General features: G+C 51.3%; 6 protein-coding genes and 1 long non-coding RNA gene across 24 annotated transcripts in view; 3 read left to right on the forward strand and 4 right to left on the reverse strand.

The window, feature by feature from the left end:
• Positions 1-2,678: 2,678 nt before the first annotated feature.
• TFEB (transcription factor EB) lies at positions 2,679-56,960 on the reverse strand. 5 transcript variants are annotated; one of them, XM_086706818.1, is made up of 9 exons: positions 56,720-56,958; positions 9,661-9,907; positions 9,321-9,575; positions 8,580-8,657; positions 6,592-6,712; positions 6,441-6,497; positions 5,741-5,816; positions 5,012-5,159; positions 2,679-3,834 (listed from the first exon to the last, which is right to left on the reverse strand). In XM_086706818.1, exons 2-9 carry the CDS (start codon positions 9,883-9,885, stop codon positions 3,346-3,348), a joined length of 1,449 nt encoding a protein of 482 aa, XP_086562944.1. In that variant the 5' UTR covers positions 9,886-9,907; positions 56,720-56,958; the 3' UTR covers positions 2,679-3,345. The 5 variants fall into 5 exon arrangements, with proteins under 5 accessions (XP_086562944.1, XP_086562946.1, XP_086562948.1 ...); XM_086706820.1 differs by lacking the exon at positions 56,720-56,958 and adding an exon at positions 53,961-54,859; XM_086706822.1 differs by lacking the exon at positions 56,720-56,958 and adding an exon at positions 29,986-33,702.
• A 122-nt stretch (positions 56,961-57,082) lies between these two features.
• LOC147580947 (uncharacterized) lies at positions 57,083-59,882 on the forward strand. The gene is made up of 3 exons (XR_015251233.1): positions 57,083-58,075; positions 58,274-58,787; positions 59,369-59,882. It is a non-coding gene; the product is annotated as an uncharacterized LOC147580947 (long non-coding RNA).
• Positions 58,533-67,102, reverse strand: PGC (progastricsin). Its single transcript, XM_086706824.1, has 9 exons — positions 67,029-67,102; positions 64,839-64,989; positions 64,444-64,561; positions 63,202-63,320; positions 62,529-62,728; positions 60,805-60,927; positions 60,024-60,171; positions 59,516-59,614; positions 58,533-58,826 (listed from the first exon to the last, which is right to left on the reverse strand). The coding sequence occupies exons 1-9, from the start codon at positions 67,100-67,102 to the stop codon at positions 58,674-58,676; spliced, it is 1,185 nt and encodes a 394-aa protein (XP_086562950.1). The 3' UTR covers positions 58,533-58,673.
• Positions 67,103-88,116: 21,014 nt separating this feature from the next.
• FRS3 (fibroblast growth factor receptor substrate 3) lies at positions 88,117-103,767 on the reverse strand. Of its 3 annotated transcripts, XM_086706836.1 has the most exons (8): positions 97,724-97,817; positions 96,194-96,214; positions 95,957-96,100; positions 94,582-94,670; positions 93,315-93,501; positions 90,731-90,892; positions 89,713-89,870; positions 88,117-89,436 (listed from the first exon to the last, which is right to left on the reverse strand). In XM_086706836.1, exons 4-8 carry the CDS (start codon positions 94,645-94,647, stop codon positions 88,522-88,524), a joined length of 1,488 nt encoding a protein of 495 aa, XP_086562962.1. In that variant the 5' UTR covers positions 94,648-94,670; positions 95,957-96,100; positions 96,194-96,214; positions 97,724-97,817; the 3' UTR covers positions 88,117-88,521. The 3 variants fall into 3 exon arrangements, with proteins under 3 accessions (XP_086562962.1, XP_086562963.1, XP_086562961.1); XM_086706837.1 differs by lacking the exons at positions 96,194-96,214; positions 97,724-97,817 and adding an exon at positions 103,662-103,767; XM_086706835.1 differs by lacking the exon at positions 96,194-96,214 and having other exon boundaries at positions 97,724-97,863.
• On the forward strand, positions 98,045-104,335 carry PRICKLE4 (prickle planar cell polarity protein 4). 3 transcript variants are annotated; one of them, XM_086706839.1, is made up of 7 exons: positions 98,045-98,103; positions 100,564-100,707; positions 101,241-101,348; positions 102,053-102,190; positions 102,468-102,671; positions 103,271-103,460; positions 103,974-104,335. In XM_086706839.1, the coding sequence occupies exons 2-7, from the start codon at positions 100,576-100,578 to the stop codon at positions 104,327-104,329; spliced, it is 1,128 nt and encodes a 375-aa protein (XP_086562965.1). In that variant the 5' UTR covers positions 98,045-98,103; positions 100,564-100,575; the 3' UTR covers positions 104,330-104,335. The 3 variants fall into 3 exon arrangements, with proteins under 3 accessions (XP_086562965.1, XP_086562964.1, XP_086562966.1); XM_086706838.1 differs by lacking the exon at positions 98,045-98,103 and adding an exon at positions 98,591-98,685; XM_086706840.1 differs by lacking the exon at positions 98,045-98,103 and having other exon boundaries at positions 98,598-100,707; positions 102,561-102,671.
• A 436-nt stretch (positions 104,336-104,771) lies between these two features.
• Positions 104,772-106,219, forward strand: TOMM6 (translocase of outer mitochondrial membrane 6). Its single transcript, XM_025926141.2, has 3 exons — positions 104,772-105,043; positions 105,562-105,666; positions 105,896-106,219. The coding sequence occupies exons 1-2, from the start codon at positions 104,916-104,918 to the stop codon at positions 105,656-105,658; spliced, it is 225 nt and encodes a 74-aa protein (XP_025781926.2). The 5' UTR covers positions 104,772-104,915; the 3' UTR covers positions 105,659-105,666; positions 105,896-106,219.
• The window catches only part of USP49 (ubiquitin specific peptidase 49), a 96,948-nt gene continuing 63,532 nt past the window's right edge, over positions 106,220-139,635 (reverse strand). For 8 of the 10 annotated variants that reach the window (XM_086706831.1, XM_086706832.1, XM_086706825.1 and 5 more), the window contains 5 exons: positions 120,739-122,104; positions 119,211-119,415; positions 114,652-114,760; positions 113,953-114,158; positions 106,220-112,793 (listed from right to left, as the gene is read on the reverse strand). In XM_086706831.1, coding sequence (XP_086562957.1) covers positions 112,603-112,793; positions 113,953-114,158; positions 114,652-114,760; positions 119,211-119,415; positions 120,739-122,076 — 2,049 coding nt within the window. In that variant the 5' untranslated portion in view covers positions 122,077-122,104 and the 3' untranslated portion in view covers positions 106,220-112,602. The remainder of the gene's footprint in view (positions 112,794-113,952; positions 114,159-114,651; positions 114,761-119,210; positions 119,416-120,738; positions 122,105-139,635) is intronic. The other 2 variants (XM_086706833.1, XM_086706834.1) reach the window with 2 other exon arrangements.

Genomic DNA, 139,635 nt, shown 5'->3' on the forward strand with positions numbered 1-139,635 from the left:
GGTGGGGCAGAGAGAGAGGGAGACAGAGGATCTGAAGCAGGCTCCGCGCTGACAGCCGCAAGCCCGATGCGGGGCTCGAACTCACCAACTGAGAGATCATGACCTGAGCCGAAGTGGGATGCTCAACCAACTGAGCCACCCGGGCGCCCCAAGAATCTCGATTTAAAGGAGCGGTGGGTGACGGAAATCCCAAGGAGGACACTGAGGAGGTAGGCACTAAGGAACACAGAGCCGGTGCCGCCCCGGCCGGACTTCAGCAGTGCCCACATCCGCTCCCGGCCGTCTGTCCAAACGCCCAGGAGGGGAAATCTCCGTGGAAGGCAGGGGTGAAAGGCCACCATCCTGTGTACACACACCAGTGCAGGTGTCTATCTTGGTCTGTGGGGCTCAGATCTCCACTCCTTCATGGTACAAGGAGGTGAGAATCTAGCGGCTGGCCGGGGGGAAAGAGACAGACACAAGAAAGGGGGCTGAGGATGACAGGATCCTCACGTCCAGCGCCCTGCCTCCAGCTTTGGGGCCCCTCGTGCGACCTAAGGGTGCAACGGTTTCTTGTCCTCCCCCTACTTAGCTTGGACTCCTTTCCCAGACCCCAATCCCACTTCACACTTTTGCTTTGTTCTCAAGGCCTCGGGGGCTTCCTCAAGTGAAATGAGGGGGTCGGATGGATCCATCTGTGCTCTCACACCGGCCTGTTTACCCACTCCCCCTTGAAAAAACTAATTTCCCCCTCGTGAGGCCTTGAAGTCTGGAAGGGTGTTGTCTACAATAAAGAGCGCGAGTGAAGAAAGCATTCATGCCTCTTACTGTATTTAACCAGAGATGTCCATAACCACCAGTTGGCAGCTGCCGGCCTGACTCTACTGCAGCCACAAGCTAAGGGTCATGCAGACCAGTCTCAGATACACGAACACTTTCTGGTGGCTTGTTGAGATCCTGGAGGTAGCACCTGGGCCTGCCTTAACCAAACCCACTGGGCTGGCAGGGCCCCCAGGCAGACAGCTTGGAATGTACAATGAAGCTGAGATTCCACGATTTCCCACCAGTGGGCGCCCGCAGCGGCCAGGTCCTGGCTCTGCGGCGCCCTCTTGTGGCCAGAACTCCACTCACACCCTCAGTCCTGCCCAAAGGCCCTGCTTCCCAGCGGCAGGTGGGAAGGACCTAGGGGACCGGAAGCCAGCAGGCAGGTGGAGGGGGGAATACAGGCCGTCTTGAGGGGCCGCATGAGGAAGCAGGAGGGCAGCTACCCAGTTCACTGACTGAATCCCTAGGATGAAGGAAAACAGGGTAGGAGAGAGTTCTCAGTTTTGCCTTAAGGACTAGGCTTGGAAGTTCCCAGACCCCTACCCGCTCCAGTGTCAGCGTGACCCAAGCCTACGCCCATCAGCTATCCCCCAGAGTCCAGGGCTTGCCCCAGGAGGGCCTGGGCTCCCAAGGCTGCGGGGTGAGGCCTGGAAGTGGAAGGAGATGCCAGCGCTCCAGGGCTGGTTCAACCTCTCCAAGGTCATCCACAGCTCCATCTGACCTTCAGATTAATCCTACAGCCTCCGCCAGCCCTGCCACCCTCAGCACCCACACACCCGGCTCCCTTTCCTCCTCCCCCCTCACGCGTTAATTGCTCCAACGTTGATTTGATCTCCAGTTCTGCACAGAGGAAATTGCCCTCTTAGCCACTTTCATCCTGGGATTTAAATTTTTTTTTTAATTAGGCCCCTTTGGCCTCCCAGGGCCCCGGGAGGAGAAAGCCATTTTGGTCTCTGCCTGAAGACTGTGGGAAGTCGAGAGAGAAGTAGGCAAAGCCCAAAAAGACCCTCTCCTCCCTCCCCGACACCTTGCCCCTCACTGCCCCAAGTCTGTCTTCCCATCCCACATGAGGTCGTAAAATCCCAGGATCTGAGAGCAGAGGTGCATGGGAACTATTCTGGGGCCGGGGAACAGAAGCCCAGGGACAGGAAAGGATTTGCCGAGGCCGCCCTGGCAGACAGACACTGCCAGAGTGGAGAATAGGGCCACTCCCCGTCCCTGACTCCACCCAGCGTCTGGTACCCAAATTAGTTCAGTTGGGTCCCTCTTTCCGCAAACCCAAGGACTCAGCCCCTCAGTGACTAGGGAGCCTCTCCTGCTAGAGACTCTGTCAAAGAGCAGAGGGGCTGGCCTTGCCTCCACGGAGCAGGCAGCTTGACCTTCTCAAGCAGGTGTCAGCCCACTCAGGGAGGGAGAAAAATCTGGAGAGGTCACCACTAGCACAGGCATTCAGGAACAAGAGAAACATGTCCCCCACCCTGGGCCAGGGGCAGCCTAAGCAGCAGCTAAGAAGAAAAGACTTGCTTTATAGCAACTGGCCCCCACATCATCTGGCTCAGCCGTGTCAGGCCACAGCTGGGGCGTGGAACCAGCGTGGCTGCAGTGCCATCTTGTGGCCACAAGGAGGGACACTGTCCCCCCCCTTCCGTCCCTAAGCTCCCTAAGTAAGGCTACATCTCCAGCTCCCCTGGAGGCAAGTCTGGGAAGTGGGGGGAACCAGGTGATGGGGCTTGTTCCCTCCTTTCTGTAACCCTTACCCCGATCCCCATAAAGGGCATTGGAATTCGAAATCCATAATGGTGCGCATTGGGTTGAATCCTCCCCGGTTGCGTCAGCCCCAGACACACACTCCAAAGAGACAGAGGACAAGCAGGTACAAAGCACAGTGTTTACTAAAGGCACAAAGTGGGGAGCCTGGGGGGAGCTGCTCTTCCAGCAGTGACCCCACGCTCTAACTTGAACCCAGCGCCCCCTCTTCCAGCCACCCCCGCCCTCACACCACCCGGTAGAGAGCTGCTAGCACCAAAGGGGGGTGGGGGTGCCAGGCTGGAGGACAGACTTGTTGCCATCTGAGTCCCAGAAAGGCAGGCCTGGGCACCCCCTGGACCAGTCGCTGCCTCAGAAAAGGAACTTCCTGAGCCCCCTGCTCCAACATGTCCTCCTTCACCGGCAGGGGTGGGGATCAGACTCAGAAGATGAGACACCCCCCCACCCCACCCAGGACCTCCTCTTACCTCTAGCACACCCGTCCCCTCCCTTCCCCTCATGATTTCACCTCCAGGAGCCAGGCTGAAGGCCTGTTCCTGTCCAACCCCATCAAGAGGGCTGTCCCTGGGGAGTACTGAGCCAGGCGGGGGGGGCTTCTCCTGACCCCACAGGCTGCCAAGCAGGCACTAAGTCCAAACGGGCCGACAGGAAGGAGTGAGGCAGGCCAGTTTGCTACCTCACACACAAGTGCAGCCCAAAGGGTGGGAGAGAGGCGGCCCCGGGCCTCCCAGCCCCCAGGCCTGCCCCCGTTCCCCAGCATGGCGGCAGCCAGGGTCACAGCACGTCGCCCTCCTCCATGCTGAAGCTGCTCCGGCGGCTACTGGCCTTGGAGGCCTCGGGGGACATGGTGGAGAAGAGAGGGTCGGAGGCCAGCGGTAGCAGTGAGTCGTCCAGGAGCATGAGGTCCAGATCCTTCTTGGACAGGTTGGGGAACGGGGAGCTGTGCTCTGGCCCCAAAGGTTCGGGGTAGCCTGGGGGCCCTTCGTCGCCCCCGCCCCCAAAGCTCAGGCCGTGGCTGAAGTCCAGGTGGTGGAATGGGGAGGGTGGCTGAGGTGGCTGGGCCGGCAGGGGCAGCGGGGCCTGGGGGGGCAGAGCCGGCAGTGGCTCAGGATCCGGGACCTCGGCCTCCAACAGCAGGGCCTCCCCCGGGCCCTCATCACTGGGCAGCTCCTGCTTCACCACCTGCTGGGCCAGCTCGGCCATATTCACGCCCGATGGGGAGGTGGTGGGGAGGCCGTGCACCCGAGCCTGCATCTCGAGCTCCTGCAAGGTGAGGCAGAGAGAGGGCTGGGGGCACACTCATGGGCCCCAGCCGCCCTTCCCCGGGGCCCCCCCGCCGCAGCCCCTTGCCCTTCCCCTGGCTGCACCCAAGACCACAAAATGGCTCCACTGGAAGCAAGTATAGACTTCTAGAGTCTAGACCAGTGTTTTTTTCAAACTACAAGTCACAACTCATTAGCGGGTTGTGAAACCACTGTAGTGCCTCTTGACCAGCTCACCCTCTATTTTTTTTTTTTTAATTGAAATAGACTTGCCTAGACTAGACCAGAATAGAAATTACCAGAATGCACTGCATCTATTAAGAAGGAGGGTTCTTTCATGAAACTTTGATTTTTCACTTGGAGTGTGGCTCTGTGTGCTGGATTGTAATGTCAGTGGTATTACCTCCTATGAGAAATAGAAAAGTTTAAAAGCTGCCATGCAACCGCCCTTTGTGTAGATGAGCAGCCTCAGATCCAAAGAGGACAGAGGCCCTGAGCACAACCAAGACTAGAACCTTCCACTCCAGATGGTAGGAGTGACTCTCCCAAGCCTTCTGTAGTTTCTCTCCAGTGGTGAGACTTAGCGTTCCAAATAATTCCAGCTCTCTGCCTTCCACACGAGGTAGGCTTGCACTTCCCTGCCCCCTTGAGGTTAAGTGTAGGCATGTACTTGCATTGATTAAGGAAATGTGAGCCGGGGCGACAAGTGTCACCATAAGAGCTACGTGGCTGGGCGCCTGGGTGGCCCAGTCCCTTAAGCATCCTGACTCTTGATTTGGGCTCAGGTCATGATCTCACGGTTGGTGGGATTCAGCCCCATGTTGGGCTCTGCGCTGACAGCGTGGAGCCTGCTTGGGATTCTCTCGCTCTCTGCCCCTCCCTCACGCGCATGCGAGTGCGCTTTCTCTCTCTTTCTCTCTCTCTCTCTCTCTCTCTCTCTCTCTCTCTCTCTCTCCCACTCAAAATAAATAAATTCTAAATGAGGGTCTCACAGAACAGAATCTCTAGCTGGTATTTGTTGCTTAAAGTTGCTGGGGATTGCTCGTTAGCCAGCGTTCCTTCCATTCTCATTCCTCCAACTCCGGAAGTATAAGCCCTGCCCCTCCCCCCCCGGGGGCGGAGCCAGGTCCGCGGCAGGAGCCAGAACTCCTCCAGAAGTCCAAGGGCAGGGGCCGGACCTGGATGCGGAGCAAGAGCTGCTTGTTGGTCATTTCCAGGCGCCGAGAGTGGGTCTCCAGCTCCCGGGACTTCTGTAGGTCCTTCTGCATCCTCCGGATGTAATCGACTGAGGCCTTGAGGATGGTGCCCTTGTTCCAGCGCACGTCCCTGCGGGCCAGGCAGAATCACACGTGCAGGCTCAGCGGGAGGAAGGAAAACCCCGCTTTGGTTCCAGAAGCCGATGCCGCAGGTCTCCCAACTTTGCCCACGGAACCCCAGACGCGCCCCGCCCCCATCTGTGGAGAAGGCCGTGCTCCCATCTGAACAGGACAGACCCTCGCGGGTGACTCTTGCCAGCGCCCACCCCGGTAATCCCAGGGAAGCAAGCAATGCCAAGCGGCCTCCTTCCCCAGGCCTTCCATTCTGGGCCGCCCAAACCCACGTCAGTTCTCGACTCTCTGGACCCCTCCAAGCCAGTCCAAAAGCCCTCACCAAACGATCCCAGCATGACACCTCCTCCAGGAAGCCCCCACCCCTGCCTCACTTCTGGGATTTTGCTCCTCCGTCTGGAGCTGTCCTGATAAGGGAGGGATCTTTTTTTCCCAAATAGATGATAAGCTCTCAGAAGGGAGCAACCAAGGGATTCTCTTCCCAGCCCTTGCCCTGGGCAACCAGGTCAGCCGCTGCTGCCCCGCCCCCAGCCCCTAGCGTCACCCGCCGCCACCCCCTCTCCCTTAGAAACTGCTCACAGGTCGTTGGCCTTGGGGATCAGCATTCCCAGCTCCTTGATGCGGTCATTGATGTTGAACCTCCGCCTCCTTTCAACTAAAGGTAACAAATCCCGGAGGGAGCAATTAGAAGGATGGGACCCCATGGGAGGAGAAGGGTCCGCCCGGCCCAAGGAGGGGTGACTTGGCCCTTCTGGGAAGTAATGGGTGAGGAAGGGAATGGGATCCCTATGGGAAGGAGGGGCCCCGGTGCAGATGGATACAACCCAGCGGCTCTGCGAGGCAGCAAAGCCGGCTGGGGGTAGGAGTCTCTGCCCACATGACCCAGAACACCTTCCCTGGCTTCCCAGGCTGCACACCCTAAAGACAACAATACGCCATGATAAACCCATTCACTCTGAAGTGCTGGGGATTTCATGAATGTCTCTTCTCCGGAGCCCCTCTCCCACCCCCATCTCCCAAAGAGGGCCAGTGGGAGGAAGGCAGGGCTGAACCCAACAGTCATCCCAGCGCAGATTTAAGGTCTTGTGTAGAACCCAGGCAGGTCAGAGTGGCTTTTTTTTTTTTTTTAAATTAATAAAACATTTTTAATTAAAAAATTTAAAGCCCCAATGAGGGCTCGGGTCCAGGTGGCTTTTTGGGTAGCTCAGGTGAGAGTGAGGAGGAGGGAGGCAGGGAGCAGGAACCCAGGGGGTGGGGGTGGGGGGTGTGGGGGGCTCACTTAAGTTGTGATTGTCTTTCTTCTGCCGCTCCTTGGCCAGGGCCCGGCTCTCAGCATCTGGAGGCCAGGGAAAGGAGAGAGGAGCTGAGAGGGAGGGAGAAGGACAGGGAGGAGCAGGGAGCCAGGGCACAGGCAGGCAGGGAGGTGGTACCTGTAAGCTCTCGCTTCTGGGTCAGGTCAGCGGGGCAGGAGCTGCTGGTGACGCCCACCAGGGAGGCTGTGACCTGGGGGTCACCACTGTACACGTTCAGGTGGCTGCTAGACAGGGGCAACTGTGGGGTGAGGTGGGGAGAGGGACCCGGTGAGCAGTCCCCTCTCCACAGGGGCCCCTGCCCAGGGCCCATCATCCCAGGAACAGCCTTTCTTTCCCAGGGACGCCCAGGGGAGGCTGTACTGATGTTCCCCGGCCACGCTTTCAGCTCACAGGGTCTGCAGCCAGCACCAGGATGTCAAAGCTCCACCCTGGGCCTCTTCACTGGGCAATTCTACTGGAAGTCTGTAGGGTTGGGAACTAAATAAGGTGTGGCCCCTGCCCTCCAGGAGCCACCAGCCTAGTGGCTAGAATCCTTGCAGAGTGATCAGACCAGGTAACAGCCCTAAGGGCCGACAGGGGAGGGGATGAAGTCGTCCCAGGCATTTGGAAGCCCAGGGGAGGAGCACCTAATCTGTTTTGGAGTTTCTGGAAAGTTTCTGGAGGGCATGGAACTTGAATTGAGTCCTGAGCAAAGAAGTGAGGAAGGGCTGGACTGGCAGGGGGACGGCTGAGCAAAGACACGGGGCTGGACAGACAGAGCTGGGGCGGGGGGGGGGGGGGCTGTCACAAGTAGAAGCTTGAGCTGCAAGAGTAGACAGCGTGATGTGGGCAGGGCAGGAGATACACCCTGGAGTTCTAGATTCGACTTGCAAAGACCCTGGCATATTGCAATGGGCAGCCAGTAGGGGGATAAACAGAGGCCTGGCAGGGACAGACTTGAGTTCTGGAATGATCACCCCAGCTCCTGCCACAGGAACACACAGAGCAAATCACAGGTCCAGAACCCTAGGTGGGCACACAGGTGCCCTACCAGATACCTGGCCTAAAGGGACCGGGCACTTGTGCAGTCTGGCTTTCTCTCTCTCCCCAGCCTTCCCTGCTCTGCTGGCAGTAGGTTTCAGACCCAACTGGCCCTGACCAGTTCCTGCTAAGCCACTGGGCAATGTCACCAGGGCAGTGGGGATTAAGGACTGACTCTGACTTCCCACTGAAAGATTTGGGGGCTTCCCCTCAATGTCCTAAGCTGGGGCCAGGATCAGGGTCATAGGGTCAGGCCCAAGGAGCAGGAGCAAGCAGCTGAGGTTCAGGACCTCCCAAAAAGGGGTGGGGACACCCACAATTCCACCTGTTCTGTGTAAACGTGTCACCCTGTGTGGAGCTAGCCCCCAATTTCCTGCCTTATCTCATTTTCCCACAATCCTGTGGGTAGACGGCATCACCCCCATTTTGCTGCTGAGAAAACTGGCGTTCAGAACAGTTAAGGGACTTCCCAAGGTCACAGCCAAAGTCAGAAGGTAGGCCTCTTGATTCGAAGGCTGGCTCCTTCCCATCTGCTTCTTCACCCCTGTCCAGGAGGCCCAGAGAGCATTCACACTCCAGGAGGCTGCTGGAGGGAGGGGACAAAGCCAGCCCCCTATCACTTGTCCCGTGGAGTGAGGGACACAGGCCTGTGCCCGCTGGGCCCTAGGCTTTGCAAAAGAGGGATGTCCCAGATCCCAAAGGAACTCATCAGCTCAGGGCCACACTGCTCCCCTCCAGGAATGCTTTCCCTGCTCTGCTGAGGCCCGGCACCAGTCCCTCCTGCCCCCTCCCCTAACCCCACCCAGGAAGCCTTCCCAACTGCCCAGCCACCACTCCCCACTGAAGCCCGCCTCGTGCACACAGGCTAGACACGTCTCTCTGGATTCATAATTCTACTCAGCCTTGGGCTCTGGTCACGTGATTTGATGGAGGCGACTGTCATCTGCAGCAAGATGGCTCTGCCTGGGGCGGGGGGGGGGGGGGTTGGTGGGGAGCCCTGTCTCTAGTTCTGTCCGGGCTCAGAGCCACTGTAGAACCTCTACCTTCTCCCTCTGACACACCCACCCCACCCTGGCCAGCAGTACCGTGTTGGGCATCTGAGTTTCAGGATTGATGAAGCCCAGGACGTCATCCAGACACATAATGTTGTCGATGACATCAAACTGAAAGAGAAAAGTCCATCTGGGGAGGGCCCACTGGGAGAAAGGCACAGGGAAGGGGCACCGGGACAGCCACTGATCTGAAGGGACCTTGGAGCCCACCTCACTCAACTGGCTCATCTTGGGTGGAGTGAAGGAAAAAGGTTCAGAGAGAGGATGAGTTGTCCAAGTCCCACAGGCCTCAAGGCCAAGGCCAGGGCTCTTCCCAAAGAGCCAAGTTGCCCCAGGGAGATTGCTTTATATACCCTCTGTCTGGACATGGCTTTGCAGGTGTGCTGGGCTTTCCAGTAGGAGGGTCCTGTTTCTCCCTAGTCGAGCTTTCAAAAGTAGGGGCGAGGCTTTTCCTATGAGACTAGGGCTCCCTGAGGTCAGGACTATGTCTCCCCCTCAGACTGAGGCTCCCTCAGGACAGGGCTGTGTCTCCCCCCTCAGATTGGGGCTCCCTGAGGCCAGAACCGTGTCTCCCCCGCTCACACTCGGGTCCCTGAGGCAGGGCTGTGTCTCCCCCGCTCAGACTGGGGTCCCTGAGAGAGCAGGACCTCCCCCTCGGACTGGGAGGGACCCTGACAGCAGCACCTTGCCCTTGCCATTAGACCAGGAGTCCCAGGAGCACAGCACCTGGCACCAGCTCTGCTCATGGCAGCCCCTGGCCAGCTTCTCACTCACCTCCCTCTCGGGGTTGGAGCCAATGTGCAACATGGCCATGGGGCTGTTGGGAGCACTGTTGCCGGCTGAGGAGGACATCACGTGTCCGGCCCGCACCCCCGGGGAGGCAGCCGGCAGGGGCTTCGGGGAGCCCTGGGCGGGGCTGATGTGGGCGGCGAACTTGTTCCCGTAGGTCTCGGACAGGTACTCCCGCACCTTCTGGTCCCGGGACTGCTGCAGGTGGTAGGAGGTAGGGTTCTCCAGGTAGGACTGCACCTGGGAGGGGGGGAGACGGCAAGGGTTCTAGGGCTCCTAGAAGCAGGGTGGGAGGGGATAGGCCCCACCTCGGGACACGCCCTACCTTCAGGACCTCCCCAGGCACAGGTGGCGGAGACTGGAAGTGGACGGGGGTGTTGATGGCCGGGGTGGGCGGCCCACCCAGCTGCTGCTGCTGCTGCTGCTGCTGCTGCTGCTGCTGCTGCTGCATGTAATGCATGACGGCCTGCTGCTGCATGCGCTCCCGCTGTTCCTCCTGCTGTACCTGCTCCCGCATGAGCTGCATCCGCAGCCCGATGCGCGACGCCATGGCGGCCACTGGCACTGGCTCCCTGTGGGCAGGGGGAGGGGGGCAAATCTGTGAGGCACGCGTCCTCTTCGGAGCCCCGGGTCTTGGGGAACTGGGGAGGCCAGGTGGAGGGGGTCGCACCCGTTGTACAGGAGCAGACACTGAGGCCCAGAAAGGAGAAAGGATTTGCCGAAGGCCACCAAGCAGGAGAGTGACGGAGCCGAGACTTGAACCCAAGTGTCCTGGTTCCTGGGCCAGAAATGGAGACCCTCTTTTCTTTGTTCATTGCAGCTGGTCGACCCCAAAAGGTTGGAGCCGACCTTGACTCCTCTCTTTTCTATCACACTGCATCCTGGCAGATCTGACCTCCACCTGCCTGCCCCATGTGGGCCCAGCCTGGACCTTGCCTTATCTGGCTTCCTCCAAAGAGCCTCCCAATGTTCAGACACCCTCCTTTCTGGCCCCACAACATTCTACTTGCAACTCAGGAATCGGGGGGATCCTGTCCAACCTAAGTCAGATCTTGTCCCTCTGTCTGCTCAGAACTGTCCATGGCTCCCACTTCACTCGGAGTAAAACCTGAAGTTCCACCCTAAAAGGCTCTCTGTGATCTGTCTGCACATCATGGGCCCCTCTGACCCCATCTTCCCCTACTTTCTCACTTGTTCGGCCTGATCCAGCCACACCCGCCAGCCTCAAACACCTCACGCTCCCACCCCTGGGCCTTTGCACTGGGATGCCCCTCGGTCTGGGATGCCCCTCCCCCACACACCACTCATTCCTTCACCTCCTCCAAGGCTCGAAGGTGACCTTGCAGAGACCTTCCGTGACTAACCTGTTTGAAACTGCCAAATTCCTCCCTCCCTCCCCCCTCCATTCCCTATGCCCCTTCCTTATTTGTGTTACTCCATAACACTTATCATCATCTTAAATATTATGCGTTTTTGCTTGGTTCTTTCATTCAGTGTCTATCTCTCACTAGGAATGCAAACTCCCCTGAGGGCAGGCATTTTTTCTGTCTTGTTCACTGCTCTGCCTTCAGCCTTTAGCCCAGGGCCTGGAACACGTAGTTGTTCCACCAACGCGCACAGGGAATGATTACTATTTATGAAGCAGGCACTGGCAGTGCGGCGACAAGCTAGCTGTAGTCCCTGAGCTCATGGAGTCTACGGTCCAGTGAATGTTATAACCCGGGGCCTGCAAGAGTCCAGGGAGGGCTTCCTCCACCTAGCATGTCGGCCCTGATCGTTGACGGGTCACGGTAGGATGGGGGGCTAAGGCCCCCAGGCCTGGTGAGGAAGCAGGGAGGAAAAGACAGAGTGAGTCCTGCAGCCGGGCCCATTCTGTCCCTAGCTCACCGAGGGACCCTGGCACCTCCCTTCTCCTCTCAGCCTCTGTCTCCCTGTGCACAAAATGAAAAGGTTGGACCAAATGATTTCTAAGCCCCACCGCCCCGCTAAAACACTCCCTGAAAGGTGCAAAGCCCCCAGGGATCCCCAACTCCATAAAGGTTCTGGCGGAGGGTCCCATCTCCGGGGTCTTTGCAAGAGGCAGTATGACGTCGTGGTTGAGCGAGCATGAGCAAACAGGGCAGACGCGAGCTTAAATCCCAGCTTTGCCGCTTCGCTGTGTGACCTTAGGCAAGTCACTTAACCTCTCTGAGCTTCCGCGTCCTCATCTGTAAACAGTTTCTACTTCAGAAGATTGAGGGGCATGTTAAATGAAGATAATGTGTCTTGCACAGTGCGTGGCACTTGGTAGGCGGAGTGGGTGAGTGAAGAATAATCACACGAGGCTGGCAGAGTCAGCTGTAGTGTAGACCAGAGGCCAGAGCGGCACCCCAGGATCCTGAGAATGAGACCCAGAGCTCTGAGAGGGGAGGGTAGCAAAAGAAAGCAGCATAGCCTAATGCCAGACATGAACTCAGTCGGCATTAGTGGAAGGTACTGGCAAATATTCAGCGAAAATCACTGGATCATGGACATGATAATAATTTGCATCTATTTGAGCATTTCCTGGGCGCTGGGCGCCGTTCCAAGCACTTTAACCTCAAACAGCCCCATGAGGCAGCCTTGGCTATTATTCTCCTTTTACGGATAAGGAGAAACTAGAGGCCCAGGGAAGTTACGTGTCTGACAGAGACAGAGATGGGACCCCAACCAGTTTGGCTCCCCAGCCCGTGTGGGCAGGGGTCGGGGATGGGCGGGGGCGGAGGGGACTGCTGTGTCTGTGCAGGGCTGGGCAGCAGCCTGGCCCCCGTTGCACGTCTGGTTGGCCCAGGGCCAGGAATGGAGCCCAAGCCACATGGGGATACAGCTGCTGCCTCCACCCCTTTCCCGTGCTCCTAAAGAGTGGTAGCCTGTCTTCCCCATCACCAACTCCCCACCCCACCCCACCCCCACCCCCACCCCCGCACTGCAGCCCTGCAGACCTCCCAGGCTCCAACCCCAGCCCGGCCCCCCGCTGCCCGCAGCTGCACGCCCTGCACCCCTGCATGCTCACCCACGCAGCACTGGGGAGCCTGCCCCTCGGGAACAATCTGACTTCAGTTGGTCCCTGCTGGGGGGCGGGGGGAGCGGCACGGGGCCTGGCAGTGCCAGCCGGCACGGGGAGGACTGGGGGAGAACGAGCCCCTTGTTGCTCCGACAAAGGGCTGGGTGCCCATCCCAGGCTGAGCCAGAGCTGGCTCTGCTACAGGAGAACCTGGGCTAAGTCCGGCTCGGCCTCCCACTGGCTGCGCCAGCCTCAGTCTGCTCATTTGTGAAATGGAGGCAGGAAGAGCCTCCTGGGAGGGGGATGTCGGAGAATGGTGACCCGCGAGGCGTCTGGGCGGTGAAAGGTGCTTGTAGCCTTAGCCTGTCCACTGTCCTCTGACAGAGGGTGGCTCGAACACCGGCAGAGTGAGCCTTCCCCTTCCCCCACCCCCGTTGTCAAAGCTGTCACCCCAGTCACAGGGCTGCTTCCTCCCTCCGTGTCCCAGCCTCCTCCCCTGACCCTGCCTGGGTCACTCTGACTACTCTGAGCCTGGCCTGGGTGGGACGGGTACAGGGCTAAGGGAGGGACTTGAGGGGATCTGAGGGCAGACGGGGGTGGCCCATATAGCCCCTGGGCATGCTAACCACTCCCTGCCCAGCCCTCAAGCACACCTGCTCACTCTCAAAGCCATTCATAAGCAACCCCCACCCCGCGCCGCTGCCCGGTCTGGCCGGGAAGAACCAGGAGTAGGGACACAGGAGAACCAAAAATGACCCCCGAACCCTCCCCACCATTTGACCTCCAGATCCACCAGGCCTGGGAAGGGGTCCACCATTCATGCATTCGGTAACACCAGGGGCCTGCCTGGAGTGCCAGCTGTCTGCAGACACCAGGGCTACGTGCTTCCCTGAAGAATCGTCTCCCCTGCCCCCACCCCCGAGTAACACCCTCCTCCTGAGGGGACCAGGGGGGTCTAATGCCCCAGAGAACTCCTGCCTCTCCCCAGTCCTATAGAAAATGTGGCAGGGACTGAAGTTTTAGCCAAGACAATGAGAGCCGCCCCTCTCTGTGCCCTCAGAACCCACGGGCTTTCCCCACCACCCCCCTCCCGCTGTTCACCCAGAACCTCCCACGTAACTACCCCTGCCCTAAGCTGAGTCTGGGTTCCAGCTTAGTGTGACCAAAATGAGCTTCCCCGTACAACAGATGCGGCTGAAGCAACCCCCATCCACCCGCTGTGCCCATACTGGCTGGGTGACTGCGAAAGCCACTTAACCTCTCTGTGCCTTGGTTTTCTCCTCAGCCAAATGAAGCCCATAAGGGCACCTGCCACTTGGGTTATTGTGAGGATTCAGGGAGACACCGTGGGTGCGTGGAACTCCCTAGCATGCCCTTAGGCATCTGATAACAGACAGGCGCTGGGCTCCCCCTCAAAGGCCGTGCACGTCTCTGGTCAGGGCAGGGCTGATTTCATGTAAGCCTATGTGGGGGCCTCCCTCATCAGCCATTTACACCTTAGTATGAACAGGTTCAGAACCTTTCCTGAGGGAAAGGGGACAGGGGGAGGGCAGAGACAAGGAAAAATCATGAGGGATAGGCAAGGAGACAGAGGATCCCAGCACAGGAGAGCCTCAGATAGAAAGAAGATCTCAGGGGCGCCTGGGTGGTTCAGTGGGTTGAGTGTCAGACTCTTGGTTTCAGCTCAGGTCATGAGACAGAGCCCCACATCAGGCTCTGCGCTGACAGTGTGGAGCCTGCTTGGGATTTTCTCTCTCCCTCTCTCTCTCTATCCCTCCCCAGCTCGTGCTCTCTCTCTCACTCTCAATGAATAAATAAATAAACAAACTTAAAAAAAAAAAAGATCTCAAAGATAGAGCATTGAGTTGGAAAAGGAAACCTCAGAATTAAACGCACAGCCTGAGCCCGTTTAGACAGGACGTAGATAAACATACAGAACAGATTAGAGAAGGATCAGAAGGTTTCTTGAATGCCTGCCCTGGGTCAGGGATGGTCTATGTGCTTTCGCAGGTCAACTCATCCATTCTTCACAACAACCCTATGAGGTAGCTACTATCATTGCCCCCCAGCTTCCAGGGAGGAAACCGAGGCACAGAGAGGTGAAATCACTTGCCCAAGGTTACACAGCTGTTAAGCAGCACGATGGACATAACCCAGGCTGCCTGGTTCACAACCACTCTTGAACTTCTATTCTGGGCTCCCCCAACGCCCCCCACCCCCCGCCACAAATGTTCAGAGCAGTCACCTTTGGGGTAGGGAGTAGTAAACAGGGGTTTTTTTCTAGTCTCTCATTCTTACTTTTTTTGTTGTTGTTACATTTATTTATTTTTGAGAGACAGAGACAGCGTGAGCAGGGGAGGGGCAGAGAGAGGGAGATACAGCATCAGAAGAGGGCTCCAGGCTGTCAGCATAGAGCCCGACACGGGGCTCGAACCCACGAACCGTTTGTTCATGACCTGAGCCGAAGTCGGACGCTTAACCAACTGAGCCACCCAGATGCCCCACTCTCATTCTTACTTTTGAAGCACTTAAGTCTTACAGGGTGGCTGTGTGCTACTTGTGTGATTCTTTTACTACAAGGGGCAAAGAAAGCAGGCAGCTTCCAGCGTTTGTGAGGAGCCCGACCTGCTTCCAGTCACATACAAAGGTACAGTTCCTTCGGTGCCACCCAGAGCCTGGCCTGAGCCCTGCCCTCCTCAATGCAATGGTTGTTAGGCCAGCCGAGGACCCTGGGTGAGGACGCCAAGTGGCCACCAGCGGGTCAGAAGTCACATGCCAGTTGGAGCTGAAGGGCCAGGACCCGGGGTCCAGCTCACTTCCCATTACAGCCCCAGACGTGCGCCTTCAGAGGGAGCGTGATCACGCAGCACCCCTCAGATTGCTCTTCGCTGAGCCGGGACCCCTCCGTTAATTGTGGGGCCTGACCTTCCCTGGGGATTTTTCTGCCTTCCAGGCGATCCTTGAAACCTTGGAACAGGAAGGGGCCCCCGGGAGGCTCAGTCGGCTGAGCATCCGACTTCGGCTCTGGTCATGATCTCACGGTTTGTGAGTTCGAGCCTCACGTCGGACTCACTGCTGTCAGCACAGAGCCCGCTTCAGATCCTTTGTCCCTCTCTCTCTCTGCCCCTCCCCTGCTCACACTCTCTCTCTCAAAAATAAATAAAAAAACATTAAATGATAAATAAAAATAAAACTTGGAGCAGGAAGCAGAAAGCATATACCCCATGACTCAGCAACGTCATTCTGAAGTGAATGCCCAACAGAAAAGCATCCATGTGTTCACCGGAGGACACGCGCTAGAACGTTCTCAGCAGCACTACCGGAAAACACCAGATGTCCATCAGCAGGGAATAGGAGAAGGGAGCTGCGGTACATCACCACTGGAATGCTACTTGGGAATGACGGTGAGCCCACTATTGCTACACACGGCACAGACGCCTCTTGCAGACAATGTTAGACAAAAGGAGCCACAAAAATGCGTATGGCACCTTCAATGTCTATGAAGTTCAAACGCAGGCAAGACACATCTCCTGTGTCAGGATACCAGATGGTCAAATAAATTCTGTGGTATTCTTCCTGGTGGATTGTTTTGTTTGCAGTGAGTAACATGGGGATATGTCAGGTGACAAAAAGTAGGATGCAAAGTTGTATATAAAATTTGATCTGGGGGCGCCTGGGTGGCTCAGTCAGTTGAGCATCTGACTTCAGCTCAGGTCATGATCTCACAGTTCACAAGTTCAAGCCCCACGTCAGGCTCCCTGCTGTCAGCACAGACCCTGCTTCAGATCCTCTGTCCCCCCTCTCTCTGCCCCTCCCCTGCTTACTCTCTCTCTCTGTCTCAAAATAAATAAACATTTTTTAAAAATCTGATCATCACCATGTACAAATATGCGTAGAAAAACCTCTGGGGAGGAAATATATAAAAGTATCATGGACTTCTTTTGGTGATGCAATCATGAGTGATTTTCTTTTTACTTTCTGGAATGTTATTCTTTTTCTATAATGAACACGTATGTGTTTCTAATCAGGAAAAAATATTTTATACTAATAATTAGAAATACGCCTATGGTGTACTCACTATAGACGATGTGTGTTCGAAGCACCTTTTATTTCATTATCACAATTACTTCATGACCTGAGTACCAGTATTCTCCCAGCCCCCACCCCTTCCCACTTTACAGATGAGGAAACAGACACAGAGAGGTTGTGTTACTTGCCAAAGGTCACAGAGCTAATGAGCGGGGAGGCTGGACCCTGGGGTTTTCAGTTAGGCCCCTCTGTCCTGGACTTGGGGGTAGGAGTTGCCACATTTTATTTTAGGGATTCCCACTGAAGAAGTCCCCTACAATCAAAGGGTTTCACTAGCTGATCTCTTTTGCCCAGCCCAGGGGCTATAGGGTGTCCGGGACGATGGAATGGTCTAGAATCCCCAAACACGAGCAGAGAAAACTCTGCCCTTCCTCAAAAGGCAGAGATAATTTCCTGTATTCCCAGAAAAACACATGTCTGGTGGCTGAAACAACAAAGAATGGGAGCCCAAAGGCCGGGATGCCTGTTTAAGCCATTTATTACTTTCTGTGCCTCTGTGGTCGGAAGAAGCTTTCTTCTGATCCAGGCTGTTACAAACTAGCAGTTGGGTGGGAGCTGCCCCATGGAGTTGGAGGGAAATCAAACCAACCACTAAAGGAAGGCCTACTGAGCAGGTGCTGAGGCTCCCGGAGGCAGGGGGAAGGACCCCATGACCTCTTGCGTAACCTTTCAGCCTTGGGAAGGGAAGAGAGGGGAAGGTTCCAGGCCCCGGGTTTGTTTTGTCTTCTCTGAGCTCCCTCTGGCAGAGGCAGTGGCAAAGGAAGGCCTGATGAATGAGGATGTGCACCACGATCCCCGTGCCTTGGGCCGTGGCCATTGGAAATTACCAAGGTGGTCACGGGTCCCTGCAGGGCCTGGGGGTCATCAACTGGCTTGGACTCAAAGAGAACTAGGGGTGGGCGGATGTCATAAGATTCCCAGGAGCCGGCAGTCCTGCCCGCAAGATGCTGTGAGAACTTGGCATCCGAAGGCGCGGATGTGAGTCCCCGCCTCGGGCCTGACTCAGTGTCTCAGCCTAGCCTCAGTCTTCCCATCAATCAAGTGGGGCTTACCAGCTGGAGCCACCTCTCCCAGAACAGTTGGGATCTAAGTTGGGATGCTGGGTATAGAAACCTCTGGCAAGAGCAGAGGAGACATGGGCAGGGGAGAGATGTCACCACTTTGTCACTGTTCATTGTCCCTTTGTCCATGCCTGTCTAGGGCATCCCTGAACTGTCTTCTCTTACTGCTCCTCTTAAGTTTCTTTTGAGAAAAGGGACACACACACACACACACACACACACACACACACACACACACACAACATATCAAGACCCCTATGGGACTAGGGCGGGAAGGCCTTGGGCCAGCTTTTATAAGATTTTCTTTTCCAAAGCTTGTATATCACATAATTCACCGCAGTGCTATGGGAGAGACAGGTGGGTAATAATGATCCTAATTCCAGGTTTTAAGAGACCAGGAGCAGACAGAGCACTTAGCACGGTGCCCAGCACACTGGCGATACTTCATAATTCAGGTGGTTTGTCTGAATCTGGCCCAGTGGTTCTCTACATGTCATGAGAGGCCAAAGTGGGGCCCTCCTGCTTCCTCCAGTACTGAAAAAGAGAAAATGGAAACCACACTCACCCTGGGTAAGTGTCCACTGTTTGATCAGAAGGTATCTCGTACCAGAAGCAAGAATGAGGTTGGTGGTCGACGCTTTTAACATTTTTATCTTAAGGTTTTGGCCTTTTCCCCTTTATCCCAGCAAAATGCACAGGTTTAAAGTGTAAGGCTTGATGCATTTTTACAAGTGTGTATGTCTGTGTAATCACCATCTAGACCAAAATGGAGAACGTTGTCATCACCCGGGAAAGCTCCCTCCAGGACCCTCCCCTAGAGGGAATGTCTGGTCTCACCTCCATCCCCTGGCTTGAGTGCCCCACGCCCCCACCTTGGACAGACATAAAGACTATTATGTAGGATGTGGTTCTCCCTGTCTCTCATGCAACAAAATCGCTCTGCCAAGTGCCAAGCCTCGGCACAGGCTGGCCAGTCCTCAGTTTGTGATCAGTAAAGACGGGGAACAAACAGTGGAGGAAACTAAAGCCCCAAAAGGGTGGTCTGCACGGAGCACCTGAGTGGCGGCACAAACTCAAACCCAGGATGTACTTGACTCTGGCATGCAGAGAACCTGCCTCTAGGGAACCCACCGCAGGAGGCTGCAGGGCTGGTGGGGGGAGGGGGGAATTGTTTTAAATCTCTGAATAGGGGCAGGAGGCAGGGAGGAGGGAAAGGAAGGAGAGGGGAGATGAAGGGCAGCCACAGCTCCTGGCCTGCTCAGTGGCCGCCCCGTGCCTGCAGCTCAGGCCCATCAGCCCCACGTCCCAGCGCACATCCCACAGGAAAGGGTGGGAGCTGGTGCCTCCTGGCTGGCCCGCCTGTTGGCCCGGGGCAAGGCACAGCAGTTGTGCTGCAAATGGAGAGCCTTCAAAGGCGATCCCAGACCAGAGAGGCGCCAATCCTGTCCCAAAGGCACCAGCCAGACCCTGGCATGAAGCCTGCCCCAGGAAGACTGCCACTGAGGGACGAGTAACTGGGAAGCATGGAGAGAAGAAACTAGAAAGGTCCTGGTCTGCCCTTGTGTTATGCACAGATACAGCCCAGCCACACATGCAGACCCTCTGTCTGCCTGTCTCTGTCTCTCTCTCTGTCTCTCTCTCTCTCTCTCACACACACACACACACACACACATGCACACACACATGGTCATATCCCTCACCCCGCCCCCTCAGTGAGCAGCTGTCTCTCTCCTCTCTTTCCCTGGCTCCCCTGTCCCCATCTCCTCTGGCTGACACTTGGTCCATTTGAGCATCCTGCCTGTGGCTACACTGCTTTGTTCTCCAGTTGTTTCCTGGCCACCTACCAGTCTCCACAGGTACAAAGAAGCTTCCAGAGAAATCAGCTTTCTTTTTTTTTTTCTTTTTTTTTTTTTTTTTGTTTATTTTAAGTATATTTATTTTGAGAGAGACAGAGACAGCGCAGGTGGGGGAGGGGCACAGAGAGAGAGAGGAAGAGAGAATCCCAAGCAGGCTCCGTGCTGTTCAGTGCAGAGCCCGACGTAGGGCTCAAACCACAAAACCACGAGATCATGACCTAAGCCGAAACCAAGAGTCTGACACTTAACCAACTGAGCCACGCATGCACACCAAATGTTTATTTATTTTTGACAGAGAGAAAGAGAAAGAGAGAGCAAGCACACACAAGTCGGGGAGGGGCAGAGAGAGAGGGAGAGAGAGGATCTGAATCAGGCTCCAGGCTGTTAGCAGAGAACTCAGTGAACCTCAAAGACCATGACCTGAGCCCAAGTCAGACGCTTAACTGAGTGAGCCACACAGGTGCACCCCAGAAGTCAGCGTTCTTCTTCTGAACCTCTACCCCATCCCACCCATCGGAATTCCCAGAACGAGACTCAGGGCCCCAGAATGCTGCTTGCCCAGTGACCCAAGGCATGCTCAATTATCACCTGTTCTCTCACTCAGCAAACACTCCTGAGTCCCTACTCTGGACAGGGCACTGAGCTAAGCATGTGACCCACATCAGATTATTTGTCCCTCACAAACATCTCGCAGGACAAATAGCATCTCTGGCAGATAAGAAAACCAAGACTCAGAAAGGTTAAGTGACTTGTTCAAGGTCACATAGTGAGAACACGGTGAGGCGGGCATGCAAGCCCGGGTCTCTCTGAGGTGCATGACCACCACCAGTTTCTTTCCTGGGGAAGAAACCAGGGGCCAATAGCGAAGGTCCACGTAGGTGGATTATTGTCCCCCTAAACTCCCAGCACTGTCCCATGCCCCCGCCCGCAGTTACCCTCAGTGGATCTTACAAAGGGTTCCCAGAGAGGCCTGCACACCCCACCCAGAAGCCCCCAAATGCAGGCCAGACCCTATCCGCCTGCAGAAAACTCTCTTTGCTCAATAGCTAAGACTGATCCACTCCCAGGGGCTCAAGAGACTAAGGTGAGAGATCTGGATCTCACAGAGGCAGTTACCATGGGCCATGAGGGGGCAATGGGGGGAGGGGGAGAGTATATCAAGCTGACTGGAGAGAAACACGATTACATGGACAGAGGTCTGGCCTGGACTGCAGCAGGGGCAGGAGGGGCCCCCCAGATCCAAAGGGGGCCGAAAGTCCAGGGCACGGACTCAAGATTGGGACGCCAAGGGTCCCAAGCCCCTGACCTCCCCTGCCCACGCTAGCCAGCCCACCCCCCTCTCCCTGTTGAAGGAAGACCAGCTGACCTTCTGTTGGGTACTAGGTCAGCCCTCAGCAAGGAAGATGAGACCTGACAGTTTTGACGCCTGGGAATGAGTCTCTTCCAAAAGGGCTCCTTCAGCCCTGAACCAAAGCATCCGACGCTTCCCAAGGACACAGTGGGATTAGAAGAACTGCATTTGGCTGTCCCACTGCCCAGCTGTGAACTCGGGCCCCTCGCTGGGCCTTGGACCCTGGCTGATACCATGAGAGGGCAGGACGGGATCCCTGGCAGGTCCCTTCCTGCTCTGTCCGGGCACCCTGAGGCTCCGGGCAACGTGGACACAGCCAAGGCCAAGTGCCCACGGAGCCAGCCTGCGGGGCCGGGAGCGGGAGAGCCAGGTACCGCTCCTCACTCTCACCCCCACTGCTGCCGCACACACACGAACTCCCTCTCCAGGCCTGTGGCAGCCTTGGGGGTCCAGCCTCTGCTTTTCTTTCTGCTCAGGAGACAGCAGTCCCACCCACCCGCACACCCTAGTGCTCTGCCCTCAACGCGGGCAAGGAAGGCTCTGTGACTCCGGGTGGGAGAGGATGCAGGCACGGGGCAGCGTGCGGGCAGCACACGGAGTGGCTCCCGCCTCCCATCTGACTCTGAACCCCTGCCCTCCCTGCCCTAGGCCCGGGTCCACGGCACGCCCGACCCACCAGCTCTGGCTCCGGCCCCTGCTCTTGGGGGGGCTTCCTCTGCATCCTTGCCGCCCCAGCCCCACCCCAGCCTCTCCAATGCCCTGTGGCTTGGCTTGTATGCCACAAACGAACCACCGTTCGGCTTCCTCTTCGAGAGCTGAATCGGCCTCTGATTACTTTGGAAACAATCTCTTTGTAACTGAAGTGTCCAGTGAGACAGTGGCAGAGGGGATGGGAAAGGAAAGAAGGAAGGAAAACACCTACGAGTGTGGCCATGGCGTGAATGTACAGAGAGGGTGGCCTCTAGTTTCCCAGGTACAAAGCAACGGGAGTTCATTATTATCTGTACTGAGCGCTTCCTATGCACCAGGCACTGTTCTGAGTTGAAATATATTTCTGATTTAATCCTCAAAGCAAGCCCACCCACCTATGAGGAAGTAGCAATACAGCCCCCATTTTAGAGAGAGAGCAACTGAGGCAGAGAGGCTGACCATCTGCCTGAGGTCACACAGCTGGTAGGGGTCTAGAAGTCTGCACACCCAGCCTCTGGCCCAGGCTCGTGAGTGCATAGACCATGGCAGTGTGCTAGATGCCCGTTTGAGGAGTCTGTCTGGAAAGGGCCTGAGGAGGCAGGTGATGGCAAACCCATTCGTGGAGGGGGGCCCTGGGGCAGGCAGGTGAGACAGGATGCCAGCCTCACTCAGCTTTTGTCCCTCCAGAACTATCCCCCATTCAGTCTCTGCCTGGCTTTGCCACTCACCAGCCGTGTGACCCGGGACAGGAACTTAATCTCCCAGAGCCTCAGTTTCCCCATCTGTAACACCGGATGGTGTTAATGCCACCTCCCTCAGAGTAGGTGAAGGAGGGATCAAGGAGCTCAAGTGTGTGATGCTCCTGGCACCTAGGGGGTGGCCCATGAGTGTTAGTTCCCCAGCTAGGTGAGCAGTGTCAATCTGGCTGGAGTTTAGATGGGACAGGGCCTTATTAGGCCTCACCACTCAAAGCAGGACCCCCAGGCATCACCTCCCCTGGGAGCGGGTTAGAAATGCAGGCTCTCTCAGGTCAGCCCAGACTCACTGAATCAGAATCTGCTTCTTCACATAGCATTCTAGGAGATCTGATGGGGGAAGTCATTTGCAGCCTTCTTGGGGCTTGGTCACCTGGTTCCAAGTATAAAAGTGGGTGACGGGTGGAGACAGTGAGGAGGTGCAGGCCCCTGGCAGGAAGACATACTTGCAGGGACAGCAGGGCTCTCTTGAGCCCCACGGTGACCCTGAGCGCACAGCCCTGATTCTCGGGGCCAGGAGCCAAGGTGGAGGCAGGATCACAGGGCTCTGGGCTCCGGGCTGGCTGTGCATTTAACTCATTGCTATGTGTTGTATAGAAGGCAGGGGGCGTGCCGAAGCCCCTGCAGGCGGCCTAGGAGACCTTACTGCCTTAGCCTTGCTCTCACCTGCCTAAGCCCCAAATCCATCTGAGCAACGAGAAGCTTGAGTCCTGCTCTCTTAAGGTTGACCAGGACCCACATCCCTGTCAACTGCAGTAATTGGTCACCTGCAATGTGCCTGCTGACCACCCCCCCGCCCAAGCATGAAATCTACCACCCCAGGTTGCTGGGTGAAGCTCGGACCTCAGGGTCCCCCCAGAGGCAGCAACACACAGGGGAGGCCATGCCCATCTCTGACGCACACACTCTCATAGGGCAACCGCAAAGCCCACCCTCTGTCCCGCCACACAGCTTCAGGTGGGGGCGGGACCCCTGTCCACCCTGCCCACAGATGGGTAATGGCTCTCACCTCTACACCTCCACGTTCAGTTCAGAAACACACACCGTACTGACCTCTTTCGCCACTGCAGACTGGACTGCCAGGGGCCCCCAGGCTCATGCGGGCTCCAAAGAAAGCCTAAAAGGTGGGGCCAGATCCTCAAGCAGGCCTAGGATGCCCAAGAAAGACCCATAGATTAGGGGGATGAGTTGGGGCTGCTGCAGGGTATGTGATGTCATGGGTTCTGGAAAGGCCCTTGGCCCCAAAATATCTCCACTCTGGGTCCGGAAATCCCTCCCGACGCTCTAAGAGTCCCTGCTGGGAGAGGCTGTCCCCTGAAGGCCTTGTAGATCACAGCTCCAGAGAGGGAGAGGCAACTGACAGTTGGCTTGAGGGTGGTGAAAGATGGGCGGGGGAGGGTGCGTGCGGACAGACCATCATCTCGCCAGGGTGTCCTGATCAAGGGCTCTGAGCTCCAGCCAGAAGGGGGCACTCTGTCCCCCAACACCAGAAGGCTGGCTTCCTAGAAGCCAGCACCTCTTGGCCGGGAAGGGGGTCCAGCAAGGGGAGGGACATTAAGCACCCCACCCCGCATGCCAGGGGAAGTCAAGTCCCAACCCAACTGTCCCCTCGAGGGAGGCAAAGTGCTAGTGACCAGGAGGGGGCGGGAGCCCTGAGAGAAGCGAGGTGGGGGACAGGAGGGGAATTAACCAGGTTCCAAAATAGCACGGCTGGTTCTGCCTCGCTTCACCCTATGCAATGTCTGGCAGCTTCTGCTTTCGGTCTGACTCACACCCAGTGGAGGCAGGACAGGGCGGCCGGTGGCGCAGACAGAGGCTGCAGGACAGCCACAGACCTTCCTCGGCTCACTACAGGCACCTACCCCGCTGGCCCTCCTCCCCTGCCCGTGCCCCAGGCTGGGCTTCTGGGGACACGAGTGGGGCACAAAACCAGGGGTTCCCTCGCCTGGGTCCTGTCCCAGCCGTTGCCCACCCCAGGGCCTCCCCGGTGCTGGCAGCCGCCCCAGACCCCAAACTCAGCTTCACCTCTGTCCTGCCCCGGGGACACTCCAGTTGGCCCCTCCACCCCTCCTCCAACTGGCAGATGCCCCGCCAGCCAGCCTCGCCCCCCACAAGTGAAATGCCCTCAGTGGCGACTCCACCGTGACTACCTACGGAGGAGTAAGCTTCGTGCCCCTGCCCCGTCTCTGCCACACATGCAGGTATGGGAGGGACACCCCAGTCTCACTCTCCAGATTCGCACAGCAGCTTGCCTAACTTTTGTTTCTGTCCTCAAATGCAAGAAGCACCCTGCCGTCAGCGGGGCAGAGAGAGAGGAACCAAGTGCCCTGGATTTTGTGCCTGTCGGGATGGGGGAGGGGCACACCCCTCCTCTCTCCCCCTTTCGTGATCTCCCAATCACTGCGTCCTGTGCCTCCCCAGCTTCCCTCCTGGGGAGGTGAGACGCCTCATACCTCCGCCCTGGACCAAAGTTGCTTAAGCTCCAACCCGAGCCACCCATCAAAAGCCTCATCATAAAGTCCACCTCTGGGGCCTACGCCAACGGCGTCTGTCCTCCAGGCCCTCACACCAGTGCACCAGCCCCAAGAGCGCAGCCACCTTTCTCTGCAAGCGGGGCAGGTGCATGGCAGACGAGGAGAGAATGTCAAAGGTTGTGAGGTTAGCCATCACGGGCGGACGAACTCCTGCGGCCCACCCTGACACCTGCGCCCCGACCAAACCTGGAGGGAAAGGCGGAGGGTGGCGGCTGGAGAGAGAGGTCAAGGAGCCGAGGCTCTGGCAGGCCCACCTGCCGCCCGGCGCCCCACCGGGCCCAGCACCTGCCCCCTGCTCGCCTCCTGCCCTCCCCCCACCACCACCCCCAAGCCTTACCTACGCACCACTTCCCTCTCTTAACTCTTCCCATGCCCTCAGCCCCATAAGGCTTCGGACTGCTGTGCGAATCTGCACGGTGGGAGCAGGAGTCAGCAGGGAGGAGGCCCCTCTCCAGGAAGCAGGCGCCGGGCAGAGCCCTCACCAGGGACACAGAAGGATGCCCTTGAATAAAATGCCCCCCCTCCCATTGCCCCGCAAATTGCATCCTGTTCCTCATAGAGACACAGAGGGAGGGCACCAGAAGACAACCACGTGGCAGCCATGGGGCCAGTGGCCCCAGGAGGGGAAGAGGCAGGGGCATTGAGAGAAAGGAAAAGGAAGTCAGAGAAACCGCTACAATCACAGTCTCAGGATGCTGGGGCTGGGAGGGGACTCAAAGGTGGCTCCAGGCTCCGTGCCACCCAGCACATCCGTCCCGCCCTCTGGGAGCGGACGGAGCCCAGAGAAGTGCACTTGCCTCGGATGGGGCCTGGAAATGGCTGCCGGTGTCTGACCTACGGGAAGGACCTCGTGTGTGCTGGGTCCCTTTCCTCTGCTGTGAGTGCCTGGAGGGATCCTAACAGCTTCCTCTGCCACACAGTAGGAGCTCCTTAAGTATCTGTTGAACACAACGAAGGTGGCCCTGGCGACTGGCTCCAGGGGGCAGGGTCTGCCCCGGGCAGCTGAGAGTGGCAGCTTCGTGGGCCTGGAGAGAGCGTCCCTTCGTGGGCGCTAGGGACACGGGGCTTGACAAGAGGCATACTCCAAGGGACTCCCAGGCCTGGGTTCGGTGGGTGCTGCTGAGGCCATCAGGGCTCTGGCCACACCCCCTGCCAGCTGCTGGCACCCTCTTCCATGTCAGAGCCAGCATCCCGTCTTCCCCCAGCAGCTCTTAGCCAGAGACCTTGCAGGGCTAGTGAAGAGACACCCATTCCCTCACCCCACTTCGTCCTGGGGTTCTACAGGTGCCCCCGGTGAGCCCGAGCCTCAGAAGTCACAGCAGTCACCTGCTCCCAAACACACATTTTCTTGGCTTCCTTCCCTTCCCTGTCTATCCAACCCCACCTATTCTACCCCACTGCGGGCTCTTCCTGGGGTCACCTCCCAAGTAAACTACCTGTACCCACATCCTTGTCTCAGCCAGTGGGCCCTGAGGAGGAGGTTAGGACCTGTAACGGAGCAGCTAACTCAAAAGCTTAGAAAGAAAGGCCAGTAAAAGGGCCAGCCTGAGAGCCCAGCCACTGGGGGAGACTGGGTGCAGTGGCCAAGCGTGCACCTAGAACTTTCCCACCTGCTAGGGGTAAGACCTCCCTCGGAAGCAGAGTTGGCAAGATGGAGCGAAGAAACAAGGATGCGCCAGCGTCTGGCACATTCTATGACAAAGAAGCATCCATTCCAGGGGTGGTCATGCCAACATGTGGTTACTGGTGGCAAATGCCAAGAGGGCTCAGGGCCCTGCATTGCCCCCCAACCCCGGGATGGACCAAAGATGGAGCTAGAGAACTCCAGCATTCCAGAACCTCGACAGGCCCATTCATTCAATAGCACAGCTGTGATGTTCCATGCTAAGAACTATGCACTGGGAACACCCGGGGTCGGGGGGGGGGCCACTTTGATACCACACTAAGAGCTTGTCTTTCCAGGCACGGAGAGCTGAATGTTCCAGATGTGTCCCTTACTGTCTGTGCAGCGTTCAGCAACTCACTTCACTTCACGGGGCCTTGGCGTCCTCATGTGCAAAATGCTGAGAATGCCCGTCTTGGAGAATTTCTGTAAGGATTAAATGTAAAACACCTAACACAGGTGCTCAGTAAATATCTGATGAACGGGCGGCTATGCATGCATGAGAGCACGGACAAGGTGCATGGGGATATAACGGATGCGTGCGTACGTGTATAGGTAGATAGATGCTGGGGAGGAAACAATAGTTGTCTGCAGTCTGATTCCCATCTGGGTCCATATCCTCTCTGCCAAACTTAACAACAAGAAAACGAAGGCCCACCACTCTCTGATTTATCGGCTAGAGAAATCTGTATCTCCGTGTATCAGGTTGACAAATTATAAGTAAGATCCTCCTGACGAGCCACACTGTGGGACCCAGTCGTTTTCTGAAGGGTGTAGAGAGCCATGTCAGAACAGGGAACATCCTCCAGAGACGTCCTCCATCGCGCCAGTACCCTGTGTGGTCCCGCCAGGCCCATATCCCATTCCTCAAAGGCTCAACTCCACCCAAGCCCTACCCCAGGGAAGGGGGGTCGGGGGCTGGGGAGAGGGAGAGGAGGCCAGACAAAGCAGGGCAAGGGAACAGGCCAAGACGGTGGAGCAGAGGACGCCAAGAACGTGTGGGACGTGTGGGAGGGGGTGAGCAGGAATCAGAGAGAAGGGGCTGAAAGAGCAGAGAGAAGGGTTTATTGTCTTTGGAGGAACAGAGAAAGGAAACAGTCCTGAGAGAACAAGGGAGTGGACACAAAATGGGCTGAGCAACAAAGAAAAGTCATCGCCTGCTCCATCACCCCCAATGGCGCCCCGCTGTCCTCCAGAGTCCAAACTCCCTACCAGGCCTGGAGGCATCCAGGATGCCCTTCCACCACGAGCTCTGGGCTCAGCTGAGGAGGCCTCCTCGCTCCCTCTCCTCCGCCCCATCCCCCTTCCTTCTGCAGAATGTCCAAACATCGCTCATCTCCGGAAGCCCTTGGACGTGTCCACCCCTGTGGCCTCGGACGGAGCTGTATTGGCTGGTTGGTGGGAGCGGCATAAACAGAGAAAGCTGAGCCCCAGCAGAGTGGGGAGGGAGACAAGGCTCCGGGGCAGGGGGTGGGGGGGCGGTGGAAAAGGGAGCTTCCAGTTTCTCTCTTCCCCACCTGTCCCCACGGCCCAGCCATGGCGTTACACAATCTTGTGGTCACTGCAGAATGCCCTGTCCATTTTTAAGAGGGCTGAGGTGGCACTGAAGGAGGGGACCAGGCTGCATGCCCAGGACGACAGGGAACAAGGAGGGTGGACCAAGGGAAGGGAGGAGCTTCAGCTCTGCCCAGCCCTAGGGGTCGGGGCTCGTGGGGTAGAGGTAGAGCCCCAGAGAGTGAGAAATGGGACAGACCCCATAAGAGTGGTATCTGGTCACCATCCATCTTGCCCTGAGGGACATGGGCAGAAGCGGGACCCCCCTCACAGCCTAGAGCCAGGCTGCCCCTCTGCAAGCTGCCCACAGCCTCAGAGGTCCCTTCGGGCTGGGAAACCTGAGGAGATGGGGCAGCTCAGGACGGACTCTCAGAATAGAAGCGCCTGGACGCCTTGGCAGCCCGCCTCCAGGGGCATCTAGATTGGGGAAGGGGGCCTTCCCCACCGGTCTGTGGAGCAGAGGAAAAGAGTGTGAGGCTCCAGGCCCCAGCCCTCGCCACGTCTCACCTCTACATTCCTGGGCCCTCCCAAGAAGCACAGGAGATACACGATGCAGGTGGAGGAGGGAAACTGAGGCACAGAGCTGTCTTCTAGATCTGGAGACCTGCTCTGCCCACTCAGCCACCTACATCATCCTTGAAAATTAACTACCACGCTTCTCCCAAGCACATGGGGTTCCAGACCGTACTGCTCCTGGGCCCCCTTCCACCCTGGGAACACACACTTTCCAGAAGTGGCCTGCCACAGTCCCCAAAGTTGGGCTGTGAAAAGAAGGCAGGCCTGCCTTTTCTTAAACCCCGAGCTGGAAGCGAGTTCCAACTCTGGTCCCGAGGCCGCCTGGGCTCAGCCCTGAGCTCCACCGCTTGGTAGCATTGTGACCTTGGGGAAGTCACCTTGCCCCTCAATGCCACGGTCTCCTCATATGAGTGGGGGATAACGCTCCCTGCTCCTGTACCTCACACTTGGTGAGAAAAGCAAATGTATTCATTTGGCTCCTCAAGGGGCCGAATGGTCCCGGCCCCTCCACTCAGGACACACCCACCACCCCGATCACTAGGCCTCCTTTCCTCCCCACCAGGGGCCCAGTGGCTCGGGTGCTGGCAGGGGGTGCTGAGGAACTGAGGAGCCACTGCTATTGATAGAGCTGGTGCCAGGCCCATGGCGGGCACAGAGCCCAGGCATACAATGGGGCTGTGTGTACACCCAGCATTACCCTGGAGCAGAGCTGGGCAGGCCGGCATCTGGGGTCAGGCCAGGAATTCATTTCCCTGGAGAGGGCCTCCCCATCCCTCCCAGGCGGCACAGCCCCGCTGGGGGCTGCGTAGGAAGGCAGGCACCACCCACGCCCTCAGTGAGCCCAGGCAGTGGAATGGGGTCGTGCCCAGTGCCGGGCACTGGGGAACAGGGACTCCTAGATCCAGCTGCCCCACTGGGCTGCTCACTCAGGAGGCATCTGAGACCCATTATGTAACTGGGGGCTGTGGCCTCCCCTGTGGGCAAAGGGAAGGTAGTCTGCGGGGCCAGGAGAAGGTGCAAGAAAAATCTGCTGCTACCTCTCCCCAGACAGAGGGCCTCAATCCCAACACCACACCTCCCCACGTCCCCGCCACCAGCTTGCTGGGGCCCTGGGCTCAGCACCAAGGCCCTGGGTGCCCCAGGGGAGAGAAGCCGGGCTCACTCCCCAGGGGCATGAGTCACCAGCAGGGCTGCAGCTGGGATGGCAGAGCCGGTGGGCAGGTGGGGCCTCTCCCCTCCCCTCCCTGGCAGGTCTTCTCAAGCTGGAAAACCACTGGGCTGGTAATGGGGTAATGACCACAGCATCCCGGCCTGGGCCTCTGCAGGCTACTTCCTCCGGCTTAGGGGATTACGTAGTGCCAGGAATCGAGGCCTAGATGCCCTCCTGGTCCCCACACCGACTCCTATAGCTGCGGGTATGGACCAACTCCCGAAAACCCCCTGAGAGGGGTGTCAGACTGCAGATCAAGGCAGTCCCTTATCCCTGAGGCAGGAGGAGGGGGAACAGGGGCCTCTGGCAGGCAGGTGGGGGAAAGGAAGGAAGCCAGGCCACCCCATACCTCAGACTGTGGCCAAAAGGCAGAGACGGAAGGGCTCCTTTGCATGAAATCACTTTCCATTCTTCTCAGAGCCCTGGCGGCTCCCGGCAACAGGAGATAACTGCCCTTGCTCCCTCACTGCCACCGTTCACACCACCCCCTCACACCCAGGCAGAACGACACAAATATGTGCTCTGTGGGCACCCGCCCACACTCCCAGAAGGTCACACACAAAGGTCACGGTGGCAGCTGCAGCCCAGAGGACACAGTCAGATGCCCACCCTTCCTCTCACACCCACAGGCCGAGCCCCAGTTCCAGCACATCATCTCCTGGGGGCCCCATCCAGAGACCTGCAGCACCCCAACCTTCACTTCAGGAGAACTTGAAGTGGGGAGGGGAAGAGGAGCCCTCCACCCCCCCAGCCAGGCCCACGTCACGGAGCTGTGTGCGGGCGTGCGTGTGTGTGGATGCGTGTGTGGATGCGTGTGACCTGCCCTGACAACCGAGGCTGAGAGCCAGAAGGGACCTTCTGAGGCTGAGCCTATCACGCTCATTTTATCAAGGGACAAACTGGGACTCTGAGTGAGGAAGGCTGAACCTGGACCCCAGAGCTGAGGGAGCCTAAGGCTGGCCAAAGCGGGGGACAGAGGAAAGGGTAGGAGAAGATCTGCCACCTAATCAGAGGTACTGCTCCTCTGGGATACTGCCCCAGTGCCACTCCATTCATTTCAAATATTTCTTGAGTACCTGCTATGTGCCAGTGCTGTGGCAGGGGCCCTTCTGCCCCATCTCAGCCCTACCATCTCCCCCTGCATGGGTCACCTCCAAGAGCCAATGCCCATCAGATAACAAGAGGCCTGGGAAGTCACCCACCAGAGATTTCCTGGGCTATTTCTAGCAGGAGAGCCCTGTTTTCAGATAAACTTTACCTAGAACCTCAATATGTATGTAAAGCATGAGAATAAAGCAGCTCTGTGGGGCTGAGGGGGGTGGCCAGACCACCTGGCCTCCAACTGGGGGCCTCCCCCATGCGCTCAAACAGTCCCCAGATCACTCCCTGAGGCTCTGAGGAAGTCTCAAGACCAGCTTTCTCTGACCTCTTTGTGTTACAGAAGCCCAGGGGAAGCAAGAAATGTGTGCAGATCACACAGCTGAGGGAGAGCTAGGATCACAGCCCCCCTTCTTCAAGCCTCCCTGACTCCCAAGGCAATGGCACCCCATCCCCCTTACGGGAAAAGGACCCAGCAATGCGCCCCGCCCCCCACAAAATTTCACAGATTCAGTTCCCACCGTGTGCCCAGCAAGAATTCTATGGCCTGTGATCATATCTGTCTTGTAGGTAAGGAAATGGATGGTCACAAAAGTTAAGTGACTCATTCAACCCATGAAGGGGAAAGCCCACATCCCAACCCGCCTGTACACTCTCTATCCCTTGCTGCAGCCCTGCAGGGATCGCCATCACGATGCCGGGGTTATAACCACTCTCTCCGGGCCCCACCCCTAGCTTCACTTCACGCAGAGAAAAGCTGAGAAGCCTCCTACCCAACTCACTCCAACATACAGAGGGGGCACACACAGAGCTTCTCATTAGTAATAACAACAACGAAAGTGGTAAGAAGGCCACCACCTCCTTATTATATAGCACTTCACACGTTATTCTGTTAGTCTTCAAAACACTGTACTCCCATCCTTGTCCCACAGATGAGGAAACTGAGGTACAGAGAGGATGACGACTTGCCCAAGGTCACGCAGCTAGGAAGTAGCAAAGCCAGGCCTGGGCCCCAGGCAGTCCAGCTGTATACCCATAACCACTGAACCACACTCCTCCCCTGTAACGTCTGCCGGCATCTCCTCTGGTGGTGGCTGTCACAGGGGCCCTGGCTTGGGGCTTGCCTCCCTCCTCTGAGGTCCCTCTCTGCGGGCATCAGAAGCCAGCTGGAACTTCTGAGCGGTGGACACGGGAAAGCCTACCTAGTAAGTACCATCAGCTCCTGCTGGGGGGCAGGTAACACTCATTCCCTGCCCCCCACAGGGGCTGGACCTGGAAGGATGAGACAGTGGGAGAGCAATCAATGCACAAGCACAAATAGGACACCTACTGCGTGCCTGGCTTCAAGTCGTGACAGGTGCGGGACATAGAGGGCTCTGTCCTCGCCCTCCTGCCAATGGCTCCAGTCCCCGGCAATGCCCAAAGGGGTCGCCCCTGCCATCCCTACCCCCTTCGGTACTGGCTGCACCAGATGTTGGCAACACTTAGAAACAAGGCTAAAAATAGACTCTATAATGAGTCAGCGTTAAGAATAACTCAGGCAAACAGCCCTGGGGGTGGGGGCGGGGAGAGGACACTCCTCCTACCTCCCAACCCAGCCTGGCCCACCTCCCAGCCTTTCCTTTGGAGCCCACCACAGTCCACAGAGGGCCTAGGGGACTTAAACTCCCAACTACTGAGTTGACGGGGACATGGGTGCACTCACACACCCTCCTACCCTACAGGCCCGGTGGCCAGCCACCCTGGGCAAAGGCTGGGGGTTATCAAAGGGGTGGGGAGGGCTGGAGAAGGCTACCCGACTCAAGGCAGACCTGTGTTGGTGCCCCAAGATGCTTTGACCTTCTCTCCGCAACTTGAACACCAACTTCCCCACAGAAAACTAGGAAACCGTGCCCCCAGCTCCCTCCCCTATGTCTCACCTGCAAAATGGGTCCCAGAGTCAGCCAGACTGGCCTACCTCATAGGTGACCGGGGAGCTGAGACCAGAGAGGACAGTGGCACAGTAAAGGGCAGATATCCAGTGTGGGGGCTAAGTCAGAATCGAGGAGTCCAAACATGCCAGATCCCATGGCCCAGGGTCTTGCTCGGATTTCCCGTTGTTCTTCCCTCATTGTGCCCCAGAAATGATAGGAATAGTTAGACTCATGGGTATCCGCACATGAGTTGAACATGAATAGAGCACAATCACATATGGTGTCAGAGCTGAACCTCTCAACAGCTCCAGGTGATAAACCAGGTGATGAAGTTTCATGATACAGTTGAGGAGACTGGGACCCAGGAAACCCAATTAACTTGGGCCCCACAGCTAGGATGCAGCCTTATTGCCATCCATTAGCCGGGCAGGTAACTCCCTGGAGCGTGTGTGCTGGGCATAGCCCCGTCTCCCATCAATGGATGCCCAGAGGGAATAGGACACCCTCTAATGCGCTGGCAGCCAGAGGGGAGGGGCCAGAAAAAGGTGAGGAGCCTTCAGGAAGGGAGCAGCACTACATACAACATTTCTCTGAGAAGAACACAGGAAGGAGGGGATGTCATGGGCAGAGCACTGGCCATGAAACCAGGAGCCCTGGGATCTAGTCCCAGCTTTACTAGAGATAACTGCATGATCTTGGGAAATCATTTCCTAGGCCTCACTCCAGGTCTCAGTTTCTCCATCTGGAAAATGGAGCTTTGGACACCAGCCCTTTGAGCTATCCTGCAGGATGTTGAGACCCCGTGTTAGAGGTACACAATGAATATCAGCATATCAAAGGCTCTGACAAGTCCTCCAGCAAAGAAAACCGTTTTGCTTTTTTTGACTCCCACTCTCCCATCCCTGCTTGACCACCAAATCCTTCCATAGAACACATCTGGGGAAATCCTGGAGTAGGACTGGGGTCCCCTGGAGTAGATTTGGGGCCACCAATTCAAACGCCTATCAAGGCCAGCAGGAAACATGAAAGCTTGGAGCAGGCCCAAACAAAATGCATCAGGACTTTGAAGTTAGCTGCAAGCCCTAAAAAATTCCTGGCAGCTCTGGAGGGGGCGGGGAGGGGGGGAGGTTCAGGGAGTTTAGCACCTCTGTTCTATGAAGTCCTCCTCAGGACCCACTCAGGCTTTTGATCCCAACTGTTCCTCAACAATCCTGTTAAGAGGGGCAAGATCAAGAAAGCAAAACATGTCACTTGGCATATTGATTATTTTGAATTACAGGTACTTAAGAAACAACAGGTAGAAGGGGCGCCTGGGTGGCTCAGTCAGTTGAGCATCGGACTTCGGCTCAGGTCATGATCTCGCGGTTGGTGAGTTTGAGCCCCGTGTCAGGCTCTGTGCTGATAGCTCAGAGCCTGGAGCCTGCTTCAAATTCTGTGTGTCTCTCTCTCTCTCTGACCCTCCCCTGCTCATACTCTGTCTCTCTCTGTCTCTCAAGAATAAATAAAAAAATTTTTAAAAGTAATAAAAAAATAAAGTTAAAAAAAAAAACAAAACAGGTACAAGAAGGGCCCTCTGACTCTCCTTCATGCCCCTGAGAGCAGGAAATAAATCTCCCAGGTGAAAGGTACCCTCTCTGTACCAGAGGGTGGAGAGACATCCTTATCTCTAGAAACAGGGAATTTGGGGCCAAAACGGCTGTATAAACAAATCTTGTTACTTCTTTACTAATTAGCTACCCTAAGCCCAAACCCCTTTGTTCTGTTCATTCTTCACATTTGTTCCTTTATCTAAACTGCATAAAAGCTGCTTGCTTTGGTCACTTCTTTGAGCCTCATATTTTGGGGGGCTATGGTACATACAAAATTAAATTTGTTTTTCTTCTTGTTAATCTATCTTATGTCAATTTAATTATTAGACCAGCCAAAGAACCTAGAAGGGTAGAAGGAGAAAGTTTCTTCCCCTACAGTTTTGCTGTCCAGCATGGGGCTCTTCACTGGCTGGACAGTGCTCACTCCGGAAGCAGCTGAGAGACTCTGGGACCTCGAGCAGGAGCCAGCAGAAGGTAAATTTTCTTAGCATGTCAGTCTCTTAGATCTCTGCCAGCTGGGTCTGGAGAAAGCAAAAGTGATCAAGTCCTTTTCATTTCTAAATATTTGTGTAAACTAGTTCCTTAGGTATAGGGACTCTGGTAAAAGTGTGTTGTAAATACTTTTGTTTTCTATTGATCCTCTTTCAACCAGAGATTGTCATTGTTTTCTTTTGTCTCTGTCTTTTGTGTCATTTGTCATAAGGAGGAGAACCATGGGTCTCCTTTCCTTTCCTCTTATTCTACGTCCTAAGAGCTTGGCTTTGTGACCAAGGAGAATATTTTTTCTGGTGGAAACCAGCAGGGACATGCATGGCCCGTCATACATTTGATGGCCTGTTGAACAGACTGGGGTTCCAAGACATGAGGCCACAAGCAGCACTCTCTTTGTCTGATGATACCAACTCTCGGGGGAATCACAAGGGGGTCCCAATCCATTAAAGGCCTCAGTCATCTCAACCTGCATTGTCTTAATAGTGCTGGAAAAGTCTCATACCAGTAGCACCTACCTGGTGTCACAAATGAGCAGGTCTGTTACTAGAGACATCTAACGTTCCCAGAGACTCCATTTTCACTACATCATTATTACCACCTACGACAACAGAGGTCTTTGTTTTCTTAGAGTAACTCTGGGAATGAACTTTCTGGATCTTGCAAGGGCTGCAACTTTTGCACCCTCTTTAGGAACATCTCTAACGTCCATGTAAAGCCATGAAAGGGCTTACTGGTTTGAGTCACTATTAAGATTAATATAAGATCCTCCTCGTCAGTGACAATGGATTCTTTGAATTGGACAAACTTCTATGTTAAAAAAAAAAAAATTAGAGAGCTCTCATTCTAAATAATTGTCTTATTGGTACCTATGGATAGAGCAAATTAAAAAGAAGATACAAAGGAATATGGTGGCTAGCCTTAAGGATTTCTTTAACAGCATGAAATTACAAAGCCCGTTTTGTCTCTACTTGGAGAAGATCCTACCAAATTTAAAGAAGAGTTTGAAGGATTAGTGGTCATTCACAACCCCACTCACAGGGACCTCAACTGGCTGCTATGGAACGATCTTCCCAGCCATGATTACACCATAGTTATCAGACAAGCCAGATGGCCTCCTGGGGAAAAGCACCCCTCCCCCCTTCACAGAGAAAACAGATGACCAGAATTTCTTCCAGGCCCTCCTACAAATGATCAGGAAATGAATCAGCTGGAGGCCAATGTTCAATAATGAGAACAATAATAGAGGCTTTCCCTCCTAAGGTGAATTGGTCCAAGAAGGCCTTTGTTAAATGCCTTAGATAGACTTTTGGGCCTTCCTTAAATGCTTCAGGTAGACTTTTAGACACACTGTTTTAAACCCTGAATCTCTAGAAGTAGAAATTTTTCCATCTCAGTTGGAGATCAGCCCGATATAAAGCAGCAAATTTAGGTGGATGGGCAGATCAGTCCCTTGATATTCAGGCTGCAGTCTAGTCCTTGGGGAATTGGAAACATCTTGCGAATTTCTACAAAGCCAGAAATGTGGCTCTGGACACACTTCAAATCCCACCTGTCTTTACCAGTCCCCAAACCTCACTTCTTCATCTCAAAATGCTCGTGATATTGTAAAAGACCAGGACATTGGAAATAGAATTATCCTGCACTTAAGAAAAAGCAGGAAAATTTTGACTAGGAATTACTCTAGACCTCTGATAAGAGGCAAATATACCCCAAAACTCCTTGGAAAAGACTTAGATACTTTTATTTTTAATGTTTATTGATTTATTTTGAGAGACAGAGAGAGAGAGAGCACGCGCAAGCAGGGGAGGGGCAGGGGGAGAGAGAGTCCTAAGCAGGGAACACCACGGTCAGCAGTCAGCGTGGAGCCAACATGGGGGCTCGATCTCACGACTGTGAGATCATGACCTGAGCTGAAATCGAGTCAGATGCTTAACTGACTGAGCCACCCAGGCACCCCACCTTAGATACTTTTTCTGTGCCTTTGTTATATAGAATTTCTATTCCCATCTTCTCTAGCACCTAAGAGCCATTCTTTGAAATGCAAACTTTAGGGAGAAGTCATTCATCAGAAGGATGAAACGATTTGAAAATTGGGCTAATGAAAAATCTTAAGTGTTAAGTTCACATTGATCTGGGATAATCTTTGGGAAATAAAAGCTTGTTAAAGCTTGTCGGTTTAGTGAAAATAGACATGTCTTCAGAGTTATTAGCATTAAATACGATGCAAACATACAACTTTTATTCTACCAGGGTTTACTGGTCAAATACGTTTGTGTTTTCCCTGTCACAACATTTGTCAGCAAGAAAAATAGCTTGGGATGATGTCTAAGTTTGTCTAACGTCTCATGAAGTTTTTGTGGGTAATCTGAACGTAATGTTTGAAACAAGTAATTTCAATAGATGAAGGAGATAAAAGTGTTTAGGTAAACTTTCCAACAAGAATTGTGGTTTATATTATGTCTACTTAAAAATAGTTTCCCAAATCTTTTGATAACTTCTACCCTTACTTTTGCTAAGTTAAATAATAGAAATTCATTGAATATCAAGATCATTTCCAAATGAGATAAAATATTAAACATTAATTATGGAACATTAGTTTACCTAATTTTATCTTCCCATTATGGAGGAACTAAAGATATTTGGGTCTGTTAATAAGCATGTCTTGGCGACATTAAAAGATTTGTACTACTAAAAAGGCACGTGTTTCTAGAAATTATAAAATATATTTATACATTTGCTATTTTACTATATATTATATATTTACTATTTATTTACTACTATTTTACTAATAGCTATTTGCTATTGAGAATGCTGGTGTAACATACAGTTCATCATTTTTTACTTATTAGTTTTCACTAGAAGTTATAATTTTTAAGGGTTAAAAATCTTAATATATGTAATTAAAAACTACTAGGAACAGTAAGGGAAATAACTATATGCAAAAAAGAGTAGGGTGTGGCTATTTTGGTTAGAAATGGCATGCGGTATGAAGTTACATTTTTGTTGAAGGAACTAAAAGTGACTTTATCCTAAAGTAGAGCTAAGTTTTTTCACAATGGGATAGAAGAAAATGAACAAACTGAATGCATATAAAAAGTTAAAGAGAGAGAGAGTGAGAGAAAATTTTACCTTGTGTGACCAAGCTGGCTAAAATCAAATTGATATTACAAGGGTTTTTAAAAATAAGCTTTGGGGCGCCTTGGGGTGGCTCAGTTGGTTAAGCGTCCGACTTCGGCTCAGATTATGATCTCATGGTTCATGAGTACAAGCTTCGCATCAGTCTCTGTGCTGACAGCTCAGAGCCTGGAGCCCGCTTCAGATTCTGTCTCCGTCTCTCTCTGACCCTCCCCAGTTTGCACTGTTGTCTCTCTCACTCTCTCTCAAAGGTAAATAAATTGTTTTAAAATTTTTTAAATAAACTTTAATATCAATAGCTTGCCTATTATAAAACTAAGACTATTAAAAGGACAAAGTTTTCTTTGACTTTTGGTCTGCTCCTGATAACAGATTATAAAAGGTCTTTTTTTTTTTTTTTAACCTTTTAAGTTTGTCTTTACTATCAGACCTTTGATTACTTAAGAAAACTAAGTCTTCTCAATATTAAAAGAGCCAAGTTTTGCGCACAACTATAGAATCTTCTGTATTTGCCTTTTAAACCTTTTATTGTCACTTTGGTTAACTAGATAAGTAAGTATTGTTTGATGATGATCTATGATCCTTCTGGCAAGTATGCAAGTCTTTTAATATTTCTGACAAACTTACCCCAGATCAAATTCTAAATAAAGTCTTTTTGACTTCAAACTGACTTTGGGACTTTCCAGAGGGTCTCTGGAACATCTGAAAGATTCATTCTTTCTCTCTTTTTTTTTTTTTAAAACAAACAAAAACAATTACAACAAAACGTAAGAGGTGGTGGGAGGGAATTTTAAACTAATTAGACCTACTTGTTATGTTAAATCACATGGGAAGCATTCTCAAATAAAATTAAGCCTTCTTTATGTTGTATTTGTATAGGAATATGTTTTAGGTGTTCCAGAAATTGTATAAAATTCCTAGAAATCTGATATGTCCTAATATAGTCTAATTCTAGCTATTATCATAAGATTTATGTCTCAGCAATAACCAAATATCCTTGTCAATAACATTGTAATGAGCTCTCATCAGATCTTTAACCATAGGCATTTTTAAGTCTTGTCAGTTATATAAGTTCTTGTTTTATTCTGATACTTTTACAAAAGTGTTTCATTTTCAGAAAGATTCATGGAAGGGACTCTGACAAGTACCCTAGAATACGGTTTTCTACTAACCTTCAGATCATACCCCTGAACTGGGTTAGAACTGACAGAACTCTGGGGCACCCACGTGGGTCAGATGGTTGAGTGTCTGATTCTTGATTTCGGCTCAGGTCATGATCTCACGGTTCGCGAGTTTGAGCCCTGTGTCAGGCTCTGTGCTGACAGCACAGAGCCTGCTTGGGATTCTCTCTGCCTCTGTCTCTCTCTGCCTCTCTCTCTCTCCCAAAATAAATAAATAAATAAATAAATAAATAAATATTTTTTTTAAAAAGTGATTGACAGAACTCTAAGGAAAAACTGGATTCATAAAATTGTTAACAAAAGGTCAATATCAACAAGGATTAATTACATGAAACGGAATTAACTGATAAAGATGATTATCATTTTTATAACTGTTTACTTAAAACATTGTTGGATCTTTAATGCTTATTTTTTCCAGATTAAAAAAAAAACACATTTTTTTCTCTTAAGCTAACCATGATTTACAGCAATTTGGTAAATTATACTTTTGTAATTAGAATTGAAATGTTTACCTTTTTCTCCCTATCTGACGTCTCCAGACTTCGAAAACTCTTAGTGAGTATTTTTATTTTCATGACAATATAGCTATTTACACAAGGTCAATAAAAATCTATTCTCCTAGTAACAAGACACAATTGGAAACATTGGCTTTGGAAACCAAGGCTTTGACTGGAACGTCATATTTGAGGGAGAAATGCACAAACTGGGTATGACCAGAGAGCTCTAAGGAACTAAGGTTGACTTTATGGAGCCCATAAAGCCCCTTGGAAAAATCAGCCTGGTATCGTGCTTACAGGGTTCCCAGCAGCCTCACCAGGTGAATAAGGAAAGTCACTTCCTGGCAGGTGCAAAAACCTCACTATATTTGGGAGAGTTGGAGAAAAGAGGAATTCACCTAAATCTCGAGTGACTGCGGGAAAAGCTTGATGACAAGTCCTGGACTCAGCTTCCCAGCCTCGAGAGGCTTTTAAAAGTCCAACCTGAGATTCCTTGTGAAAAGTTCCTACAAAGCATATGAAAAGATGCTATACAGTCAATTGCAATTCTTGTTGCATTTATATAAATAAGTTAAATTCACCAAACCTCAGCCTATTTTGCAAACAAATTTGATGATCTTTGATAGAAATGGGGGTAACTGTCGAGAAAAAAAGTTGTTTCAACGAAAAATTATAGTACACTTTTTGGATATCAGGTTCTAGTGCTGTTAATTATCAATGAAGTCTTGTTTTCTACCCATAGAACAATGGGATTCTGAATTCTAGTTTCCTCCAATATTTGGCTACCACTCTCCAAACTAACGCTCCCAAGTTTCTTCTACTCTTAACATAGAATCACTAAAAGCAAAAGCTGCTCTCTTCCCTTCAGCCCTGCAGAGTGTGAACAACTTGATAGAAACTTCAGAGAAATCACCACAACAGCTCATGTGCCTACTGCTGAGGGCGCCATGCAGAAAAGATCACCGGAGACTTTCAAACTGCAAACCAGGAAAATCTGTCCGATTGCCACTGTGTGCCCTCACTCCATCTGAAGAGGCTTTGAGCCTGACATCCAGAAATCTCAGCTGGCTGCCTTCAGAACTCACAAACTGGGATCATAGTCTGCTCTGATCATTAACCTTGATTTTTCTTTTCTGTCCATAAAAGTGCCTTATTAAACACCTGATTTCTCACACAACAGAGGCCTAACTTTGGGAGCCCAGGTGCATCACCACCCCCTAAAAGGAAACACAACCATTTAAATGAACTGATCTGTTTCCAAGACTAAAACATTAACTCAGTGAAACGATGGGGCACTCCACCGGCTCAGCTTTTCGACCGTGAAACTTCTTGAAGTTTCACAGGTGAAAATGAAGAGGAACAAAATATGCCACCCCAAAATAGGCCACTCTGGCATCTTGATTATGTTGAATTAAAGTTACTCAAGGAACAGCGGTGCAAGAAGGACACTCTGACCCTCCTTCGTGCCTGTGGGAGCAGGAAATAAATCCCCCCGTGTGAAAGGTGCCCTCCCTGTACCAAGAGGCAGAGGCAGCCTCATCACCAGAAACAGGGAATTCGGGGCCAAGAAGGCTATATAAACAACCCTTGTTACTTCTTTGTTAATTAGCTCCCCCAAGCCCAAACCTCTTTCTTTTGTCCATTCTTCACAAATGTATTGTTTCTTTGTCCAAATGGTATAAAAGCTGCCTGCTTTGGTCGCTTCTTTGAGCCTCCTATCTTTGGGGATCTTGTTCACACAAAAATTAAATGTTCTTCTGGTGATCTATCTTCTGTTAATTTAATTATTAGGCTAGCCAAAGAAGCTAGAAGGAAAGAAGGGAAAAGTCCTCCCCTTCCCCCAGCCCAAGGAAGGAAGGGGTCAGTACCCTGTGTCACACAACCGGCCCAGGGTCACCCAGCAGGTTATTGCTGCCAGCAGGAGCGGTGACGAAGCAGATGGTACTTACTGGGGCCCTCATCATGTGCCACGGGCCACCTCCATTATCTCACATAAGTCTTACAACCACCCTTGAGTAAAGCCCTGATGTAATCCCCAGCTCTCAGAGCAAGAAACTAATGGTCAAAGAGATTCAGTCACTTGTGTCCAAGGTCACACAGCTCATCAGTGGTACCACCCAAATTTCAACCCTGACAGCCTGAATCCACAACTCACACCCTCGGCCCAGCTCTGTCACTCACTCTCACCTTGGGTGAGAGGCTCAACCATTCTGGGCCTCAGTTTCCTCATCTATAAAACGGGATAACAGAAAGACCTGTGCATCAGATCTTATTGTGTAGATTGTATTTGCAAATATACAAAAGGGCTTAACACAGCGCCTAAGAGCAGGTGCTCAATATATATGAGCTACCATTAAACACCATATTCCACCGTGGGAGCTCACGCCTGAGCCTCTGGGCTCTGGCCACAGCAGGCTGGAAGCCACCCATTGGCTTCCTGGAACTTGGCCTCTGCCAGTCAGTCCCAGAGCACTGCCCCCTCACCTGGCAATACAGACTTCCAAGCTGGGGCTCCCAGGGGACCTCGTGTAGGGGAGGACTCTGGGAACCGGGGTTTCCAGACCCAGGTCAAACCTGGGTCTCATCCTCTGAGACTCCTAAAAGGCCACCTCCCCCTCAGAACTAGGGATAGTCCCAGCTCACCACGGGTCACAGGCCTCTCCCGATCACAGCCCCATGGCCCCAGGTCACAGGGTGGGGAGGTGGGGGCTCTCCAGTCAGGCAGCTGATGTCCTCATGACCTTCCCAGCTCTCTCAGCCTTAGAGATAACACTGACAACCCACCCAGAGCCCTTCACGCTTCCTACAGCCACCTCATCCACAATAGGTCACAAGATTAGCATCACCAACCAGAAGGCCAGGATTAGTATGCCCACTTTACAGATGAAGAAACTGAGGCCCCGGCTGACCCTGTGCAGGTATCTAAGTAACAGACTTCTGGCCCATGGACCAGGGCTCAGGGCTGACTTATCCAGGTTCCAGGTCAGACTCACTCAAGCCAGCTGGGGAAGCAGAAGGGAGAAGGCTCAGGAGGCTCCCAAGGTCCAGGGGAAGGGGGAAATGGCTAAGTCATAGGCCTTGGGGCTCACTGAGTCATTGTAGATCCTGTGAGTCTTGGCGATTGGAGGACCATCAATAACCCTGAGTCCTCCTCTGCCCACCCTGCCACAGCCAGAGGAGACAGGCACAGCCCTTGTCCAGTGCCCTGGGATGACCTCCACCCAGCCCTCTGTTCTAGCTAGCATGGGCACCTGCATGGGTCTGGTCCTACAGCCCTCCATTGACTGGGAGCCTCCACCTGCCAACGAGGCTCTCTAGCTCCAGACCCCGAGTCAACCATTCACCCAGGCCACTGTCACCCCATACCGTCCCCATCCACTGCTTGTCATCACCCAGAAAGCCCTCCCCAACCAGCTCCCCCTCTGCCTCTGCTGACCCCCACAGGGCCCGCTCCCTCACAAATGCCATGCTAAGAATTGGGCCCAGAATCTTAGTCTGGCCCCCAGAATGTGGTGTACTCAGTAGGTGCCCCATAAGCATTGCACAAGAGGGAGATAATCTCTAAGGAGGTGACCCCAAATACCATGATCTACAGAAAAATATATCTTATTTGGCCCAGTACACACACACACACACACACACACACACACACACACATACACACACACCCCTAGCACATATACCCATGCACATGAACACAAAATAAAAAAGTTAGACAACACTTGCCAATACTGTGCAAAACACTTGGATGTTCTCTTTATTCTTTGTTATTAAAAAAAAAAAGACCCCCTAAGCTGACTTCATGGCCAGAAATTAGGGTCCAATTAATGGCCTTGATCCACAGTCCAAATTATAGCCCTCTCAGGATATCCATGTGGCCTATACTCCCTGCCCAGCACATGGCCGCCTCTACAACAGGTGTCTAATAAAGTCATCCATTCGTCAGACTCACTCTGGGCCAGGCCTGTGCTAAGCACTTTACACGGCATCTCATTTCTCCTCGTCATCACCCTGAGAAGTAGGGACACTTACCACGCCCATTCTGCACGTGAAGAAACGGAGGCCCAACGTCACACAGTAAATGGCTCAGGCAGAATTCAAAGCCAGGTGTATCTGAATCTGGAGCCACATTCACCGCCCACCACACCGCCCACCCACTGAAGGTCTTCAGCCCCTCTCTCAAGTCCACACACTGGCAGGAGGGACACCCGAGGAAGTCCACTCCAATGCCAACTTCTAAAAAGCCATTCCCTGTGTTAACTCAACTCTATATTAGTTGACTACCTGATTGGAGACTGGCCGGAGCCCACAGGCCTGGCGGCCAGGCTTCTCACCTTCACAGCCGACCCTGCTCCCTCCTCCCAACCCACTTCCGGCAGAACCCAGGAAAGGGGCTGGGCTGGGGGCCGCGGATCTGACTCAGGGCTCCCATGGACCATTCTGCTGTCCCTCCTCACTGATATCACTTGCCCTGTGGCAAGTCACCAGACCCCTCCCTCTGTGCCTCCATGTCCCCATCTGTGAAATGGGGTAATGACAGCACCCACCCTATTGGGTGACTATGAGGGCTCAAGGGGCTGATGCCGGTCAAGCACTTGGCACAGTACCTGAAATGAAGTAAGGCCTGGGAAATGTGAGCTCTTATTATCATCATCCCTGGTGCCAGCTCAAATCCCTGCCATCCAAAATAGTCACATGAACACTGGGCAGTTTTTTGCTGTTTACAAACATGCTTGGGTACCAGGAAAGCGTCTGCCTGTGCGGAGCCCTTACTTGCTGGGTTCCAGGCGCTGCTCTGAGCACTCTACATGAATCAGGTCTTTTAATCCCCAGAACGGACCCACATGGTAGGCGTTATAATTGTCACTTCTGTTTTACAGATGAGTAAACTGAGGCACCAAGAGGCTAAGTAGCTTACCAGGATCACATAGCTGCAGAGTGGCAGGGTCAGAATTCGAACCCAGGGGGACCCGCAGAGTGTCTGTTCCCAATCCCTGAGGCAAGGAGGTATTTACTGTGGCCTCACCCGAGCCTCAAAATGAGCTTGGAGATGTGAGGACGAGGCAGGGAGTGCTTAAACTGCCCAGGGCTGCCCAGCTCCTCAGAAGTGGGGCTGGCAGCCAGCTCCTCTGAATCCTGGTTTCCCACACTTTCCACCATCCCCATTCCCCCCCCCCCCCCCCCCGCCGAGCCTGGCCCAGGGACCCCTCCTTTGTGCCACCTGCTTCCCCAACCCCGACCCTACTCAGTATCTCCCGCCGTTCCTCTTCGAAAGATACCCCAATGCCAGTTCAGCCCTTGGGGCCTCATCCCCACTCACCTACCTCCCCAAAGACACAACACACACACACACACACACACACACACACACACACACACACACACACATTCATGTGCACACACTCCCTCAGACCTGGGAGACGGAAGTCCCCTGGAAGGAGGCCCCCTGGAAAGCTCAGCAACTTGGGGGGCCAGAGCCCAGGCCCGTGCCCCTGCCCCGGCACAGGCCCCAGTTTCCTCATTTTCCCCAGTGCTGTTTCTCACCCAGCCCCCTGCATCTCAGCCTGAGAGGAAGTTGCACAATCCCCTGGGAGCTGCAAGTGTGGCCGAGGATTACTCACGGCGCAGAGGGAACCGCACGCCCGCCCGGAAAGTCTTCACATACCCACAAGACTACCCAACACAGACGGGCTCCCAGCTCCATCTCACCCCATCTCCCCCACTCTGGGCTCCAGGACCCCTACAGTGCGCTCCCTCCTCCCAGACTGAGCCTCTGACAGCCCCCCACTACCCACACAGCCTGGCCTCAAAATGCATAGGCCCTGCTGCACCTGCCCCCCCCCCCCCCCCCAAGATGGAGAGGCACAGAGCCGGGAGAATTTTCAGGAAGCCTACTAGGTCCAATGCAAGCCCAGCCCTAACCTATACACCCTCCCAGCCCTTCCTGGAGACATGTACCCTCTCAGCCCAAAGCCCCACAGTCCACCACCTTCCGGACTGACCACATATCTGCCACCTTGGTCCTGGGCCTTCCCAGGGCTTCCAGACACCCAGTTCACAGTCTTGCTATATAGCCCCACCTTGAAATGGACCCTGAGACCAAGGTTATTCTATGAAGTTCTGGGAAGATAGGAGCCGCCATACAATTTTCACTTGTGACAAAATGTTCTTGCTCAACACGTGACTTCAGGGGTTCCTCACGCCCAAAGTACTTCTCTCACAGCCTGTCAAAGAAACTTGACATTTCGCTAGCGCTTCTTTCTGGTGTCTAAGGGAGTCCCGCCTTTGATAGGTAACATTGCTTGCCAAGAAAGCCTGGCAATTATTAAGACATTGTCAGTCACCTAGACCTCAGGGTGGATGAGTTTACTAGACCCTTTCAATGAGAGTATGTTTCAAGAAGAGGCACTGCAGTAGGAAGAAGATCAGGCTGGCTGTGACCCCTGGAGAAGGCAGGAGATGCCACTAAGGTGAAGCGTGCCCCAGAACAGGGAGGTCAGAGGGGCCCAGGGAGCTCTGACCCAGACTCTGACCCAACCCTGGGCCCTCTCTGGCATAACAACTCTGGAAGGGCACAGACGGTGAGCAGGAGACGGGCCTGGGTGCGCAGAGCCCCCAAGAATGACCTCTGACTCCCATCCCTTACGGCCCAGACTTACAACGGGGCCTCAGATAAAGAGTGTGATAGGCACCTCTTATCACCCCACACAACCTTGGACTCCCACCCAGCTCAGGACAAAGTCAGAAATGGTTTTACCTGGGCCCCAGGGCTCCCCCAGTGAGCCCCTCATTTCTGCTGCCCTCATCAAAAAGGCTGGAGCCCTCAGGGCGGTTCCCCTACAGCCCTGAGGCCTGGAATAGCAGGAACCAGGGCGAGCCCACAGCTGGTCACCTGACACCTCCAGTTCAGGGGACTGGGAGCACAGTCAAGGGGGAGGGGCTGGGACCACAAAGAAAACAACCAGCGCAGGCCCCTTTGCAGGGATGCGTCCCAAAGTGTCTCTGCACAGCCACCCTCCCCCGAGTCCTGACCACAGCCTCAGGAAGGGGCGGGGGCAGGACCCCTCGCCACCCTCATTTTCCCTATGAGGCTTGAAGCACTGAAGTAGCTTCCCCAAAGCCATGTAGCAAGTTTATGGCAAATCTCAGTTCCTGGCTCTGTTCCCAGATCAGAATTTCTCAACCTCAACACTGACACTCTGGGGCCAGATAAGTCCTTGTAGGGGGCTGCCCGGGGCATTGTACGATATTTAGCAGCATCCCAGGCTTCTACCCATTAAGTGCCAGCAGCATTTCCTGAGTTGTGACAGCTAAAAATGTCATCAGACATTGCCAAATGTCCCCTAGGAGGCAAAATCGCCCCCCCCCCCCCCCCGGTAAAGAACTATTGCCCTAGGGGACCCGGAAGGATAGGCACCTGCCAATTCTAAGTTGCATGGTATCCTCTGAGGGCTCTAGCCCTATAGCCTTCCTCCTCCTTGGCCAGATGTGTTGGGCAAGAGGGCCTGAGTCCTCTGTGAGCTTAGTACTCTCGGGGCAGAGGCTGCCCCATTGCGGGTCTCCTCTGAAGACCATCTTCTTACCCCTCCAACCTCCAGCCCTTCGCTGGCATTCAGTATTATAATAGTCTCTCGGCTATTTTGGTCACAAACTCTTATGAGGAAAAAATGACGGGCACCCCCAGCGCCTGCTTCTTTCCTCACAAACTGCTGATAAATACCAACGTATGGATATATCGTGCGGGTCAGCCAGCATCCACAAAAACAGGTCTACAAAACAGACGTAAAGGGGAGTGAGATGAGAAGTGATACCCACGATGCGCTTCTGTTACGCACTCACCAGCACGACAGCCATTAAGCAGTCCGCCAACACCAAGTGTTGGCGACAATATGGAGAAACGGGAACTCTCAGGTGCCACTGGTGAGGAATAAATTGGTACAGTCACTTAACAAAACATTTCCTAAAGGTGAAATATGCATTGTACACCCTGTGCTCTAGCAATTGCACTCGGGGTTATCGGCCCTCTGGAGAAGGGTACGCACCGACGCACCAGGAAACACATACAAGGATAGTCTTAACAGTAGTGCTCACGGCAGCCAAGGAAGGAAAGCAAACCAAATGCCCGCAAGTGGCAGGACAGATGCAAACGTGGTGGCAAGTGCATGCCGTGGAATGAACTGCGTGTACAGCCGTGAACGTGGGCTCCGCGGAGCAACATGGGTGAACTTCACAAACGCACTGAGTGGACAAGACACAACGTTAGAGAACATGTTCGGCGTCGTTCTGGCTGTATCAAATTCAAAATCAGGCAAAGCTACACTCTTTTGATAAAGATTGCAGACATCGGTGGTTACGTGATAAGAAAAAGCAATTACTGATTACCAGAAAGATCAGGATAGTGGTTACCTCGGGGGGAAGGGGTTGTGACAGAGGCCAGGCTCACCAGCTGATTTTGGAGTGCAGGCTACGTTCTGTTTCTTCACTGGGGTGGTGGCTGCCTGGGTGTTCACTTTTACAATGACTTATTACCGTGTGCATGTATGTTTAAGTGCTTATCAGCACTCGTGGTGTATTTCACAACAAAAGGGGGAGACAAGGGTGGGATATAAATAAACAGAAAGAGAAGTTCTACTATTATCTTCTCACACCCGACTTTGAGAACCACTATACTTAGGCCCCACAAACTGGATGAGAATCTATAGCTAAGTCATGGGGCGGGAGTATCCGGAGATGTCCGTGGAGGGGCTCCCCCAGCTGGCCAGGGAGCCAGCTCTGGCTCCTTGCATCTCCCCACCACCACTTTTGGGGTGTCCCAGCCACTGCAAGCCCCTGGCTCCTCAAGGGCAGGGGGCTACCTCAGGCTGGGTGCCTTCACACCCACATCACTCTGCCCTGGGTGAGATTCCTCTGGGCGCCCCCCTGCCCCCCGACAGCAGGGCTCGGAGATTCACACTGGGGAGGCACTGAAGGAGCCCTCTGAATACACCAAAAAGGAGGGAGGCAGAAAAAGAAATTAAGAGGGAGAGAAGGGGTGAGAGAGCAGGAGAGAGAGACATACATGCATGGAGGGCCAATGTTCCACATGCAGTGGAAGTCAATGGAGGTAGAGAGGGACGAGGACGTGGGGAGCAGAGGAAAGGGGGAAGAAGGGACGATGCTGGAGGCGGGGGGAGCAGAATCACTGCCCCAGGTTCCTGGTCAAGTCTTGGGGCTCAGCAACAGGGAGACCCAAAGAGGTCTGAGTGGTTGGGCCCAACCGAGCACCATATCCCCCATGGCCCAGGGCTTCCGAGTGCAGGTGGGTGGCCAGCCACCTCCCTGTGGCTCCTTCCCCCTTGCACTCAGCAGCCACTAGTCCTCCTGGAAGGAAGGACTCTGTCCAGGACTGAGGCTTCCCACGTCTGCAGAGGTGACTCCCAGGTAAGAGGACCCAGGGAGCAACAGAGCTGCCCTTTTGGGGGTCTGGAGGGTGCATAGGGCTGAGCCAAGGTCTCCATGCTTGCATGAGCCCTTTTGTAAACTCTCTAGACCAAGGAAGAATGCTTTTCAGAGCAAAGAGCATACATTCATTTAGTATGTAATTCTGTTCTATCTTAACACCAATCTGCCTTTCTCTGTCCTCTGTGGTTAGTGAAATTCCCAGTGAGGCTGTCAGCTTTGAGGGAGGAGCTGTGTTCTTCTTCCCACCGACCCTGCTTGGCCGGCACAGTGTTAGCTACCCAGGAGGTGCTTAAGGCCATGGGGTGCCAGAGAGCCTCCCTCACGCTCCCCAGGCCTCAGTCCTCTACTCTCCAAAATATAGGGGTAGTAGTAGCCAGCTGGCCACTAAGCCTCTCAGCCCCACAGCCCCAGTCGGCCCACGGCAAAGCCAGCCAGCACCATGCTTCAGGGGCAGCTGAGAACACACCTGGCTAGAGCCAGGAGAGGACAAGACGCAACAGGGGCGGGACAGGATAGTGTGTCACCTCCTGGCCACTCCATACCTCTGTAGGGGGGCTGAGGCAGGTGCTGTCCCCAAACCAATGATAAACAAGGCAGAGGACAGGCTGTGACTTCCCTTGGCAAACAGGAGAAAACAAACCAGAGCCCCACCCCACAGACCCACTAGTAGAACCAGGGGTGGGGGGTGGGGGAGGGGTTGGCAGTGGGGGAGGGTGGCGAAGGGGGGTTGGGAGGGGTGGGGGGGGCAGGGAGGTGCTGTTGGCAAACTCTCTACAGGAAGAGACAGATGGTCAGCCCCAAACCAGAGTGAGGCTGGACCTGGATCCTGGGGAGGGCGGGGGCTGGGAGCAGAGCTCCTTCTTGTCCAGCTATGTACCTGTCCCTGAGTTTTAGTACCTGAAGCTGATACCCTGCCTGCAGGGCAGAGACCCTGAGTAAAGTGTTTGTTGTGTCCTCATTTCTGGGCACTTGATGGGGCTCAAGTCACACCCATTCACTCATTCACTCCACAAAGATTTACTGAGCACCCACTGTATACCGGGTTCTCTTCTAAGCACTGGGGATAGGGCACCTCTTCTCGCCTCCCACTGGGGTTTGCCCCAGCTCGTCCAGCTTCCAAGGAAGGAACTGCCCCAAGAGCCCAGGAGTGAACCCCCAAGGTGGCCTGACTATCTGCTGTCCCGAAGGCCCAAGTCCTCCTAGAAGATGATGGAGACACCTTTACATCCAACAGTGACACCTCCTCCTCCCTCCGCCCTCCCAGCGTCTCCAGTCTGAGGAAAGGAGAAAGGAACAGCTGCTTTTTGTGCATGTTTTATCATTTTTTAACTTTTTTTAACATTTATTTATTTTTGGGTGGGGGGAGAGAGAGAGAGAGAGAGAGAGAGAGAGCATGAGAGGGGGAGGGGCAGAGAGAGAGGGAGACACAGAATCTGAAGCAGGCTCCAGGCTCCAAGCTGTCAACACAGAGCCTGACTCAGGGCTCGAACCCACGAACCGTGAGATCATGACCTGAGCTGAAGTTTAACCCTTAACTGACTGAGCTACCCAGGCGTCCCTATCATTTTTTTTTTTCTTTTTTTTTTTAGCAAGAAACACAATTCAAACAGTGATCCAATACTTGCCCACCATGAGGTAGAAAAGTAAAATAACATGATGGGTGTTTCTACAGCCTCATTTCAACAAAGTCAAGGGCCACTCTGGATGCCCCCCCCCCACCCCACCCCGTGTTCCAGCAATGCCACTCTGGCTCCAAGCACTTTTGCAGGAGGAGCTTTAGACCCTGCCCCGTGTTCTGATGACTCCTGGGGACAGTGCTATCCTTTGTTGTCCACCTCATCCCACCGTACTTAAGCAGCAATGATTTTCTGAGCACTTGTCCCAGAGGGTCTTGTGCCAAGACCACAAGGCTGGACAGTGGTCAGTTTAATGGGAGGTGGGGGCAGGGAGGCAGAGTGGGCAAGGGAGGCCGATTATACCAGGGACTGGTGGTCACCAAATGGTTTCACAGTGGTCCCTGCCTCGTGGGACCTGGCTTCAGAAAGGAGACAGACCTAAGAGTCCCAAAGCAATCAGAGACCCAGGAGACAGAAAGCTCTTGGCTGGGTAGCTACAAAGCAGTGGGTTCTCAGAGTGTGGTCTGGGGACCAGCAACATTAGCATCTATCTCCCAAGGACTCATCCGAAATACAAATTCCAGACCTACTGGAATTTGCCGACCTACTGATTCCAGACCTACTCAATCAGGAACCCTGGTGGTAAAGCCTAGCGATCTATGTCTTAACAACTGCTCCAGGCGATTCTGATGCCCAAATTTGAGAGCCACAGCCTTGGAGAAAGGGCATCAGAATCATTTAGGGAATTTTTTTAAACTAAGCCTAGCGATCTGTGTCTTAACAACTTCTCCAGGCGATTCTGATGCCCAAATTTGAGAGCCACAGCCTTGGAGAAAGGGCATCAGAATCATTTGGGGAATTTTTTTAAACTTTATTTATTTATTTTGAGAGAGAAAGGGAGATCACATGAACAGAGAGGGCAGAGAGAGAGAGAGGAGAGAGAGAATCCCAAGCAGGCTCTGCACAAACCATGAGATCATGACCTGAGCTGAAATCAAGAGTCAGGCATTCAACCAACTGAACCACTCAGATACTCCCATTTGGGGAATTTTTAACATATTGATGCCAAAGCTCCTCCTTCAAGAATCACATGCACTATATATATATATATATATATATATATATATATATATATATGATGGACCAAGGATTTGGACAGGGGGAGGGGCGCAGAGGAGCGTGTATCAGGAGAAGGGACCAGCATGAACAAGGGCTGGGAGGAGGAAATATGGACTATGGATTTCTGGCAAGTCTGCTGGAATTAGGGATTAATCCCCATGGCATCACATTTTACTTTAGGGTCTCTGCCATTGGGATAAAAGCCAACAAGGAGGCTTGCCCCCAAGGAAGCTGGAGGGGGGCAGGCATGGTCAGACGTCCCTTCTCCCCTCCTCCTCATGCCCACACTTAAGGGCCAGGAAAGAAAGCTGGTGATGACTCTGCCTCTTGCTTCTGCCCCTCTCAGCTACCCTCTGCTGTCACCCCCCGCCCCGTCGCCCCACAGCGAAGCACTTCCTGTGGGCACAACAAGTCCCAGATCCCGCCCTGTTGCTGGGATATCATGGCTGCCTTCGGTCACACTGCAGCCAAGGGGATCTGTACATCTGGTGCAGAGGGGAGGAGGGGCAGGCAGCAGAAGTGCAGGGGAAAGCCATGGGTCAGGAATGGGGAGTAAGTGGCCAAGCCAGATGCTACCCAAGGAATCCCCAGGGCCAGGACCAGGGCAGGGTGGGGCAGGGGTTCCAGAGATGCTGCAAGCATTGCCAAGTTCCCTCTGCTACCTTGTCAAATGTAGAGACCAGGTGTGGTCAACAGGGAACAGCGGGGGTTGCGGCCAAGGAAGCCACAAAGAACCCCCCGTAAGGCATTTCGTTTGAGGATGTCAGACGTGTGGCGGAATCCTGTTTGCAACCCATAGGTTTTTTTTTTTTTCTTCACTGGAGCTCTCTATGCCTCCATTTCCTCACTTGGAAATGAGAAATAAAGAAATAAATGAGCCGTAAGAGTCCATTATGATAACACTTTTTTGAGCATGACACCATTCGAGGTCCTGTACATGCAGCGTGCAGCAGAATACTTAGCCCTTACTATAGCACTGTTAGTCTGGGTGTGCAAACAGAGGCACAGCAGGGTTAAGCAGCTCGCCCAGGGCCACACAGCTGGTAAGTGGCAGAGGTGGGATTCCAAGCCAAACAGCCTAGCCCCAGAGCTCATGCTCTTAACAATCTCCTGGCTAGGTGGCACTTAGCTAGTGCTCAGTACATGCTGGCTGTGACTATGCCCCAGGAAAAACTGGCTGGTCACACCACCAGGGCCAGCCTATAGCTACAACTCTACTGAGTGGACTTCAGCAGTACCCCCTACCACACCCCCCACCATACACACACACACACACACACACACACACACACACACACACCCACAACACGTCCCTCCCTTTTGGAAGCCTCTCCTGTCCAGGTGCCTTTGCCAAAGATAGGTAGAGGGTTCACATTGGAGGGCACCCCACAGATGATCTAGGTACACAGATGTGGAAACTGAGGCTGAGAGGAGCAGGGACCTGCCCCAGACACATAGCCTGTCAGTGAGAGGACACCAGTAGGCTCACGACTTTGGCCGCGGCTCATTCTCCCTCCATAGCTGCTACAGACTTGTCCCCACATCTGAGTAAACACGTGCCTAGTGAGGGCTTTGCTGTAAGTTAATGTGTGAGGTTACCAAGGAGACCCAGGAAGCCTGGTCTGAACTCCTCTCCCTGGGCAGGTCGGGAGAGCTCTCGGCACAGAACTCTGGTCACCTGTGTCAGCAGCTCAGCAGCACTGCCGGGAGACAGGTGCAGTCCTGGGGCAGAGGCCTCAGCAAGCTCCCACCCCTGCTCAGAGCAGGACACCCTGTTGGGGAAAAGAAGGTTGCCAGACCACCCTCTGCCCACCTTTTCGGACAGAACGCCTAAGAAACCCTGAAGTGGTCTTCTTTAGAGATTGAGAACATGGATTTTGGAGTCACTTGGGCCCAGGTTAGAATCTCTACCACTCTGAAGCTGTGTGACTTCAGGCAACTTGCTTAACTTCTCTGAATCTATGTAATGAAAACAATCATCCCTACTTCGTTCCAAAGAGCAAACACACAATATAAATGTTGGCAACTATTGTTTATAACTTTATTAGGATACTGTTCTATTAGAGCATAGAGACGAGATGAATATTCTAATATAATATCGTGTGATATTCTCATAGACACACACGTACACAATTCATCTGTACACATGTATCTAGATACCTAGAATCTCATAACCACACACACAAAACTCGTATCAATCTCACTCACCCACAGTGGAACACACAGCAACCCTATGGACTCACCATGTACCAGGCACTGCTCCACCCTGAATCCTCACAAGAGCCCAGAAGGAGCGTGTGTTTGTCTCTCTCTTTTTTCAGATGAGGATATACACCTTACATGCATATGCACTTGCTGCATCCTGGGACGTTGACACTTCTAGCAGCACTAGAAATCCCGAACTCCCTCCCTCTGGAGCAGAGGAGGTCAACCCAATTTCCACGGTCATCTCGAGGGCAGCCCCAAGCTGGGCCCCAAGTGCTGACTGCCCTCCATCCCTAGGACAAAGGCCCAACCTGGCTTTCATGCCAGCTGCGGTTGGGGAACCCCCCTGCTGCCTGCTGCCGGCAGAAACCAAGTTGACTTTGAAAAGGAAGAGACAGAAGCCAGGGGGTGGCTGAGCCACTCCCTGTGGGGGCAGGTGCTAAGTAACTCTATAAACTCCAGCTAATGATACAATTACAGCCATAAACAAAGCTCCAAGAGGAATCAGGGCCAGAAGCCAGACCCTCAAAGGACAGCCAGGCCTGAAGGGTGGGAGGCTGAAAGGGGGCCTCAATGGCAATGGAGGTGGGCATTGGGTATCCCAGCATCCCAGGCCCCTGGATGGGCTCCTGCCTGCCCTAGCCCACCCCCTGTCCATCTGACTGTGAGTCACCCTGCCATCAGCCCTCGGAAGCCCAGCTAGTTTTCCATGAATGTAGTCTTCACCTGAGGGGATGTCCCCTGCCCCATGCCCTGCACCACTTCCGTGGGAGCTGGAATAGGATTCTGATTTGTCTGCACCTCGCAGAGGGCAAAACAGCACTGTAGCTGTAACAGACCTTGTAAACTGTAAGTAACGTTGGCCCCCTTCCAGAGAAGCGAGCACAGTCACCCAAACGGCACTTCATTTACACTTTCTGGTTCCCAGTTCTCCCACCCCAGCAGCCGGGGGCGGGGGGGGGGGGGGGCGCAGGCAGAAAGAAGGTGACCAAGTAAATTGCTTTGCTTTTACCCATGACTGGGTAAACTGAGGCATGGCACCAGCATACCAGCAGACTACCACGCAGGACTCTCCCCTCCATTGTGTCTAAGACTGGCCTTTATCGCTGGCATCTTTCCCCCCGACTGTGATCTGCCTGAGGGCAGGGCCTAGAGGCTGTCCACCAGGCTGGGCACGGAGAAAGCCTCAGCGCGAACAGGTTAAGGAGCCAAGAACTACGTTCTGATCTGAGCCAACCGCATCTGGCCGCCCAAGAGGAAACCAGAGCTACCTCCTCCCCCCACCCCAAGAATTGCCAGGTCTTGGGCCAGTGGAATCTTGGACCGGGAGGGTGCAGGGGCCCGAGCCCACATCGGAGAAGTATCACTAAGGGCCTGCATCGGCCTTGCCCCTTCCCTGCTCAACTAAGACCCCTCACTCAGGGTGGGGTCTGGGCGGCAATTAACACTTCTCCGGCGGACGCAAAGCCAAAGAAAGCACCGCATTCAACGCCAGTCCGAAACCGTTCGCGCCGAACAGTCCCCAGAACAGACGGGCGAGAGACTCCCGGCTGGAGTGGACTGTGATGGGAAGGGCTCCGCGGTGAGCGGCCGCCAGAGAGCGGGGAGGGGAGCTCCGGGCAGTGCGGACGCGCGTGCAGACGAGCCCCGCCCCGGGCGCCCTCCCTTCTTCCCCCCTGTGCGCGGGGCTGGGGCACGCCAGGCGGCTGCGGCGCGAACCTGCTCGCGCAAACCGGAGCAGCTCGGGGCAGCCGTGCGTGAAGCCAGAACCCCTGGCCGAGAAGGGGCCAAGGGGCGGGAACGGAGCTGACATCAACCCTCTCCCTTCAAGGAGGGAAGTGCACGCGCGGCGCCCGCGTAGCTGACCCGGGTTCGGGGAGGTGGGGAGAAGACTGAACGCGGACTTAGGGGGCGGGGCAGCATGGGGTTGGGCGGTGCGAACTAAGGGAATAAGGGGAAGGGGGCGTGTTTTCCGGGATTCGGGACCTAGAAGGTGGGGGGTACTCGGGGACGGGCAGATGGCCGGGAGCTCCCGGGAAAGTAAAAAAAGGGGCGCGCGGAGGGCGAGCTCTGCGCTTGGGGCTCCCACGGGTCGGGGAATAATGCAAGGAGGAGAAAAAGACAGAGCTCAGGGATACCAGGGGACGCGGGCAGCGGCGGCTTCTTCAAGACACCGAGGGAGAAGAAGGGACGGGAAGGGGGGTGGGGAGGATGGTACTTCCACCCGCCCCCCTCCAGCCCGGGGGCGTGGCGCCGCCCCGGCCCTCCCACTCCCCCGGACCATCCAGGTTGGGCCTGGCCGGGCCAGACTCGGCCCCCGCACACCTCCCGGGCCTCCGGCGCCGTCCCCCGTTCCACCCGCCCCAACCGCCTCCGGTGGAGAAGGAGTAGGCGCAAGGCCCACACGTCCCTCAAACTTGTTGCAAGTTCACTCCCACGCCTCCCGCCCCTTCGACTCCCAGCTCCGGAGCCGGGAAGGCCCATGCCCGCCCCGGCCCCTCCCGCCTGGTTACATAAGGTCGCAGAGAAGCCGCCCCCGGCCCGGGCCTGCAGTGAGGGGCCGGAGGAGTTCCTGGGCTCGGCGGGCAGCGCCGCTCCGGCCATGTGCCCAACGTCTCGGGCTAGACGGACAGCGGGGCGGGTGGCGGCGCGGCGCGGCGCACACACTCCCTGTCCCCTCTTCAGCCGGCACCCCCATCCACCCACCTGTCTCCCGGACCCACAGAATCAGGGCGGGGGAGCCTGGGTCCGGGGTTCCCAGCCTTCCGCTCACCCTTTGGCCCTCGGTCCCTCTCACCTATCTCTGAAGGTCAATCCGTCCGCCGCCTGTCCCCCGCGGCTCCGGCAACTTGTCCCAAGTTCAGGTGTCCGGCCCGCGAGCTGCGCCTGCCGCCCCCTCCCGGACTCCTCCGGCTCCGCGCCACCGGGAAGGCCCGCCCTGCCCGCCCTTTCACGCTGCCGTCGGCGCCGCCGCCGCTCCCTGTGTCCAGCCCGCGGCCGCCGCCTCCGCTGTCACCGAGCCCCGCGCCGGGCGCCAGGGCTCCCACTGTCAATCCGCACCCACTTCCCGCCGCGCCCGGCAGAGGGCAGCACACGCCCCCCGCGGTCCCGCCCCGCCCTGCTCCGCCCCTCGAGGGCCTACCGCGGTGCCCGCGGGGAAATGTAGTGCCTCCCGTCGGTTCTGCCAGGCACGCCGGGATTTGTAGTCCCACTCTGCGGGCCCTGGCCTGGGTACGGGGGACTTGGCATTTAACTTGGAACTTATGTCGCACTTCGTTTCTGCCCCTTTTGCAAGTTTTTTTCTCTTCTCAGTCAGTGATGCCACGCACTCCAGCTCCCTATGTACACCCTGTGGCCTCTCTGACCCCAAGGAGAGGCCTGCAGGAGGCTGTCTTGCCTGGAGTCTAGGAAGGATATAGGGTCCCAGATAGTGTGCTGTTGCTATAGAAACTACTGCATGGCAAACCTCAGTTTCCCTCATGTTTGGGAGTGGAATGCCAGACTTGGATCTCGTGCTTTCACCCCTGCACCTGAACATAAGGGACAAGGCTGGGGTCAGGCTGATCAAGGACAGCATGGAAAAATATGTCCAAGGAGCCTCCCTCCCTCCCATTGTGAGTTTTCCAATTATACCCCTCCTCAAGCCTCATCAGTCCTACCTGGCTGGTGACCCCCACCACCATGCTACAGGGAAACATTTTTCAGATCTGCTTCATATCATTCCCCTGTTGGAAGTTACATAGCTCTGAGCTACCCTTCTCTGCTTTCCCCACTTCCTCCTCTGCCCAGTACCACGTAGCCCCAGATCTGTGGGTCTTTGGCGGGTGGCTCCTAAGGAGAACAGGAATGAAATCTAGAGGGAGAAAACATCTCTTGTTCACTTCGTTACAACAAATGGGCTTGATTTCCCGGGGATTCCAAGTAGCTATTGCTCTTGTCCACAATTAAGGGCCAGCCCTTCTTCAAACAGACCCTTGGGGCATAAGGGTCTAGGTGTAAATATGATCAGTTTCACTCAACCCAGACCTTCTGACGCCCTCTTGGAAACAGGTTCTGGTAGCATCACCCTCCTCCCGGAAGGACCCATGATTGCCACGAGTGCACACAGGCATCCAGCATCTCTCAGAAATTCCCAGTGCAAACCTGATCACAGGTGAGGAGCCAAAGGCCTAGGTGTAGGATGCATTGGAAACCCCAGTCACAGTGCTAGAAAACTTGCCTGGGGTGATTCTGGTGGTCATTCGGTCAATTAAGTCAGCGGAGCATTTTGGGTGGTTGGGGTAAGGCCCCTTGACCCATCACAAAGGAATGCCCTGCTTCAATGTCAACTACCACTGTCTTCTCTCTCCAGAGACAAGCTGTGAAGAGACTCCAAGCTCTGAGGGGTAGAGGGACCATTCCCCGAGCCCTACCTCATGCCCCATCCCTCTTAGAATCTCAGTAACCCTCCTCCCCCCTCCCACCCCCGGCCACCACAAACCTCCTAGCCGCTCAGGGAGAACATGGTCCAGTAGAGGCAAATCTACGCCTGACTCCCACTCTTCCCCCCCATTCTTGTGATAGGAGCTGCCTTACAGGCCACAACTGCCCTCTAAAAACAACACGCTGGCCAACATGGAAAAGAACTATTTATTATGAGAGAAAACCCAAAATCTAGAAAAAGAAGGCTGAGTCCAGAGAAGAAGCACACAGAGAAGCTTGGGGTGGGGGATCTAGAGGAAGAAGGGAGCCCAGGCGTCCAGGCACTCAGTCTAGGCGGCAACGGCAAAGCCCACCCTCTTGTTGCCAATGTCGAAGATGGAATAGTAGGACCTGAGGAAGACGTCCCCGAGGATCCACAGGGGCTGGCCACTGCTAGAGGGCAGGTAGGTGGCCTGGACTCTAATGGCACAAATGTCATTTCCCTGCACAGAAGGGTAGCACACATTCACTCATGCATGGACAGAGCCCTGCTCAGCCCTGAGCCCCAGGCCGGGAGCACAAACGCAGAAATGAGTGAGCCAGACGTTCTGCCCTTGAGGGCTCACAGGCCAACTGAGCCCCCAGAGCTGGGGCGGTGGGAGAGAGGTCTGGAATGGGTAAATGCACACTGCGGTAACCATCTATAGTCTCCTCTCCCCAGGTTCCCCTCCGCCTCTCTTTTGCTCCCCATTTGGAGTAGGTCAGCCTGGTTGGCAAAGCCTTGAAGCCAGCCCAACTTGGCTTCCAAACCTAGCTTCACGCTGACTGGCTGTGGAGCCTTGTGTCAGTGTCTTACCCTCTCTGAACCTCCAAGTTTTCACTTGTAAAATAGAAATTAGCGCCTCCCTCCTTGAATGCTGTGACATTCCGGTGGGACGGCGTAGGCAAACAGGGCTGACCCTAGCTAGTGCGCCACAAACAACCCAGTGCCCCTCCACACTGATTAATAATAATAAATAACAGACGACACTCTTCTGTGTCACAGCCTCGTGCCCGAGAAGGGGTTTGGAATCGGTGGGTGGACAACGTGAGGCAGCATTGCCAGGAGCTGGGAAATGGCACGTGGTGAGGAGACCCAACGCTTCCGGCTCCCAGCCCCTCCTCACACCCAGTCACATCCCTGCAGACTTACTCTGAAGAGGTACGAGGAATATGGCAGGGAGAACTGCACACGATTGATGAGGAAGGTCAAGGTGGGCAGGCTCTGGACGTTGTTACAGTCCACCATAAACTGCAGAGAGGAACAGAGCCCAAGGGTCTCATCGTCCACATCAGAGGACCTGCCAGCCCCACCTCAGCCACCCCAGCCCTCCTCCCCCACTCGGCCCCACATTCCAGCTCTCTTGCTCTTACTCCCAAGCCTGGCAAGTGTTGAACGAGTTTCCTTTGAGGGGTGAAGCTCCAAGGAAATTTTGCTGAGTAGTAACCTCCCCATGTCCCCTCAGGACAAGGTGCCAGCCCCCCCTGAATCCGCCTCCGGGCCCACAGCCCCAGGCATCCCAGAGCCCCCCACCTCCAGTGCTTCGGGGCAGCTAGAAGCATGGAGGCCAAGAGTCGGGCTGTTCCTGTGCCGGAGGAGGATCATAAATGCCTCCTGGAGGGTCTTTCTAAAAGAAGGGGGATGTTTCCACCAGACGCACCTGTCCATACTGGTCCGCCTGGGCCCCTGTAGCCTGCAGAAGGTAACTCAGGTACTGCTGGGGAACCGTGAGCAGAGATGTGCCTGTGTCCACGATGGCCTCGCAGCCCTGGGAGCACCAGCCGGTGGCATGGCCACCAATGAGGAACCTGAAGGTGAAGAGACGAACCCCCTCAGCACCCCCAGCTCAGGGCAGCTGGGAAGTGGGCTTTCCCCACCACTGAGGGACAGACAGCTACAGCCGTAGAATCAAGGTGCACCTCAGAAAAGTAGGACTCTGCAGAGATCAATCCAGCCATCCCCCTGACTTACACCATACCAGACTCTACCCAAAGCCACCTAACGGGTCATGGAATGTCTTTCTTACCAGTTCCAAGGAAGGTTCTAGAAACACTGAAAGCCGGGGTCACTGATTCTTTGTGAGTACGTTGAGCACATTGATCCCCCCACATACATCCCAGTTTCTAATCTCTAAGCACATAGTGTTGGACCACAGGGTCTATGTTTGGAATTCTAAGACCTACCCTGTATGTCGTCCCCACCCCACCCCGTTTTTCCAGCAGGCTGAGCTGGACCTTCGATCTCCAGCAGAGGACAGCTGTAGCTTTGTGGGGACAGGCCTCAGAGGTCCTCTATCCCCACCTGCCAGCAGTACCTTCCTGTGTGTGTCCATCTCTGTGTATTTGTGTGTGTGTGTGTGTGTGTGTGTGTGTGTGTGTGTGTGTGTGACATGAAATGCCTCAAAGCCTGCCCACGGGCCTGGGACCCCACCATAGACTCACTCCTCAAAGCCAATCTGCCAGTAGCGCTCCTGAGTGACGGGGGCCCAGTAGATCGGACCCCTGTGCAGGCTGTGGTCGATCCCCCCGAATATGAGAACTGCTCCTTTCTGAGGGTTCATCTGTCTGCAGAAGGCAAAGAGAAGAGTGAGTCAGGGAATGACTATGGAAAAGATTTCCTACTGAGTAATCACTCTCAGAGGGAAATAGAGGTCCTGCCCTGGCTGCAGGCTGGGGGGGGGGTCCCCGAGGTGGGTCTGTGTCTCCCCCTCAGATTAGGGCTCCCTGACAGCATGGCTGTGTCTCTTCCCTCAGACTGGGGCTCCCTGAGATTGGCTCTGTCTCCCCCATCAGACTCCCCGAAGGCAGGGCTGTGTCTGCCCATCACAATGGGACTCCCCATGCTGTGTCTACCCCTCACACTGTGGAAGCCTGAGGGAAGGGATTTTTGTACCCCTTTTTGACTATAGCTCCAAGCTGAGCCCCTCAGCATTCCCATGCCTCAGGTTCCAGATACCGCTGCCCCACAAGGCCCTGCTTCAGGGAAAGCCACTGGTTGTATAGGTTCCCTGTGCACCCCCCTCCCCCCCACCCCACATGCCCTTCTCCTGTCCCTTCCGCTTCTTGCTGCTTGGTGTCATATGTCAGTGGGAGCCTGACACTGAGCCCCACTTGTCATTTTTCTACTGGGACCGGAGGGAGGTAGGTCCTTGGCAGAGAGGAAGGGAGGATTTTTCGTGTGTGTTTCAGCCTCCCCTGGTGGTTGAACCTGGGTGTGGAATTGGACATTGGCTAAACTCAAAGCTAATTGTAATCAGAGGTAGAGAGTTAAAGTCCGCAACATTAGAAACAGAGTAATGTTGAAAGTCAGAGTCAAGCGATTAAACCCCAGATAGCAGATGCTGACTATCTCCAGAAGGTGGCTGACTAGCTCTGGAGAGCAAAAGAAGGAAAGTCCATTCCAGGCCACTCACCCCTGCCCCCACCCTCTGGCTCCTGGGCCATCGCTTGTGTGTTGTGAGGAAAACAACTTGTCAGGGGCAAATGATGAAGGTAGACCAGAAGGCTCCAGGACGTGGCTAGAACAATAGATCAAAGGAGATGAGGCCACCGATTATTATACAAAAGGAGTGTCCAGGTAGAAAATATTGGCTCAGAAGGCAATGAGCTAATGGAGGCTCTGGGCAGCAGGTAAATCCAAGATGTATCGAGAATCAGCAGCCACACTCAAAGCTAAGTTCACCCAGAAGAGGGAAAGATTCTGACCTGGACTAGAGATGCAAAGAAAAGTCAGAGTGGGCTGGGGACAGACGCAGGGATGGGGGAAAGGGTGTGGAGTGAGGGACAGTTCAGAAGCCCAGGAAGAAGGGGCGCCTGGGTGGCTCAGTCAGTTAGGCGGCCAACTTCGGCTCAGGTCATGATCTCGCGGTCTGTGAGTTCGAGGCCCGCGTCTGGCTCTGTGCGGACAGCTCGGATCCTGGAGCCTCCTTCAGATTCTGCGTCCCCACTCTCTCTCTACCACTCCCCCACTCGTGCTCTGTCTCACTCTGTCTCTCAAAAATCAATGTTAAGAAGCCCGAAGAAAATGCTAGACACGGGAGTAGCTGGAGCCATTCCCTGATGGGAGCCCTCCAAACCCCAAAGCATTGAGCCTCACCCTTTTCCAGGGTCTGGGGGAAAACGGAGGGAGTTGCCTGGGAACTAAGGACACGCAAGCAGTTTCTTACCTGCCCAGGTAGAAGCTGAAGACTGGGCTGGAGAGGACACCTGCCCGCAGCATGCCCTGCAGGGGGGTGGTGGTCCTACCCTCTGCCAGGGAAGGGAAGGCCAGGCCCATGATGCCATCAAACTTTGCATGGAGGAAATAGGGACTTGGCTCAAGCTCACTCAGGCCAAACTGCTGGCTGGGAACCTGGATGCTCTGGACCTGGAGGGGGCGCGGGGGATGAGAGGTGATAAGTGTAACTCTACCCACCTCCCCCAAACCTCCCCCCCGCAGAGGCTCCCTTGAGCATCCCTCCATCGCCTTTGCCCCTTGCCTTCTTGACCGGTCTCACAAGAACCACTTTCACTCTCAAACGGCCTCACTGAGCCCTGCCGCCGCCCCCCCCCCCCTTCATCTTCCCCCAGCTTTAAGCCTCTTAAGGAGAGGACCAGGTGTCCTGGGTGCCTGGCACATGATGCAGTCAGGGAGGGCCGGGTGACTGCACGAAGGAGCCCTGGGGGGGTACTGATTTCCCGGCCTGTACGCAGTAAAGCACTAGGAGTTTTCCCATATTTTCCAGCATCTCCGTCTGACCTCCCATGAGACGGTGAGGTCTGTGAGGTTCCAACCCGGCTCAGAGCCCCAGGGACAGTCCCCACGTCCCGGGGCAGGGAGCAGCCTGCCACGTGGCTCACCCTTAGAGTGTCATAGCCGTAGATGCCGCGGAGGCCGCCACTGCCGTATCGCACGGAGAAGATCTGCCCGTTGCTGGAGTAAGTAGAGGACGCGTTGGAGTTGAAGTGGGAGTGACCGGCTGCAGTGGGAGGGAGGGTTTGGGGAGGCAGGCTGGCAGGGGGAGGGAGGTCCACCTCTGTCCCAGCCTGTGCTCACATCCTGGGGCCTCAGCATCCCTGGCCACGGAGTCAAGGGGTGGCCAGCCAAGGGGGTTCCCAGCATTGGCCTCAAAGCCCCCTCTGATTTACAGACCCTTGGGGGTGCCCTTTGACCGTGACCCTCCGGGGCAGGATGCATAGAATCCCTCTCCGCCTCCCTGGTTCCCTTTATATCCCCACCCACCCCCATCAGCTGTAGGAGCAGGTGAACCCCAGGGCATGCCCGCACTCCCCCCACCCTCGCCCCATCAAGAAACTGGTCATACCAGGAAGCTGAGAGATTAGGAACAAGGCCAACGAGGCATTCTTGGGAGAAAAAGTGTCAGGACCCACACCCCAAAGCTCTGGCAGGGACCAGGGCAGCCTTAAGGAGGGGAACCTGGCCTGTCTTGAAATATAACTGCAAGGGGGTGCCCGGGTGGCTCAGTTGGTTGAGCGTCCGGCTCTTGATTTTCGCTCAGGTCATGAGTTCACAGTTCGTGCTATCAAGCCCGGGGTCGGGCTCTGCGCTGACAGTGTGGAGCCTGCTTAGGATCCTCTCCCTCCCTCTCTCTCTGCCCCTCCCCTGAATGCTCGATCTCTCTCTCTCTCTCTCTCTCTCTCTCTCTCAAAATAAATAAATAAAAACATTAAAAAAAAAAAAAGAAACACAACTACAATACAGGGACCACATCCTATACTGTTGTCCCATGTGTCTAGGGAGACTCTCAATGAGAACTTCGTGAAGAGTGGAGAGAGTGGAAGAGAAAGAATGTTGTAGATGCTGGTGGGAGGGAATGGCCTTATCTGCAGTGAACAGAATGGAGCAGAGAGAAGTGGGCCGGATCGAGCAGAAGGGTCAGGCTGGAGCAGGTGAAGGAACCCTCTGCACATGTGTGGGTGAGAGGGAAGGCAAAGTAATCACCCAGCTCCACGGCCGGCCTCTTCTCCTCTCTGTCTTGCACACGCCCCTTGATCCTGGCCAAGTCCCTGACTCTCAGGATTGAAGTGCCCCGGTCTCACAGTCCCTCACCGGCCACCTGTCCTTGCAAGCCCAGCACTTACCACAGGCCTGGCTCTGGCAGTGGACAGAGGGCACCCACAGGCTGGAGGAACCAGTATCAAAAAGGACAAGGAAGTTCTGCGGAGGAGTCCCAATGCTGATCTCACCAAGGTAGAGACTCTGGGGGGGCCATGGGGCAGGCTCTTAGCTCTGCAGGGATCCAGGGACCCTCAGGCCCAGCCAGACCTCCATGGACAGAGCCCCTGCCCTATAACCCACACCAGAGGGAGAGGCCCGAGCCTACTTTCCCAGAACACAGAGCCCTTCAGGCCAGTCTGACAGGCCCCAGGGGCTTTATGGGAGGGTGCAAAGTAGATGGTGCAAGCACACCCCCAGGGCCTGGCCTCAGACTTTGCCGGTAGAGAGAGGGAGCCCCAGGGAGGGCGTCAGGACTCACATCCAGAAAGGCCAGGGGCTCGTAGATGGCACTGAGGTTGCCAAAGTGGTACTTCTGCACAGGGTCGTGCTTGGGGGTCCTCAGGAACTCCCCCAGTAAGCCCTTCTCCTTCATGGTCTCCCAGATGGACTCTCGTTTGCTCAGGGGGACTCTGCAGAGGGACTGGGGTCAGGACAGGGCCTCCCTCATTCCTACAGCACCCCTGATGGTCCCAGTCCCTTCTCCCCCCTACCCACCCGCCTCTCCATCTCCAGCCACATGCCCCAGACTCCCTGCTCCTCTGTCCCGTGTGCCCATCTGCTCTGGCTCCAGCTCTGGCCCTTTCTCTCTGTCTCTGTCTCTGTCTCTTTCTTTGGGTTTATCCCTCTGTCTCTTTCTCCCTCTGCCTCCCTCTTTGCCTCTCCCTCTCGTCTTTCAAAAATCTTCTCAGGACTTGCTCCAAGATTCAGAAAACAAATACCTCCACCCATGCCTGCCCACATCTCATCTCAAGGCTCCTCATCCTTCCCTGGCCCTCTGTTCTCAGGTATCCCATAAATTCCTTCCCAGAAAGGGGAGGGGACTTCGGCCATTACCCTTGGCAGGATATACGCTTTCTCTTTTATGTAAGCTCTGCGTGCAACGCAGGGCTTGAATTCAGGGCCCTGAGATCAAGAGTTGCGTGCTCTACTGAGTATGCCAGCCAGGCAGCCCAGGATATGTGCATTTATAAGAAAGATTTCAGAGATGGCAGAGCTCCCCCCAGATCCTCTGCTATGGTGGTCCTCAGGCACCTGACCCCGGCTGATGTGACAGAGCATGGGTAGAGGGGACAGCACTAGACTGGGACTCAGAAGACAGGGTCCCAGGTCTGCCCACACTGCTAATCCCCTAGCCTGGGGCTCATCACTGCTCTTCTTCAGACACCAGGCAATGCAGAAGTTGGCCTGGGTGGTCTGGGGCCCAGATCAGCTCTGGAATGGGAACTTCTGAGTTCTGGGCTTCTGCCCCCATCCCCTTGGCTGTCCTCCTCCAAGACCAGCTTGCTGTCATTACATAAGGGGCCTCTGTGGGTCCACCCAGGCTCGTTCCAGACTCCAGAAGTGCTGCTTCTTTTTTCTTTCCCCATCTGAATCCCCATTCCGTCAGGACCCCTCATTCTTCCGAAATTCTTAGCTACAGCCATTCACATTGAGCTGTGAAAACTGACGATTGCTTGGCTCACCATCTCGACAGAATTTGCATACTGCAAACAGATTTCTCAGAGGAGCTGGAGGCATCAGTCTTTAAGGGTCACATAGCAAGCAGTGTGCAGGCCGGGAGCGCTCTGGAGGTCCTGGACGCCACGCCTCCTTCTCCCTTTCTTCTGACACCTTACCTGGCACGCAGACATCACCTTACCGCTGTTTCTGCTTCAATGATTGTGCCATCTGCGCTATAAATTTTGGGCCTTAAGGGAATTTTTAGCAAATGTCTGCCTATCCAGAAATAATCGTTCCTTTCTGCAGGAGGAAAGCAATCCTGCCATCCGGGATCTGTTTGGACAGCAGTCACCCTTACTACCCTGTGCCGGGTCCTTCTTTTCTCATCAGAGGAGAAAGCGCTTCTGCTTTTCCCTTCGCCCAAAAGTGCAACCACCAACAGAATTAAGTCTGCAGAAAGGCATGTGGCCCCAAGTTAAAGATTATAGGGGAAAACCCCAGGATGCTGAAGACAATGAAAACAAAGCCCAGGAGAACAAGAAATGAATTAGCCCGCGCAATCACAAGGTGTGCGGCCTCTGCTTTTGTTACCAGAGATAGCATCACTCGCACAAATTGCTGAGATGTTTTGCAGATCCAGACCAGGGAAGGGAATGACCACCCGGTCACAGTTGATGAAACCGGACAGACCAGGGCCGGAAAGACAAGTCAATCAGTCCTGAAGTTGACCCGATCCCTGACCCATCAGAAGAACCCACGACTCTCAGCCCCCTATCCTGCGTTCAACATTAACGCCCCGTTCTCTGAGTGGTGTAACACCAGTAAAGAAGCCTGTCTTTCTTCACTGTGAATGCTCAGTGTCTCTCTGTTGTAAAGGCTTGCTGGGCATCTAGTGGACAAACTCTCCTTTGGTTCAGTTGTAGACGTTTCCTGAGGGCAAAGGTTGTAGCCCCTTCTGCCTCGGACGCCCCAACCCACACCTGCTCCGACAGCCAGGCCCCAGACTCACTTGACCACTGCGGCCTCCAAGAGCTGGAGGCTGGCCAAGGCCACCACCATCCACTTCATGGTTCTTGTTCCCATATGGCCACAGAGGGAGAGCCACTCCAAGTTGACTGTTGCAGTGGAGGGAAGGCCCTGAGCACTCCTTCTGCCTTTATATCCCCCGGGATCGAGCCCAGTCCCTGCCTCCCGGCCCTAGGCAAAAGTGTGACTTCAATCCCGAGTGCACCCTGTGCTCCGGGTGTCTGTGGTTTCTGTGCGTTTTCCTTCTGGAGGGTGGCCACAGAGCACTTTCTTCTTCTTCACTTTTTAATACAAGCAGAGGACGCCAAACAAGTGTGCATAAGAGTTGCCATTAAGATGGGCTGGTGAGGATTTCTTCTTGTCCAGGAACAGTGGCATGATGTGCGCATTTTGGGGTGAGGGCCAGAGTCAGGTAGACTGAGGGCCGTAGGACCTCCATAGGCAAGTTTTCACATCCTCAACACTATTGCCATTTTGGAACATATAATTTTTAGGGGCGGGGGGGGGCTGTCCTGTGCACTGTAGATGTCTAGCAGTATTCCTGACCTCTATGCACAGGATGTCACCAGCAGGACCCTAGTTGTGACAAACAAAAATGTCTCAGGGCATGGCCCAGTGTCCACCTAAGGGGCAAAATTGTTGAGCATCCCTGGTCTGGACACGATGCACTCAGAAGTCTGGCCAAATCCTGGTTTCCAGCACCCCCCAAGACCTCGTGGGATGCAATTTGGTTGACTGGGGGATGATGGGGCCGGTACCTGGGATGATGGTAATGACCATGTGGTAGTGAGGGCGGTGTTGATGGTAGCGATGACGGCAATATCCTTAGCTCTAAAGCAGGTGCTGGGGCTGAGATGCCAGTGGCTGAGGTCAGAGCTATTCGCAGCAAAAGGGGGTCAAATGGAGAGATTGTCATCATGGTTCAGCAGGTGCTGGGGACACACCCCTGATGTAAATTACACTGGCCCCTGGCTGTTCCACTTGTACTGATTTGCAACAAAGGGAGGCCTGGGGCAGAGGCAGAGGAGGAGGGGACAGCCAGAACTTGCCTCTGTTCATTGTCTCTCTTCTCCGGCCCCATTAGACTTCCCCTGTCTTTAGCGCTCCTGAAATGCCTGTGTCCCCCAGGGCTGTCATGTGCTGCTTTTCTGCCCCTGAGTCTAGTCAACCCAGGTCTATCTCCCTCACCTGCTGGCCCTCCCTGCTTCCTGGCTACAAGTTTCTCATTGCCTGAGATGATCCGGAGCTGGCCCAGTGTGCACCAGCCTGGCACAAGAGAGCGCCCACTTTGGGGTGAGTAGAAAAATATCCCCGTGTCAAAACGCTCCGTGCCCCCTTGTAGCGCACACTCAGGGCCCCAAACACATTTGTCAGGCCCTCAAGCCCCACACCAAAGGCCACAACCGGGCCTGCAGACACTGACATGACCCAGCCGGTGGGGGGTTTTCTCCTTGGCCACCAGCATCCACCGTCCAGCCAGAGCCCCAGAGCCTCCCCTAGTCCTACGATGGGGGAGGGGAAGAGGGCACTAGAGGTCTTCCCAGGCCCGGCCCAGAATGGGATGCACCTGCCTAATTGTGTCCCTGCAGTCCCCAGGGTCCCCAGGAGTCCGAGATGGAAGGAAGACAAGGGAATGAAGAAGTGTTTTCCCCAGAGCAGGGGACCCGAAGATTTGGAAGAGCAGGCCAAAGAAAGGCATAGGTTCATTGGAATCTTGACAAAACCTATGAATACACCAGAACCTATGGGATCCCCTAAGTCTTGTGAGGCCTGCCAGACTCCCCAGCATGGGGCCGCCAGGGACCATTTCATTATCTGGTAGGACCCCAGGAGTCTGACACCTGCCAGGCTAACCTTCCCCCCAACCCCAGCCACACCACATCCCTTTGAGCATCCCTGGCCCACTGCTTCAAGCCAGGCCTCCCTTCTTGGCTGCCAGGCCCTGGGGGGTCTGCACCCCCTACCTACCCAACCTGATCTTTGACAGCTCAGCCAGTCTCCTCAGACATTCCAAGTCCTCATCTGTGTCTGTCTCAACCCCGAAGACCCAGCCTCCCATATGTGGAAAGGTCTCCCTTCTATGTGTCCAAATTCTGCTCATCCTTCAAGTTCTGTCCTCCAGAGCCAGGGATCCACAGTCTGAGAGCTCCTTAGAAGTCATCTAGGGATGTGCATTGGAGGGCACCTCTTTCTACCCAGGACAGAAGCCCCCTGGCCCCGGTGGCTCCATCCGCGTTTCTCTTCTGCCCCTAAATGCTGCACATCCAGCTGACGCTCTCCCCTTGGTGCTGGATCTCACACTGTCTCAGATCAGTCGCAGTTGTTTCCTGGGATATGTTTGCCTCTCCCCCTAGACTAGAAGCTTCCAGAGGACAGAGACTGCCACTTGTACCTCCCTATGCCTGGTTGAGAGCTCAGGCAATGCTGAACAGTAGCTGGAATCCAAGGGGTTGTCCTTGATGGGACGTGGTTTATCTCCCCCGCCCCATTATCCCAACACTGTGATTCCCCCCTCACACACACGCACGCGCTCCAAAGGGATCTTGTCAAAATCCAGGACCTGGCATCCTCTCAGAGCAATTGTCTCCCAGGACAGAGGCACTTTCTCGGCACCCTCTGGTCTCATCTCCTTCTGAGCACCACCTGCCTCAAAACTCATCAAAGGCCCCTTGTGGCTAACTGAATGAAACCCAATCTCATCACCCTGGCCTTGAGGTCACACTGAGTCTGGCGCTTTCCTCCCATTTCCGTGCTCATCTTCCACCACTAACCTACACATGCTCTATTCTCCAGCCAAAGAGACCACCTGGCTTTCTCCCAAGGATCTTATTTGCCAACCTCCATGCCTTTATCCATGCCGTGCCGTCTATCTGGGATGCCTTCCTAAGCATCTGCACCTGCAAAACCTCCTCCTCCTTCAAGAGCCAGTACAAACGCCACAAAGCCTTCCCCACTGTGCCCACCTACATGCAACCTGGCCCCTGTTATGGAGGACCTTGCCTTTCCTTCCCGTATGGTATTTATTGCGTACCGTCTTCTATCCCAGTGACTCGCCCCCTATCCTACCATCCGTAACTACAGACGAGGTCTCTCCCTGAACACGCTTCCTTCAAGAGCTCATTTTTCAGAATGTCTACAGAAGTGACACTGGTTGCTGGGAGTGTCTCAGGAACAAATGGCAAGGACCCGGGGTGCACACTCGCATGCTAATCCTTCCTCCCCAGCAGACATCATTAATCAAACGAATCACTCTTTCCCGTAGTGCTGAGCCAAGGCTCTAGGATCCTTCCCAGTCTAGCGCCCCATTCAGCCATTCTCAATCGATCTTGAAATGAGAATCCCCAAGCCCTTTAATGGAGGGTGGGTGGGGGGTTTTTTCCCCTTAAATCTGACACTAAGTTTCACTTAGCGTCCTATACATACCACTTTTTAAAAATCAAGGCCTCTTGAAACTACAACTCTTTGCACTGTTCCAAGTTAGCCTCTCGCTGTGAATGTACACACTTAGGTTTAACATAGCTGTAATCAGTGTGAAACACTGCTTCTGTTCTGCTCTTGTCACGAAGATTCCTGCATACACATTTCCGTGCAGTGAGAAAAGCACGTTCTTATCACTTTCGATGGCTGTATGCGTTGAGTGTGCTACCGTCCTCATTGCTGGGATTACTTAGCCCCATTAATTTGGGCTCATTCCAATTTCTATCAATAGCACTTGGGCTCAGAATCAAATAATTATCCAGAAGAAGAGAGTAGTGAGCTCATTATCAGAGTCATTTAAGCAGAAGCTAAAGGGTATCTTTTTTTTTTTTTTTTTTTTTGAGAGACAGCACAAGTCTAGAAGGGGCAGAGAGAGAGAGACGGACAGAGGATCCAAAGCCAGCTCCATGCTGAAAGCAGCAAGCCCAATGCAACATGGGGTTCAAACTCACGAACCATGGGATCGTGACCTGAGCCGAAGTTGGATGCTCAACTGACTGAGCCACCCAGGTGCCCCTAAAGGGTACCTTTTAAGACGTAGTGGTTCAGGAGTCTCTTGCAGCTGGTGGAAGATCGGGCCAGGCATCTCAGTCTCTCTCTGTATTCGATCCCCTGAAATAAGCCCACACAGCTGAATGACCTCACTGCAGCCCTGGGCACAGGTGCTCTATAAGACTTTGGCAGCCTGGGTGGCTCAGTCTGTTAAGCGTCCAACTTCGACTCAGGTCATGATCTCACGGTCCCTGAGTTTGAGCCCCGCGTCGGGCTCTGTGCTGACAGCTCGGAGCCTGGAGCCTGCTTTGGATTCTGTGTCTCCCTCTCTCTCTGCCCTTCCCCTACTCACGCTGTCTGTCTCTGTCTCTCTCAAAAATAAATAAACATTAAAAACAATTTTTTTGAAGACTTTGGCAGCCTGTCTAATGAAGTTTACTTACGGCTTCAGCTGCTATATTGGTTTTTCCTTAAATTTTGTAGCTATTTTATTCTTTCTTTTTTAAATCTGTTTTATTCTTATGTCGGGAGTTTAATCAAAACTACTGGGGACAAAACAAAAAACAAATAAAATCTACTGGGGACATACTGGTCCAATTTTTTTTCAAGTTCAAGAATTTATGCATTGTAATGTTTTTATTTATTTTTGAGACAGAGAGAGACAGAGTATGAGCAGGGGAGGGGCAGAGAGAGAGGGAGACACAGAATCCGAAGCAGGCTCCAGGCTCTGAGCTGTCAGCACAGAGCCCGACGCGGGGCTCGAACCCACGGACCATGACATCATGACCTGAGCTGAAGTCAGACGCTTAACCGACTGAGCCACCCAGGCGCCCCAAGAATTTATGCATTGTAAAAAAAATTTATTTTGACATAATTTTCTACCTAGAGAAAAGTGGCAAACGTAGTACAGAGTGCTCCCATATTCCTTTTATGCAAAATCCCCTGATGTTACCATCTGACATCATGCCATATTGCAGTGATCAAATCCAGGAAATTTACCCTGAAAACCAATCAGTGAACATTGTGCTAATTTCACCAACATTCCCACTAAGGTCCGTTTTCTGATTCAGGATTCGATCTAGGTCCCCACTCTGTGTTCTGTTTCCGTGTCTTAGTCTCCTTCAGTCTGTGAGAGTTCCTCAGTTTTTGTCTTTTGTGATCTTGCCACACGTCAAGAGCACTGAGCAACCATTTTGTGGAATGGCCCTCAGTGGAGGCTATTCTGATGTTTTCTCATGAGGCGATTGAGGGCATGGATTTTGGGGCAGCAAGCACTGAGGAGATACCCCCTTGTCAGTGCATGATGTGAGACCTACATGCTATGGATGTGGCTCATACTGGGGATTTGACCTTAATAACTTGTTTCAGGCGAGGTCTACCAGATTTCTCTACTGTACAGTCACTACCTTTCCCTTGATAATTAGTGAGTATCTTCCGGGAGATACTTTAAGACTATGTAATACTGTTTCTCATCGGTATTCAGCCCACTAGTTTCACATGTTACTGATTCTTGCCTGTAACTATCCATCCTGATGGTGTTTGCCTGGTGGGGCTTTTCTGTATCCATTTACTCCTTCCGATTTATTATTTAGAGTTCTACTGTAAGCAAGAGCTGGGTTCAAGGTTTTAAACTGGACACTTCCTTACCTGCCAAAATATCCCCTCACTGGAGGTATGCTGGGCTGGGCATTTTATATTTGGATGATTGGGCCACCCTCACGACAATCCCGTAAGATGGGTTACCTTATCCCCATTCTACACGGAGTCCATTTCATCCATCTGTGTCTCAAACAACTAGAAATTGAGCTCCGTGTATACAAGTGGAGAAATAGACTGATGGTTTTTTCCTCTGGTCTATTGATTAACATACCTTTGCTCCCAGACCGCAGCTTGTCTGTCTGGCTTAGGTGGAAAGGGCAGGGGGCATTGGAGGGGGGCAGGGCATTTCACACTGCACCCCAGCTGCCGGAAGGGGAAGGATGGGGCAGAGCTTCGGGGTCAGATGGAATCGAGACACCACTAGGACCTTTTGGCTTCTTCTCATCCCTGCCTTGCTTCTGTCCCCCACCGCCCCCTCTCACTACGTGCTGGCTTTCTCCACATTACTGACCACAGACAGCTGACTTTCACGCTTCCAGAGAAAGAATGAAACCAGAGTTCCCTGATGAATGCCTTGAATTCCTGACCCACTCCTGGACCAGCCATCTGTGGCCAGCAGCAGGGCCCAAGGCAACCTGGAGGCTCCCTCGGGAAGCATTCTGTAGAGTGTAGACAGGCAAAGTCCCCAGAGGAGGTATGGGATGTTTCTGGGCAGATCTCAGAAATGTCCATGCACGTGCATTTCTGATGACATGTGGACCCTACCGCTAACTCTTCCTCACCTCTCTTTGCACAAGTTATGGAGTGTGATGGTGACATGTGACATGCAATTGACTCTAGAAGACCAATCTCCACCACTTGTTGACCCTTTGACCCCAACCATCACTCACCCTTTCTGAGCCTGAATTTCCCTGACCGTAAAATGGGGATAATATCATCCCCACAGGGTTGCTGCAGTAATCCAATAAGGTCACAATTGTGAGAGTGCCGGTGGGGGGGATGGGCAAGCCCCCTATAACCGTCAGCTGAGTCGAAATCGCCCTTTTTAATGGGGCAGGAGCTGGAGGCAGGGGCTAAAGAGGAAAAGGGACTTTGGGGAGTGCCCAGAATGTTCTCTTTCTTGACCTGAGTTCCAGTTCCAAGGTCTGTTGAAGTCAGGGAGCTGTATACTCACGATATGTACACCTTTCTGGATGCGTATTGTGCTTTGATTCACGTTTCATAAAGTCACATCTCAAACAGAAGGAAGAGGAGAAAGAGAAAGGAGAGAAGAAAGGAGACCGAACACCTGCCCTTGGAAAACCCCCAAAATGAAGGAGGGAGGCTGTCCCTGCTCAGGGAATTCCCACCTGATGGGGACAAGGCAGGTTCCCTGCGACAACACTGTCCCCAGTAGCAGAGAAGTAGAGATGCCATCAGGGACAATATGGAGCACGTCTTCTTGCACAGCTATGGACTGACTGTAACATACGTATTTTTTTCACTACACAGTTTACTGTGAAAGTAAATTAAACGTACAAACATGCACCATGGCTAACGGTGGCAAAAGCCGTGTGTGATAGCTTAGGGCAAGTTTTAACGGAGATGAATTTAGAAAAGACGATGTCATGATCGAATTTTGCCGAAACCTAGATGATGGGAAAATATCAAATTGCATCAATCACTTAATAAAAGTTTTCAAAGCCTGCACTATTGGAGAAAAGGGGGCTTATGATCTTAATGCCAGCATGAAGACAGACGCCAGCAGCACTGTGCTAAATGACAGGAAGAATTGAGTATTTATAGAAGGCTGGTGCTGTGGACATTGACTAACACGTGACCTTAGTTACTGGTGGAATGAACGCCCTTAGCTAGAAGCGATAGAGAAAAATGTGCCATCATCATCATGGTATTAAAAAAATTAAGTGCAGGAGTCAAAAACCAAGGAGCTCTGTGATAAAGTAACCCTAAAACGAAGGGCCACTCAAAAGGCGATTCCCTCAGGGGAAATTAGGGCACTGAGTATGTAAACGTGGGCTGCACAACACTAAATACCAACCAAATTCATTCATAGTACTAGTTACACAAGATCAGCACAGTCTTTTGTGATGCATTATTGTTTGTAACAATTGAAGCACACTCCTTACCATGCGTGACTCCAACTATATAACAAATGTATCTATTTTTTAAATTTTAATGTTTATTTATTTTTGAGAGAGAGAGAGAGACAGAGTGGGAGCAGGGAGGAGAAGAGAGAGAGGGAGACACAGAATCCGAAGCAGGCTCCGGGCTCCAAGCCGTCTGCACGGAGCTTGACGCGGGCCTCAAACCCATGAACCTTGAGATCATGACCTGAGCAGAAGTCGGATGTTTAACCAACTGAGCCACCCAGGTTCCCCTATAGCAAATATTTTTATTCTGAGATACAGGATATGTTTATGAATTATAAGACCTATATATACAATGAAAGTCACACCTCCTTCATCAATCAAATATATATATGTCTCTCTCTCTCTCTCTCTCTCTCTCTCTTTTTTTTTTTTTTTTTTTTTTTTTGAGGGAAAGAGACAGAGAGAGAACAAGCAGGGGAGAGGCAGAGAAGGAGACAGGGAGAGTCCCCAGCAGGCTCAACACAGTGCAAAGAGCCCAACTCGGGGCCTCAAACTCATGAACGGTGAGATCATGACCTGAGCCACCCAGGCACTGTGTGTGTGTGTGTGTGTGTGTGTGTGTGTGTGTGTCTTTTAAATGTGACGACCTTATTCAGACTTCAGTCCCTTTTCTAAATTGACCATGTCAGATTTTCAAACTCTTTATTAATAATGCCATTCTAGTATGATAAAATACATTTTTTCAAAAATTCAGACATGTAGTAACATTTAATGAATATGACCATGAAAAATATTTGTAAGGGGGTGCCAAATGACTTAGCACTTTTTTCCAGTCTTGTAGTTAGAAAAAGGGGTGGAGGGTGCACCTGGGTGGCTCAGCTGTTTAAGTGTCGGACTCGATTTAGGCTCAGGTCATGATCTCACCATTTGTGAGTTCCAGGCCTGAGCTGGGCTCTGCACACTGACTGCAGAGAGCCTGCTTGGGATTCTCCCTCTTTCTCCCTCTCTGCCCCTCCTCCACTTGTGCTCTCTCTCAAAATAAATAAATAAATAAATAAATAAATAAATAAATAAATAAAAATACCAAAAGGGGCAGGGCACCTGGGTGGCTCAGTCGGTTATGTATCCGACTCTTGGTTTTTTGCTCAGGTCATGATCTCATGGTTCCTGAGTTCAACCCCTGCCTCAGGTTCTGAACTGACAGTGCAGAGCCTGCTTGGGATTCTCTTGCTCTCTCTGTCCGTCCCCTGTGCAAGCACGTGTGCGTGCACTCTCTCTCCCTTTTTCTCAAAGTAAACTTTAAAAAATACACACAAATTCATGGGGCGCCTGGGTGGCTCAACTGGTTAAGCATCCGACTTCAACTCTGGTCATGATCTTGCAAGTTGTGGGTTCAAGCCCCATGCCAGGCTCTGTGCTGACAGCTCAGAGCTTGGAGCCTGCTTTGGATTCTGTGTCTCCCTCTCTCTCTGCCCCTCCCCTGCTTGTGTTCTGTCTCTGTCTCTCTCTCAAAAATAAACATTTAAAAATATTTTTAACCCAAATTTATGACCTGTTGTATATACACCATATCTTCTTTATCCATTCATCCATCGATGGACATTTAGGCTCTTTCCATACTTTGGCTATTGTCGATAGTGCTGCTATAAACACGGGGGTGCATGTGCCCCTTCGAAACAGCACACCTGTATCCCTTGGATAAATACCTCGTAGTGCAATTGCTGGGTCGTAGGGTAGTTCTATTTTTAATTTTTTGAGGAACCTCCGTACTGTTTTCCAGTCTCCATTCCCACCAACAGCGCAAAAGGATTCCTCTTTCTCTGTACTCTCGCCAACATCTGCCATTATCTGAGTTGTTAATTTGAGCCATTCTGACTGGTGGGAGGTGGTATCTCATTGTGGTTTTGGTTTGTATTTCCCTGATGATGAGTGATGTGGAGCATTTTTTCATGTGTCCGTTGGCCATCTGGGTGTCTTCTTTGGAAAAGTGTCTGTCTATTCAGGTCTTTTGCCCATTTCTTCGCTAGATTATTTGGGGTTTTTTGGGGTGTTGAGTTTGATAAGTTCTTTATAGATTTTGGATACTACCCTTTATCTGATATATTGTTTGCAAATATCTTCTCCCATTCCATCAGTTGTCTTTTAGTTTTGCTGATTGTTTCCTTCTCTGTGCAGAAAGTTTTTATTTTGATGAGGTCCCAATAGTTCATTTTTGCTTTTGTTTCCCTTGCCTCTGGAGATATGTCAAGTAAGACGTTGCTGTGGCCGAGGTCAAAGAGGTTTTTGCCTGTTTTCTCCTCAAGGATTTTGATGGCTTCCTGTCTTACATTGAGGTCTTTCATCCATTTTGAGTTTATTGTTGTGTATGGTGTAAGAAAGTGGTCCAGGTTCATTCTTCTGCATGTCGCTGTCCAGTTTTCCCAACACCATTTGCTGAAGAGACTCTTTTTTCCATTGGACAATCTTTCCTGCTTTGTCAAAGATTAGTTGGCCATACGTTTGCGGGTCCCTTTCTGGGTTCTCTGTTCTGTTCCATTGATCTGAGTGTCTGTTCTTGTGCCAGTACCATACTGTCTTGATGATTACAGCTTTGTAATACAGCTTGAAGTCCGGGATTGTGATGCCTCCTGCTTTGGTTTTCTTTTTCAAGATTGCTGTAGCTATTCGGGGTCTTTTCTGGTTCCATACAAATTTTAGGATTATTTGTTCTAGCTCCGTGAAGAATGCGGGTGTTATTTTGATAGGGATTGCATTGAATGTGTAGACTGTTTTGTGTAACATAGACATTTTAACAATATTTGTTCCTCCAATCCACGGGCATGGAACGTTTTTCAATTTTTTTGTGCCTTCAATTTCTTTCATACGCTTTCTATAGTTTTCAGTGTATGGGTTTTTTTACCTCTTTGGTTAGGTTTATTCTTAGGTATTTTATGGGTTTTGGTACAACTGTAAATGGGATCTATTCCTTGATTTCTCTTTCTGCTGCTTCATTATTGGTATATAGAAATGCAACCGATTTCTATATATTGATTTTGTATCCTGCGGCTTTGCTGAATTCACATATCAGTTCTAGCAGTTTTTTGGTGGAGTCTTTTGAATTTTCCACATAGAGTATCATATTGTCTGCAAAGAGTGAAAGTTTGACTTCCTCCTGGCTGATTTGGATGCCTTTCATTTCATGTGTTGTCTGATTGCTGAGGCTAGGACTTCCAACACTATGTTGAACAACAGTGGTGAGAGTGGACATCCCTGTCGTGTTCCTGATCTTAGGGGGAAAGCTCTCAGTTTTTCCCCATTGAGGGTGTTATTAGCCTTGGGTCTTTCATATGTGATGGCCTTTGTGACAAAGACACCACAACTCTAACAACTGTAAACTTAGTGTTAAAAGGCTCTGTCAGACAGCTCTATGCTGCTAGGTTTTTAGCTTGTAAATAACGCAAGCACATCAGCAGTTTTAAAATGCCATAGAAAACACGGAAACAAAATAAATAACCAAGAACATCTATCTAAAATGAAACTGTGTAACCAACACATCTAAAATGTGAAAAATAATTAGAACTGACTGGGGGAAACATCCCTCTGATAAAGGTTTTAATTCCTTGACTTGTTTTTTTTTTCTTGTTTTTAAATGACAAACTTTTAAATTTATATGAGGATAAAAAGAGCTTCACAAGTGGAGAGTTTAAAAAATCCCTAGTAGATGGAGTATCTGGCTGGCTCAGTTGGTGGAGCAGGTGACTCTTGATCTCGGGGTCATGAGTTTGAGCCCCATGTTAGGTGTAGAAATTAAATAAATAAAGCTTAAAAAAATAAAATCTTTAAAAAAAGAACTATGTTTTACACCATAACCTTATACATGCATCCATATGATACATAATTAACACAAAAGCCTCACTGCCCCCTACAAAATTCCAATCCATAGTATATGTGCGTACCCTAATTTTTCTCTTTCATTTCCTCATAAAGCACTGGTTCCAATCAAATTTGATTTCAAATGGGTTGTGAACTGCAATTTGAAAAACACTGATGTAGACGTCATTGAGGCCACGTAAGCGCACGTGCACACACACAGTGTTGCACACTCAGCTGTCATTTCACACATAAGTGGTTCATCACAAGTTTTTGAAAAATATTTTCTAATGTTTATAGATTTTTAAGAGAGAGAGAGAGGCAGAGCATGAGGGAAGGAGGAGTAGAGAGAGGGGGAGACACAGAATCCGAAGCAGGCTCCAGGCTCTGAGCTGTCAGCACCGAGCCCGACATGGGGCTCGAACCCACGAAACGTGAGATCATGACCTTAGCCGAAGTCAAACGCTTAACCGACTGAGCCATGCAGGCACCCCTCATCACAGGTTTTGGGAGAGCAGGGTGGTGTCTCCTCCTTCCTGGGTGTCCTGTGGTGGAGTCAAAGAGGATGCTCGATGCGTCTTTGCTCATTAGGAGCAGGGTGAGGGCTGGGAGAGAAGAGGGGCACAGCCCAGCACATTTGGAGGTGCAGGAACCTGACGAAGACCACCATGCCTCTTACTTTGGTTTCACCCCCTTTCCCTGGGCCAATGGAATGGAGACACCCCGCAAGCAGTAAGTGCCAAGTCTCCCACGTCTCAGGGTTAAGAAAAGGCTGAGTGATCGCTTGTGGGAGTTAGGGTAGTACCTGCTCCCAGGACTAGTTCCCAGGATTTGAGGATTCAGCGCCCAAGGAGACTGCTTTATATCCCTTCTGTCTGGACATGGCTTTGCAGGTGTTCTGGGCTTTCCAGTGGGAGTCTCCTGTCTCTGGCTAGGAAAGCTTTCAAAAGTAGGGGCGAAGCTTTTGCTGTGAGACTGGGGCTCCCTGAGGGCAGGCCGGTGTCTCCCCTCTCAGACTCTAAGTTCCCTGAGGCAGGGCTGTGTCTCCACACAGATTAGGGCTCCCCGAGGGCAGGGCTGTGTCTCCCCCCTCAGACTGGGATCCCTGAGGAAAGGAGTTCTGTCCTGCCCCTCTGACTGGGGCATGTGAATGAGGGGCAATGTGGGCTAAGTCAGGGTCTATTTAGGGTTACTGGAGCAGGGAGGGGGGGCTGGGGAATAGGAGAGACCTTGAAAAGGCTGCAGATTAGCCGAGTGTGAGACCCTTGGATCCAGCGGCCTTGGTGAGCTTAGGAGCCTAGTGTGTGACTGTGTTCGTACGAGGCAGCACTGAGGCTGCAGCGCCCTTGTGTGGGACGCCTGGGGGAGAGCAAGGGGCTAACTTCAGCTGAAAGATAACTTCAGAGCCTCCCACTCTGGCTTCAGCTTCCCTCTTCCCTGCATGTCGCAAGTGCAATCGTAGAAGATCTCCTAAACCTGGCTCACGTTGTGTGCAGACCCCCTCATGCCAAAGGCCTTTTGAACCACTGTCCAGGAGCCCCTGACTGGCTCAGTCACAGAGTGTGGGACCCTGTATCTTAGGGTCGTGAGGTCAGGCCCCACGTTGGGGATGGAGATGACTTATTAAAAAAAATGCTGCCCATCCCATTCGTTAGCGGGTGGTGAAGTCAGGCGGGTAGATCCTGATGAGGGTTCTTTTTGGAATGCAACTGACCAGTCAGTTCTGTAGCATAGTGCAGCTATGCGGGGCTTTATGCGTGTGTGTGTGTGTGCGTGCGTGCTTGTGCATCCTGGCTCGTGAGGCAAAATGCTGAAAGGACCCCACACTCACACTGTCCGGGTGCACACGCACAAACATACCTCCACGGGGAGGCATGCACTTGCACAGAGGTGCTCACATCCAGCCTCGGGCTGCACGCGAGCCCCTGCTCCCCACAGAGGCAGCTGCATTTCCATGTGCGCAGACCCACCTCCCTCCGAACAGGGCAGGAAGGAAGAGCTCCCTGTTATCCTCCTCCTGGCCATCCACCACCCCCACCCCACGCCTCCCTTCCTTCCCCCCACTTCCTCTCTTCCTCCATACCATCCTGCCCTTTCCTCTTCCGCCCCTCCCTCCCTGCCCGCCCCCCCTCCCCGCTGGGGCCGTCCCCCCTCAGCCCTTGCTGAACAACAGCCGGGCAGCCCAAGACCACCTCTCAGCCCAGCTGAGATCCAGGAAAGGTCCTATATGTGACTGTATTCCCCAAGGCAGAAATGAGGACAAGTGGCCTGACTTGAACACAGACGTTTGACATCGGGCCGGTCCCAACTGCCCTGTTCGTGCGGTCACCCTGTGGGTGTGCACGGCCTCGGTTTCTCCCCCCAGAGAGAGTGGCCCACCTTGGCAGTGGGGCTGGGAACTTCCAGAGTCTCCCTCTGGTTCTTGACTGGTCTCCCCTTTAAGCTTCCAGGCCCATCCAGAGGGGTTAGTAACCCATGCTCCTGTGCCCATGTCCTCCTGAGACCCTACGGGGAGGGGGCAGTGGGGAGCTGAGCAGGTAAGACAGGCTTCAAGGAGGGGTTGTTTGGACCCTGCTAGACTTAGCCACACATGGGTCTCCTTGCGTGAGTGAGAGGAGAGTGCTTGGGTTTGGGGATTAGGAGGCAGGGAGTGGGGGAGTCCTATGTCGCAGGCTTGGGCATATCAAAGGCCAGGGAATCTTTTTTTTTTTTTTTTTAATTTTTAAATGTTTATTTATTTTTTTTTTTAATTATTTTTAAAAAAAAATTTTTTTTTCAACGTTTATTTATTTTTGGGACAGAGAGAGACAGAGCATGAATGGGGGAGGGGCAAAGAGAGAGGGAGACACAGAATCGGAAACAGGCTCCAGGCTCTGAGCCATCAGCCCAGAGCCTGACGCGGGGCTCGAACTCACAGACCGCGAGATCGTGACCTGGCTGAAGTCGGACGCTTAACCGACTGCGCCACCCAGGCGCCCCTAAATGTTTATTTTTGAGAGAGACAGAGAGAGCATGGGAATGGCAGACAGAAGAGACAGAGGATCTGAAGCAGGATCCATGCTGTCAGCACAGAGCCCCATGTGGGGCTCGAACTCACGGAACCACAAAATCATGACCTGAGCCGAAGTGGAACGCTCAACCGACTGAGTCACCCAGGTGCCCCGAAAGGCCAGGGAATCTAATCAGAGAATAAGGAATGAGAACTGGAGACCGTTCCAAAAGTTCCAAACCAAACACTGATAATGGATCCAGGAAGTTCCATGTCTGGAGCTGGGACTGTGGTCCCTGCCCAGATCCCGGTCAATCTAATTCAGCTTCTGGAGAGGCCGGTCTGTGAGTGACAGTGCACAGCCTGCTAGGGCTTTCCCTCTACTCAGGGCTCCTTGTGTGGACCATCTGGGCAAGGCGGGGGTTGGGACCCAGGACAGGGAACTGGGGACAGGAAACCTCGGTAAGGACCTCCTTCAGCGGGTGTGGACACCTTTCCCCAACACTTTGACACCTGGAGTCTTGGCTTCCCAGGACCACTACACGGGGAAACCAAGACCTGGAGCAGGAAGGGGGACCCAAAGCCCCAGGGATTCCTCATGCACTTCATGATGGGGGGAGAGGAAGGATCCAGAAGCCTTTGATACTCCCGAAAACTACTTCTATTGCTTTTTTGACTGACCATCCCCTTTTCCAGGTTCTGAGGAGGTCTGGTGAGGGTCTGGCTGAACTTCCCCTAAATCCTCCTCATTCTTCATGGTCTGCCTTCTTCAGCAAGCTTTCCTCCATCACTGGCTATTGCTGTGACACCCATAACAGAGCTAAGCTTGGCTCTATGCCAAGCACCCATTGAGGGATTTATGTGCGTTTTCCCACCTAACACACAACACTGTGTTATTGATTTCCCTTAATAGATGAGGACACAGGTTCAGAGAGGGAGAGTGATCTGCCCAAGCTCACGCAGCTATCAAATGGCAGAGGCACGCATCCCACATACTCCTGTTTGCATGAGCTTCACTTCTCCCCCTGCAAGATTTGGAGAGTCAGGGCTTTGTCAGGACTCAGCCCACACAACCCAGATTCCGAATCCTGGACCCACTGTGGCCAGTGCTTTGTTGAGATATCAAGACCACTAGACTTATGTGATTGTGCATTGTGACCCCCCCCGCCCCACCCCCACCCCTGATATATCAATACATTGATATATTCCTCAGGCCCCTTAGTCCCAGGGGGAATGGAGCTCGCTAGGAAGGAGGCCAGAACCATCGTATTAGGCTAGGGAGGCAAAGAGCCTCAGAGAACACCTGGAAACTCTTTCCCACCCCTACCCAGCCCTATGCCCAATGCCCTCCGCTCCTCCATCCAGGCTCCTGTTTCCTTCTAAGCCCTTCCCAGATTTGGCTGCCCAACTCTCCCCAGCACCCAGGCCAAATTCCGGGTGCACTGCATTTCATTCCTTTCCCCCGAGAGTCACAGTCCCCAAGTACCCTTCTCCTTGCCCCCACACCATGTCCCGGCCACACTTCTTCTGGGGCCCTCTTGCCCAGAGGGGAACTGAGCCAGGGTAAAAAGGGCAGGTGGAGGGAGGCAACAGAATGAGACCCCCAAGGGACCATGCCTCCCTAGCTGAAGGGGCAGCCCACAGGGAGAAGAGGTGGGGGAGGAAACACCCCCATCAATCAGTAGGCCCCAGTGGGGTTAAGGGGCACCCCACACTGCTCATTAACTGTCATTATGTTAATGATCCCGTAAGAATGAGCCTCATGAAGGGCGCCTGGGTGGCTCAGTCGGTTAAGTGTCCGACTTCGGCTCAGGTCATGATCTCACAGTTTGTGAGCTTGAGCCCCGTGTCGGGCTCTGTGCTGACAGCTTAGAGCCTGGAGCCTGTTTCCAATTCTGTGTCTCCCTCTCTCTCTGCTCCTCCCCTGCTCATGCTCTGTCTCTCTCTCTCCTTCAAAAAAAAAAAAATAATAATAAAAAGAATGAGCCTAATGACAACCTCCACCTGCAGCATGAGCCAATACTCTCACACGCCTGACCTCCCCAACCCCTCTCCATAGGCCTCCACAGGGCTGTAGGTTAGCAATATCCATCTCTGGAGAAACTGGGCCCAGAGAGGCCAAGAGAGGGGTTCACCCAGTGAACGAGGCAAGTGGCAGGGAAGCTTCTGGAAGAGTTAGGCTGAGGGCCCCAAGTGCCGCAGCAAAACTCATGATCCATGGCCCACGGAGAAGCCCCTCCCAGACCCTTCTTTCTGACGCTCCCAGTCCCCATCTCTGGTCTCCTGTCATTTCCATGTTCATGGCAAGAACTAGTTTCTCTAAACTCCAGGACAGACCCAACTACCAACAAGAAATGTCACCTGAACGAATGGACGGTTTGGACTTTGAAGTAACAAGCCAAAGACTCTAATATGAGATGGCGGTTGAGGGCGAGGAGCACTGTAGGTGCTCACATGGAAAGACCTGATGGTTTCAGACCACATCTGTGGTCTCAAAAGGCAGAAGGGCCACTAAAAGGAGCGCTAACGTGGGTCGCATTCACAGAAGTATAATGTCTAGAACAAGGAAGGTGTTGAGTCAAGGGGAAGGGGAGGGTCAAGCCTGGGTAATGCGCTCAGTTCTGGGCTGAACTAGATCACAGAGGGGGTGAACAGAGGGGTGGATACGTCTCTGGTTATGCCAGAAAGAACCACGTCCTGGTGGAAACACCTGCCATTTACTGAGCACTTATTATGGGGCAGCCACCATGGTTCATGCTGGGCAGACAATTCTCTTATTTGATCCTCACGGTTTCGGGAGGGAGGGACTGTTATTGTTTCTATGTCACAGGTGAGGAAACTGAAGCACAAAGGGGTCCAGCTGTGAGTAAGTGGTGACACCGAGTGCTGAAGTTCAGCACCATTGGCAGAGACTAGATAGCCATGTGTGGATCCGTGAGGAGAATTAGGCCCCAGTGAGAGGCATTTAGGGACATCATAAGACCGACTTCGTGGAGGCCTTTAGAGATAGCCATCTCCCCCTCCGGGAAAGCATGTGAGCAAAAACCTGATCGGCATCTCCAAGAGTCCTGTCTAAAGGATCCCTAAGAGTCTAATGGCTCTTAGCTGAGCTACGAGATTCTATCCTGGACTCTGATTCTGCAAGTACAGAGCCCTTGGGGCCCCACACAGGCCCTCCGCCCCTGCTATAGCTCTCTCTTCGCTTCAGTCTCCTTTCTGGAGTCCCAGGGATCCCTCATTATAAACCCCCTCCCCCGGTGAGGATGACTCCCTTTTAAGGTGTTGGCCACAGAGCACCCCAGAGCTCAGAGGAGCCCTGGCCTAATTAAAGCAAGCCATCTGCGAAGCTGAGATGTGTGTCAGGAGAGGGCAGAGGGTTCCCAAACACCCATCTCCAGAGCGGGAGTCATCCCAAGGCATTGAAGGAGTAAAGGGGGCAGACCATGGCCATCAATAGACAAATGGATACAGAAAATGTGGTGTATACACATACACAGACACACACACACACACACACACACACACACACACACACACCCCGGAATATTACACAGCCATGAAAAGGATCCCATCATGCCATTTGTGACAACGTGGATGGACCTAAAGGGATATAATGCCAAGTGAAATAAGTCAGACTAAGAAAGACAAATACCGTATGATTTCACTCGTTAAGTGGAACCTAAGAAAAGATGAAGAAGCAAAAAGTAGAATCAGAGTTACGAATACAGAGAACAAATCTATGGTTGCCAGAGGGGAGGGGTGGGGGGTTGGGCAGGTGGGAGAGTGGAAAGACACACGTCTGGCATGCAGCCCCAGCTCAAGCCACTAATTACCTTCATGGCCTGAAGCAAGTCCCTTTGCCTCTTGGCCTGTTTCCTCCTCTGCACAGTGGTGATAACGAGCCTGTCCGGCGAGCCTGAAGAGATAAATGGTCTATAGGGGCCTATGGAAAGCCGACTGTGTTTATACCATTAGACAGCGCTGTTATTACCCAGGGGTGGGCTTGGGGAGGGCCCCTCCTGGTCTGACCTGAAATGTCACTCCTGGACAGGATGCTGGCTCCAGTCCTTTCCTCAGGGCAGCCCAGGGGGTGGGTAGGGCCTGTTTCTAAAGAAGAGAACTGAGCACTCAGCAAACATTCACTGATGTTGGTGATGATCTCTGAAATGATTCCATCAGGACGCCACGCCCCGCCATCAGCAGGGCGCACGCTCCGACACGGGAGCAGTGGTCGGCCTCCCGGGCCTCACTCCCACCCTCCGCTTTCCGCCTGGAAAGCCGTCCACTCACACCCCACCCACCCGCCAGAGGAAAATTCCTGCGGCTGATCTCGTGGGTCAGAGGCAATGACCTGGGGAGGGGAGCAGGAAGGCTGGCAGCCACCATGGGCCGGGAACCAATTCCTGGGCTGAGTCTTCTGGACCCCCAGGCTCCACAAATACGCACACTGGAGGCTATTTTGACTTAATCTGGGGTGACCCCAGAGAAGGAAGCTAACTGTCCCTTGCACTGTTCGGCACAGGAGCAGCCGTAGGCCTGAGGTCTCGGGGACTGAAGAGCTGTGACTTCCAGTAGATTTTCCCTCTGGAGCAGCTGGGTTGTTAACACAGCTGGCCCCTCTCTGTCTACTTTCCAAACTGGTGCCGTGGTCATCATCTCATTGGCCACTTCTCACAACTAGCTCTGTGTTTTCCAGGTACAAAAACTGAGACCCACCGGGGGCAACCAGTTGCTCTAGAGAGCAGAGATAATAGGGGCCACTGGGTGGTTCAGTCCGTTTAAGCATCTGACTTCGGCTCGGGCCACGATCTCACGGTTTGTGGGTTGGAGCCCCGCGTCGGGCTCGGCGCTGACAGCTCAGAGCCTGGAGCCTGCTTCGGATTCTGTGTCTCCCTCGCTCTCTGCCCCTCCCCCGCTTGCAGTCTCTCTCTCTAAAACATTAAAAATAATAATGAATAATAAGATAAAAAAGAGAGCAGAGATAACAGCCAAGTCAGAACCAGAACCCGGTCTCTTGACTCAAGCATGGCTTCCCCACAATGGTGGGGCCTGAACGGACCCATGAGTCATTGGCATGGCCGGGCCCTTCATCCTGTCCTGGCACGGTGATACCTGCCCCCTATCTTGGCTCTCCTGTTGGGAGAGACCACCACTTCTGACTATGGGCACCAAATGGAGGAGCAGGACCAGTGTAGGACACTGGAGAGGACATAGAGAAAGCAGGATGGAGCCCCCGGGGGGGGGGGCGGGGGGGGCTGCGGAAAGGATGCCATCCCGTAGTGCACCGTGGAAACAGCGCAACAAACTTGGCCTCAGTAGTCCTCCCTCTGGCCCAGAGATCAGAAGAAGGTAGAGGGAAGGGTCTGGGGTCAGCTCTGGGGTAGCACCAGCTGTACCCCTGGACCCTGCCGGGCCCCAGACGAAGGGACTCTCTCACATCCTGTTGTGGCCAGTTCTCCATTTGCCCATTGCACTGACAGGAGAGTGACATCCAAGGGCGGAGAAGTCTGGAAGCTAGTCAGTTCAATCCGCACCCAGGGGAGAGGGCGGTCCCGGAATTGAAGTCTGGACGGCAGGAGGAGAGGGAACTGGGCAGGCCCTACCCTGGCCGGTCTCCTTGGTAAGGGGGATCGGTCTGCTTGCTCCACAGGGCAGGGAGCTGGGGCACAAGCAGTGACCAGAGACAAGAAGGTGTGTCCCTAAATCTTGGGCAAACCCTGCTCCCACTCCTCCCCCAGGCCCTGAGTGGCTTATCGCAGACGCTGGATCTCCTTCAGATTAACCATTCAGGGGTCTGAGCTAGAAACGGAGTCTTGGAGGCTGGGAGGCCAGTGAGAGGAAGAGGAAGGGGCAGCCTCAGGACAAGGAAGCTCCTGCAATACTGAACCAGGCAGGGGCTTGTGCAGACCCCGGGCTCCAGGCAGGTGCTCAGATGTGGTAGCTCTGCCAGGGCCCCACCCCTGTGGTAGGGAAGAAGCACCTCAAAGAGTCCATTCCTGGGGAGCAGCTCTCTGGGAAGTATGATTAGTCACACATGACAACTGTTTTTCACGTTTGCTATTTCTGGGCTTTTAGTAAAGTCCTGTTTAAAGGCTCCAGCCTTGATCTAACCATGCTGCGGATGCCAAGGGGGATCCAGGGTCCACCTCTGGGCCAGGGTGTTAAGAGGAGAGCAATACTCCCCTGGGACTTGCCTGGTGGCAGAAGGGACATCGGTGAGGGGTCCTAGACCTGGTGTAGCCCCACCCCCACGAAATTCTCTCCCCCGCCCCTGCCAACTTGGGAGGGTCAGGGTGTTCCCATTAGGGCAGGTTTCCTTCCAGATCCCCTTTGTGCATCCAGGACTCCAGCTGTCCTGTCACTTTCCTTTGCCAGCATGTCCGTCCCTGGCAACTTTAGGTTCTGGGCCAGGGCTTCTCAGAGGGGAGAAAGAAACGGTCACAGACGTGTCATAAAAACCCTACCCACCCCCAAATTTCCCAGAATGAAGCCCCTCCCTCTGTAAGCCCTCCCCTGCTGCCACCTAGAACCATGCCAGAAGAGATTCCCTAAGAATGCGACATCATTCACCAAGCCAGAATTTAAAAATAATTATATTAATAATAAATATGTTAAATTACATTTAAAACAATAAATAGAAAAATAAACTGATAAATAAAATCAACAGGTACAAAATGTTTCCAAATTTCAACTAAAGAAAACACACAGACGACAGACAAGACAAATGGACATAACGGGAGGGCACTAAATGCATCACAGGAACCCTTCACAGTTTACGTCACAGCTCCCTCCTCGCCTGGTCACCCTTCTTCTCCCCAACTTGGAGACCAGGAGACTCAGTGGCTGATATCTTTGGGGACCCCAGCCAGCGCAGGGAAGCATCTGGTTCCACCTCAATGCCCTTCTGCAAAGCAACCTTGAACCCCAGGGTGTGGGTTCAGGGGACAGGAGCGTGAGGCGGAGCGTGAGGAAGGAAGTCCCTACAGAGGCAAGTCGGTGCTGTTGTGCCGGGTTTTCCTGGCAGTGCCATCGTCTCGGGGCAGCGCCCTCTGCAGGTTGGACATGGCCACGGTCTTTTTGAGGTCAATCACGGCGTAGGAGTCTGAGCTGCGGGCAGGGTGGGTGGTGGGCACAGGGGCTCGGGGGACCGAGGGGTTCTGGGGCCCCTTGGGGCGGTCTCCACCCCAGCCTTTCAGCTCCACCTGGATGTAGTTGAGCTGCCTGGGGGGCTCGGGGCCCGGCCGGCGGAAATCGAAGTTGAAGACCCTCGGGGAGCCTCGGCGGCGGGTCAGCGGCACAGGGAAGCTGCCATGGCTACGGAGGGCAGCCCGGGTGCTGGTGGGCTTCTGCAGCGGGGTCTCATCCTCCTCGCCATCAGGAAAGCCATTGGAGGAGGGAGTGAGCCCATCCCTCGAGTCTCCGTCATCCCCAGCCTCCTCCCCCAGCTGCTGGGCGTGGCTCTCCCACACAGGGGGCAGGGAGGGCAGGTTCTCATAGTGCAGCAGGGCCGCCCGGCGGTGGGCAAGGCCATTCCAGCCTGGCTCCTCCGTGCTCAGTCTCCAGCCAGCCCCTGGCCGCAGCCCCGCACTGACGTTCTCATAGGTGCACTTGGGCTGGGCAGTGCACTCGGAAGGGCCCTCGTTGTTGTTGTTGTGGGGCGGGGGGTCATGCAGGCTGGGGCAGAGGCCCTGGCACTTCATCATGTGCCGCCGAGCAGGGGTTGGGCCCAACACAAACTTCACCTGGCCCGGCTGCAGGAACACCTGGGGGTCCCGTGGGTCAGGGCCCCGGGCCTGCGGGGGGAAGGGCACCTGGCCCTCAGGCAGGGGCTGCAGGCAATGCCGGTTCCTGCGGTGGTCATCCTCACCGGCTGGCGTGTTGACATAGGTGTGGGACTGGGGCAAAGAGTCCAAGGGAAGCAGGTAGGCCCGAGGGCAGGGAAGGAGGAGAGAACAGAAGGGAACGGATAAGAGAGGCATAGGGGAAAAGTGCTGGAGTTTCCCCCTCTTCCTTGTCCTCCACACCTCCCAGGGAAGCTGCATCCCTTTCTGGGACAGTAAGGGACCCTATCAACGTTCCTCCCCTCCCGTGATCCTTACGAGGCGCCCTGTTTCCCGGTCCCCCATCCCCACCCAGACCGACGGGGAGGAGCAGGGCAGCTGCTTGCTCACCTGCTCATCAGGGGCAATGAGGGCATGAGTGGACTCTTCCCCAAGCGAGGGGTGTCGCAGGCTGCTCGTTGAGGGGCGCCGGGGTGCTGAGGATCTCGGGCCCTCCCCTGGGCAGCCAAGGAAGCCATTGGAGAAGCTGGAGACAGTGTAGCCTAGAGCTGGGCACACAGGAGACAAGCCCAGGTCAGCAATGGTGGGGGGGGGAGGTACTTCAACCACCTGCCAACCACCTGCCACTGCATGTGTGGTGTCCTGGGAGTCCTCCAACGGGAGGGGACACGCTCCCAGGGCCCCAGATGGTTAGCTCTACTGAACCAGCAGCCCCTGTTATCTTTCACCTCTCGGTGGTTCAAACCCTGCCCCTTCCCTCAAAGCTCAGTGTGAGCCCCATTTCCCCCATTACAGCCTTATCTGAAACACTTAAGGCCACCTTGTCGTCACTGTCCCTTCATCTCATTCTAGCTCTGCCAGTGAGCTTCAGGGAAGTGCCCAGACATCAGGGGCCGCGTTTCTATTTCTTCTGCGCACTGCCCCCCCCCTCCCCGCACCGTCCCCCGCTCCCTACCATGGGCCAGTTCATGGAGAGCAAAATATGCAGCAGGGGCTCAGTGTGGACTCAGTGAATAAATAAGTAGAAGCTGAGGGAACCTCTCCAGAAATCAGTCATGGGCAAAGATGCCTGAATCAAGCCGGGTATGACCCAGTAGACTGAAGGAAGCAAAATAGCTCCAGACTGCTGTTTCCATGGAAACCCAACGTCTCCCTGTCTGCTTCCCAGACCATTAGTCAATACAAGGCCCAGGACTCCCCAGCGTCAGCATGAGTCACCTGACTGGCCCAGACGGGGACTTGTTCATCCCCAAGAGTCATCTGATGGTGGGCAACTGTCCTGGAAGCATGGATCGCCCAGCCATCCCACCTGCCTGCCTGACTCGTGCCTCCAAGACCGGCCCTGCCTGGGCCTGTGCTTGTGTGTACAGATGTGGAGGCTGAGGTGCCAAGGACGGGGTCTCCTCACCATTGGGAGGCTGGGGGGCCCGAGGGAGGTCGAGCTCAGTCGGGTGACTGTTGCGGGTGATGATGACTGGCTCTTCCATCACATTGATGCTATTGCACTGCATCAGATCCTGAAGCAGGTTGAAGATCTCCTCAGCCCGGGAGCACTTGAACGCGAATATCCCTGAAGAAGGAGAGGAAGAAGTGAGGCCCCTCTGACCGTGTACCAGTAGGAAAGGACCAGAGAGGTTGAACGGACGCACAAAGCTCAGGAAAATGTCCCTGAATGCCAGTCCCAGGCCTGCAGGGGACGGGAAGTGCCCTCCTCATCCTGAGCACACTCTAAAATCCAAGAGTTCCGGGAGGAGTTGGGCCCCAGGCCCCTTCCTGTCCCCCCCCACTATCCATTACCACTGTCTAGAGATCTAATACCTCACCTATACTCCCCCACGGTTAAATCGTGTTCACAAGGATGTGTGTGAACACAGGTGAGGGGAAGAGAAGTAAACACCAAAGCAGAAAATGATGGCAGCTGCCCCTTATCCACGGCTTTGCTTTCTGCAGTTTCCGTCATCCGCAGTCAACCAGGGTCCAGAGGCACATGAGGCTCCTTCTGACAGACTGTCAGAATGTCAGTAGCAGCCTCACGCTAGGTCACAGTGCCTGCATCACTCCCCTCACCTCCTCCCACCTCGCGGGCATGTTATCATCTCGCCTCGTCACAAGGGTGAGGGCGCTACCGTAAGGCATGTTGAGAGAGACCACGCTCACCTAGCTCTTCCTACGGTACGTTGTTATAACTGCTTTGCCTTATTACTAGTAACGGTTGTTCATCTCTTACTGCGCCTCATTTATACATGAGACCTTATCACGGGCACGTATGTATAAGGGAATGCATGGTGAATACAGGGTTCAGTACTATCTGTGATTTCAAGCACACACTGGGGCTGTGCCCTGAAGATAAGGGGTAAGAGGCTGGACTGTGTTAGATGACACTTCACATGCTGCCCCTGTCTCCCTCTGCCTATCACTCCCCAGAAAAAGGAGCTCTACCCAGGGCACCAAGCCTCGGCTCCAGTCCAACCACCTCCAAGCTCCACGAGGGCAGGAGAGCTGTCCTGTTCGTTGCCTGTTCCCTGGGTACTTAGCCACTGCCTAGCCAGAGAGGGAATGTCTACTCTGGATGGGCCCTTGGCCTCCTGGAACTTAATCTCTGGTGCTGGAAGGAAGGACGAGCAGACTTGCTCTAGGACACACATGGCAAGGCCATCTTGTGTCTCCTCAGTGCAGCTGTCCTGACGGCCCCTCAGATTCCAATGCATCAGCTCACAGTCCCAGGGACGGCAGGCCTGGGCTGAGTACCCGTGACTCAAGGGCTCCAAAGATGTCCCTGGGGTGCTGGGCCAGCCTGGAATTCTACCCCAACCTGGCAACAGCAGGGTCCAGGGCTCAGGGGAGGCTACTTGGGGTGTGTGTGAGCACCACAACCAGGCTGGGGTATGAGACAACTGAGGTTTGCAGGGATGGGACGGACAGCAAGGGGAGGGGGGTGGGGAAGGAAAAGTACCTTTCTGGCAAGACATGTTAGGGGCTACAAAAGGCTGGGAAAGCCTGGAGTTTTAGGAGAACCCGGTGTGGGGGCCTAGGGCGACCCCTCTGGGATCCCAACTGCTGCTTAAATACCACGAGGAGGAGAAGCCCCTTCCTGTCCTCTCTCTGCTCAGCCAGTGTTTAACATCCCCTACCTCAGACGACCAAAGGGTAAGATGTGGGGAGGAGAAGGCTCGCAGCCAGCAGGACATCAGAGGCTCACTGCTGTGATGGTGGCCTCATCAGACAAGCTCGTTCGTCGCAACCCTGCTGTCACAACCCCAACTGCATCCAACACAAGCCCGTACTAGGTTCTCTCTGCAGAACTCAGGCCCGGGTCCTACAAGATAAGCTGAGGCCATGCTACTCCTTCAAAGAGCCAGGGCGGGCTCTAGCCTTGACTTCATGGAATGATCACTACTCTCTGACCCCTGGCTGCAGGGAGAAAGGGCAGGAAGGGAGAACATATCATACTCCGCTGCCCACAGGTGACAGGAGACAAGGGTGAACTTCTCCAGGGTTACTCTGTATATCAGAGACACAAGAGTCTGGCCTCCCCAAGCCTAGCATTCGCAAGCCATGCAGGCCCAAGGTAATCAGAGCCTCTAGCCTGACCCTGACCCTTCACTGTTCATGGCTCCAGGGTATAGGACTTGGGGGCCCACAAGAAAGTCTGTTCCTGTGTAGTGGACAAGGGTCCCTCGAAACTGGTCACAGAGGGAAAAGAACTTGCTTGCTCTCCCAGGCAGGCTCTGGCCTCGGGAGCACTGGCTCTTTCCCATGGGCTGTGCAACAAATGTCCCCACAGAAGGTCCCAGGCTGGGGCCGCAGTGACCAAAGAGAAGGAGCACCGGCCTGGGAGTCCACTTAGTTCCATATCAACATGCTGTGTGCTCTTGGCCATCAACCTTCCCTTCTCTGGGCAACACCTGCCAAGCCAACAGGCTTCCCCATGGTCCCCTGAGCTATGACCTCCGGCCCCACCCCCTCGCCCCTATCCCAGGGGCGGTACTCACCCTGGCCCGTCTGACACCGGCGGCCACTCTCAAAGGAGAAGAGGTTGGAGTCATAGCCATAGCGCCGCAGGCAGAGGTAGGGCCAGCGGACAGCCTCGCGCCGATGCAGGTGCAGCACCAGCTCGCTCTGTGTTAGCTCCATGATTCCGGAGCCCAGCTCCACCCCCTCGTCATCCACATTCGTCACCTGAGGGGCAGGGAACAGAAGGGTCATTGAGTGAGCCCATCAAGTATGTAGGGGTCCCAGAGCCATTGAGAGGCAGGCCAATGCAGGGCTAGGGCTGGGGGGTCAGGGGGCTCGCCTGCCTCTACCAGACTCCCCGGAGATGCCAAATGATCGCTGGGAGACTAAGCGGATGAAGCAGTGCCAAGGACCCACAGCAGCTCTCTAGGCCTCTGCTTTGTCATCTGGGCAGTGAGGCAGGGATGGTTAGCTGACCTCCAAGGTCAGATGGTTTGACAGCCAAGGTTACATAACCTCAGATGGTCCACCGCTTGTATCCAAGGACCAGATGCTAATGGAGGAAGGGGTTCGATTATAAGTTCAAAATCTTAAGACCCCCGGGGGAGAGTCAAGCCCAGGACAGAACACAGACCTCCACCCCCTCCCCAACTCCAGGCCCTTGCTAAGGGCTCCCTCTTCTGGTGAGCAGGAGAAACCTGTGCCTCACAAGCTGAGTGTGGGGAGGGGGCTCCCCCTACAGGGAGGTGAGAGGTGGCAGGTGGCCAGGGGTGCACAGGTCCACTGGGCCCGGCCTTACCTTCCCAAAGTGAACAGCAAACACTAATATTGGGCTTCCGGGTGTTATGCACTGCTTTAAATACTTTATGTATAATAACCCATTAATGGAGACTTTTGTTGTTTTCTCCAAAAAAACCACCATACGTGTATGTGTGTGTACACATTTATATACACGCACATACACACATATACATACATACATATATGCATATATACACACATACATGCATATACATGTAAAGCTACAAAGATAAATTGGCAGGAATGAATGTTCTAAAAGCACGATTTTTCATCACAGTATTTCTTCATTCTTTGTAGTTAGTAACGGTGTAGGAGAACCACAGCACTGGCAGCAGCCTGGGCCCCGCTCCCCAGGCCACTTCAGCAGCTCTGAGGCATCTTAGTGAGCCACAACCTCAGCCTGTCCCTTCACCTTCTCTAGGGAGGCAGAGGCAACTCAACAGGTTGGCCCGAGCCCAGGAGGCCATGCTGGGAGAGCTCAGGAGAGGAGGGGGCAGTGGGTACCTTGAACTTGGTAGGGTGGTTGTCTGGGACGCTGTCTCTGTTCAGGCAGCTGCAGCAGCTCCCCATGGTGTCAGAGCAGCCAGTCCGCCCTAGGGAAAAACATAAGGGATAAGGTCACCGAGGTCAGCTCCAAAAAGCCTCACTCTGGGGACTCTGGCAGAACGACCTCGTTGTGATCACCTACTCTTGGGCACAGTGGGACACTGTCCCTCCTTGAAGAAATTCACATTCTCGGGGCGCCTGGGTAGCTCAGTTGGTTGGGCGTCCGACTTCAGCTCAGGTCATGATCTCACAGTTTGTGAGTTCGGGCCCCACGTCGGGCTCTGTGCAGCCAGCTCAAGAGCCTGCAGCCTGCTTCAGATTCTGTGTCTCTCTTTCTCTGTCCCTCCCCCACTCACACTCTGTCTCTCTGTCTCTCTCTTTCTCTCTCAAAAATAAATAAGCATTGGAAAAAAAATATTTTTTTAAGAAATTCACACTCTCAATCCAGGGCCAGGCATGCACTGGATAAACATTAATTCAAGTGAGGATGTGTTAAAGATTAATTCTGACAGAGGGATGGAAGAGAGCTTCTCAGAGGTACCATCTGACCGTGACCTTGAGAAGTGAGTAGGATTTTGACAGATGTAATGAAAGCGAAGGGAAGCCTGGGCTGCAGGAAAAGAAGGGAATGGATACAAGCAGGGAACCAGAAGAAGTGATTTGTTTCAGGGGGAGGTGGGTGCTAGTTTGGGGCCCTCATTCAGATTTAGCAAACAAACTGTAACTGGGCAGTCCCCGACACTTTAGCCTGGACCTTTCATTTTTTTTTTTTTTTTTTTGTCTTCTTTTCCACCTCACCCTTCCTACATCTCCCAAATTCTCTTTTTTTCCCTCACTACCATCCCAACATCTACTTCAAATTTATCTTTTTGATGTTCTCTTCCATGGGGTATTATATTATGGCCAAAAGATACAGTAAGAAGACTGAACTTAAAACAGGGCACAATTTTTATAACCTCGATTAGCTATTTCTTCATGGAAAAAATAAATGCTGGGTTTTCTCTCCTTCATCTAAAGGGGAGACCAGAGGACTTACTATCTGGCTTTTCCCTCCAGGATTATGGCACTTGGATTATATGTCACAATGGTTGGGCCTCTGTCTAGAATGGAGAGGACACCACCAAGCTTGAAAGACCTACGGGAGCAAGCAAATGCACAGAACGATCCCAACCAGAATGGGTTGCAACTCGATACACGAAATGAACCTGTAGGATTAGATATCCTTCTATAACTCCCACTGAACGTGTAGAGCCTTGAACAATCCTGACCTATATCCCCCATTCCTCCCAACTTGGAAAACTCCAGAAAAGTGGCTCCTATAAACAGCTCTCACCTCACCCAGGCCATTGGGGAGCTGACCATGGGAGGGGCATGGGGAAGGACCCCCACTTTATTCCCCCTGTTCTTGGTGGGGCGTCATGGCAGGTAGTCTGCAGAGAAGTCACCTGGATCCCTCTGGGACACACCTGGGGCTCACCTAGCACAGGAGACAGAGACCACAGGTTAGTGGAAACCTTTCATCCTCACCCCCAATTGTTAATGAAACTCACTTGCGGTCAGTCCATCCCACCTGGATTATCTGTTCCAGGTCCTAAGGGGACAGAAACACAAAGAAGAAAGTGAGATCAAGGGCAAAGGGGCCACCAATTCAAAGCCCCACAGGCGCTGAGAGGGAGTGATTCCCACAGCAGCAATGATTTTGAGTTTGAGGCAACCTTTTAAGTTACCTCTAGACCCCGACCCCATCTGAATCCTGTTACAACCAACACCAAAACCTTTGTGGGGAACTTTACAGAGAGCTTTCTCAAAAGGACACTATGATGTATGGGAAAGAACGCCGGCTTAAGATTCAGAAAACCAATCTTCTAGTCTGTTTTGTTGCCATTAAGCATCTGGGAGACTCTGGCAAGTCGACCTCCCACCTCCCACCTCAAGGCCTTAGTTTTCAAGGGAAACATCTGTAACCTGCAGAGTTTCTCGCTGAAATAACTTCTAGAAGTGCATAGGAAAAACGTCACTAAAACGGACATTTGCCTCTTCCAGAACAAGCTCCCTCAATCTCACATTTGGAAACCTGATAGATTTTCTGTTCTCCAAGTTCTGAAAGGAGTAAAATTTTTAACATACATGCTAACAATAAATCAAAATTTCAGAGATCAGAGCCCCAGGCGGACAAATTGACAAGCCAGGACCTTGGAGATCCTTGAAATCCCACCCTCCTGCTTTCCAGAAGCAGTATGTTTTCCCAGGGCCCCTTGGGCTCTGCTTCCTCAGACAACTTCCCAGATAAAAGGACCCCCACCCCCTGGTCTGGCTTATTCTCTGGAAGAAGGAAGCGGGCTCAGGGAGATGTACACAGCCTAAAGACGGGCAGCTGGGAAAATACCGAGCTGGGAAAACACCGAGGCTTGAGCCATCAAAAAGGAGTCTGAGGGTGAAACCAAGAACTACAGGGTGCAAGATGGGGGAGGGTGTTGCATCTTTTTCTGTCCCCTTCATTTGTCTTTAAGGTATCAGGACATATCATGACACTTCACTGAAGGGGGTTACTTTGGCTGAGACAGGAAGAGGGGGCTCAGGTCTGGGATACGTATGGATTGGAGATGCGGAGTGTCAGGGATTATGGGGACTCAAAATATGTAAGAGGGCTCAGAGAAACGTGGGCAAGTTTTTTTGCATTTGAGCATGGTGCAAGGAGAATGGGGCGTATGCAGGATCAGAGGAGCCACAGAGCTCTGGAAGCATTCGGGGGCATCCCGGAGAATGGTGGCTCTGCGGGCGTAACAGAATTCGCAAGAGTGAGGGGGTTCTGAGGGCTCCAGGACTAGCGAAGGTGTGTCCGGAGGTGAGTGGGGGTGGGGTGGTTCTGGGGCGTGAGCGACAGATTTAGGTTGCGGGGTTGTCAGGGGAATTTCTACAGACACTGGGAAGCAATGGGGGAGGTCGGGGCCGCGCGCAGTCCCTGGATCCCCGCCCCCAGCCCCGGGATTCCACCGCCCGCCCGCCCTGGGCTTCCTCTGGAGGGAGCGGAGACTGCGGCGCGGCGCGGTGCGGCCTCGGTGGAACCGCCTCGTCCCCGCCCCGCCGCGCCCCGACTCACATCGCCCCGCGGCCCGGGCGGCGCCGGGCCCCGCTCCCGGGTCCCGCTGCAGCTGCCGCCGCCCGCCCGGAGCTAAGGCCTCCCCGCCCCGCCCCGCGGTCGCGGGGTCGGAGGTCACCGGCAACACCAACGAGACGCTGCGGGCGGGCGGACCCGATCGGGGGCGACAGGCGCGCAGCCTAGAAGGTCCCTTTGGAGGACTTTGCAGTCAGGAGCAGGGAGCATGCGCACACGCCAGAGGGCGCTCCGGGCCAGCAGCGAAGCTAGCCCCGCGGGGGCAGGGCGGAACCTGGGCGGGGGCGGGACGAGGGGCGGGGCTGAAGAGGGAAACAGAGGTGGACCCAGAGGTTTCCACTCCCGGGATCAGAAAAGGAACCCGGGTAGGGGAGAGACAAAAAAGATGGGGGAAAGGTCTGAAGGGTCGGAAGGGAGAAGCGCAAGGCGAAGGATCCCTAAAAGGGGCTGGGGACCGGGAAAGGCAACTGGGTGGGGGGTGAGAAGAGACAGAGAGGGGCGGAGCTAGGAGACCCGAGGGAGGGTCGGGGGGGGGGTGGGGACATGCTGGCTCCGAGAGACTTTGTGTTCCGGGAGCGACTGAGAGAAGACCCGGCAAAACGACGGCACCCTAGTGTCGGCCCAGTGCCCGCGGGGGCGCGGTGCCGGCGCTAAACACCTGGGAGTGGGGAGAGGGGCAGTGGAGGCTGCACAGTTTCCACCCTGAGATCCCCCAAATGCTTTCCCTCTGGCTGCAGCACCAGGCCCCTCCCGAGCCACTGGCTCTACCAGTCCCCGAGGGGCGGGCAGGGACTGCGGGGGACGGGGGGGGGGGGGGGGGGGCGGGGAGGAAGGGCTGCACTCCCGGGGTGGGCAGGGGCAGGCGCTGAGGCCTCGGGGTGGGGACTAAGTGGAGGCCCGACGACGGGGTCTGTCAAGAACGGCCCGGACACCGGCGCGCAGCGAGGGTGAGACCCCAGCAGAGTCCCATTCCTTCCCCTGAACTCCCAACAGCCAGACTGGGGACCCCAACTGACTCCTGGGGAAGTCCAAGAAAAAACTTTGGGGATCTATCGAGAAGACTCCTGGCGGGATCGGACACTTCTCCCTCCATTGTCCGCGGAAAACCTTCCCATCCTTTTACCTCCCCAGTCCCTAGGGGCCGCTCAGGCTCTGCCCTTGAGCCGGGTTGCACCTGCGCAGGGGCGGGAGAGGGGTTTCAGCCCTTATCCAAGGAGGGGACGAGAATTCTTGAAGGAATCCAGCATGTTAGTAAGACGGGGTCCAGTGCTGAGTGGAGGTGGGAGTATGGGAGGGTGAGGGGTGAAGGCTGATTTCTGAGTGTTGTTTCTGTGGGGGGCAATTTCATACTATAACCCGGAAAACAGGGTCCCAATCCACTCTGAGATCCCAGATGGCCCCTGTCCTGTTCGCACCCTCCCCCAAGGGCCTCTTGCTGCCTGGGGCAGGGGCATTGGTGTTAGAGTTAGTGGCTACTCTTAGCCCACACTGGCTGTTTTCCACAGGAAACAGGACCAGAGGGACAGAACAGGAAGGAAGCAGATGGGTGTGGAAGCAGGGCGGGGTGGCGCAGGACTTCTGAAGGGGGCTGGGGGGTGCCTTGCAGGGCTGGGAAGCAATATAACTGTTATAGTGTTCCCAACCGCAAAGCTGGGTCTTATAAAGAGGACTGAGATTTGGTGAGGCCCTCCTGTGCCCAGCTGCAGTCAGATTCCATCCCAGATCTCCAAAGCAGCCTCTCCCTAGAATATCCCTTAGTTTTCTAATGTAACCTTAGGTAGGTTAACATCAGTTTGTTTCTTTGTTTCAACTGGAAAATGGGGTAACAGAAACTACCTGATAGGATTGTTATGAGGATGCATAATATTATGTAAAATGCTAATAGAGTCCCTTGCACAGAGTAAACGTCATAGAAAAGTTGCTCTGGTTATTTTTCTTCGGAGGGTATTGTACATACCTGCCCAGAGCTCTGGCCTCGTTCTCCCTGGTCTCATCTCTGTCTTACCCACTGGGCCATGAGCTCCTTGAGGGCAGGGCCCATTCCTTTTCTACTTCAGTAGTCACCCCCACCCCTCAAGATACTGTGGTCCTGCTAGGTCTGGCCCAGAGGAGGGCTGAAGAGATGTATTTAGAATTATCCGATGAAACTGGAAATTGCTGCTCTAGGTAGAATCCACAAGCACAATATTTTCTTTTGTCCTCGGGCTTATAGACTAGATGAGGAACTGAGAGGGGCACAGGGCACAAAGAGAAACATTAGGTACTAAATCTCTCAGGGTGCGGAATGTACTCACTTCTGGAGCTCAGGGAAGGGAGAGCTGGTACAGGCTGGAGGGGCTGGGAAGGGGTTCCCGGTGAAGTGGTCCTTTTACCTGCCCTGAGCCTACAGCTGGAAAAGGAGGGCCTGTGTTGGGAGTGCGGAGGAAGCAGGCTCACTGGGGTGTTCAGTGCACTGTCAGGAAGGGTGGGAGTTGAGGCTGGGGAGGCGGGGCTCTCTAGAAAGGCAGAATGCCCTCTCTTTCCGCGATGGGCCTCCTCTTTCCTATGTCTGGGTCTTGGGAGACCCCAGAGTTTGAGCTTCAGAAATTCTGGAGCCAGAAGGCCTGGCTTCCAAGATGTGGCTCTGCCACTTAGTAGCTGTGTGACCTCCGGCATTTATCCTCTCTGACCCTCAGTTTGGCCATCTGCAAAATGGGGTCAAGAAGACCACCCACCTCACTTGGTGATTGGGAGAACTGAAGGAGACAAGGCCTGCAAAGCACTTACCACTGCCTGGCATGTTGTAAGGGCCTGATTAATGGGAAGTGTTCTTGTTTTCTGGGCAGACTTTGTCACCAATGTCAGTGCTGAACTCTGGCTGGCCCCACCGAGGGGAGAGCCTCACCCCTTGGGAGCTAGGTCCGCCAGCCGACTCAGACACTGACCCAGGCCACTTGCCCAAGGAGGATCCTGAGGAAACTTCTGAGCAGGTAGTAGGAGCCCTGCCCTTCCCTCTGGCCCCAACATGCTCTCCATCCTACAGACTGACCTCCTCCCCTTTCCACCACCTGGAAGGATGTTAGCCTTTCTGCCCAACCTCCATTGGCCCTCTTCTCTTTGCAAGAATAATCCTTGTCTCTACAGCCCCCTTGCGTCGGGATATAGGGGTCCGCCACCTTCACATTCTTCACATGAATACATGTGAACTTCTTCACATGAATACACATTATTTCCTCTAGGGGGTCTGTGCTGTCCGGGCAGACTCTAGGCTTTGGCCCTAAGCAGTAAAAGGGGTGACTTAAAGCATAAGAAAGGATACCATTTGGGGGGGGGGGGGAGCGGGGCCTCCCCAACCTGCCTCCATCAGAGCACAAATGCAGGAGCAGACCACCTGTCCTTGTCTTGATCTTGAAGGAGGGGGTGCTTGGAAGTTGTTCCAGATTGGAGAAGGGGTGGCAGTGAGGAGAGGAGGAAAGAAGAGGAAGGCAAACCCAACCACCCCTCTCCTGCCGCATCTCCTCAGGACCCTGAAATTCTGAGCTTGGGGCTTCCTGGCTTGGACACCAACTGGGCCCCCAACCAGCCTGGGCTTCGGATCCTCCTGCAGCAGCTGCCTCCACAGGACAGCGACGTGGGTCTCCCTCTCCCCAGCATCCCTCTTTCTCACCTCCCTCTCTTTATTTACTGTGGGGCCAGAAGCCAGAGGACACGGATCTAGGGCCTAGCTACGCTAGTAATTGAAGAAGCCATCCCGCTCCGGCCCCAGCCCGAGTTTCCAAGTCCACACGGGGAGGGGGAGGGGCGGGGGGAGGAGATAGCATCCCCTCTGCTTACAATGCTTAGTTGAGGAGCAAATGAGAAAATGGACATGAACGACTTTTGAAACCGATAATGGAATGTACAAATGTAGAAAGTATGGTTAAGTATTTATTAAGGCCCTGTGTGCGCCCAGACTAAAGGCTTACAGTTCACTTGGGGAGGCAAGACAGGAGAAATGTGGAATACATTGGAAAAACACAACAGAAAGCGATAGTAAGCTACAGCTCACTGGGGGGCAAGGATCTAAATATGTGGTGACAGGGCTCAGTGCTGTGGGCTGTCAGGACCTGAGTGGTGGCCATTCCTGGGGGAAAGTGAGACTGATGTAGACTTATTTCCAACTCTCTTCCCTCTTTCCCTCTCCTTCTCAATGCCCTTCTGTGCTGTTATCTTCTGTACCTCCTGGAGGTTCTACAACCTTCCTCTGACCCAGCGGCTAAGCCTTCTCTCTCCAATCGAACTTCAGTCTTGCCTGCTGGGGGCTCTCCCACTCACAGTGGAGGCCTGTTTTTGCAGGAGCGCTACTGCCTGGCCCTTGGGGAGGATGAGCTGGCAGAGCTGCGGCTCTTCTGTGCTCAGAGGAGGCGGGAGGCCCTGGGACAGGGGGTGGCCCTCCTGGTACCTCCCGAGCTGCCAGAACACACCTGCGAGAAGGTATGTAGTGCTCCCCCCCCCATTCCCCTTTGCCCTCTCACTTCTGCAGAAGGGGCTAGCTCTAGGGACTCGGGTGGGAAAAGGGGGGATGGACAGCTTGGAAAACTTGAGGAAAAAAAGAAGCCAAGTTTAGGGGTTCTCCAGTGGCGCCTGCAGTGGAGGTGGGCTTGCCAGGGGTGGGGGGAGAACAGTTCGGTGGGAGGTGGGATGGAAGCGCCAGGAGGGAAGCTAGGAGCATGATGCGGCCTCTGGGCAGCTGAGCATCCGCGCCCCGCAGTGCAGGGAGCGGCTGAGGCCAGGGGAGTACGGAGTGTTCGCAGCCCGGGCAGGGGAGCGGCGCTACTGGCACCGGGCTTGCTTTGCCTGCCAGGCCTGCGGCCAGGCCCTGATAAACCTCATCTACTTCTACCACGACGGGAGTCTTTACTGCGGCCGCCATCACGCAGAGCTGCTGCGGCCGCGCTGCCCGGCTTGTGACCAGGTACAGCCCCCGAAGGCGGGGGGGGGGGGGGGGGGGCGCTGGGGGAGAACTGGGAGGGTTGCCTAGGGTCCAACGTGGCAGGATGTAAGGGGACACCTCTTCCAGCACTCAGGAATGGAGAACTCAGAACCAGCCTGGGACTTCTGTGTTCCCCGTGTTCTCGCTTGAGCTTTGGGCATGGAGACTTGTCTTGTACCCTCCCCGACCGCAAGCAGAGTCCCCCAGATTTTCGTGGACTGAGAATTTCTCCGGAGCAGGGAGTGTCAGACAGACGTTCATCTCAGCTTTCCTGGTGCCCAGTGCTGTGCCTGATCAGGCGAGGAACTGCCATACTGTCAGTATATGAGGCAGAGTGGAACCCTGGGTTGGGAGTCCAAGCGACCAGGGTCGCACTTCTTCAGGCTGTGCCACCTGCTAGCGGGATCCTGGCTAGGCCAATCAGCCCTCCCTGCATCCGAGAGTGGTGGAGTAGATCAGATGGGATGTCTGTAGACGACGTGCTTTAGCGTTAACTGGGTATAAGGCGTGGTTATTGGGTGAATGAATGAGCGCGTGGATGAATGAATGAATGAATGAACTGCTCTCCCTCCCTCTCCCAGCTGATCTTCTCCCGGCGCTGCACCGAGGCGGAGGGACGGCGCTGGCACGAGAACCACTTCTGCTGTCAGGACTGCGCCGGGCCCTTGGGCGGGGGACTTTATGCCCTGCCGGGGGGCGGCCCCTGCTGCCCCAGCTGCTTTGAGAGTCGCTATTCGGTTTCCGGCTCGAGCCGGGCCCAGACACTGGAAGGTAGGGCGTCCCCCGGTAAGGGAGGAGAAAGTGCAGATCAAAGGGGAAGGGGGCAGCGGCTTGGGCTGGGCTGAGGAGGGGATTCTCCCGGACTGGGACCCTCGCCCCGGTCCCACGCCGTCCCGTCCCTCCAGCAGCGCCCCCGTCCCCCCCACCGCACCCCCCCGCCCCGACCCGAGCCTCGGGGCCCGCAGCTCTCACCGCGCGTCCCTGGCCGGAGCGCTCCAAGGGCCTCCTGAACCCACCCCGCGCCACCGTTGGGGCTGCGGCGCGGGACTCACTCCCGGACTGGGGACGCGGTCGCCCTCTGGTGGGCGGCGGCGGGGAGGGGCGGGGGAGCCCGGTAGAGAAGTCGTGTCCGCGGCGGCGGCGCGCACGGCTCGGGGGCGGGGCGGGGCGGGGCGGGGGGGCCGGGCCCCAACGGGGACTGGCTTCTGGGGCCCGCCCCTCTCTGATCCCGGAGCTGGAGAGTCGGGACTCTGAGATGGGCGTTTCTGACCCGGCCCGGAACAGGGGAGGCGGGTGTTGACAGAGTTGAAGAAAGGGACCGCACCCCGCTGGATGCCGCTACGGTCTCCCGAGCTGCCCTTCTCGCCGCTGCCCCCCGCTCCAGTCTGGAAACCCAGAGGGAGCTGCTTGGATCCAGTCCAAGGCAGCAGCGTCGAACGGGGGACAAGGTGGAGGCACCCACAGGGCGGGAGCAGGGCCGCCTGGAGACGCCCCTCGATGCCTGCCCCACCTGCTCCTCTTCTGACTCGGAACCCGAAGGCTTTTTCTTAGGCCAGCGTCTTCCCGGGCCCTGGAAGACCCCCAGAAGCCTCCAAGCTGGGGACAGCGACACCTCCAGGAAGCACTGCACCATTTGCTAGTGGCGCAGCCCGGAGACGGGGGAGGGGGTGTGTGATCTTTGAGGTGGGAGAACGAGGCTCTCCTCCCCCTATAAAAATCCTAGACTGAACGCAGTCAAGGGCACGCCTGGGAGAGGCGGCGAGACCACAAACTTGGAGTGCTCCCTCTTAAGCCTGCGTATTCTATGACTTCTGATGGAGACTTTCTTGGGGAACCCCACCCCCCAAAGCTACGCATCCCCTGCTGAGCTAACCCCTATCCCCACCCCCGCAGGCTGGGACAGCCCCATCCTCATCATCTTCCTGAGCCAATGAAGTGATCATTCAGAGACCACGTGTGGCAGTGACAGGTTGGCCAGCTGAAGGCCAAGAGGGAGCCAGAGGCGGGACGCGTCCAGGCGACTGTAGTGCCAGGCCGCGCTCCTCCCCTTGAGGAGCTCGGGGACGCGCAGCCCGGGAGTTCTCCCACCCGGACGCCCGACCTCTCTGGAGCAGCTGCGCCCCCTGCCGGTCCGTAGCCGGCGGAAGTGCGAGACCGGAAGTTCCGTATTCTCCGGCGCCGACACCGTGCGTCGGGCGAGGCCTTGTGGATCCCGAGGGTACTACTATGGCTTCCAGTGGGGTCGGTGTGAGCGCCCCGGGCGCGGCGAATGAAGCTCCCGAAATTCCGGACAACGTGGGAGATTGGCTTCGGGGCGTCTACCGCTTCGCCACCGACAGGAACGATTTCCGGAGGTAACCGAAGCCCGGGAACTTGTCCCTTTCTGGCCCTCCGCTCCCCTATACACACCTCCCGTACTTCCCATCTTCGCCCAACCTGGCGCCTGTACATTTGCCAGCGTTTTGGCCTCGCAGTGACTCTGGCTGTGCTTTGGAGAGGTCCTTGACGGGGAGAGTTCCCGTGCGGCAAAAGCGATCTTTTCAGTTACTGGGCTGTCTACAGAATCTCACCCTGACCAGGGGGACCCGGGAAGAAGAGGCGCCAGCGCACAGGCTTTTCAGCCCTGGGCGAGTGTTTAATTGGCTTTTGCATTTGATCCCGTTAGACACAGGAACGACTGCCAAGCAAGTAACCACGTGGGTCGTGGGTCGTGGGCAACCTGCCTTCGTAAAGATCTACCTTCCTGCAGTTCTAGAAGTCTTTGTGCCCCCGGGAGGTTTTTCCAGGGTGGTTATGGTAAACCTTTACTCGTGGTATGTTTCATTAAAGACAAGTGACTCAGCACAAGGTTAATCAAATATTCTTTTTCCAGGAACTTGATCCTCAATTTGGGACTTTTTGCTGCAGGCGTTTGGCTGGCCAGGAATTTGAGTGACATTGATCTAATGGCCCCTCAGCCAGGGGTATAGCCAAATAGGTAAGCACTTAACTACTGTTCTGCCTGTCTAGGAGCCCTAAAGGCAGAGAGAAGCAATAATTTTTATCTTCTGTTTATAAAATGAAGGAGAGAGACTTGACATAAGGCCCTTGGCTACTCCTAGTTAAATATGTTTACAGACATTGCAAGAAATTTTGAGTCTCTTCCTAATTTCCCTTCAGGCTTTTACATTTCTAATGCCACCCGTTGTCCTGTCGTCTGATTGCAGACACATGGAACCCCCTGTGCTGTACTCGAACCTTCCAAAAACAGCCTCCAATCTTTGACCATCACAAGACTTTCCCTGATGGAAGTTGAAGTTTCATTCAGACGGGCACCTTCCCTTCCCGATTGCCTTTGCTTCGTTGAGCCCACTCAGAACTCCATTCTCTGGTCAGCAGTCAGGCTTCAGCCAAAGTGTTGTCCTCTGTTCTATAAAGTTCTGTACATAGGTCCAAAGTTTCTGCAGGGGGTGATTTTTGCTCTTGTCCTGAGGAATAACCTAATGGTATTTTAACAAATATTTGGAATAAAGACTGCACGCAAAGACAAATCATTTTATTCTTTTAATAAGAAACTTCGGCTTACAAAAACAAGGTGTAAAAAGTCAAGATTTACAAAAATCATAAAAACATGATTTATATTTCACACTCAAAAGAGACAGGAACAAGCCTCAAACATGGATTGTAACAGAGGTGGTTTGCTTCATATTGAAGAAAAAAAAAAAAAAGGAAACTGTAGCCATTGTACTTGATGTGAACATAAGAGGAAACTTATTTTTGAGGAATTTCCATTTTTGAGCAGAACTAGAGGAAGAAGCCATTTGGTGTTGCATAGCATTTTAGTGCACCAGGTGGGTTTTCCAGGCACCAAGGGGGCATTGTTGCTGTAATAGAGGGGGATTTGTTGGTAGAAAGAGGGCAGTGATGTGCAGGTGGAGTCAAGGTGTAAGCAAGCCTGGGCAGTGAGCACTAAAGAAACTGCTTGAGGAAGCTGCTTTCTTCCCAAGGAAATGTTTTCTGACCCTAAAAGTCATGGTAGTGCCACTGTCCAGGAGTTTGGAGTTCTTTGGAAATGGAATATGAAAGGAACTGGCATGGAAAAGACTCATGTAGGCTCAGAAAGATGTGGAAATAGAGACAAGTTCCCCATGGCCATTTTTTTCTACTTGATTTATTCTAGGTATTTTTATCCTTATTATTTTGTTTTATTTTTAAAGTTTATTTAAGTAGTCTGTACACCCAACATGGGGCTCAAATTCACAATCCCGAGATCAGAAGTCACATGATCTTCCAACTGAGCCAGCCAGGCACCCCATCTACTAGGCATTTTTAAAAATCCTGCTTTTCCATGCCAAGTCTCCTGTGGAACTAGTATGGGATTAAAGGACATGAATTGGAAAGGGAGGTCAGTATGAATGCACCACAGTGGCCTAATTGTTAGAGTTGACAGATGTCGAGCAATCTGTTCACAAAAGGTCAATAGGACAAAACAGTCCTTCTTGACCCTACCGGCATAAATCTCATTAAGAAATCTGATTGAGAATTAGATTGTATATGTATTTTAAAAAGCACCATTCTCTTGTATTGATTGGGTAGGTCCCACCTGTTAGGGAAGAGTTTGAGCTGTGAATTCAGGCCTGTGGCTAGCTTACCACGAAGCCCTCACTCTCTAAGAATCTATCTATACTGGGACCACAGATGATTTGATAGTTTTGTAACTTACTGGGTGTTAAGATGAGGAAGGGTCATATACATGAGAGCAAGGCTTAGGTTTGAAGCCATCACCTCCCAAATGGTGACCAGGAAGGAAACTTTTAAGCCATAGCATAGATTCTAAGCCCATTCATATCTGTATCAGACCACTAAGACAAATACCAGCACCTCCTGTCCTTCATTGATAGGAAACAGATCCTTGAAGTCGGCAACCTGATCCTACTCACAACTGAAAAGTCTATTTTAAAAGGTTTTTTAAAGTTGAAAAGAAAAATCCAGCAATGATGACATGGCAGCTTCCAAAAGCATAATTCACATTTCACTCAAAATTTAATGTTATAGCTTCATTTACTGTTAGTCAGTTTATAAAGCCATAATACTGGCATGGTAAAGTTTCATTTAAACTGGCTTCATTCCTCAAGTGTTAAGAATTTAGCAAGTAAAGCTGTCAAGTCTACAATTTCCCAAAATTTTGATGAACAGTCATTAATTTTGTAAATGAAAATGCTGGCTTTTACCATTCCAACACAACACCCTCCCCAAGGGAAGTCCATTTTACATCGGTGATGTGATATTCAGCCCTGGCTGGTTAACAGTACTATGAAAATCTCTTCTACTACCTATCTAGATTTAAATGGAAACATGCCAGCAGAAGTAAGGAAAGAGTCCACAAAAATGACCATTTGCCTTAATGCCCTAGTGGCTATGGTGTATTTAGAGCAATGTGTGGGTTGAAAGAATAAAGTAACACTTGGTTCAAGTCAAAGCCCTAGACCAAGAGAATGGTTAAAGGTGGAAGATACAAAACTAAACTCACAGTCATATTTAGAAGGCGCTTTTTAGCTTTAGTGCTGACTTGAAAAAAAGGAACCACCACCAGGGAGGTGCATACTTACCCGGTAAAAAAAAAAAAACTAAGTTGCCATGGGAGATTTTGCTCCAAAGGTACAACCTCCTCACCTAATTAGGCCAGTAATTAGGCTGAGGGAACCAGTTATCAAATGTGCTTCAAGTGGTGAGCTTTCTAAACACCCTTTGGTGAAGTCTCATGAGCTCATTGGAAACCTTAAGGTCAGAGTAAAAGGAACAGGCTATAAACAGCCCTGCAGGTGAGCAGACTGGGTCTTCTCCCCTTCCACAGCCACTCAGCACCATTCTAGTCAGCACCTGCCAGGAAAGGGGCTGGGGCGGGGGTGGCTGGGACAGGTTCTTTGAGCCTTCTCTTTTGCATATTACACAGTGCACTGGCTTGCCTTACAGTCTCAAGGTTCACATATAGGAGGTTGTGTTCTACACTGCTTCCTGAAATTTTGTGCAAAAGAACTTCAGAACTAATGAAAGTAATACCTCAGGAGGAATCATTTTTGTTTGACTTCTACCCTAAGTTGCCCAGCATTAGAAAAAAAGGCCCTTTCTGAACATTTGTGCTCTCCCAACCAGCTGGAAAGCAACCCTTCCACTTACAAGGTATAACCCGGCAAGGGTATATAGTATATGTTTAGGAAGAGGTAGCACTCCCAGCCTACCCGAAAAGGCCCGAGTTAATGTTTGGAACATAAAAGGAGTGGTGAAAACGAATAGAGGACATAGTCTGCCTTGGAAAGCAGCCATTTGATGAATAGTGACAAATCCAAAGATTTTGGACATTACAGTAAAATTTCAGAATTTGCTGGTAATAATTATCTTTTACACACATGAAATGAAATGCTTTTACAAAGTCTGATACCAACTGTCCTTTACACTGTACAGACCCATTTGCCACTTAAAATGATACGGAGGCATCCTTTCCCTTACTTAATCTTTTCAATCCCATGCAAACCATAACTGGGTACAAGGCACCAAATGTTATGAATTGTATAAAATTAGTTCACAAAGCTTTATCAATAAGTAGAACAAACTCCATTTCCCCCTCCCTGCCTGCCCACCCACATCCCACCCCCCACACCCAACCAAGTTTTCATTCTGTCCTACTGTCGACCTCTCTCAGGCTTCTGGGGCCTGGTTAGGGCCATGCCCCACTGCCAGGCCAACCCACTTCACTAGTTCTTGCACTGGGATGGAACTGGAAGCACAGCCAGAGAAGGGAACTTGTACAATCATTGACGCTAGAAGCCTTGCCATTAAAACCAAAAATAAACTCTGCTATTGAGTCCATAGGACACATTAACACTTCTACAGTTTCTAATTTTATTCATGACATTTTAAGAGACATCTGGAAATTCTTTACAGTGTGGCACTGCCCCCCTCAGCCCGAGAGGGGACTGGATCAAAGCTGGCAAGAGCTCTGCCTGCCATTTAATAAGAGCTTCAGTTCCTGGCTGTTGAGGGCATTCCTAATTTTTTTTTTTTTATTTTTTTTTTTAACACTAAGCATGGATGCTCATCTCCGAGGCAACCACAAGGATGAGGGTCAAGCTAGATTGAGGTAAAGATCCTTTTTGAGGGCCAGGGTGCATTCATCTTGGCTGGCTACAGCAGGAAGTAAACACACCAGCCAACTACAAAGGGTTCCTGGAACGGGACTCTAACTACTTGCCTGGGAGAAGCAGGCCCGTAAGGTTCAGTTAGGAGATCTTGGGTTTGATTTGGCAGCATCTAGTCAACTTCTACCTGGTTCTTATTTTCTTCTCTTTAGAATGTTTCGATTTAAAGTAAGATGCAACTAAGAAATCCATCTACTTCCAATATGCAAATAAATTAAAGGCAAAGGGACACTTCCCTCACAATAGCCATTGGCTTATGCAGCAGGGAACTCTTTAATAAAAATCTCCATAAATACTAACTTCTCAACAGCGTCTAGTGCTGCTGCCTCTGGGTACCTGAGGTGTCTGTGACTGCAGGGGCACCTTCGAGAGTTTGCAGCTCAGCGAGGACTCTAGTGGTTTCTGGTCCAACTCCCTTTAAACCATTTTATTAATTTGATATGTGGGTGCTCAGCTAAGTTAAGCACTTACTTTACAAAATCCTTAAATCTGCTTAATAATTCTTATAAATATTTGGTATAAAACTATTTTTAAAAATTAAGTTTGAAGATCTTTTAATTTTCCATTAAATGTTCATTTTTCTGAAGTATTTCCCCCTAGACAGCCTGAGGGATGAAGTAGCTGCTCTATTAGTTCTTTTCCATTTGTAAGTTCTCTTTTTCTAGAATAATAAGTACAGCATTCAAAGAAAGATGAGGCACAATTTATATTTTCCTTTCCTTCTTACTCTCTTTTTTTTTTTGAGTTAATGGCCTTTTCCATTGCCACAAAAAAGTCTTCACCAATCCTGCCAACTTAAAAAACGTGGATCTAGAGAGTATACCTTTACATCAGAGCCTCTGGCAGCAAGGGCAGCTGTGACACTTTAAAACAGTGTCCAGGAGAGGGTGAGCCCTGGGCCAAGCTTATACAAAAAAGCCTGCAGTAGACAATATAAACCAAACAGCATAAAAAATGCCATACGCTATCGCTTCCAAATAAAAGCTAAATATTACAGAAACCTCACAGTGTTGGAAAAAGCAAGTTTAATTTAAAATATATAGTCACTCCCCCTTATCAGGGTGAGCCATTTTCTGTCTGAATTTCCTCCATGTCTCAGTGCTGTCTGTCAGGTCCTACGGGAGAGTTCATCTCAAAAGAGGTCAACAGCAAATGCTACAGACCTGCTCTGGAAATGGGGCTCACCAACACCCCTAAGCTACGACCCTCATTCTTTACCCTCTCTTGTCCCAACCTCCCACCCTTCCCCAAACTCCCTCCACATCTGCTTCCTTCAAGTGACAACTGTATTCCTACCTGAATTGAAATGTTCGTATGATACACTCAGTCAAAAGATGAGCATTCATAATGACAGGTTGAGGCAGACTTCAGCAGCCCCCACGATGAGACTTCTGGTTTACGTTCACTTTTACTGGTGAGTCTAACTGAAGGATTGAGAAGGGAAATTCAGTGGTGCCTGATGGGGTGGAGGGTTTCCATCATTCCACTTAGAAACTGATCCAGTATAAAAACAAAGATGTATTTTACTAGCACTTAAGGACAGGGCACTCTTTTTTTCTCTGATGAATTGAGTGTAGTTAGATAAAGAAACAGTAGGGATTATCAGATTTAGGAGGAAATAGGCCAGGGCCAGCAGCAGTGAACTGTTCGGACCTATGGGGGCAGATTCCTTAGCCCTAGGAAAGCAGAAATTCCCAAACCTTGTGTTGAACAAAAATGTTCTAGCCCTCTAGGTGCCAGAAAGAAGCTGCAGGCTAAGAAAAGCTGCATGCTGCATGGAGGTGAGGGCAGGTGACAGGCATTCAGATACGGCCTGGACCACCGGCTATCCCTGCCTCTCTCCTCAACCGAGTTCTGAGAAAGCCTCAGACAACTGACCTAAACACCAATTTAAACCAAACCATGTGCTTGCCCTACACCTGAACCAGGGATGTGCTACAGAACTGGGTAGCCAGGAATGCCCTTAGGCTCAGCATGCAAGAAAGAACATGTCAGGGACAATGTATTGCTTCCCCATATGAACTGCTCCTTCTTTAGAATAGAGGGTTGTTCACACCAGTCTCAGAAGATGTGGAATGATTAAGTGACAGCAGCAGTAGCAGCCAGGGAGGGTTGGACACTGGAAAAATCTCCCATTCTGCATGGGGGAAATTTGCTCTATGCATCTCATTCCACTCTTCCACTGCTATCCTCTAAAAAAGGAAGTCTGCATGTTTTGAACCCCTGATGGTTACTTCCTTTGTAGGAACAAATCCTTACTATTCACCTCCTGCCCTGGAACCAATCTCATCCAGCAAGCTGCCAGCCCAGGGCCCCACCTCATGTGCTCTGTCCTGGGCTCCTCACAACAGGAGGGTTCCTCTGGCATTGCAGGAGGTCCTGATTAGTGGGGGTCACAGAATGGAAAGAAAACATGGCTGCTCTCCTCGCTGCATATGATCAATTTTCTCCCTCTTTCCTCCACCCAGATCCTCTATATTCAGAAGCAACTGATGAAAGAATCTTCATAGAAGTTACTCCTTTTGATTTATCAAAGAGGGAATTCCCAAATCCATTCAAAAGAAAGGTGACTACAGATTTTAGGATAGGATAGGAAGTCACCTGGCACCGTCTGCTGTAGTCCCAGTGAGGCAAACCTAGCAATCTGTTCCTGCGCTAAACCTTATTTCCTATAAGAGGAAAGATGTATGAACACCAACAGTTTAAAAGCAAGCCAGTCCTTGATACATGCCTCCCATTCAGGGGAAGGTCCGTGGTCTGCCCTCATCGTTGTTGCTGGGCTGCACCTGAGCTTGGAGTTGGGTTTCTGAAATTCTTGCATTGCCCTGAACTGTTCTTTGAGTGTAAAAAAGGATGTAGGCTTGAGTTTTGCACACTTCCTCGACACTGCATACATTCAGCTTTGAGTCATTGCAGTGGACCCAAAAACCTAGGAAACCAAAGGAAAGAAAGAGAGAAAATGACTATCCAACTTGTATTTCCAGTCAGCAGGCAAAACCAGGAGATGAAGAAAGGGACAGAGGAGTTCTGAATAGAGCCAACCCGATTGTTGGTGGTGGGGAAAGACAGGTAAATGAAACCAACAGACTTCCTTGCAGCCACTGGCTTTAACCCCATCAAACCCCACCACAATACTAACAATATTGACTGACTGTAATTTTTGTCCTCCTTTTATTCAGGCTTTTCCATTGTCCGTTAGGGCCTCTACAAAAACAGACTGAAGACTAGGGGCTAAGAGATGGGAAGAGGAGGAGGAGGAGAAGTGAAATGCAAATGGAGGAGCGATAAAAGGAAAATTTAGAAGCAATAAAAAGTTATTTTACTCTGGCTGCCTCAAGGGCTAAGGTGTTCATTACTGAAAACACATCCGCAGCCCATGTGCCTCAGTACAATACCTGGGAGACTGTGCTCTGGGTACGAGGACTGAAAGCTCCTTGGGAGAGCCCTTGTATCCCCACACCTCCCATGGTAAGGATATAGTAAGCACTCTTTAAATGTCTTCAGCTTTATTATGAGCTGGGGCTAATGAGATTCATACATTATATCCATGAGGTTAGGTAAGCCATAGCATTTCTGCATAACCACGAAGGAAACAGGTCTGCAGAAGCATTAATAATAGAATGTCCAGGGGCGTCTGGGTGGCTCAGTCGATTAAGCATCCGACTTTGGCTCAGGTCATGATCTCACAGTTTGTGAGTTCGAGCCCTGTGTCAGGCTCTGTGCTGACAGCTCAGAGCCTGGAACCTGCTTTGAATTCTGTGTCTCGCTCTCTCTCTCTCTCTCAAAAATAAATAAACATTAAAAATAATTTTTAAAAAAATAATAGAACATCTAACATTAATTGAGCATTATGTGCTAGGGACCATGCTAAGTACTTTTACATGTGTCAGTTCCTGTCAATTCTTAGGGCAATCTTATGTTGTCACTTGGTGATATATCCAAAATTTGAATCCAACTTTCGTAATTTTTTCCACTGGATTTTAATGTATGCAATATCCCTCTAAAGATGAAATAAAAGGAAAGTGATGGAATGTGGACAAACCAACCCTCTTCCGTGTCCCCCACCCCACAGAGTAAAGCGCACGCACCTCCCTCTGTGTTGTAGCAATAGGCTGTGTAGTGTCCTGAGCCAAACCCTTTCCCGTGATGCATGACCACTGCGGAGAGATCATAGGCAAAGGTCTCTTTGTCAAGAGAGGAGAGCATGTCCCTGCAGCAGTAAGGTTCCATGTTTAATACCTGGTCAAAGACGACATGGACCCCAATCTTCTCTCGATGATTACGGCCAGACCACCTAAAACATAGACATAAATTTCTTACTAGTAAAAAATAGCATATGCTATCATAGGCAGAGGAAGGTAAAACAAGAGAAATGAGAAAACTTAACCTTCCAGATTTGGTTTTTGCATCAATAAAACAGTGATCAGTATCCACATATATTTCCTGTGAATGTTCCATGATGTACTCTGAAACTAGAAATCCCTAAAATAACCTTGTTGTAGTTTACTGCCTGCCTTTTTTTTTCAGATTATATCACGCTAGATTCTGAAGATGACTCTATGTAAGCCCAAGGGAGGCTAGAAAATCTTTAAGCATGGACACCCAGTGCAGGCTAGCTGGTTAAGCAGGGCTGTAAGGGCTAAAGTCCTGTCCCCGGTTCCAACATTTAATCGCCACAGAAAAGTGCAAGGTCTCTAGGGAACAGGCTTCCCCTCCCAATACCAAAGCCTTTGAAGCAGCTATCCCCACAGCTCACAGCCACCTGGAAGGCCCCAGAGCAAGCTCACCTGAATCTTTTAAGGTGCAGCCGGAGGACCTGAGGTAGTCTGTAGATCATTAACTGCTTTCTAGCTTCACTCAGAACAAGGGGTTTTGGATTGGATTTTCGTCGTTTGCCTATATGGTTTGGGAAGGTAGAAGACACAGATTGTGAGGAGTCTCATTCTTTCCTAGCTATGGCAGAGATAATGACTTGCCACTCAATATGCATTCTCCTTATCTCTCAGTATTTGAAACTCAGTTTCATTTGGGACAGCAATGTGACCCTCTGTAAGACTGCATAACCCAGCCTCCTGTCCTGCCTGGTGTGGCCACGGCAGTTCTGCCAGAGATGAAAGGGATGATTGTGTGGCACCCTTGGGATGACTGCAACTGCCCAAACTGCTCTTGGACCAACAGGTAACCTCGGGGATGGAAACCCTAGTCAAGTTGAAAGGTGGAAGGAGCTTGGGTCCCCAGTGACCATGCAGCTGCCATGCTGGCCCCTGAATATTCTTCAGACTTCTTTTTACATAACAGAAAAAAAAAAAACAAAAAACAACTAAAACCTGTTTCAAGTCATTGTTTCAGTTGACTGAAAAACAAACCTAATCCTGATATATCCACTTCTAAGATTTTGCATCAGCAACCTCTAAAACTGATACAGGTTTAGGATGGTATACTCCTGATACCATATATTCATTAATGGAATATAATGGAAGGTCACTGCAACAATAGGCACACAGAGTAGATGCATATGTTGGGGTTCTATGCCTTTATATATGGGCTTATAACTTAAATTAGGATGCACCAAAATGTAATTTTTAAAGGTTTTTGTTTTCCTCAGGTAGGTCTAATTCTGTTTCCTGCTCACAGGTGGTTTTATGCCATTCAAAACTCTTATCTTCCGGGGCGCCTGGGTGGCGCAGTCGGTTAAGCGTCCAACTTCAGCCAGGTCATGATCTCGCGGTCCGTGAGTTCGAGCCCCGCGTCAGGCTCTGGGCTGATGGCTCGGAGCCTGGAGCCTGTTTCCGATTCTGTGTGTCTCCCTCTCTCTGCCCCTCCCCCGTTCATGCTCTGTCTCTCTCTGTCCCAAAAATAAATAAACGTTGAAAAAAACAAAAAAAAACAAAAAAAAACTCTATCTTCCGTTTTCTCTCCTGTGAAATGGGGAATAATGCATGTATTTCAGGCTTAGGAAAAAACGTAAGATGATACAGGATTACCAAAGGACAGAATATTTATTTGTTTGTTTGTTTATTTATGTTTGTTTATCTTTGAGAGAGACAGAGTGTGAGTGGAGGAGGGGCAGAGAGAGAGGGAGACACAAAATCCAAAGTAGCTCCAGGCTCTGAGCTGTCTGCACAGAGCCTGACGCGGGGCTCGAACTCACAAGCCATGAGATCACGACCTGAGCCGAAGTCGGATGCTCAACTGACTGAGCCACCCAGGCATCCCAGGACAGAATATTTTAACAGATTCTTTTTTTCAGCATGGTTTGTTTGTGGCATATATAAACATTTAGAAAAGAAACTGCTGGTTTTATAGTTTTATGCTATACCTAGTTTTTGAAACATTTTCTTGGATAAGCACATTGCTGGACATGTAGGACAAGGTGGACAGGCTGGCCAAATTCATCCAGTCCAAAGCAGAACCAGTGCTCAGACTCTAATTTTGTTTCTGAAGCTACTGAATTGTGAGGAGAATGCATTTCTTTTTTTTTTTCTAATATTTATTTATTTTGGGGAGAGTGCAAGCGGGGGAGGGGCAAAGAGAGCAGGACAGAGGATCCAAAGTGGACTCTGTGCTGACAGTCTGACAGCAGCGAGCCCAGCATGGGGCTTGAAGTCAGAAACTGAGCCAAAGTCGGATGCCCAACTGACTGAATTACCCAGGTACCCCGAGGAGAATGCATTTCTAAATTACATCAAATAGGGACACCTGGGTGGCTCAGTCAGTTAAGTGTCCGACTTCAGCTCAAGTCATGGTCTCACGGTTTGTGAGTTCGAGCCCTGTGTCAGGCTCTGTGCTGACAGCTCAGAGCCTGGAGCCTGCTTCACATTCTGTGTCTCCCTCTCTCTCTGCCCCTCCCCCGCTCGTGTTCTGTCTCTCTCAAAAAATAAAACAAATGTTAAAAAAATAATACATCACATCAAATAAACCATGGAAATAAAGTTCTCTTAATTTCCATCAGAAGCCTTCTCTGAAACCACTTATAGACAACCACTCAGTTATTATATTAACTAGACTGGTGAATGGATGGGAATATAAAATTAGTGGTCCACTGTGGTGCCTGCTAATTGTTTTTGAGCTATTATGGTCTCAATGTCTGAAGAGCCAGACATCTGATTCTAAGTTGTACCTATACCATTCATGAAAGGTAGCAGATCACAGCCAGATGACGCTTCACAGAGCTTCCTGTGACAACAGGATGTGAAGCTGCTGGTTTCACAACAGACTGCAGCAGAATGAGCGTGCCATAGGACCTTTGACTAGGGCTGGTGGTCATGACATGTAGGGGCATGAACAGAAAGAATCCAAAGAGGGGCCTGGCCTTATTTTACATTCTGATTCACCAGCAGATTTTCAAAAATTATTGCAGCTCTGCCTGGGAACCCTGGCAGCGACTGCCACTCTCAGCAGAGGGAGTATGTGAGCTAAGATGAACACAATATAGAAACTGGCTTTGTTTCCCTAAAATGAAATTCACAAAGAAAAAGAAATGACTGATTCAACGGAGATTGATCAGTTCTGTCTCCATTTGATTAAGCTGGCCACATAGAGAGCGAGAAGACTGATAGTTTTGAAACTTCACAAACAACAAAAATACATCTTGTACTTTCGCCATAGATTCCCTTCCCTATTTGAACTCGCCTAGAGAAATCCTGGAAATTGGCACATCTGGCAACCAGAAAAACATGCCTTTCTTGCAAAAATAAATACAAAATATTTCTTACCTAATCTATCATGTCTGAGAATGATGAAGTTCAGCTTTTAACATCCGTCTGTTCCTTACAAGTAAGAAGCTTAAAGAATCACTATCTTAAGAAAACCAAATAGGGAGCACCTGGGTGGCTTAGTCAGTTGCGTGTCCAACTTAGGCGCGGGTCATGATCTCGTGGTTCGTGGGTTTGAGCCCGCATGGGGCTCTGTACTGACATCTCGGAGGCTGGAGCCTGCTTCAGATTCTGTCTCCCTCTGTCTGCCCCTCCCTGCTGCACTCTCTCTCTCAAAAATAGACATTAAAAAAAAAAAAAGAAAACCAAATAGATACTGCTCTTAATAAGATAATTTAGGTCACTATCTTTATATCTCAATGAGGAACAGGGCAGGTGACTCTATAGTCAACCAAGTACAGCATTCTAAAATGGCAAAATGGGGGCACCTGGGTGGCCCAGTTGGTTAAATGTCTGATTCTTGATTTCCACTTAAGTCATGATCTCATGGTTCGTGGGACCGAGTCCCATGTCAGGCTCTGTACTGACAGCGCAGAACCTGCTTGGGTTCTCTCTCATCCTCTCTCTCTCTGCCCCTCTGCTGCTCATGTGTTCTCTCTCTCTCTCAAAATAAATAAATGTTAAAAAAAAAAATAAGTGGCAAAATTATATCAAGTATGACTTTTGATTTTTGTTCTGATTCTTCAGGGGCAACATGTTTCCCACTATTTACTATTTTAAAGACGATATGCAAACATACTAAGAAGGGTCATCATAAGATTGTGGTTCCCAAAACTTGTAGTCCAAATTATTTTATGGCTGCAAATTGATTTCAAGATATGTACACAATCCATTAATTTTAGCTTCCAAATCTTGACATGCCAAAAAACCCAAACATGAGTTTCCAAGTTTGCTCTGTATTCCCTCTGTATGTGCTGGGTTAGCAAAAGCATTGAGTGTTAGCGTGGCAAGACAGAAGGAGGTCTGCGTCAGATGTCTACGTAACTACATGGAAAGAGTTCCACTTTAAATTAGAGCCATGGCAGAGATACTTTATGACCTCCTTCCCCCACTTCCCCAAATGCATGGCATGTGAAGGCATGTGAAAACAAATGCAGAAAGTAACCATGAAGCTGATGCACCTTACCACTTGCTTTCTTGGTCTCCTACCAATCTTTAGCATCAATTCTGACAGACTTGAAATCTACAAATTCGGTACAAAAATACACATTTCTGATACCGTAACCCTCACACAGGCTATGCCACCTGACTTTAGATGAAATAAGAACTGTCAAATCTATATTCATGAATTTAAGTAGGACCCTTGTAGCACTAGGAAGCAAGTACTAACATTCTTAGAGTCCCCATTTCAGGATCCCTTTCAATGCCTCCCAAGATAACAACTAATGTTAATCACAGCAGGAGTCAAAGAAAGCCCAACACCTAGGTTTTGTTTTGTTTTTTAACATACGACAACGTCAACATGCTTGTTTTCAGGAAAATGGGAGGAAAAAAAATCTTTAAAAGATGCTTTAAAACCACTCAGAATTATCATTGTTACTTTTGACGAAAAGGGCAAAAGCAGCATCTTAAATTGATATTTCAGGTGCACACCCACCTCTCCCCCTCCACTTCCACCTCCCAGCACTCACTGTTACACTGGTCACAAGCGTAGATTCTCCCTTCCAGGGCCTCTGTCTCTGTGAACTTGGCCAGCATCTCAGTGAGCAGGCACTCAGTCTGATTCAAAGGGACAAACCCCTTTTCTATGCAGTGATACCGTTCAGGGAATTCCAGGGACAAATCCCAAAAGGGCTCAATGGTATTGGATTTGTAATTGCATGATACACATGTGACCTAGAATGAAAAGATTGATTCACGGGTTATATAATCTCCATGCTTCCCACATACACTTTTGCTCGATTTACAGAAAACACATAACCTACCAAAACTAAGTGTAGTTTTCAAAAAAATCTTTCACTGTAATACTAAAATAATAACTTTAAGAGCATTAGAGCATATTACTTCTGGTATACATTGCTAACTATGATGCTAGCTGGAACCGATAAACTACACAGCACAGGTTATTATTACCTTCCCCTTTCTCTCTTCTCTTCTCCCAAAGCATGCTCTACCATTCAATGCTATGGTAGTACAGACCAATAGTTATCATGGGATCATTCACAGATCGGTCTGAGATAGAGAATTGGCAGATTCCTGTCTGCTTCTCTCATCCTCACAACTTCTTCATCCAGACTTTGCTCCTTCCACCCACTCCAACTTGCCTCTCTTTTTTGCCCTTGTTTCTTGCAGTATCCCTACACAGATCCTTGTATTCAAAGAGCCTCAGGGTACCTTATTAGACCTCCTCTCCCCCATAACCTTCCCAATGCACCTTTCTTCCTGTGGACCCTCAGGGTGTAGAGGAAGTGCCCATAAATACTTCCCCTTTCACATGCTAAAAAAAAAGCCTAAATAAACCTTCTCTTCCATCCCATTCATCACTCTTTTAAAACTGTAAAACACCAAGACACAAACCTCAGTAGCATAATGTAGAAGTTTCACCTCAATCTCTTAAGTTGTCCAGTTTTTTAACTCCAAAAATTCTTTCTGCACAAAGTTCTATCTATGAGTCTTGGCTTATGTCCCTACATGCTAACAATCCAGAAAAGAAGAGGTAATGAGGAACAGGAGGGAAGCTTGCTTAGGCCTTGGGCATCCTCCTAGCCACCTCCCTTCCTTTTATGTAAAGCATGTCCTGGAAGGAAGAATGCTCTTTCAAACTAGGGTGGAACCAGGGTTATAGGCAACCTGTTCAGTTTCCTGAAACTGATCTAGGGATGGCATGCCAACAATGGGTACTTAATTATAACAATGAGATTATATTACCTATATTGTCATTAAAGCTTGAAGACATTCACTGAAAATGAAACGATATGGCAAATTCAATCAAAAACCTGCCCAGAAAGAGGAGGCAAGTTCCCCAACGAGGCCAACACAACGTACAGCACAATGAAAGGTACAATGGCCACCCTCCATTATGCGTAATTACAGCAAATGTTGGCTACCCTAGTCCGCCCAGATAACCTGTGGGAGGCACTCACAGGAAGCCCAAACTCTAACCAGCAAGCCTCCCTGCAGTGCGATGGGCAGTGTAGGGGTCAGGGTGGGCCAACCTACCTGACTGAGTAGCTGCCCGTGGAATATGGTGTTCACCACCTTTAAGACCTGTTTGGTGAGCTTCCTCTGGGAGAAGGGGATGAGGATCCGGCGCGTGGTGCCCTCAGACTCGAGCTCTTGCTGCACTTTGTGCAACAGCTCACAGAGGAATTCCTGCGCATCCTGCTGGTCGTAGCCCCGGAAGGCGGGGATCAGGCTCCAAACGGAGTGAAGCATGGCGAAGGGTGACACCAGGGCCCACTTGCCGGACCACATGACACGGAAGAGGGTGTGCAGTTCGTGACAGAGGGAAATGTGCTTCGAGCTCGGCTCCTTGTTCTGGATGAGTTCTAGGCTCCTGCTGATGGAGGCCCCGCCGTTGAAGCAGAGGCCCTCCCGCTCGCACGACTCAGCCCGGTCGCTCCTGGCCGTCAGCTCGGTGGCCGAGCTGCCGGCCGGCCTGCCCGAGAGCGGAGCCTTCCCGTTGGGGGCCTTGGGAAACAGTTGTTGGGTCTGGGAAGGGTCGAGGTTCAGAAAACACTCGCGGAACTTCTGGAGGTGGCTGAGCACCTGCAGGATGGAGTTCATGTAGCAGGTGTTGCCCAGGTTGCGCAGGCCCGTGACGCCCGGCGCTATGGCGGGCGCGCGGCGCGGCTGGGGGCGGCCCCCGGCGGGCGCGCGCGGCGGGGCGGGGCGCGGGGCGGCGGCGCGGGGCGCGTGCAGCAGCAGGCGCGCGCTCTTGCGCGGAGGGGCGCTGGCCAGCTCCTCCAGCAGCCGCCGCTTCACCTCGCGCCGCCGCTGCCGCGCCTCCTCCTTCTTGCGTTCCAGCGCCTCCTCCTGCCGCCGCTGCTCCAGCTTCGCCTGGCCGCGGGAGCTCTTCTCGAACCAGAGCCGCAGCGTCTTGGCCAGCAGGCGCTGGCGCCGGTACCACAGAGCCGTGAGCATCTGCGGCTGTCCCTGAGGAGCGCGCTGCGGCGGGACGGGGTCCTCGCCCGAGGCCATGGACCGCAGCGTCCGGCCGCGCCTCAGCGGCGGGTCCTGCTTCTGGCCCCTGACCGCCAGGAGGGAGCTTCTGAGCAGCTTCAGGTCCCCCTCGGGGTTATCGTTGAGCACATAGTCCTTGCACAGGTAACAGAACACGTACAGATCTCGGACCTCCATAGCTAGCGGGTGCCCAGTCTCCTCAAAGTGTTTAAGGGCGTGATCCTCGATGTAGCGGCCGCAGGCCACGTGGGAGCACTTGAGACAAGCCCACACCGACTCGGTGGTGGCGCACTCCTTGCAGCACCACTTCTGCGGGTTCAGGATGGAGTGGTCCTGGGCGAGCCGCAACCGCCCGACATGTTTGCATCTATCCATGTCTTATAGAAGGCTCCAGTCTTTCAACCTGGCACGACAGAGCCCCAGAAGAGAGAGAGAGAGAGCTTTCAGCAAAATCTTTTCCTAGAAAAAGGCTTGCAACCGCCGTTTTCAACTCAATGCTCACTAGTTTTCAATTCAAAATTGGTTCCTTTGGAAGGAAGTTAAGAAATAAAATACTGTCTTGGGGGGAGTGCTTGGCACTAAGTCGAATCTTTACATTTTCTAAGCTTGTATAAATTCCCGAATATCAGCTAATTTTTACGTGAGGCTGATTTGTATTCCTTAGGTAATGTCATTACCCTTAGTTCATTCACATTGCACCCAACTAGCCACCAGGGGAAAGAAACTTGTATTCTGAACCATCTCTGAACTGATCATGTCCTCTGTATCTTGTACTGATTAAGACCCTAGTTGTATGCACAAAGGGACAGGAGAGGAGAGACATAATGTTTCAAATACCAGTGAGAGATGAAGACCCTCAAATGTAAAGGCAATCTTAGGTCAGTTTCAATGTATTTCAAAATTGAGGTAACAGGACAGGTAAAGGTAAGAAAGAGAAAGTCCTCTACAGTACAAGGTGCCATTTTTCTTTAAAAGATTTTTAATGTTTATTTTTGAGAGAGAGAGAAACAGAGTGCGAGCAGGGGAGGGGCAGAGAGCGAGGGGGAGACAGAATCTGAAGCAGGCTCCAGGCTCTGAGCTGTCAGCACAGAGCCTGACACGAGGCTTGAACTCATGAACCTTGAGATCATGACCTAAGCTGAAGTTGGATGCATAACTGACTTAGCCACCCAGGTGTCCCTAAGGTGCCATTTTTCTTTTCTTGGGTCCAAAGAACCTGGCTAAGGAGACAGTCTGTGAGTCTGAATCTAAATAACTTCCTTTTTTCTTTTTTTTTTGTAGTAGGCTCTACACCCAGCATGGTGCTCAAACTCACAACCCCTAGATCAAGAGTCGCGTGCTCTACCGACTGATCCAGCAAGGCACCCCAATCTAAATAACATTTTATATGTCCACTATGGTCTGAATGTTTGTGTAACCCCCATTCATGTGCTAAAATGCCCCTTGCCCAAGGTGATGGTATTAGGAGGCAGGGCCTTTGGGAGATGATCAGGTCATGAATGGGTTGACCCTCATGGAATGAGCCTTCACGAATGGGATTTTAGTGTCCTTATAAAACAGTTCCCTCACCCCTCACCCATGTGAGGACACAGTGAAAAGCCGTGAATCAGGAAGTCCTTACCAGACATGGAATCTGGTGCCATGATCTTGGGACATCCCAGCCTTCAAACTAAGAGAAACATTTGCTGTTTATAAGCCACCGAGTCATGGTATTTTTGTTATAGCAACCCTGAAGGACTAAGACAATGTGAAAAGAACATGTACATCTTGTAGAAACGGTGGGAAAACTTTTACTTTCGTTACTAAAAGTATATGTAAATACCGAATTAGATCTCTTAGGACAAGTGATGGAGTGGCTACTGGTTTAACCAAACTACCAAGCAAAAAGAAAAAAAAAAAAAAAAGCAAATCTTCCAGATGATATACATGAAAATGCTTTTTAAAATAGTGGCAACATGTTGAGCTTTTTTTCTTCTTCTTCCTGTCTTCCTAACATTGCTTCTTCCATATTGGTCTTCCGAGAAACCTAATGGGCAATTTCTCTAAGGAAAAGAGGCTAGACAATTAATTTAAAAGAAAACTCTTTATTCTTTGGAACCTTGACAGTTTTTTTTTTTTCCTTGCCAGTACCAATATTTAAATTTCCTAAAGGTATTTCCTCCTATAAACTTCCTTCAACCCCATTTCTTCTACACCTTCATTTCTGTGAGCAAATGAAGTTGCATGATTATGGAGTCACCCAGAGAAGTTTTAAATCCAGTAAATTCTGAGTAGTTCCTTTAATTGGTTTCCAGATGCCCTTTTTGGCCTTGTCCTATTGCTAAAACCTACAACTAGATACCACAGGACCAAATGAGAGATCCTTCCTATTTTTTATTGCCCATTCCAGATTGGCAAAGGCCATGTCCCTAGATAAGAAACCCTTAAATCATACAAAGGAAAGCAACCTAGGTGATCTTCAATCAAGTCAGATCATGCTTTTCCTTTGAGTTCTTTCAGGATTTAGGTTCTCCTACATTATTTTTCTAATTATTGATTTGTTTTACTAAGTGCCCTGTAAGTCTCTGGATGTATTTCCTAACTAGATATAATCTTCTTCGGTGAGAAGATCATGTGTTATATTTCTTTTTTCACCCCTTTATAGCTTCACAACTTGTGGGTGCTCAACTCTTAGTGGTCAGAGGTGTTCTGTCAGACTTACCTTCCCACACAGTCCAGAATGGCACTGAATTAACCATTTCTTTTTTTTTTTTTTTTTAAATTTTTCAACGTTTTTTATTTATTTTTGGGACAGAGAGAGACAGAGCATGAACGGGGGAGGGGCAGAGAGAGAGGGAGACACAGAATCGGAAACAGGCTCCAGGCTCCGAGCCATCAGCCCAGAGCCTGACGTGGGGCTCGAACTCACGGACCGCGAGATCGTGACCTGGCTGAAGTCGGACGCTTAACCGACTGCGCCACCCAGGCGCCCCTCTTTTTACTTTTTGTAGGGCACAGCTAAATTAAAACGTACATATATTAAAAAGATGAGATGGTAAATAAATGAATTTTCTTTTTGCTATTTATTACCAACCAAAAGTTGAAGTTGAGTATGCATGGTGCTTGCAACCAATTACTGGGGACACAAAAGAAAGTCAATAATTATAGAGCGAAGGGGGAAGCAAAATCAAGAGACTGGCAGCTCTCAAGTTCCTCACTTAATATTTTTCAAAATGTAGTTTCTGAGCCATTACCAGCATCAGAATTCCCTAGGATACTTGTTATTTGTACAGATTTCTGGTCACAGCTCCAAACCTAATGAATCAGAATCTGGGGAGGGGTCTCAAGTCTCCATTTAAAATAAGGCCTACAGAGGACTCGCTTGTGCATTAAAACCTCAGAACCACTGCACTAATCCAGTAAATGATAGGGATGAAGATGTCCTCATGGAAATCAAAGAAAGAATTTTCTTTCTCGACATCTTCTACTTCGACCAACATTAATTATCCAATAGAACTTCCAGCAATAATGGAAATATAATTTATCTGTGCTGCTTAATACTGTATTAACTGGCCACCTGTGCCTATTGAGTACTTGCAATGTGGCTAGTGAGAATGAGGGACTGAACCTTTAGTTTTATTTAATTTTAATTAATTTAACTTTTAAAGGTTTATTTATTTATTTTGAGAGAGAGAGAGAGAGAGCAGAAGAGGGGCAGATAGAGGGAGAGACTCTCAAGCAGGCTCTGTGCTGTCTGCACATCTCAAGCAGGCTCTGTGCTGTCTGCACAGAGCCTGATATGTGGCTCAAACCCACAAACCTAGAGATCATGACCTGAGACGAAATCAAGAATCTAACACTTAGCCAACTAAGCCACCCAGGTGCTCCTAATTTTGATTAATTTAAATTTAAATAACCATATATGGGTAGTGGCTGCAATACTGGATAGCACAGACTTAAATACACCAGGACATATAAATCTTTAGCTCACTCGGCTTTTCTTTTTGTTTTCTTTCCTTTGAAAGATTCAGTACTCACTGAATCGTATCTGAATAGCCTCTTCTTATGACTCAAAACCTGGCAAATCCCCATTTTAGCCAACAGGAGCCTTGATGTGTCTTCAGGAATTTAATTGCTACAGAGATCTTATCACATGAAACTCAGCACAGCTTTAAATCCTACAAAGAGAATATCTCTGTGAACAGGAAGCCAGCAACACAACACTCGGAACAGTGATGCCTTGCAAAATCAAGGCCTATGCTGAACAGCCAAAAGCCCAAATAGAAAAACACCAAAGAACCATTCCACACCCTCTCCGTGAAGAGCTGTCAAATGGAAAGGGCACTCTGGAAATTCTTTCTTCCGATTTCATTTTCTGATCTATAAATCTGCTGATCACGCACATCCTTTCCTGCACAGCCCTTTCCCCATTACAAATCTGTCGTGGCAACTCACTAACCTGCCATATGGCAGAGTAAATCCATTCAGGAAAACACAGGGCTACCTTGTACCTCACCACACTGAATTAAGCTAGGCAGACTAGCTTCTCTGGGGAAAACACATATCATGAAATGGAAACCACCCAAAAGTGACACAAAAGAAAAAAGCCACTTTAACCAACATACAAAATAAAGAATAAAGAGAACACAATCCAGGTATACTCCGTTCAAGAGAGGCAAGGTTTAACATACCTCTCATACATACTCTGATTAAGAACCAGACCTAACACCCATAAGTGTAAAGAATTCTATTTTACATTTTGCTGATATGTACACCTTTTCCTTCATAATCCCCAAAGGCCATAATAGTCCTAACACTTCCACTTAAAACCTACATCACCCAGTGTGACAGACACCCAACATCCCAGAGCTAAACTTGCAGTGTAACTGGCAAAGAATAAGATGTGCCTTAACAGTTCTCCATTGATAAGGAGATGAGCAACTTTAAATGAATGTCCTACACACCCTGGATTGATCTACACATGGGGTAAATAAACTTGACAAAATATTATTGCTTCCTTAATTACCATAGTTTTATTTTAAAAATATGAATCAACTCGACTACAAGACATAATCACTATTTAAAAGCATCCCACTATAGTTAATGCCACTAAATATTAAATTAGAAGAAGGTAATGAAATCTTCAACTCATGCCTTTGTTCTGAACTAGGAACTTCTAGATTTATCCCATTCTTTTTTTTTTTTTTTTAAGTCTCTGTATGAGATGACTGAACATTACAATCATCTTTCCAAAATCTATAGCTTAAAAATATGATTGTCTTTTAATTGGGGCATTCCAATTGTTCTCTTGTAGCAAATTTCTTAGCTGATCCTAAACGTGTTAACTACATCACCAGAATAAAACTTCTGCAGGGAAGGCAGGGGGAATCAACAAAAACCAAATAGGAAAAAAATAATCTCCTTTGGAGAGAATCCCATTTCTTCTCTGTCCCTCATCATAGTGATTTCTTCTCAGTTCTTAACTAAGGACAGTGGAATAATCCTGCCTGGTCTTAGTGAGACCAAGTGGCATAAATTCCAGCTTCAGAGAGAGTAGACACTATGGTAACATGCTGACAGCCTTCATTTACATAAAAGAATACTAATTACGTGGTATCATCAACATCTGCGATTCTGCTCACTGCCATATGCGACAGCACAGGGTATTTTAACCCTTCAACTTACTAAATGTACCCTAAATTGCATGTACCACAAAACTCGCAAAGACTGCTTGAAAAGACACGGTGAATACATTTTTCTAAATAAGTACTGGAAATGAATTTTATTTTCAGCTAACATTTTATTTCCAAAAGATATGGGAAAATATAATTTAATACCAATATACAATTAAGGAAAAGGTGAAGGTACAGTTAATAACCCCAGAGGGAGGAACGCTACATTCTAGAGTATTATGCAGGGCTCTAACAGGCTGTATTATAAGCACAATGAAACTAGCCTTTTGCATTTTTAGATTACGGCTACAGTAAGACAAAAACAATAAAAATACAAAATAAGAAAAAAAGTAGAAGAGCCTGAGAGGGATGACATTGGTGAGAGTGCTCAGAAGCCCTTTGCTAAGGCAGTGTATGTGTGAGGAGGGGGCTGAATGGGTGGAGTGTCCCCACTCCTTGCTGCTCCCTTCCTCCCGCCCCTCCCTCTGGGTTCCCATCCTCCCTGAATATGGGGGTGACCGGAGGGGAGGAGGGTAACCTATAGGTCAGAGCACTGCTCGTAGACTCCTAGAGAGGCTGAATTCTCTTGAGAGGGCTTCAGAAGCACTGACTAAATGTGTTCTGACCTCTGACCTGAGGACAGGGCTGACTACTGAAGCAGTGACTCTGAGCCACGGGCAATGGCATACTCATACGCTGGGTGTGCCAAGCCTTGTGAGCTGTGTTCCCGCTCACCTGGTGTCAGTAGTCAAGTACCGGTGTTCAGGAATGACTGTCTAATTGTTGGTGACAGCAGATTTAGGTTACGCCCATGTGTCTCTCTCACTTGTGTTAGGCCTTGCCTTCTTCAGTAAAAAAGGAGTAGGGTTCACGTAGGAAGCTGGGCCAGGCCCATGACCCTGCTCTGCCCACGGCAGGGGCCGTACCTGTGGCCCAGCAGGGACAATGACAAGGGCAGCACAACCAGCACGGAAAAAATGCTCTGCTCTGTACCAAATACCAACCTCTCTGACCACAGTAAGAGCTGGAATTGGGTTTAAGCCCTTTGTACCTTCAGTCTCTGCCGTCTTTTGTTCACCTTTCTCTCCAGGTACACATATGCCCAAGTCTCCCCTGTCTAGACAGAGGAGAGGCATACAGACACTTTCTCCTCTGCCTACTTTATTTCTGGCAAGATCATGTGCAGCTGCATCTTCCCTCACAGTTCACTCTTCAACACATCCATTGCATGGAAACTATTTTCTCAAAGGTCATTAGTAATTTCCTTATAGCGAAGTTCATTAGCCTGAATTTTAGGCTACTGTTCTTCTCTGGTTTTCTTCCTATGTCTGTAATTATACCTTCCCTGTTTTTGTGTGTCTCTCTTCCTGGAAATGTAGGCTTTCCTCAAGGTTCTGTCTTTGGCTCTCTTCTCAGTGATTTCATCTATTTCTAGAATGTTGAGTATCATTTCTGTACAAGAGGATATATTTTATTTTGTTTTTTTAATTTTTAGAGAGAAAGAACGAAAGTGGAGGACTGGGGCAGGGGGGGAGAGAGAGAGAATCTTAAGCAGGCTCCACACTCAGCACGGGGCCTGATACAGGGCTCGATCCCACAACCTTGGAATCATGGCCTGAGTAGAAATCAAGAGTTGTACGTTCAACTGACTGAGCCACCCAGGCGCCCCAAGATAATGTATTTTAATTTTCACAAATACTTCTTAAAAAGCACTTTATTCAGATAGTTTACATACCATAAAATCCGCTCATTTAAAGCATACAACTCCACAATTTTTAGTATTTTCAGAGTCCCGCAAGAACTTCTGAATATAAAATCCATTTCATTGCAGAGTCTCAGTCTCAGGTTGGATTTTCAGTCGGATGCTTGCATTATGTATACGACTATTAATAGTATCTGCAAGACGAAGCTATTGAACATGTTTTGTGCTTTTTTGCTTGCTTAGTAGCCATGATGATCAGGCACCGAGATATATACAGTTTCATGCAGGTCTCCAGGTGATCAAGATACATAAGATGACTGATAGGGGGTTATGGAGATGCCATCTGTGGAACAAAGCTAAGCTAGCTGGCCTTCAAGGGATCTGACCTTTTGATTGATTAACCTAATACTCTTGCCAAAGAGGTCTGTGCCTAAAACTTATTAACACCTTGTCGAGGAGGAGAGTAGACTGGGGAAAGGTGGCCAAAAAAGAGTGCTCACAAGAAATTCTGAATCCACGTGGAAAACACACACACACACACACACACACACACACACACACACACACACACACACACAGTTAGAAATGTCACCTGTGACTCTGCAGAGAAATGGTAGCCAAGAGTAGAGGATAACTAGGTTTGCTGTATAAACATGAAACACAGCTTTACTGTAATTTATGCTGCTGCCCGATCAAAGGCGCCTATTTGCTACAACCTGGTGTAAATGTTTTAGCATTGTCTCCCTGACAAGCTAGTGTTGAAGCAAGGTCCAAACTAAAGGCTCCCTCTTCTACTCCACTGCAATATGGAAAATCTCTGACACTGAGAATCAGGGTTAACCTTTCAAAAATTTGACCCCAGGAATTATGGTTTGTCCCTGCAGTATGCCTCTAAAACAGTATGCTCTCCACAGCAGCCAGTCAGTCGTCAACAACGTATACATATGTCAAAGTCTGTATGTGTGCCAAAACTTCTTGAATTGTGTGCTTTAAGTATGTGCGGTTAACTGTATGTAAATTACACCTTAGTAGAGCTGTTAAAAATTACACAAACACACACCCAGCAAACAATTTACCCCTAATGAATAGATGGAGGCAGCAGCTTCTTATACTACTAGGTGAAAACTGACAGGAAACTTTATCAGGAATGGTTAACACCAGTAACACCTGACTCCACTGATCAGCTTTACACTAAAAGCAGGAGAGTCAGACACTACATGCTTCCCTGATAGGATGTAATAAAGGGCTCACAGCAGCATCACCTATGAAGTACTCTGGCTGAAAGACCTGAATCTGAGTCCAGTGAAGCATTTAGATCTAACTACTAGGGTATGAGAAATGTGGGTGACAGAACATGCTACCACAAGGCTGCAATTAGCCAGATTACCACATCAGAGTGTGGCAAATGCTATGGGCTCAATGATCTGTAGTCTTTAATAAATAAATGACACGAGGAAAAAGGGGGTGGGGATGGATCTGCTATAGATTATACAAAACCTAGAGACATATCAACCGCATTCAATGTGTGCCTCAAATGTATCTATTTTTTAATTTTTAAAAAATGTTTATTTATTTTTGAGAGACAGACTGTGAGCAGGGGAGGAGCAGAGAGAGAGGGAGACACAGAATCTGAAGCAGGCTCCAGGCTCTGAGCTGTCAGCACAGAGCCCGACTCGGGGCTTGAACACATGAGCAAGGAAGTCATAACCTGAGCTGAAGTCAGACGCTTAACTGACTGAACCACCCAGGCGCCCCTGTGTGGCTCATATTTATATCTGGATTTGAACAAACCAACTATAAAAAGACAGTTTGCAGATAACTGGGAAAAAATGTTTTAAAATATTGTATGCCTCTAGCTATTTTCACTATTTTTTTTAACAGTTTCATTGAGATATAAGTGACATACAACAAACTATACATATTTAAAGTATACAATTTGGTACATTTTGGCATGTAGTATATACTTATAAAATCACCACAATCAAAAGACTGAACACACCCATCACTCCCCAGATTTCTTTCTGCCTCTTTGTAATCCTTCCCTCTCTACCACCCGAAGTCCACAGCTGGAGAAATTTGAACACAAAGTATTAGAAAACATTAAATAACTATTTTGTGTGACAGTGATACAGTGGTTATACCTTTTCAGTCTTTGTATGTTAGAAATATCTCAAGTATTTATAGGTGAAATATTATGATGTGTGGAATTTGCTTTAAACTATTCTGGGGGGAGTGGCAGGAAGATAGATGAAACACTGTCAAAACATTCATACTTGTTGAAGCTGGTTGATGGGTACATAGAGCTCATTATACTATTCTGTTTATTTTAGGATATGCTTACAAAGTTCCACAAAAATTTTTTAAGACAAAAAAGTAAAGAATATATTCTTTGATAGCAAAAGAATATCACAAATTAGACAATCTGTGAGAACCTTTCACTCTCTATCATCATTTTACCATCACATCTAGTTTTACTGTGAAACACACCCTCCCACCCGAAACGAATGCACCAAATCAAAAAAGCAGTTCTCGGCAGTGTTAGTCACAGAAGATGGCTGGCAAAATACCCTTTGGTCTGGGCCTCAAATATACCCTTCAGGCTCAGGTGGCAACTTCTTTGCTGGCCCCCAAAGTTTCTTTCAAATACTTCTGCCCACAAAAACTTCCTGAGTACCTTTGTCTTTGGGGGTCACAAAGCCACTTTAATCAGTCTGTTGAAATGCTCTTGCTTGGTCTAAAGCTTCTCTCTGAACCTCTTCCCTTATTGGAAAAGAAAAATCCCTCATTTGGTCAAGTTCTGCTCCTCCCTCACTAACTCTGATCATCTAGGTGTCAAGGAGCCCATCCTGTACCTTCCTAAGTTTCCCTGTGGTCTCAGCAAACAAGAGCATAGACCTCTGACCCCACAGGCGGACACACGTTACTCCCAGTCCACATGTTTGGCAAAGCAACATTTGGCCACATGGATCCGATCCAATATTCACAAACCTCAACCAACAGGTTGTTTTCCAGTTGAGACTTTGGGATAGGTCTTCTCCGAGAAACGATGTTATAAATAGCACTTGGTCCAGTTAAAGCCCATCGTGTATCTATAGCACAGTACTAGAATACTAGCGCCACCACGAAGCTAACTATCAAATGTATTATTTTGAGAAAATTGATTCAAAGTTTCAACTTGAAATGCCAAGAATTACTCTCCCAGCTGCAGCCCTGGCAGTGAAATTGTGAAATCTCCCTCCTCCCACTTCCCCACATGGCTGAAGAGGGCTTTCCACACATGGTCATTTGTATGGAAGACACATATATACGTTACGAACTGCCTGTAGAGGAAAAAAGGGAACAATTTCTGTGAATGGAAAATAAATCTGACTAGAATTTACAAATGGATTGTGAGGATTAGATGCCTGTGTTGGTTATTTCAGTGGCTGTTTCAAGAAATGGGAACCTCCTCTTCCTAATGTCCTGTTTCTTAAAATGATAGCAGTATATTTAGTTCCGGGCCTCCCCCATCAATACACCAAAGCACATCTTTTAGGACAAAGGCCCATCATATTTTGCATGAGTGGAGACACAATTTTTAAGCACTTTATTTCAAGAGCACAGAAGAAGACAAATGTCTAGAAAGGAGGATCAAATACAAAGGGGTATTTGTTACATACACACAAAAGGAGAAAAACTGGAAGCTACAAAGAACACTCAGGCGCTTTAATAGAGAACAGATTAAATAAATTATAAATTGGCCCTAAAACAGAAACCATCAGTTGTTTTTTGTTTTGCTTCGTTTTATAAAGAGGCAGACCTATTTGCACAACAATTCAAAATACAGTATGTGAAAAAAACAAAGGGGCAGAATGGTGTATATAATATACCATCATGACCAAAAAAAAAAAAAAAAAACAACAACTATACACACACAACCTCCCTCTCTCTCTTACATGCATTGAGGTTAAACAAGAAGCTGGTAACATCGCATACCCTGTGGTGGCAATCTGGGGGTGGAGATGGAGAGGACACTCATTCATCAACCTTTGATCCTTCTGGGAAAAAGAAATCATGTGTTACCTATTTTTAAAAAGGATATGGCACTGAGGAGACTGTTTCAACAGTCTTAAAAATTCAGGCATCAGCAAGATGACTGAAGATAAGCACAGAGCATACATGGTTTATTATGTTTTCATTAGAAAAGAAGATTCAGAGATAGGCAGCCAGATGATATTTATGGTGCATGGAAAACCTAAGGAATTATATTTTAGTAGCACTAATCATTGCACAGGGAACCCCCCTCACTCTTCTCCATAAGCTTATGACCAGCGAAGTGTAGACCTCTTCCGTGTACTGCAGAGTGGCAATATAGCAGAGCCTCCGTCGGTCAAGTGTCAATCATTTGAAATTCCATATCAGCCAAAGTACCAAGGTAATTTCTACTCTACTTCCCCAGGGGCCACTACCAAAAATTGTCCATAGAAGTGATTTCCGTGGGCAGACTCCTTTCTTTTCCCAACTCTCAGGAGACATTCCCTTCCTTCATGGGACAGCTCCTCACATTATTCCAGTTTACTGGTCAGCAAACTAGATCTCTCAACACCCAACCAACCTCCCTGAAGGAGAGTGAGTATGAGTGCACATGTGCTAGGGGGTGGTGAAGGCAACTGGCTGAACGGTGGAGGACCCTCCTCCATACTATTCCAAGTACAAAAGGCACACTAAAAGCCTCAGTTTCTTGGTCTGTAGCAATAATATCTACTTCAAGGAGATGTTCTTGAGGGAGGCTCAAATGGGATGGCCATGTAACTGCACTCTGAAAGTGCGTGCCTCTAAGCAAAGTACTGGCTGACTTGGCCACATGGTCACCTATCCCTGAAAACATTTATTTTTGTCTCCACAGGGCCTAAAATCAGGCTGGCTAATTGAGCAGTTTACAGTAACTGTCTGATCTTGATTTTATCCAGATAGTTTCATTTAATAAGGCATTCATAATAAAATACTCTTAAAAAATTAGATGATTTTTTTATATTAAAAATGAGAAAAATCACTCTTTTTCCCAAGCAAACTAAAGTTTTTTTCTAATATTATCTATTTTTCTTAGGTTTAAGACCTTTAATAGCAAAGCAATGCACGGAAAATAAAAGTCCAATTAAGATGTTAAAACAAACCCATGGCACTATAAAATGCAGTTGGATGAAAGAAGCAGAATCAGTCTCTGCTTTCTCTCCAGTGGGGGTATGCCCATTGAATATTTACAGGTCCCACAGAATGTGCTGCATGGCAAAAATATAAAAGAGGCCTTCTTTCAACTAAGGCATAGAAGGCTTTTCAAAGACATGAACTGTGCATGAACCCTCATCTCTCGTATAAGAATAAAGCAGAAGTGCTTCTGGGAACTTAACTATAGTAAGCAGACACAAGAGGAAAGAGCGCCGGTGCACACCCCGGCAATGAACTTCATGTAGTTTAAATCCCACAAACCCCAGCCACCTCTGCTCCTGTCTTAAAGACACCAACCCTCCTGCCCTGCCAGGGAGTTCCACACCTTTTGGAATAAGACACTGACATCCCCCATTAAAGGCAAATAAAGAATCTTATGAGTGAAACACACAAAGCCAATCAATGGCTAACAACTAAGTGCAGATTAATTTACCATAGCAGGAAGTAGAAAGCAGAGCTCTGAGGGACAGGGTGCTGTGTAGGTAAGCATAGTGAGGAAGAAACTAAAGAGGGAGAGAAAGTCTGAATCTGCTTGAGACCCCACAGAAGGAAGACTTGAGCCCAAAGGGGGTAATGGACACCAAGGAAAGAGGTCCCTGAAACAAAATATGAGAACACACAAAAAATAAGCTTCACAGTTTTGTAAGTTTTTCCAGCAACACTCCCATGATGCCTGTGGTAACTGTGCTGAACATTGTAGATAACCACCAAATTATATCAGTGTGGCATAATGAAACAAGGAATGTATGCAACTCCTCAGCTTTTAATACGTACGAATAATTAGAAAAGTAATTACTCTAAAGTTAAATCTTTTATTTCTTCTGAACATGTGTTGTCTGAACCCAACTTCTCAGTAAATTTCAGTATGTTATTTTTAAGTTAATGGTCACTAACAGGCTATATAGCTTAGGGTAGATAAAGTCCCCATCAAATCACCTAACTAATCACCTACCTCAACTACAGCAAACTTACCAAAAACATATACATCATCACTATACCTACCACTCATAAAAGAACTTACCAGAGCTAGTAAGAACTAAACTGCTTTGAAGGAACTATCAATAAAAAATGTCTAATACTGGCAGAAACAAAATAATAAATGTTACATATTCTACGAGACCAACCAACAGACCTCTAAGAAACCATTTAATGCCTTACTAATTCTAATTAGAATCCAGCTTATGAATCTGCTGTAAGGAAAATGCCTCATAAAAGTATTCCAGATACAGGGGCGCCTGGGTGGCGCAGTCGGTTAAGCGTCCGACTTCAGCCAGGTCACGATCTTGCGGTCCGTGAGTTCGAGCCCCGCGTCGGGCTCTGGGCTGATGGCTCAGAGCCTGGAGCCTGTTTCCGATTCTGTGTCTCCCTCTCTCTCTGCCCCTCCCCCGCTCATGCTCTGTCTCTCTCTGTCCCAAAAATAAATAAACGTTGGAAAAAAAAAAAAAAGTATTCCAGATACAGCCTGGACCTTAATAGAAAGGAGGACAGGACCGTTAAGGTATTGATGTCATTCAGTGGGTTCATGAAATAAGGAACTTTGGGGGTGTCTTGGTGGCTCAGTCAGTTGAGCATCTGACTCTTGATTTCAGCTCAGGTCATGATCCCAGGATCTCACTCGGGATCAAGCCCCACATCAGGCTCCGTGCTGAGTGTGGAGCCTGCTAATGATTCTCTCTCCCTCTACCTCTGCTCCTCCCCTGCATGTGTGCTCGCTCGCTCTCTCTCTCTCTCTCTCTCTCTCAAATTAAAAAACAAGGGCATCGGGGTGGCTCAGTTGGTTAAGCATCTGACTCTTGGTTTCCACTCAGGTCATGATCTCATGGTTTCTGAGTTCAAGCCCTGTGTTGGGCTCTGTGCTGCTGGTGTGGAGCCTGCTTGGGATTCTCTCTCTCTCCCTCCTCTCTCTCTGCCCCTCCCCTAGTCTTTCTCTCTCGAAATAAATAAACTTAAAAAATATTTCTCTTAAATTAAACTAAATCACGAAACAAAGGAAATAAGGAACTTCGTGTTCTCACATGGTAATAGGATTAAGTCTCCAAAATAGTAGATATGGATTTATCTTCTAAGATTGAAATTAGAAAAGAAAAAAAACAGTAGTAAACACAATAACCCATCTGTTAAAAATACCAAAACCCTGAGGTCTGAGTGACTACAGAGTTCTAGGGTCCCCAAACCCAATTAAAGTGACCCAGGTATAACCTCAGAGAGCCAGGGAGAATATGTCCTTGACATATGAGCCTGTGCCTGACCACAGACTGGAAACCACAGGTAAGAGAGGGCGGGAATCCTCAGAGTAATAATGAGACAGTACTCTTTCTACATGGCTTAAGGCAAGCCCCCAATTTGTAAGTACAACTACTTGAGCCTGGTGGTGTCACATAAGGGCCAGATACCATTAGTCACTAAAACCATTCAGCAAACTCCCTTTGCATTAATTTCTTGAACAGAAAACTAAAATTGATTTTCCATGTAGCTTGCCTTCAGGGAGAGAATGTAATAACCACCAAGTTCAAGTACTAGCATGCTTAACAGTGGTATTTCTCATTATAAATGAATCTTCACTCTAATTATTTTGACCACATGAGTCAGTTCCTAAGAAACTGGGCATCCTATCATGTTCTCACAAAATTGAGATTCTGAACCTTCAGAGTTAACGTCTAGAACCTAGTTATGACTTCACCAAGGTAATGCCACCTGGGAGGGCGAGAAGCTACCTATCCGCAATATCAGGGGTAGGTCTCTATTTAGGATCTCTCTAAGTAGAACACAGTTGGACAAATTTTGGCTAGGGCCACATACTTTTCAGTATTTTTATAATTAACTTGCATTATAAATAATTAAACTATCAGGGCAACTGGGTGGCTCAGTCGATGGAGCGTCCGACTTCAGCTCAGGTCATGATCTCATGGTCCGTGAGTTCGAGCCCCACGTCGGGTTTTGTGCTGACAGCTCGAGCCTGGAGCCTGCTTCGGATTTTGTGTCTCCCTCTCTCTCTCAGCACCTCCCTGCATTCTGTCTCTGTCTCTCCCTCTCTCTCTTGCTCAAAAATAAATATTAAAAAAATTTTTTTAATAAAAAAATAAATAAATAAACTATCATTTATTGGACACTACTATATCCAGGCACTGCCTTTTTTGTTGTTTTTTGAGAGAGAGAGAGAGTGTGCACATTCTTGTGCATACAAGTAGGGAAGGGGCAGAGAGAGGGAGGGAGAGAATCCCAAGCGGGCTCCACACTCAGTGCAAAGCCCAAAGCAGGGCTCAATCTCATGACCTTGAGATCATGACCTGAGCTGAAATCAAGAATCAGATGTTTAACCAACTGAGCCACCCAGGCGCCCCCCAAGGCACTGTTCTAAAACCTAATGCACATCATTGATTCTTTCTGACAACTGATTTTAAACTCATTTTTAAAAGAATAAAGAGGCTCAGAGAGGTAAAGAAACCTATCCAAGGTCACACTGCTGGTACATGGCTCAGCTGTGAGACAGATTTGAAAGCTGGCTTAAAAAAATTTTTTTTTTAACGTTTATTTATTTTTGAGACAGAGAGAGACAGAGCATGAACGGGGGAGGGTCAGAGAGAGGGAGACACAGAATCGGAAACAGGCTCCAGGCTCTGAGCTGTCAGCCCAGAGCCCGACGCGGGGCTCGAACTCACGGACCACGAGATCGTGACCTGAGCCGAAGTCGGCCGCGCAACCAACTGAGCCACCCAGGCGCCCCTGAAAGCTGGCTTTTAACCAAATGTGACTGACTACTGTCAGAACTTAAGATTAGCTCATTGTTTTAGTCTGCATTTGCTTAGTTACTAGCCCAAGGTTGAACGTCTTTTCAAACGATTAACCATTTTGTTTTCTCTTTTGTGAATTGACAAAACATACAATCACCACAGCACTCACATAAGAACTTTTTAGAACCAGTAAGAACTAAATTGCTTTGAAAGTGCTATCAACAGAAATATATCCAATATTGGCAGAAACAAAGTAATAGGCATTACATATTCTAAGAGATCAACTAACCTTTGCCATTTTTTGGATTGGATTGTTTGTCTTTTCTTTATAAAATGATTAGAGTTCTTTATATATTCTGGACACAAGACCTCTGCTGACTAGATGTATTGTAAATATCCTCTCTCAGTCTGCTTCTTGTCTTTTAAGGTATCTTTTGTAGTGAATACGATGTAGTTACTGCAATCATATGATGAAATTTAGGATTTTATGCTTTATGAAATCCTTTCTTTTAAAAAAAAAATTTTTTTAACGTTTATTTATTTTTGATACGGTGACAGAGTGCGAGGAGGGGAAGGGCAGACAGAGAGGGAGACACAGAATCTGAAGCAGGCTCCAGGCTCCGAGCTGTCAGCACAGAGCCTGACTCGAGACTCAAACTCACGAACCACTAGATCATGACCTGAGCCGAAGCCGGATGCTTAACTGACTGAGCCACCCAGCTGCCCCAATTTATGAAATCCTTTCTTAACTCAAGGTAGTAAAGATAGTCTTTTTATAATATCTTCTAAAAGTTTTAAAATTTTACACTTTGGTTCTTAAAATGGATCTGAATTTATTTTCTTATTCTGTTCAGTTGGCCTATCTGACTAGTCTCCCTTTTCATGATCACACTGTTCTGATTACTACAGAGACAAGTTCTACAAATTTTGCCATTCTATACTGTCCTTCTTCAACAATTATTTTTCAGTGCAGCCTTAGATCAGCCATTTTTGCCTCTTTACCAATATGAACTTTAGAGTAAGCTAATGAAATTATTAAAACAAATCCTTTTGAGTTTTTTATTGGTATTGCATTGAATTAAAACCTTATTTGGGGAAAAGTAACCTCTTTACGATAGTGACTCTTTCCATCCACAAACATGGTATCACTCTGTTTATTCAGGTCTTTCAATATGTTTCCTCCACAAGACTTACATATATATGTATTTTTTTAATTTTAGAAAGAGAGAGAGAGAGAGAGAGCGCACAAGCAGGGGGGAGGGGTAGAAGGAGAGAGAGAATCTTAAGCAGGCTCTGTGGTCGGCACAGAGCCCTATGTGGGGCTCGAACGTACGACCCCAGGATCATTACCTGTCTCAACTGACTGAGTTACCTAGGAGCCCCAAGACTTACATATTTCTTATTTATATATTTCCTGGAGGGGTACCTGGGTGGCAGTGTCAGTTGAGCACCTGACTGTTGATTTTGGCTCATGATCTAACAATTGTGAGATCAAGCCCTGCATTGAGCTCTGCCCTGGGCATGGAGCCGGTTTAAGATTCTCTCTCTCCTTCTGCCCCTCCTCCACTCAAACTCTCTCATTCTTTCTCTCAATAAGAAAAAAAATCTTAGATATTTCCTGGATCTTTATGGCTATGTGAATGGG

The sequence above is a fragment of the Puma concolor genome, chromosome B2 (assembly GCF_028749965.1).
Source record: "Puma concolor isolate L17-30 chromosome B2, mPumCon1.1.hap2, whole genome shotgun sequence".
Lineage (NCBI taxonomy): Eukaryota > Metazoa > Chordata > Mammalia > Carnivora > Felidae > Puma > Puma concolor.

Excerpts from the sequence above, each read along its gene's own strand:
- FRS3 (XM_086706837.1), bottom strand. The coding sequence starts at position 94,647 with ATGGGGAGCTGCTGCAGCTGCCTGAACAGAGACAGCGTCCCAGACAAC. Across the intron at positions 90,893-93,314 it reads CCGGTGTCAGACGGGCCAGG|GGATATTCGCGTTCAAGTGC; the intron begins GTGAGTACCGCC and ends CTCCTTCTTCAG. Across the intron at positions 89,871-90,730 it reads GGCCCCCCAGCCTCCCAATG|CTCTAGGCTACACTGTCTCC; the intron begins GTGAGGAGACCC and ends CTGTGTGCCCAG.
- PGC (XM_086706824.1), bottom strand. The coding sequence starts at position 67,102 with ATGGGAACAAGAACCATGAAGTGGATGGTGGTGGCCTTGGCCAGCCTC. Across the intron at positions 64,562-64,838 it reads AGCCCCTGGCCTTTCTGGAT|AGTCTCTACCTTGGTGAGAT; the intron begins GTGAGTCCTGAC and ends TGGCCCCCCCAG. Across the intron at positions 62,729-63,201 it reads ACGGCTATGACACTCTAAGG|GTCCAGAGCATCCAGGTTCC; the intron begins GTGAGCCACGTG and ends CGCCCCCTCCAG.
- PRICKLE4 (XM_086706839.1), top strand. The coding sequence starts at position 100,576 with ATGTCAGTGCTGAACTCTGGCTGGCCCCACCGAGGGGAGAGCCTCACC. Across the intron at positions 102,672-103,270 it reads GCTGCCCGGCTTGTGACCAG|CTGATCTTCTCCCGGCGCTG; the intron begins GTACAGCCCCCG and ends TCCCTCTCCCAG. Across the intron at positions 103,461-103,973 it reads CCGGGCCCAGACACTGGAAG|GGGAGGCGGGTGTTGACAGA; the intron begins GTAGGGCGTCCC and ends GGCCCGGAACAG.
- TFEB (XM_086706818.1), bottom strand. The coding sequence starts at position 9,885 with ATGGCGTCGCGCATCGGGCTGCGGATGCAGCTCATGCGGGAGCAGGTA. Across the intron at positions 9,576-9,660 it reads TGCCTGGGGAGGTCCTGAAG|GTGCAGTCCTACCTGGAGAA; the intron begins GTAGGGCGTGTC and ends CCCCCCTCCCAG. Across the intron at positions 3,835-5,011 it reads AGCTCTTGCTCCGCATCCAG|GAGCTCGAGATGCAGGCTCG; the intron begins GTCCGGCCCCTG and ends CTCACCTTGCAG.
- TOMM6 (XM_025926141.2), top strand. The coding sequence starts at position 104,916 with ATGGCTTCCAGTGGGGTCGGTGTGAGCGCCCCGGGCGCGGCGAATGAA. Across the intron at positions 105,044-105,561 it reads GACAGGAACGATTTCCGGAG|GAACTTGATCCTCAATTTGG; the intron begins GTAACCGAAGCC and ends TTCTTTTTCCAG.